The 144,179-nt window shown below is 38.8% G+C and overlaps 1 protein-coding gene across 2 annotated transcripts; it reads right to left on the reverse strand.

The window, feature by feature from the left end:
* Window positions 1-26,652: 26,652 nt before the first annotated feature.
* PDCD6IP (programmed cell death 6 interacting protein) lies at window positions 26,653-97,779 on the reverse strand. 2 transcript variants are annotated; one of them, XM_012497865.2, is made up of 18 exons: window positions 97,313-97,779; window positions 84,126-84,180; window positions 82,616-82,685; window positions 73,630-73,757; window positions 70,374-70,527; window positions 69,128-69,228; window positions 66,754-66,885; window positions 59,619-59,841; window positions 57,512-57,635; window positions 54,108-54,285; window positions 51,959-52,070; window positions 50,595-50,764; window positions 43,454-43,702; window positions 42,166-42,300; window positions 40,923-41,017; window positions 32,241-32,364; window positions 30,938-31,125; window positions 26,653-30,025 (listed from the first exon to the last, which is right to left on the reverse strand). In XM_012497865.2, exons 1-18 carry the CDS (start codon window positions 97,519-97,521, stop codon window positions 29,851-29,853), a joined length of 2,622 nt encoding a protein of 873 aa, XP_012353319.1. In that variant the 5' UTR covers window positions 97,522-97,779; the 3' UTR covers window positions 26,653-29,850. The 2 variants fall into 2 exon arrangements, with proteins under 2 accessions (XP_012353319.1, XP_003256886.2); XM_003256838.4 differs by having other exon boundaries at window positions 66,754-66,870; window positions 97,313-97,778.
* Window positions 97,780-144,179: the final 46,400 nt, after the last annotated feature.

Raw genomic sequence — 144,179 nt, forward strand, 5'->3', positions numbered from 1 at the left:
CCCCTAAAGGATGTATAAAAAAAAGACCTGTACTAATAAGAAGGTATAACATATTCTTAAATAGAAAAATCCTTTACATGGGCAAAGAAAGCTTTTCAACAAACATCTCATTTTAAAAAGCAATTTGAGATATTATGATATGTTACCATATTATAGCAATTAAAATAATAGGGCAGGACACATGAAAGAATAAATACATGAAAGGAACAGAATGTAAAGCCCATAAAGAGGCCCATGTGAGTCTGCATAAACAGATGAACACATCACATATGGTCAGGGTTATACTTTAAGTCAGTAAGAAATGGTTTTTTTTTTTCAACAAAATAATGTTTGGGAAACTAAATAACTGATAGCAAGGCCACCACATTACAAATATTTTTTCCTAATTTGTTGGGGTTTTTTTACTTTCCATATGGTGTTTTTTGCAACTCAGGTGTTTTTTTTTAATTTCCGTTTCTGTTTTATGTAGTCAAATGCATCAATCTCATTTACTATGATATCTGGGTTTATATAGTTCTTAGAAAAGTCTTGCCCATTTTGAGATTAAAATAATCCTATTTTCTACTAATATTTTATGACTTTACTTTTTAAATGCCCAAATCTTTGATCTACCTGGAACTTATTCTAGTGAAAAATGTGAGGTAAGGCCAAGTTTATTTCTTCTAGTGTGACTTCACAGATAACCAAGCTCTGTTCAGTAAGAAAAGAAATCCCTCCTCTGGTTCCAGGGCAAGAACCTGGAACCAGATGACTTTACCATTCTTGGCACTAGAAAAGTACTTACTGCAAGGAATCCAACAGCCTGCACTGGATGGGGCCCCTGTCTTCAGCATCAACCCTACACAATGAAATGTGTACCTGTCAGTGACCCTGCATTGCCTCCAACAAGAACAGGCTGAAGGCACTTGGGAACCTGCCCTGCTTTTCACTGCCATCTCACTGTGTCTTGCTCTCTAACCTCATTATCTGGGATGAAATACCTCGTGGTTCCTGAAATTCACCTCTCACCACATTCCTTGACTAACTCATTTTTCAAAACTAAACTTTGCCATTGGTACTGGAAGCCTTGCTTTACACAAGACACACACACACACACACCACACACACACACACACACACACACGCAATACACTACACTTTCCTTACCCACATCCCTCCCTCTGGGTAGTCCCTCCCTTTGCTCCCAAACCCCTTCACACACACTACGACCAAAACAGAAACCACATTCCACGTTGTGCTGTTCACTGCTGTGTATCTTCCCTTCTAGACTCCAAACAAATACACCTGCTGCTTATGCTGTCTCTTCAGTTAGCGTAGAGGGGTGCTGAATAAATGGTTCCTGAATGACTAAAGGTCTAAATCTGTTCCATTAGTAAGTATTTTCCTAACGCCAAGAATGGCAAAGTCTTCAAGAAGAATATGATATTCATGACACTGCTATACATAATGTCCAAAAAATGCAAATTATAATGCTTAATTTCCAACAGAGCCAATAGTCAGCCAGCCACTCTGGTATGCAACAACATGGTAGATTTTTTTGCAAAAATAGCCCAAATTATTCTCCTCCCTATATCAACACCTCTTTTCAATGTGACTTTGCACATCCTTCCATCCAGAAGTAGAATCTGTGTCTGTCGTTTGGGTCTGACCCTGGGACTAGCTTTGGCCAATGAAGTATGGCAGAAGAGACATTTTTGCCAGTTTCGAGCTCAGGCCTTGGGGATCCTTGCATGTTTTTGCTTGTTTTCTTGGAACTCTGTCCTACCATATGAAAAGCCTAAGCTGGCCTTCTGGTGGATGAAATACCTGTGGTGAGTTATCCCCATCACTCCAACCGACCTTGCAAGATCCAGAAGCAGATCGCCTAACTGATCAGTAGCAGACCACAGACACATGATTGATGATAGTCAAGGCCATAAGAATCACCTAGCTGATGCCAGCACAAATTACCAACTCACAGTTTCACCCCAGGGATGCAGGGATAGTTTAACACATGCAAGTCAATAAATGTGATACAACACATAAACAGAATTAAAAACAAAAACCAAATAATCACCTCAATAAATACAGAAAAGTATTCAATAAAATCCAACATCCCATTATGATTTAAAAAAAAAAAAAAACCTCGACAAACTAGGCATAGAAGGGACTTACCTCAAAATAATAAAAGTTATATATGACAAACCCACAGCCGACATCATACTGAATGGGGAAATTTTGAAAGCATACCCCAGCAACTGGGACAAGACAAGGATGCCCACTTTCACCACTTCTATTCAACATACACTGAAAGTCTTAGCCAGAGCAATTAAACAAGAGAAAGAAATAAAGGACATCCAAATTGCAAGAAAGGAAGTCAGACTATCACTGTTCCCCAATGATATGGTCATACACCTAGAAAACCCTAAGGACTCCTCCAAAAGACTCCCAGATTTCATAAATGAATTCAGTAAAGTCTCAGGTTATAAAATCATTGCACACAAATCAGTAGCACTGCTATACACCAACAACAAACAAGCTGAGAATGAAATCAAGAACTCAATCCCTTTTACAACAGCTGCAAAATAAAACAAAATACCTAGGAATATACTTAACCAAGGAGGTGAAATATCTCTACAAGGAGAACAACAAAATACTGCTAAAATAAATCATGGGTGGCACAAACAAATGAAAACACATCCCATGCTCATGGATTAGAAGAATCAATATAGTGAAAATGATCATACTGCCCAAAGCAATCTACAGATTCAATGCAATTCCTATCAAAATACCAATATCATTTTTCACAGAATTAGAAAAAAAAATCCTAAAAATCATATAAAACCAAAAAAGAGCCCAAATAGCCAAAGAAATCATAAGCATGAAGAACAAATCTAAAGGCATCACATTACTGGACTTCAAATTATACCACAAGGCTCTAGGTAACAAAAGAACATGGTACTGGTACAAAAAGTAGACACATAGGCCAGTGGAACAGAATTGAGAACCCAGAAATAAAGTCAAATACTTTACAACCAACTGATCTTTGACCAAGCACACAAAAACATAAATTGGGGAAAGGATACCCTATTTAATAAATAGCGATGATGATTCTAATGCCCCTTCCAAAGATGAAAAAGTTTGGGTATTAATGGAGAGAAGGAGAAACAGTAGCTAAAAGTAAAGAAATAAATAAGTGGGTTATTGAAGAAAATTCAATATTACATTAACAACTCAAGAGTCTCAGAGCAAAAGATGACATTGTCTCTTAGCTCATTATTCCAGATACCTGTAAGGGTGAAGCTGTATATTTACCAAGGCCACTCCTGCTTTTGGAACCTGACAAGATTGAGAGGAAACCTACGAATGTGAGTGGCCTCATCCTGGGAGACATTCATACAATATGATAGACTGAACTAGTTATTAATGACTGTGTATACAGAGATAGATAGACGATAGATAGATGATAGATAGATAGATAGATAGATAGATAGATAGATAATAGATAGATAGATAGATAGATAGATCGATAGATCGATAGATAGACAGATGTAAAGGATCCATGGTTAAAAATCAGGGGTGGCCTGTGGTGTTATGATATATGTTGATTTTCATCTACAGTTCTGGCTCATAACTCCCATAACCCTTGTTGCAGTCTTTTGTTATAATGCCGGGTGTGTTAGGCCTCTGACCTTCTCCCGCCCTCCTTTCACCTGCCCCAAGGTAGGACTCTAATGTTCTCCACCTTTCTGATTGTGGATGTAAAGACTCTCCCATGAGAGGGTCGCACACTATCCCCTGGGGCAAAGGAATACTGATGTAATGAAGCTTCCATAAAAACTCAAGAGGACTCAGAGGGTTCAGTGAGCTTCTGGAGAGTGAACATGAGGAAGTTCCTGGAGCAGGGCCCACCCAAGGAGAGCATGGAAGCTCCAAATCCCTTCCCCTATACTTCATCCTATGCTTCTCTTCATCTGTATCCTTTGCAATATCTTTTATAATAAAATGGTAAATTAAATAAATTAATAAATGGTGCTGGGAAAACGGGCCAGCCACACGCAGAAGATGAAACTGGATCCCTATCTCTCACCTTACCCAAAAATCAACTCAAGATGGAGCAAAGACATACCTAAATCGAAGACCTGAAACCACAAAAATTCCAGAAGATAACCTAGGAAAAATTCTTCCGGACATTGGCCTAGGCAAAAAATTAATGACTAAGACCCTAAAAGCAAATGTAACTAAAACAAAACTAAATAAATGGGACCTAATTAAACTAAAAAGCTTCTGTACAGCAAAAGGAATAATCAGAGTAAACAGACAACCCACAGAGTGGGAGAAAATATTTGCAAACTATGCATTTGACAAAGGACTAATACCAAGAATCTACAAGGAACCCAAACAAATCAGCAAGAAAAAAGTGAATAATCCCATCGAAAAGTGGGCAAATGACATGAATAGACATTTCTCAAAGGAAGATGTACAAACAGCCAACAAACATGAAAAAATGCTCGTCACTAATCATCAGGGAAATGCAAATTAAAACCACAGTGAGACACCACTTTACTCCTGCAAGAATGGCCATTACTAAAATGGAAAAAAAAATAGATATTGGTATGGCTGTGGTGAAAAGGGAACACTCACATACTGCTGGTGAGAATATAAATTAGTACAACCTCAACAGAAAACAGTATGAAGGTTCCTTAAATAACTAAAAGTAGAACTGCCATTCAATCTAGCAATCCCACTACTGAGTATTTACCCAAAGGAAAAGAAGTCATTATGTCAAAAAGACACTTGCATGTGTATGTTTATTGCAGCACAACTCACAGTTGCAAAGAAATCAGTGTAAGTGACCATCGAACAATGATAAAGAAAATGTGATATACATACACACCATGGAAAACTACTCAGCTATAAAAAAGCACAAAATAATATCTTTTGCAGCAACTTGGATAGAGCTGGAGGCCATTATTCTTTCTTTTTTCCTAGCCCACTGGCTACAAAGGAGAGGAGGCCATTATTTTCAGTGAAGTAACTCCAGAATGGAAAACCAAATACCATATGCTCTCATTTATAAGTGGGAACTAAGCTATGAGTATGTGAAGACATACAGAGTGAAATAATGGACTTTGGAGGCTCAGAAGAGAGAGGGTGGGGTGCAGTGAGGGATAAATAAACTACACATTGGGTACAATGTTCACTACTCAGGCGAAGGGTGCGCTAAAATCTCAGACTTCACCACTATGTAATTCATCTATGTAACAAAAAACTACTTGTACCCCAAAAGCTATTGAAATTTTAAAAACTATATTAATTTTTAAAAATTACAAACCCACAGAATTATGGGCTAAATGGATTGTTTCTTTCAAGTCACTCTGTTTTAGAATGGTTTGTTACACAGCCAAAACTAACTTATAAAACTGGTTATTAAATTGTTGCAGGAGCCAGGCACAGGGGCTCAAACCTGTTCCAGCACTTTGGGAGGTCAAGGCGGGAGGATGGCTTGAGCCCAGGAGTTTGAGACCAGCCTGGACAACGTGGTGAGACCCTGTCTCTATAAAATAGATAAATAGATGAAAATTAATTGTGGCAGTAAGATTGCTTGAGGCAGGAGTTTGAGACCAGCTTGGGCAACATAGCAGGACCCCCACCTCTACAAAAAAAGAATTTTAATTAAGAAAATAGTTACATTTCTTCCATATCAGTTAGTAAATATTCCCTACCCAACCTCCCAACCACCAACAATCTACCCTACAATCCAGCAACAAATGAATTAATGTCAGGTCCAACAGAGACCTCCAGGACATGCTCTGTTTCTATAGCCTAGAGTGTTCTGATTGATCAATATGAATATCAGTTGTTAAATATTTTTGAAATTACCACTGGTCAAAGGGGAACGACTAAGCCAATTATGATATATCAAAATATACAGTTACTAAAAATAACTATATGAACCGTATGTTTACAAAATCATGCCTATAAAATAATATTAAATGGAAAAGAACAGATTACAATCAACTGATATGCATTCATTGTAATAACACTAAATGTCTATGTGCACATTGACAAAGATGAGAATTGAAATTATAGTACCAAAAGCTTGGTGGGGTTTTTTTCTCTGTACTTATTTTATTTTAGTGCATAAGAGAAAACAACTATAATTTTTCCAAGTAGAATGTATTTAGAAACTTTTCTTCCTGGAATTGGGAATCTCAGAGCAAAGCCCTAATCTTGAATATAATGCATTAAGAAAAAATGTTTAGCTTCCTATAGGCAATATGTCCTAAATGCCCATTTAAATTTCTATTTTTAAAGGCTAAAAATTTGCAACACGAAAACAAAATCAACGTGCTCTAGAATCAATCATACTCATTTAGGCTAATATTTATTCATCTGTAAATAACTTTGCTTAATAAACTCCTATTCCCCAATCCAACATGGAAAGAAACCCTGTTTTTGCCAAGTCAGCTCCCAGGTTTTTGTGATGCAAAAGTTGTAAGATGAGTATGGCAGACATTGCTAGCTTCTTACACAATATCCATTCTTCCCTTAACTATTCAGGGCCTTATTTCCAAGGCTCCCTTGCAGCTAGCAATGGCCATGTGACCATCTCTGGCCAATGAGTGTAGGGAGAATTCTGCTGGCTGGGGCTTCAAGAAAATCAATTGTTTTTCTGATGTAAAGAGACCATTCAGCAGGCACATATCTTTTGCTTTTGGCCATTCCCCCTCTTCTAACCTGGAATGTAAGCATGATGCCCAAAGGTACAGCAGCCATCTGTGAGATGAAGCAAACCATCCACCCTAACTGGCAGAGCAGAAAACTAGGAAAAGCTTCTGGCACAGCTGTGGAGCATCTTCCTATGGACTTCTTGTCTGGGGAGAGATTATAAATCTCTTACTTATTTTAGCCACTGTAATGAGGTTTCTGTAACATACTGCCAGACACAACACTGGCAGATAAAAGAGGGGAGATGAGTACTGAGAGACAGGAAGAAGGTAGGGAGGATATGTGCAGAGAGGCCAGATCTATCTATTTAATAAAGAACTAGACGAGGAAGGAAGAAGCAAGAGAAAAATCAGCTCCAGACTGTAGTTAGAGGAGCAGCTTGGGTGCTGGCACAAGAGACCATCTGGAGGAGCCGAGGAGTAGAGGCAAGGGTCCTTGAAAAGTGGAACTGTGGCTGGTGAATCTTATCTCCTCAAATTTCAACAGAGTCATGCAGCAAATGGAATTCCTTCTCAAGTACTTCTGGCTGCTGAATTTTGTTTTGTTTTTGTATATGGAGAACTCTGCAGAGACTGAGCCATGTGGAGCCCCAGGGTTCACTAGGGTTATAGAAGAACTAATTTGGGAAAGTTATAGATGACAAGGACAAGGGTTGCTGTAGTGAAAAGGGCAGAAACAAGGAAGAAGGGGATGTGAGTTCAAGCCCTCATTTTTTCACAATCTGCTGTGAAGCATTGAGCAAGCACTTTGTCACATCTTGCTTCAGGTGCCCTTTTGTAAAAGCAGGGAGGCAGACCAAATGTGCCATAAGAACCCTGTCAGCTCTGTGACTATAGTATTCCAAAAGCTGCTGTAAGGGAAGGACATCTGGACTCCTAGAAGGATATCCCTTCCTCAGGTGGCTTTTCTTCTTGTCTTTGATGGCACTATATTGGGTGCATAAGGGTGGGGTTTGCAAGGAAAAAGAGGTCCAATTCATTAACCAATATTCCAATTCAATAAACATCTGCTGATCACCTGCTCTGAGTTGAGCACTCAGATTAATATGGCCAGAGGATTCCATCTGAGCTCCTTAGCAAGCCCCAGAGGCCCCCACCATAGGGCCCTGTCTGACTCCTTGGCCTTACACCCCCTGGTTCTCACCCACGTCCTTACTTCTGGTGTCCCTCAGCCTCCTGAGATACTCGGTACCTCCCCAGGCCTACTCCAGATATGCCTTCTTGCCTGATATGCCCATCCCTTTTTGACCTTTCGATCTGGGAAACTCCTACTCATCCATCAGTGCCCAGAGGTAGAGGGGTGATGGGGAAGCAGCCTTGAGAGTTTTCAGCTGGTAGCTGGCCTCGTCTCTACCTGCTAGACTGTGTTGTCCCCTGATGAACACAAAAACTTTCACAGAATATCAGTAGCAGTTGAGAACTTCAGAAAGACTTCAGAAAGAACTTCAGAAGCAGATGGCCGCTCCAACATCAGACCTGAACAGAGGTAAAAACAAAGACCCTGTGCAATCACAGGAGTGACCAAACCTCCCTCTCCCTAGGCTAACATGAGATGCTGTTGCTTCTTTTCCAGTGATACCTCTAACCCCAGTATTAGTATACTAGTACTAGTATAAGACGCTCACTCACCAAATTGCCCCACTTTCTGACAGCACCAATCCAGAACAGAGCCCAACCTCATTGTACTCTTCCCCAGATCACCAAACACATGCCCAAATCCTCCAGTAAGCCCCACTAACTCCCTCTTATCCAGACATCCACAGTTCTCTGTGGCATTCACTCTCTTTTGGTGAAGCAAATTATGACTGCAGGTGTTTCCCTGGTGGCCTTTGGCAGGTGGCCATTGACAATCCTTTCCACTCTGATCTTCAATCCAGCAGATCGAAACTTCTCTCTCATGTATTCCTGTGTTACCTGTGCATACTTCCAGCTTCCTTGAATCCTTTTTGGAACAACACTCTGTTGCAACACTTCTCACTCCATATTGCACTTCCTGCTGTCCATGTCTGTCTACATCTCTCCCCTGTGACTGTTTATTCACCAATGACAGGGTCCATGTCTTCCTTATCACTTCCTTCCAGCACCTAGCCCAGGGCCCGGCACAGAGTAGGTCCCCAGGATGTCTTTGTTGAATAAATGCCAGAAGACTCCATACAAAGCAGCATGGGCAGACTCTGAGAATCTCAATTCAAAGCAGCAATTGGTTCATAACTCTCTTTCCTTCACAGCTCACATCTCATGTGGAACCACAGGAGGAGGAGATTAGAAAGTTGCTCTTCATCAGCACTTCATGCGGCTTCTCATTTCTGCCTCGTGTGCTCTTCTTAAATTTGCAAAGTTGTCATCACTGTAGATTATCCAGTGAGGCCACCTCCGTGACTTCAACATCCCCTGACAGTGCTAGGCCCGTTTATTGAAAGCAGAGGACTGCAACTGCAGGCAAATAACAGGAACACGAGCTAATGAGTTGGTAACACCAAGATCCTTCATGAGAGGGAAGAAAGGAAGAGTCCCACGGTTTAAATCACCTCCATAAAACATCCACAAACAGGACTCTGTGAGGCTGTCGGGAGCCTATGGTTTCTGTTTAACATGCACAATTAGCATTTTTAGGAAGCAGCCTTTTGGGGATAAGTATGTCCTGAAGTGTACCCTTTTATTCCTTTTTCAGTTTAAACACAGCGGCTTAAAGGCAACCTGCACTTGCCCTGGCCCATGCACCTACAGTGCGCCATCCCTGGCTCCCCTCCCATCCCATCTTCAAAGGTGCTATGGAAGAAACTGCAGCTGCTTTCACTAAGGAAAATGTGATTTTCCTCAGTTTTACCAAATGTGAAGCAAATATTTTTTAAGTGGTCAAAAATAACAGAAGTTTTTTGTTTTGTTTTTTCTCTCCAAAATGGTTACCTCAGATGACAAGGGTTGTACAGACCCCATTCGCTGAAGCTTCAAATGAAAACTTTACGTCCACTCCCGTGTCCTCACTCACCCTGCAGCCCCCACTCCTGGTATCTCGCTCACGTCAGCAAAGAATTAGGGTCATGGACAAATACACAGGAACAAGGTGCCTAGCAGTCTCTCTGAAAAAAGAAAAAAAACAGCTCTCTTTTTTTATAGTTGAGGAGAGGTTTAAATATAACAAAATGACCTTTTTTTCCAACAAAAGTTAATTCTACCAGCCACAGGAAGGGTTGTAAACAAGATGTCACTTCTCAATGGTTTAAGAAACATGTAACCCAAAGAACCACCTCAATTTTGTCACCTATAAAGCAACGTTCTGTTACCTGACCCCAGCATCAAAAGGATGTTATAAGAAACACTGGTACAATATCTTTAAAGTGCCTGTGGTTTCTCAAAGAAAAAAAAAAACAGAGTATGAGGTAAGACTATAAAATCCAGTGTGGGCATGTTCATAAATAAATGAAACAAGTTCTGACACCACAAGCAGAAATTGATCTTGCGGCTTAGAATTCCAGCACACCCAGGACTGGCCCAGGCGGAGGAAGCACCAGGGCCCTCTGGGAGTATAGCCAGGAGTCCTGCAGAGCTGGAATCAGGCACACACCTAGTTCTTGAAGTTGGCACAACCATGGTGGTCACAGCAAGGATGGCCTCCAAGAAGTCAGAGAGAAGCTCTGGTCCTCCTACCTTGTCACCACTGCCAGAGCCTGCCACCACCACACTGCTGCCCCTACGGCTCCATCAACCAACTATTCCATCACCATTTTCCAACCTACACTACCAACAGCTACCTCCTCATCACTCCACCAACACTTCATTATCATTCCATCGACCACACCAGCACTACCTGTCTGTCACTCTACCACCATCACAAACAGCCACCCCAACCGACCTATCACTCCAACGACACCAACCACCCCACCATACCGACTATGCACCACCCCCAGTCCACATCATTCCACCAACACCATCACCAGAAACAACCACACCAACACCACCTGACCATCACTCCATCACCATCACCAACAACAGCCACTCCACCACCCCACCTCACCCCACCAGTGATGACTACCCACCACCCCCAGTCCACATCATTCCACCAACACCACCATTACCCCAGAAACAACCACAGCACCAACAACTACCTCACTACCACCATCCAGGCATCATCACACCACCCCAACTTCACCCAACCATCACTCCACCACCATGGTACCACCACAGTCCCACTGCCACTGATCAACTACCTCCACCATCGCCCCCACCACCATACCACCCAGGTTCATCCACCCCCATCCCATCCTCACCCCACTACCCTAGCGTGTTGAGGAAACAGGGTCCAGAGGCACGAGACCACTGGTCTAGACTGTCTAGAAGATTCACACAGCTCTTGAAATTTGTCATCAGGGAATGTTTAGCAAGTTGTCTAGGACAATAACAGTAATAATAATAGCTCATAATTTTGAGTAATTGCTAATGTGCCGGGGACCATTCTAAGTGCTTTTCATGCATTAACTCGTAATAACTTGAGACACTAAGGAACTTGTTTAAAGTCTTGCAGCCGTAAGTCATATCTGGGACTTAGCCCAGGCCATCCAGCTCCAGGGCCCATGATCTGCACCAACTTATCACACCGTCATCTCACAAAATAAATCCTGGCACTTTAATGAAGAGCAGTTATTAAGTTCACCAGGTTATTGGTGGCACCAGTGCCATAAAGTGAGGCAGGATGCACCAGCAGCCCTCGCTCTTGGCTACTAATATTTGCCTCTCCTATGCACACCACATGCTTAATGAACAAAGCTGTGATCCTCGGTAACAATGGCCAGGCATGGTGCTGTGTACACGACCTGTTTCCTTACTCCTCACCACAATCTCCTGAGGTAAAAGAATTCCCGTTTTATGTATGAGGAAACTGCAGCTCAGAGACAATCGACACCTTGCTGGTCACACGGTAGACACACCTGAAAGGACCCTATTCAGAGGGGCTGTATTTACCCAACACGTGCCAAGCATCTCCTGAGCTCTAGGGATCCACAGCACTTACGGCTGGTTCCCTCCTGTGGCCCCAGCATTTAGGATGGAGCCTGTAAAGCCCTGCTTTCAACAGTGAGTCGTTCAATGTTGCTCATAACTAACATTGGGGAAAAAAAAAAAACAAAAACAGGCAACAATCCCTAAAGGCCAGAGAGGCAGACAGTGTAACAAATGTTAATTTTGGAGTCACAAGCAGGCTTGAACTCAGAACCATGTTCTGTGGCCGCGACTGCGCCCACGTGGACATCTGCTGCATTTACTCCAGCCTGACCTACTTCAGGGCAAGTGAGGGACTGCAGACCTGCTCCTCCGTAGGATGCTGACTTGTGAAAGTGGCTGCCGCCCTTTGCAATTAGACACTCTAAGACCTCAATTCTGTGCACTTAAATATACACAGTGACCTAAGTGCTGATGTGGCCAAACGACAAGGGAACGTGTGAAATTGTTCCCATTAAAATCAGCCCTAGGGGCAACCACTGCATAACCAAGTGGAAGGCCTGGCCATGTCCTCGGGTTTTTATTATAGGATCACAGCCTCTCTCCACCTCCAAAGCTCTCATTTCCCTCCCTCCCATGCCACCCCTGCCTCTGCCCCCTTCCCACACATACACACAAACAACACATTCTTCTAACAGCCACTGTATTCGTGGAAAACCTTCAGCTGTGTTTCTAACCTGAAGAAGGGACTGTTCCTATGAGAATAAAAAGCAGGTATCCTCTCTGCTCTACAAGGTTTCAGGGGGCAGGGGGAAGACAGCAAACAAGCTGGGGCACTAAACTTCGCATTCTCATCTAGTGCCTGGGAGACTCACTTTTTCATATCACGTCTTCCTGGGTTCATGAGACAGGGATGCTTCAGCTCTTGGCGGGGTATCCGCTACAGAGCCTCATCACAGCACCCCAATTACACTGCTAACAGTAAAGAAGAAAATTCGAACCAATTTTAAAACGACTGAAGACGAAGTAAGAAAAATCCCAGCTAGGATCTTTTTAAACATAAGTTGTGAAACAGTTCCCTCTTGTGGCTAAACTGGGAATTGCCACTTTATCCTTCCAGTTCTCCATGTCTAGAAGTTAATCAACTTTTTAGTGTCAGAAGAAGCCTATGGACTTCCGAAATTCACAATTACAAAGAAAACTAATTGCATTTCAATTAATTTATCCAATTATGAAACAAGTGGGGGCCATGCAGATAGACGTTCTTTTTTAACACAGTAAATAACAAGACCTAGTGGCAGGTCTAATTACCATAAATTCATGATATGCTCCTTTATGATGGGCATAAATGACATTTTGAGAAATCAGTGGCAACTGTAACAATACGTGAAAAGCTGAGATTTCTAGAAATAACAAAGTCTCAGTTTCTGGTAATACTACAAAGGTTGGTTTGTTGCTATTTATAACGGAAGGAAATTCTAAATCTCAGAAGTTAAGCTCTAATCTCCCATTCTAGTTCATTGAGCTGTTGAAGCCTCGGCCTCCCAAAGTGCTGGGATTACAGGTGTGAGCCACCATGCCTGGCCCTCTAGTGCACTGATCCTTTGAATTCTGTTCCTGGGCCCCTTGGGCTTGGTGAAACCCAGCTGTTCTAATCTAGCTTAATTTATTCATTGAGCAGTCTCTCTACATGAGGCGAAGTTACCACTTTTGTAGTATTTCCGAGGAAAAATCCTCCAAGGTGTGTGAGAACTAGGAAATCTGAATTAAATGGTCAACCCAAAACACTGTATCCAGCTGAAGCAAATCCAAAAAAGTCAGGAGCACCAGCTTCTGTCCTGTCCTGGCTGAATATCCCCCTGCTGAAGTGAATTTCAGCAAAATAAAGTGTAGAGAGGACTGGGGGCGGAGGAGGCCAATAAACCCAGCAAAGTCTCCACAAGCGTGGGCTGGCGGGGGCCCATTTGCCTGTACTAGGAATAATTAAAACAGCCAAGTGTCTGAGCACCTACCAAGGCCAGTCTGTTCAGCTTTCTACCACTCTCAAGAAGGGATTATTCTCATTTCAACAGTGAGGCAATGGAGGCTTAGATGGAAAAGTCTTGCCGAGAGTCATACGGCTGCTTGGTGGTGAGGCCAGCACTGCCTCCCAGAAGACCCCATGGGTCCCCACGGCTTGGGGAGAAAAGCCAGTCGGCAGGGAGGCTCCCTATTGTATCCATGCCTCTGGGAGAGGCAGCGAGTAGGCAAGACTGAAGGTCAGTTGAAGGCCCCACAGCCACGGATAGTGACTCCCACAGCACAGCACCCACGGCCCACAGAGGACCCCCTGGATGGAGCACCCAGACCCCTCGCTATAAGCCTCTAATCTACCAAGGAATTCCGCACCAAGTCCAAATGTACTCCTTCTCCCTGCTGAGCTATCTAACCCTCATCTGACCACATCTCTCCTGGGCTTACACTTTCTCAAGGCTTTTTACATTTAATTGAGGTCTCCTGCCTGCTGCCCCTTCTCACCTCTGAACCCCTCAACACATGCCTCTTTGTCTGAAATGCTCCACTGACCAGCCAGCACAAGCACCACCTTCCCCACTCCACATGAAAGCACACACAGAGAGGGCAGCAGTCTCCGCTAGGAAGGAGCACCACTGGTGTCCCACCAACTACTCTTAGGCCTACCCTGGATTCCTGCCCCCAAGCCCTCCTCAGCCATTAACATCAACTCCAAGATTTCTTTATGGCTGAACACCCTGTGAAATGTCCCATGTCTCCCAACATGTCCCAGTGGCCTTGTCAGGACCAATCCCCAAGGAGGGTACACCTAGCTAACCTCACTGTGCCCCCCACCGGTAGGCCCCCGCCCCCCAAAAGGGCAGAGGGTAGGCCCTCACTCTTGGGACTCAGGATCAAAAGCCCATTTCCCAGGAGTTTGGGAGGGTCCTTCAGTATAATTAGCTTTGGTGACATGTCAGCATGTGCTGGCCTGAACAGGAAGGTCTGGGTGCGACCCACCAAAATCAGCTTTCTCTTTGACTGGTTTCCATCACCTGCTAGTACCCAGCCTTTACAGCATCTGTGGTTGGGAGCAGGTGTGAGGGTGAGGGTCTGTCAGATAGAGCTTGGAATGGGATATGTCACTCAGGTTTGTCCACACCGGTTCTGAAGACACAGCCCTGGCTCGTGAAGTCTAGCACTGAGGACGAGCCCCTGCACCGTGTCCTAACTGGGTAGGTGCAGACACTTTTCGGCAGCCCACTGTGTGCTGGTGATGGTTGCAGCACCAAGAAAGCCTACTCTGGAGCTCTGAGTAGTCAGACTCAGCGCTGAACCGTCCTGTGCTCTGAGAGCCCTGAGGCCCGAGGGCCTCGCCCTTGTGATGTCACTGAGCTCTGCAGTTTCTCAGCCTCTGATCTGGTGCATCTCAGAAATGGGCCCCAGGGATCAAATAGGCGTCTTCTGACACTAAAAAGTTGATTAACTTCTGGTGCATCTCAGAAATGGGCCCCAGCAAGACTCAAATGCTCTTCTACTGGGGCCAAGTGGGAGCTTCATTCTCTCCAAAACACCCATTGTTTCCAGTGGGTTCATTTCCACCAAGACAAAACAGCCTTCCCCACAGGTGGGGCAATACATTGGCCTAGGCCTTACATGGCATGACCAGGCTGGGCCACTGTAGGAATATTCTTGAATGCCAGGATTCCGGTTCTTCTCTCTCAGTCATAGGGTATTTTGCCTGGGAAATAACAAAAAAAAAAGGAAAGAAAGAAAGAAGAATCTCCTCAACACTGTGGAATAAGTGATTTACCTCCTCTCCATTCTGGTGACCCTCACATCTGACCAGTGGGTGACAGCATTCAGGCTGCTCTTCAAACTCAGCTTCATCTTCATCCCCTTCCCAACAGCGGCTTCTGAGAGCCTTATTTCTGCTCACCAAATCTCCATTGGGCATCATTATCAGACCATGGGGTGCAGTTGTGCATGATGTAAATATTCTTTGCCATTCCAGAGATGGACCAAATATGGTGGGTGGCTGTGAATTGAAGCCCACCAACCCAGGGACACAAGAAATATTCATTGATTGATTGATTGATTGATTGGATTGATTGAATTTGTTTCTGCCTCAGAGGCTCATTCCTCAGGGTGCTGAGAAATTCCGTCTCAGTAATTACTGGTTCCCCACACAAACACCCCAGGGGTTGCCAGGCACTCCCTGGGCTACTGCCTGGCCTCGCTGTCCCTTCAGATGTGGAAGCTCCACTGCGTTTGAAGCATGATACCTCTGGGAATGCTGTGATCTCCTACACCAAAACCTCATCCCCTCTGAAATGTTACCACTCCCTTTGACTCCTACCAGAGATCCCAGCTTCTGCTCCCACCCACCCTCCAACCCAACAAACAATCCCAGGGGCAGGAATATGCAACGGGTTTAACTACCCGGCTGGAGATGAAAACAGGGACAAATACAAGAGCACTGCCACCCACAAATTCACATCTTAATACAGTATTCACTTGCAAACCTATCCTTCTAGTTCAATGTCCTTCTCTTCTGGAATACAAATTCCCAGGCATGGTTTAATCCCCAGCACCTAGAAGAGTAAGTAGCCTCTCAACATATAGTTTTGAATGACCAGGAAGAAAAAAAATGAAGGGATAAACGATGGATATAAGGAATGAGAGCAAGTCTTTCTACAAAACAAAACTCCATGAAACAGGAGAAACTTTGAAAACTAACATCTAACTGCAGTGAGATTCCAGCTTCATCACAGTCTAGTCCCAGGTACTCAAGCTCCCTGTGCCTTGTTTCTTCCTCTCCTGTAAAATGAGAGATCAAATCAGTGGCCACCTCACAGGTGGTGCTCAGCTAAAATAAGTTAATGGACTTTAAATGCTTAGAAGAGGACCTGTAACATGACAAGCACTCAATAAACATTAGCTGTTTTCAGCAGCAGAGGCAAGAGCAGCAGACAAGAGGAAGCTACACTTGTTGGAGCAGTTCAGATGAGAGGCAACAGGGCGAAAGAAACCTGAGCCCCAGCTCAGCTACTTGGCAGCCGTGTGGCCTTGGACAAGTTGCTCAGCCTCTCTACAATGAAGTTGACTCCTCTGTTTTGAATGAATATGAATGAAAAAATAACATTTTCACAGGGTTCATATGAAACTTCAATGAATTATTACTGGCTGGGCATGGTGGCTCATGCCTGTGTGAAAGGAAAATCTTGGAAATCTTGGGGCCCCAAAATTACTAAGCTAAAGGGAAAAGTAAAGCTGGGAACTGCTTAGGGCCAACCTGTCTCCCATTCTATTAAAAGTCCACCTTCTGCTCGCTGAGATAAATGCACATCTGATTGCCTCCTTTGGAGAGGCTAATTGGAAACTCAAAAGAACGCAACCATTTGTCTCTGATCTACCTATGACCTGGAAGCCCCCTCCCGGCTTGAGTCTTCCTACCTTTGCTTCAAGTTGTCCCCCTTTCCAGACCAAACCAATGTTCATCTTACATATGTTAATTGATGTCTCATGTCTCCTTAAAATGTATAAACCAAACTGTGCTCTGACCACTTTGGGCATGTGTCGTCAGAACCTCCAAAAGCTGTGTCACAAGCACGTGTCCTCAACCTTGGCAAAATAAACTTTCTAAATTAACTGAGACCTGGCTCATATTTTGGGGGTTCACACCTGTAATCCCAGCACTTTGGGAGGCCAAGGCAGGAGGATCACTTGAGGCCAGGAGTTCAAGATCAGCCTGGGCAAAATAGTTAGACCCCCATCTCTACAAAAAAAAAAAAAAAAAAAAAATTGAAAATTAGCCAGGTGAAGTGGCACACACCTGTATTCCTAGCTACTTGGGAGGCTGAGGTGGGAGGATGTTTTTGAGCCCAGAAGATCGAGGCTATAGTGAGCTATAATCATGCCACTGCTCTCCAGCCTGGGCAACAGAGTGAGACTCTGTCTCTGAAAAGTAAAAACAAAGTGAATTATTCAAACACTCACTACAGTGCTTAGAACTAGCAAGTGCAAATACATAGTTGATGTTGAGCAAGTCACTATTGTAAAGTCAGCCAAGAGAAAGCACTAGTAGACCCAAAGTCAGGCAAGTGAGTTTACTGACCTGCTGGGCTGCTCCTTGATGGGCAGAGGAGGCAGCCCTGAGCTCACACGCTAGGGGGGGTTTTATGGGAGTTGACTGTGGGGGCTGGCATGGCATACATTCTGAGTAGACCCACATCCTAGAGTTGTTTTGCTAAATTCTAACAGCACTGCATTATTTCTAACAGCACTGCATTATTTCTAGCTCAGGTTACATAACATCTAAAGGAAATGGGGAGGGGGAATCCTTGCAGGAACAGGGGGCTAAGTTTCAACTAACTACGATTATATAAAAGAGAGCAGCTACCATGATATCAGTGAAATCGAGCAGCTAGTAACTACAGGGGAAAATGTGAGATAAGTAAAGATTGTACCAAATCATAAAATATCATGGCCATACTTGAAAGTGTTTTGGAATGCTCAGCATCACTAATCATCAGAGAAATGCAAATCACAACCACAATCAGATGTCATCTTACCCAGTCAGAATGGCTACTATTAAAAAGACAAAAATAACAGGTGTTGGTGAGGATCCGAAAAAAAGGGAACTCTTATACAGTATTGGTGGGAGTGTAGACTAGTATAGCCACTATGGAAAACTGTATAGAGATTTATCGAAAAACCTAAAATAGGAGAAGTGGAGCAAGGTGGCCAAATAGAAGCCTCCAGCCATCATCCCCTCTGCAGGAACACCAAATTGAACAACTATCCACAAAAGAAAGCACTTCACAAGAACCAAAAATCAGTGGTTGGACTTATAACACATTCTCTATAAAAAAGAGTAAATTGAGAAGTGAAACTTAGTGATGATTTTATTAAAAATGTCAGTCCCTAATCATTCTTACAGTATTTTGCTATGTTGAGAATGTAAAAGAAAAAAAGTAAATTGCAAAAAATATTATATCTATAAGCAATTTAAAAATCTTTAGTATTAAAGAGTTCAAAAAAATGGTTTTTTAGATTTTTTTTAAACTAAAACTACAATTACCACTTGATCCAGTAATTCCTCTATTATCTACTCAAAGGAAAAAAATATCAAAATACCAAAGGGACACCTGCACCCACAGGTTTATGCAGCACTATCCACAATAGCTAAGGTATGGAATCAACCCAAGCATCTATCAATAGATGAATGGATAAAGTAAAGAAACTGTAGTATATATACACACAGTAGAATATCATTCAGCCATAAAAAGTGAATACAGTTATGTCATTGGCAGCAATATGGATGGAACTGGAGGTCATTATCTTAAGTGAAATAAGCCAGGCACAGAAAGACAGATACCGCATGTTCTCACTCAAATGTGGGAACTAAAACATTTGATCACTTGGAGGTAAAGAGTGGAAAACTAGACAACAGAGACTGGGAAGGGTGAGTGGGGGCAAGGAGAAGAAGGGAAGTGGGGTAAAGGGCACAAACATAGAATAAGATGGAATAAATGCAATGTTTGATCGCAGAGTAAGTTGGTTATGCTTAACAGAAATGTATTGTTCTTGGGTGATGGGCACCCTAAATATCCTGGCTTGATCACTATGCATTACATACATGTATCAAAATGTCACATGTACCCCATAAGCTTGGACTAACTTTTTAAAATGCATTGGTGACAGTGTGTGGCAGACCAAGTGCTGCAGAAAAAGGAATTGTGAATTAAATTATTTCAAGAAACTTCTCCAATCAAGAAAAAGGTTGAAGATTAAAATAATGGGTAAAAAATAATAGTAGCTAACATTACTAATCATTTATTATGTGCTATATAGATAGAAAACATGTGGAGAGATCTAGTATCTGTAACAATAGAGATTCCAGAAGGCAGTCGACAGCACACGGAAGAGAAGTGAAAAATCCTCCAAGCTTACTAAAGGCTTGAGTATTTGTATCCAAAGCTCATCTGGACTTCTGGGGTTCTGCTCTGACATGTGAAGAGCTCAGCAACCACCCCTTCATACTCACAACAAAAAAGAACTGAACAAACTGAAAATCAACAACTCTTTTTTTAATCCACCAGAGAATTGAGATCGCAGGGCAAACAAACACCCCCAAGACTGGAGAAACAGATGAATACAGAACTAGGAGCCGAAGCCACTGGAGCCAGGATCTAGGAGGAAAAAAACTGTAATGGACAAACTGCTGGAAGCTGAGTGGGGCCTAGACTGTGTGTTAAAAACTCCTGGGGCTCAGTCCTAGAGGGGCCCCCATGTTTTCATGAGTTTCACCTGCAAAAGCCCTACCAGGGTCTCGTGGTGAAAATTTGGGGGAAATCCCCTGATGCTTCCAGCAGAAGGGGAAAGTAACCATCTGAGCATTCTGTTCTCCACTTGCCCTCAAGGGAAACTATACTGGTTACAATGTAGGGGAAAGGAAATACAGTCCCCACTCTTTATCCATAGGTTTTGCATCCCTAAATTCAACTAACGTTAGACCAAAAAAAATTTTTTTTAATTGTATCACTACTGAACACGTACAGACTTTGTCATTATTCCCTAAACAATATAGTAAAACAACTACATAGCATTTACATAGTATTTGCTATTATAAGTAATCTAGAGATAATTTAAAGTATATGGGAGGATGTGCATAGGTTATATGCAAATACTATGCCATTTTATATCAAGGGCTTGAGTATCCATGCATTTTGGTATTTGTGAGAAGTCCTGGAATCAAGCATTCACTGATACTGAGAGAGACAACTGTACCCAAATCCAGCCCCCTTTAACTAACTTCCTGTCTCACCTAAGGAGTAAAACAAAAGCTGAGAAGCACTTGTGAGGGTCACAGGCCATGGCCACAGGCTCCTTGAAAGATTGAGACCAAATCACAGGATTATAGAACACTTCTACCCTCACACCTCAACACCACATCAATAGGGCTCCAGTGTGACAACAGAGATTACAGCTGAAACAACTGCAAGCCCGAGGCTCTGTTTAAGAAAAAATGTCTAGGGAAAACCAAAAACAACAGGGAAAACAAAAATGAGGACGCTGAAGAAAACTGAAATCTCAGACATCTACAGCTACGGTAAGTGATAAACACAGCCAAGTTCTTAGCCAGATAAACATAAACCCTTATCCTAAAGATCTGTTTACCTCAGGTCCTTTTAGCCAATATATCAAGTCTACCTTTCAACAGTAAATTACAAGGCACATTAAAAGGCAAGAAAAACACTCTGAAAAGATAAGCAAACAACAGAACAAGACTTACATATGGAAAACATTTTGATATTATTTGACTGGGAATTTTAAATAACTATACTTAATATGCTAAGGGTTCTAATGTAAAAGTGGACAGCATGCAAGAACAGATGAGTAATGAAAGCAGACAGCTAGAAACTCTAAGAAAGAAACAAAAGAAAATACTAGAAATCAAAAGCCCTATAATATAAATGAAGAATGCCTTTGATGAGCTCACTGGTAAATTAGATACAGATGAGAAAATATTCAGTGAGCTTGAAGATATGTCAAGAGAAACTTCCCAAACTGAAATGCTAAGAATGAAAAATTGGAACAGAATATCCAACAACTGTGGGACAATAACATAACATGTAACATATTCACAAAGAGAACACCAGAAGCTGAAGAAAGAAAGGAGAATAAATATTTGAAGTAATAATGGATTAGAATTTTCCAGGATTAATGACAGATCCAGGAAGCTTGGAGAACACGAATCAGGACAAATACAGAAAAGTCTACACTTTAACAAATCATATTCAAACTTGCAGAAAACCGAAGACAGAGAAAACCTTGAAAGAAAGCAGAGAAAAACCTGCCTTACCTATAGAAAAATAAGGATAAGAATTCCATTAGACTTCTCTTCACAAACAATGCAAGTAAGAAGAGAAGAAGGGAAATATTTACGGTGTTGAAAGAAAATAATCACCAACCTAGAATTCTGTATTTGGCAAAATTGTCCTTCCAAAGTAAAGGAGATGATCACAGACATAAATATAAAACATAAAACTACAAAATTTCCAGAATATAACATAGGATAAAAGCTAGGTAATCTAGGGTTTGACAAAGATTTGATATAACACCACAAGCACGAGCCGTGAAAGAAAGAACTGGTAAGTTTGACTTCATTAAATTAAAAACCTTTGCTCTGTGAAAAAGCCTTTGCTCTACAAACTGGAAGAAAATATTTGCAAAACACATCTGATAAAGGAACTACATTAAAATATACCCCAAAAAAGCATTAAAATTCAATGAGAAAATCCAATTCAAAAATGAATAGAGGTCCTGAACAGATGTCTCACCAAAGATACAAGATGGCATATAAGCATGTGAAAAGATGCTCAACATCATAAATTAAGAAATTGCACATTAAAAATAGTAATATACCACTACACACCTATTAGAATGGCTAAAATCCAAAAATCTGACAATACCAAATGCTAGCAAGGATGTGGAGAAACAGGAACTCTCATTCAGTGCTGGTGGGAATGCAAAATGGTACAGCAACTTTGGAAGACAGTTTGGCAGCTTCTTACAAGGCAAAACATAGTCTTATATGATCCAGCAATTGTGCTTCTAGGTTTTCACCCAAATAAGTTGAAAATTTATGTCCATACAAACCTGCACATTAATGTTTATTCATAAATGCCAAAAACTGGAAGCAACAAGTGTGTCTTTCAAAAGGTAGATGGATAACCAAACTGATATATCCAGTATTCTCATACTATGGAATATTACTCAGCACTAAAAAGAAATGAGCTATGAAACCACAAAAAGCCATAGAGGAAACTTACATGCCAAGAAGGCGGTCTGAAAAGGCTACATATTGTATGATTCTAACTGTATGACATTCTGTAAAAAACAAAACTATACAGACAATAAAAAGGTCAGTGGTTGCCCAGGGCTGGGGAGAAGGGTGAGTAGGTGGAGCACATTTTAGGACAGTGAAACTATTCTATATGAGACTGTGATGGTGAATACATGACATTATGCATTTGGCAAAATCCACAGATGTACAACACAGAAAATGAGCCTTAACATAAATTATATACTTTCGTTAATAATAATGTGTGAATACTGGTTCATCAATTGTAATCAGTGAGCTACACTAATACAAGATGTTAACAATAGGAAAAACTGTGAGGGGGTGGGGTAAGGGGGGTATAAGGGAATCTATGCTTTCTCCTCTATTTTCTTTAAACCTAAAACTGCTCTTAAAAAAATCTATTTTTTAAAAAAAGTTCATATATTACCAGGTAATTTGACTAAAGATAGATCTTTGCTGGAGAAAAATTTCAATTCTAATGGTTAAAAGTTTTGTACCACATTACTTACAAGGAAAAAAAGTCAACAGATATCTCTTCCACAGCACTGTGGTCTGTTTCCAAGTGCCTTCCCTTGTGCAGTTGCCTCACTTTCATCTACATTGTATTTCCTTTCTGAAAACCCCAATAGTGATAAAAGACACTTATGGAAAAGGAATAACATAAAGACCCTAAAATATGAAATAAGAAATAAGAAAGTCAATCTTCCTTTAGGAACCAAATACTCTTTCATTAAAGGGAATGGTGCAGCCAACGCTGGGCCCACGTGGCCTTTGTGGAGTCACCACCGTGTTGTAAATTCCCGTTTTCCTGCTGAAGAGAGAAGCTAGAAGATGCAGTATATTCGGTATAACCCAGGGAGCAGAAAAAAGAAATTGCTAATAAACCAAACCGAGTATAATTTATTTCCTGTTGCTACGATAATAAACTACCGCAAACTTAGTGGCTTAAAACCACACAAATTTATCTTACAGTTCTGGAAGTCTGAAGTCCAAAATGAGTCTCACAGAACTGACGTCAAGGTGCTGGCAGGCCTGTGCAGGATCTAGGGGTGAATCTTCCTTCCCTTTCCCAGGTTCTAGAAGCTGCCCACTTTCTGTGGCTCATGGCCCCATCTTCTTAACCAGCAGCATTGGGTCAAGTCATTTTCATTCTGCCATCTGTCCTTTTCTCCTTTTTCCATCTCCTCCTTCCACTTTTAGGAAACGGAAATCACACTGGATTCAGCCTGATAATCCAAAATCATCTCCCTATTTTCAAATCAGATGATTAGCAATCTTAATTCCCCTTTGCCAAATAGCCTAACGTATTCACAGGTGCTGGGGAACAGGACACGGACATAGACAGGCCATTATTCTGCCTGACGTTGTCGAAAGGAATTAAATGTGGTTATGCTCTGTTCCCTTTCTAGGTATAGCTATTCTCTGTGATTCAATGTTAAAAGTTTCTTGCTGAAAAACTACTTAAATATCAGTCTAAAATGCAAACCTTTATAAAAAATTATGATATATACTTTGGATAATTTTGAAAAAACATAAAAATATAGTGGGATTATAAATTGGCAGTGATTCAATACATGTTACTGTTCTTAATAATGTCAAGTGTAGCTGAACTTAGAAATAATTCTCTAGCTAAAAACAGTCTTTGGTCTCTATGAAAGAAAAAAACTCCAGTTTTAGATGCAACTATCACAATTCACTGTGTGCCTTCCACAGAAGGTCACAACACACCTGCTTCTGGGAGTTGTTAAGTCTAAGTACAATGTGAACTCTGTGCGCCCTGGTAGTGGAGACTGTCTTAAGGAAGAAAACTGGGTCAAGGGACAGGGGCAGGAAGGACACTTACTATCATACACCATTTTCTACCTTTTGAAATTTATACCTTGTGTGTATTGCCTATTCAAAAAATACACTACTTTTAAAAAGAACACATTATGCAGCCCAGTCTATTGTGATAGGCTGATGAAGGCTGAAGGGGCCATTCTTGTGCACCCCCCTTCTTCCAGGGTTCAGTGGAAAAAGAAGACACTGGCCCCTCAAGGAGTTCCTCATCCAGAATCACTGGCACCTGCTGGCAACAGAGAAGCCCGTAGGCTGGAGGCAGAGTAAGATTGGTGTAAGAGAGAGGGCAAGACCAAACCTCCTGAATGTTCAAAAGCATCCCAAGAAGGGAACAAGAGGACTAGCTATAACCAAGTTATAATAGACCGTGTTTACATATTTCATAAATCGAGTAATAAAAAAAGCAAACATTAACAATTATAATCGAGATGTACAATGTAAAAATAGTAGTGCATTAGCAATTATGAGCCTAAACCCTGTTTATATGTTTTCCTTTCCCCATCTCCCTCTTTTTTTTTTTTTTCAGACGGAGTTTCACTCTTGTTGCCCAGGCTGGAGTGCAATGGCACGATCTCAGCTCACTGCAGTCTCCGCTTCCTGGGTTCAAGCGATTCTCCTGCCTCAGCCTCCTGAGTAGCTGGGATTACAGGCGCCCACCACCACGCCTGGCTCATTTTTTGTACTTTTAGTAGAGATAGAGTTTCACCATGTTGGCTAGGCTGGTCTCGAACTCCTGGCCTCAGGTGATCCTCTCACCTCGGCCTCCCAAAGTGCTGGGATTACAGGCGTGAGCCACCGTGCCAAGCCCATCCCCTACTTTTTAAGAAACAACATATGGCTGAGAAGGAAAAAAAGAATATTAATGCTTTCAAAAATTATAGGTAATAAAACAATATTTCAAACAACTAGGAAACAAAAAAGAACACATAATCCAAGCAATGACAGATATAGAAAATAGAAAGGATAAAATATTTGTATCAGACAAAAATATCAAAAGATCATTTAATTTTACCAAAATTGTTAAACTTCCCTTTTAAATTACAAAAAAAAAAAAAAAAAAAAGGTTGAGTCAAGTAACTAAATCTAAACATCTAAAACTAAAGCAGGTGCACACATTAGGTTAGAAAACCTGCTAATGCATCCAAAAACAAAACAAGAGTACTCATATAAAACAGTAGCCGGGTGCAATGGCTCATGCCTATTAGTAATCCTAACACTTTGGGAGGTCGCGGCAGGTGGGTCGCTTGAGCTGAGGAGTTCAAGGCCAGCCTGGGGAACATGGTGAAACCTCCATCTCTACAAAAAAAAAAAAAAAAAAAAATTAGCCGGGCATGGTGGCAGGTGCCTGTAGTCCCAGTTACTAAGGAGGCTGAGGAGGTTGGAGTTTGAGGCTGCAGTGAGCCAAAATAGCACCGCCGCACTCCAACCTGGGCAACAGCGAGATCTTGCCTCAAAAAATAGAATATACTGCAAGATGGAAAAGGGCCACTTCATGTTCACAATAAAGACATACTTGATGAGTGTGAATCATGTGGGCTTCAAAGTGTGTAAAAGCTTAAAACAGCTAAAAATATAGGAAAACTTAAAAACAATGGTAATAGATTTGAACCTCTTCACCTGTATCACCTGTGTTCATAACTTACGCAACTTTTAAGCAGAAAGGATCGTGGGAGCCACAGAACTGAGAGAAGCCAGGATCCTTTGCAGAGCGCCAATGAGGAGAAAAGGCAGACAACTTGGATGTGCCCTAAATTGATCACTTACAAACGCAAGGCCAGTCATTGGGCAGGGACACTGACTGGCAGTAGCCTGTGGCCTGAGGCTCGGCAGCACGAAGCCCTCTGGTTCACAGGCTCTAGTCGGTCTGCTCACAGGGAGTTCCTCAGCCAATCCTGCCCTGTGGTAGTAGTAAATAGTAAAGCAGGCCAAGCACACAGCTTCTCGGTCATCTTCACTCGGGCTGCAGCAGAACCCACCCCCACTCCCCTCATCAGCTGATTATTATGGTAATCTTGCTGATCATTTCCAAAAATTAACCTAAAAAGTGGTATTTGAAAAGAATACTCCTAGAGTAAATCACATAAGCAATGAAAAACATGGCCCATCCATGACCACTAAATTATCAGGTTGCAGGTGTAAAAAAAAAAAAAAAAAAAAAAAATTAAACACTATCTTCCTTTTGTAGTCTCATGCATTTAGTCAAAGTGGGTTTTTTACATTTTCCAATTCACCATTTGTCAAAGAAATAATGGAAACTATAAAGTTGAAGAATAAACACTTTAAATAAGAATTCATACTCCAAAGAAGTAAGAATCTTTCAACTTTTATTTCTAGGATACATTCATCTGGACCTTTTTGTTTCTTTACAATTTTCCCCCTAAGATAAATGAATACAATAAAAATATAATCCAACTACCAGCAATGTTTCTAACCAGAAAAGAATCTAAAATCTCTGGTGTGATAATATAGGATTTTTTTAAAAAATATAAACTTCATACCAGAAATAAAGCCTGAATATTCTCTTTCTTTAAAAATATAATTTTTCCTTCTTTGCTCTTCCATGTAAATCCTAAAATGAACCTGTTAGTTCTAAAGTCTATTTTTAATCCAGCAATTATAACACTACCTAGCAGGGTTTTTTCCTTTATACCTTGTTCTGTACTGTGAATCAACTAATTTGCAAACATCTTTAAAAAGTGAGATGCCATTTGGCTGTAGCAAGATTCTTCAAGAGATGCTGAAAATTAAAAAACAAAACACTAAAAATCCCTATTAGCAAACTGAAACCTACTTAACAAATTATATTATCCTGTTTCTGAAATTAGAAAATGTATAAAAGCACTTTTGCAAACTGTAATGTTCAAATGGAAAACATTTTTTATAATCTGTTTGGACTATAAAGACTGCTGACTGGGATAGAACTTTGGGGACACAAGGCTCTGTGAAATCCATTCTTTTTTTCTGCAACTCCTTAGTTTTGAAGGGGAGGTTTATAAATTGCAAACAAGCTGGGGTATGGATACAGGAATATCTCATAAAGATTGATTGGTTTGTGGTGACATGTGACTGTTTTTATTAACTGAGAATAAAGACCAAGGGGCACAGGGAGACTTCTCTTAGATCAATACTTTATACCAGACTGATAAAAATTAGGCAGTGTTTTCCCCACTTCTGACTAGTTCCTCTATGCAGAGCTTCATTATTTAAGTATAATCCAGTTTAAAATAGTATTCCAAAGCCCAACATAAATGGTCTGGGGATGATTTCCTTTCCTTGGTTTAGGAAGATAATAAAGCCTAATTATAAACATGGATACAACACACCTGAACCACAGAGTAGTACCCTTCCAACTCCAAATCAACAGTATTATCCTTAACAGCAGTAAAGGGCTGCAATTAGCGTGATTGTCTGTGCCCAGACACAGGTGATCAAAAAGAAACTAAAGGATGAGTGAACTGACAAGAGGGAAAGGGTTTGGGTTGCTACATTTAAAAGGTTACACTAACAGAGCCGAGTGAGTCAGGTGTGCTGTGTGGCATGAGCAGCTGTGGGGGCCTCCTTTCCTAGTTTCTGAATGATCTTCCTATGGCTCTGTGAGCAGGCCCAGCATGGGGAATGGGCTAAAAGGCTTATACATCTCTTTTGGCCCTCAGATGCACTTACCCTTTTCTTTGGTGCCCTCTTTCCCCAAGAGAATATTCAGGCCAATTTTGTTTTTTTCCTTTTTTCGGCATTAGTAAGACATTATAAACTAGCAATTTGTAATACCTCTAACTCTCACTGAGTGTCTTATGTTAGTATAAAGTACCTCAAGAAATAAGAATGTGGAACTTAAATGCCACTCACAGAATAGTCAAACAAGCCCATGTCACACTTTGATGAATCCAAAGTATTAAATCTTAGCAATTGATAAAGTAAAAAGCTATTTTTGCTAAGGTTTAACTATTGGACTTTAAACCAACTTTAATATTCCATGAAATCAAAGGTCATTTATATTAACATGCCTTCATGTTTCCTACACACAACAAAGTTTAAAATATACATATATTTTTAAATCAATTCACTCCCTTTTACAATCATACTTTCATTCGAACATTTAAAATATAAATCCAAACTGTCAATGAAAACAACAGTGGGACAAGTAACACTATCATTAAAATGAAACAATAATGCAAGAAAGGTCAGCATTGAAACCCAGAAAATATAACATAAATAGATTCATTGGAAATCTGCTCATACACCTAATGTGTTCAGAAATGAACCTCACACAAAACAGATTCCACTGTTGATGTTAGACAACTCACTCCTTTCTCATTTTCTCATTCCACGATGCAAGTCTTCACTATTTTTACTGAGGTTTACACAGTGAGTAGATATCCTAACTGCAGAGATTAATATTAAATACATAGCCTATTCCAGAATTGGCATATGTTCCCAACCATTGTTTTGTATGCTCCTTGAATTATAAAATAGTCCAATCTTTAAGGAAAAAAAATTAAACGGCTTATATCTATTCATACATATTGGGCATTAAATGTCACTAAGTTAACACAGTAAGGTGGAAAAAAGGATAAGAGGGTACAGTAAGTGTTCCTCAAACAATTCCATTACATTATGAAGTATTGCCAATGGCGTATTTATTTTAACCAGGTTATGGGAAAAAAATCCAAGAATTATTACCAGAATTTGCATCAATTTTCTGGAGAAGCTAACAATAAAACATTAAATATACACATTTATTTGTATATTTATTTGAAGAATCTTTGGTAGCAATTGTTTGTTTCTTCCACATTATAGGACTTTTTAAAATAAATGTCAAAAATCGTTTACTCATCAGCATACGAAAGATAAACTATGATACTATTCTTTTGGTTTCCCTGTAAAACGTCCTTGATAATAACTTGTACTATTCATGCACTTAAAAACAGTATCTGTTTAACTTATATACATACAAAATGAGACTAATACCAGAAAAAAAAATTAGACAGTAATGAGAATCAATAACAAAACATAACAATGACAACTGTTCTTAAGTAATTTATTTTAAAATTATAAGATTTACAGTGCCTTGATTATGCAAAATAGCATAATGGAAATTAAACCAAATCAATAAACCAAAAAGAAAGAAAACTTAATTTTCTCGAGTATCCATACTTAAACCATCTTTGTAAGCATCTGATGTCCCAACCGTGTCTTATGTAGAAAGTATAATCGTTTCAAATGTTTCACTTGCAGGTTTAATTTCTCATTTTCAATTTTTATGAACTGTAATGCAATTTCAAATCCTATTATACCTAGTGTTTATACTGCAACAGCAGCAAATCTCACATGTGTAATCAAATGTGGAACTGGGGCACAGCTTCTAGCTGTAGACAGAAATTATACACTGCATTCAGTCCAGGAGAGTACATTACATTAACCAGAGCGTAGAGTTTAGTACACTTATTGCAGGGTTGGTATTTCTTTCCCTCTGATCTGAATCAGCTGAGCTGCTGAGCAGACATATTACTGCTGTGGATAGTAAGACTGCTGTGGGGGCTGAGGGAAGGGGTATGAAGGCTGCTGGGGTCCTGGGTATGGAGCCTGTCCAGGACTCTGGTGATACACTGGTGGATATGGCATATTATACTGGCCATACGCATAAGGATTATAGCCCATGGGCATGGGCATTTGGCAATACCTGATAGGGAGAAGAAAACAAAAAAATCTTGATTGGTAAATCAATACTAAAAAATAAAACAATAACTATTCTAGAACTACGTTTTTCATGAAAGTCATTTCTATTTTTTAGTCTAGAGAGAAAAAAACTGTTTCAAGGCACTTGTCAGAGAAAAAGCATTCCTATCCTGTTATTAATTAAAACAAAAGAGTACCAAGTGTTTAATACTATCCAAAAAAAAAATACTGAAGAAAATAAGATTAAATATTCAAGTATTAAAGAAAGAAAAAAAATGGAGACCCTTCATTTTAACGTGGCAAAACTAGTCATCTAAATACATTCCTCTTCCACAATATTCAATATTCACTTTGATGTACATAAATTTACAACTTATAAAGTTCTAATATTTGGCAGACAACATGTACTTACTAGGTAAAATTTAGAGCACATCTTAAAAGGTAGTCAAATGTTTGGATTTTTAAGATTAAGAAATTACCACAGAGATTAACCTTTAAGAAAGTGCAACCCATAATTAGATAAATTTCTATTCAACTGCTTATTAAATGCTAAGTATTCTAAGTATAGGGACGTAAACAAGGCCTTATCAGTTTTCCTATGCTACGCTCAGAAAAGGTACCTGTTTATCACCTAAAGTCCAAGGAAACACCTATTGAACTCTGTAATACAGAAGAGATTATTTAATATAAACCCAATATGCAAAATATAAAAACATAAATTTTAAAAGCCTAGGAAATAGCTATCCTATTCATGTAAGTGACCATAACATTATTTTCTTTTCTGGATAAGCTGACAGTGTAGCTTATTCATTCATGACACCTTCATCTGGAGAAGGGGTAACCCTGTTTTTAACAGGTTAGCCAGAGCCTAGAAACAACATTAGCCAACTTGGGATACACAATGTTGCAGCCTTACCCAGGATATCCTGGATAGGTGGGATAGGGTGGTCCCTGAGCCTGTGGAGGAGGAGCTGAGCCAGGCGTTTGTGATGGAGCTGGTGCAGCAGTCCCAGCCCCCACTGGAGCTGGAGCAGTAGCAGAAGGAGCTCGATTTGCTGGAAGCACAGGTGGTGGAGGCCTGGCTGGGGGCTGGGGCTTAGTAGGCTATAAGAAAAAGTCAGCATTGACTATAAAATGTTTCATATTTCTCTCAAATTGCTATTAATTAAAATTAATAAGGACATATCAGAAACTCTAGAATCCAACCAAATATATTTTTAATTCCTATTCTTAAATACCAGCTTATTACTATAGAAATATATCATAGTTGAATAATTCTCCAATCTGTAGAAACTCCATAGCCACTGCTCTTTTCCTGGTGCCTAATATATTTAGTCATTTACTGCTTCCTCCAGTGGTTGGACATTTGAGGTGGAAGGAAACAGCACAGGTACTGTTTACTACCATCATCTCCTCCTAGTCCCCAAACTTTATATGAAAAATGTCAAACACCAGAAAACTTTAAAAGAATAGTATATAAAATAATCACACATCTACCAATGAAATTCAACAACTGTTAACATTTGCCATTTCTGCTTTATCTATAACTACATCCATATATAGTTGCAGAATCGTTTGAAAGTAAGTTGCAAACTTCATGACACTAGCCCTAAAGACTGCAGCATTCAAGTTCTCATAAGGATATTCTCCCACATAATCACAATACTATTTTCATCCTTAAAAAACTAATGCTATTCCCCAATGTCATCAAATATCCACTCTAAATTCAATTTTCTCCTAATTAACACAAAAAAGCTCATATAGCTATTTTTATAAACCAAAAGCAAATAAAGTTCATATACTGCATTTGATTATAAGGAAACTTTCATCTCTTTTCATCTAGAATATGCCTCTTTTTAAAAAAATCTATGACATTCACTTTTAGAAATGATCAACTCAGTTATTTCATATAAATGTCCCATGTGATAGATTTGTCCAATTGTTTCCTAATAGCATAATTTAACTTCTTATTTTATCATTTGTTTTATTTGCTGTAAACAGAAAGTTTAAGGGCTTGATTAGATTCAGGTTAAGCATTTTTTTGTCAAGAATTCTTGAACGATGCTGTGTTCTACATATTGCAAAATATCAGAAGGTTGTTTACCTGATGCAGGTGGTAACCACTAGATCCTTCCTATGTAAATCATGTTTTATCCGTTAGAACAAGTAATCATCATTAATGTAAAACCTCTGTTTAAAATATGTATTTGCCTACTAACCGGCATGGTTCTTGGCGCTGGAGTTGGAGGAGTTGGTGCATGTCCTCCTGCTGGCGAGGACTGATATGCAGGTGTAGGAATTGAAGGAGCACTAGGTTCTCTGGCAATGCTTTGTTGCAAGTCCCTTATCAAAGACAGAGTGTTAAAAATTAACATGATAGAAAAAATTAACACACATAAAATACCAGCTTTTCTTTTCTTCATACATGAAACACAGAAAATGAATTCCAAACATTGATGGTATTTTAAAATATACTACATTTCAAATTAGTACAGCGACTATGGAAAACAGCATGGAGGTCCCTCGAAAAACTAAAACTACATCTACCACATGATCCAGCAATCCCACTGCTGGGTATATATCTTAAAGAAAGGATATCCATATATTGAAGAGATATCTGTATTTCCATGTTTATTACAGCACTTCCAACAGCCAAAATATGAATGCAACCTAAGTGTCCATCAGCAGATAAATGGATATAGTGTAGTATATATACACAATGGAATATTATTCAGTCATAAAAATAAATAATGAAATTCTGTCATTTGCAGCAACATGGATGGAAATGGACGACATTACGATAAGTGAAATAAGCCAGGCACAGAAAGACAAATATTGCATGTTCTCATCCACATGTGTGAGCTAAAAACAAGGAGACAGAGTAGAACGATGATTACTAGAGTCAAGGAAGAGTAAGGGGTGGGGATGAAGAGAGGCTGGATAATAGGTTCAAAAATACAGTCAGAGAGAATAAATAAGTTCTAGTGTTTAATAGCACCATAGGGTGATGACAGTTAATGATAATTTATTGTATATTTCAAAATAGCTAGAAGAGAAGATTTGGAATGTTCCCAACACAAAGAAATGATAAACATTTGAGATGAATATCCTAATTACCTTGATTTGATTATTATGCATTGTATTCCTATATCAAAATATCACATGTGCCCCACAAATGTGAATATCCTAATTACCCTGATTTGATTATTACACATTGTATTCATGATCAAAGTATCACATGTACCCCATAATATGTGTAATTATTTATCAATATAACAAAAACTGAAAAAAAAAAAACTACATTTTTATTCTTGACTAGAATCTAAATCCTCTTTCTTCCTATTGTTTAATAAAATGAAGTTGTATCTTTTTTCTATTTCTGAAGACTAGGGAGAAAAAGTAAACATTTTCGGAGATCACAGTTACAGCTAGAGTAAGAAACATATCAAACTGGGCAAGTAATCCTAAAAGACTGCCCACCCTCTAATAAAAGGTAGTCCCTGGATTTAAAAAACTCCTAACATCATCTATCTAAAAGTTATCAGAAAACTACAATGACTCATAGTTATGTAGCTAATGTTTTAATCACTGTATCAGTGTTTATACAAAATAAAACAGGTGAAAAGGCTAACCTTTTATGCAAACCATTATGCAAATTTCTAGATAAAAATGTTCCGAAGATATTCAAAGAAATGTGGCATTGAGTTCTTTTATATTAAAAGATAACACATTACCTGTCACTAAGGTAAACTCATGAAAGATATATTGCTGAAAATACTATTACAATTTAGTATTAAAAATTAGAAAATTTTGTCTCCTCTAACAGTAAATTGAAATTTATCCCAAAATCACAATAAACAATACCTAAGGTAAAATGCACTCCATGTAACCCAGTCACTCCAGACATAAAGAAAACTAGTATACATTCATCAAAAAAAAAAAAATGCTTCTTAATATAAGTAAATAACTGCTTATAAAATAAATAAGTTTTTAATCAATATCAAAATTCTAAAAGGCCAGATTTTGAAATATCTAAAATATATACGTATATTATAAAGCTTTAACACAATACCTTTCTTTTCCTTTGATAAACTCTAGGGATAGTTGCAGTAAATAACACATTTATAGAGCAAATGATAATTTCCTAGCCACTTATAAAAGATATAAATCAATGCTATTAAATAAAACCAATAATGTGAAAGAGCAAAAAGATATAAAATAAAATGCCACCAGTACTATGCCCAACAACACGACAGTAGTATTCAAACCATTAGTAAAAAGAAAGTAAAGCGCACAGTAAAACATTCATTCTTAAACACTTTAAATTTCTGATGAAAGATTTCAATGAAAACAGAAATTAAAAAGCAAAGCCTCCAGCTAATAAGTATACAAAAAAGACATATTAGTCATCAGGAAAATGAAAATTAAAATCATACAATGAGATAATACTACAAACCCAGCAGAATAGCTAAGGGCAAAAACGTGGAGCAACCAGAACTCTCATATATTGCTAGGAGGAATATAAATTAGAACAATCACGTTGGAAAACTATTTGACAATATCAACTAAGCATACACATACCCTTTGACCTAGATATATACCCAACAGCACTGCATATAACATGCTCACCAAAAGCATGTACTGTCTAAACAGTAACCATTAGCCACACATGGCTATCAAACATCTGAAATGTGGCTAGTCTGAATTGAGATGTGTTGTAAGTATAAAATACATATTAAGCCGGGCTCGGTGGCTCACGCCTGTAATCCCAGCATTTTGGGAGGCCGAGGTGGGTGGATCAGGAGGTCAGGAGTTCAAGACTAGTCTGGCCAAGATGGTGAAACCCCCGTCTCTACTAAAAATACAAAAATTAGCTGGGCTTGGTGGTGGGCGCTTGTAATCCCAGCTACTCAGGAGGCTGAGGCAGAGAATTGCTTGAACCCGGGAGGCAGAGGTTGCAGTGAGCCAAGATCGTGCCACTGCACTCCAGCCTAAGCGACAGAGCAAGACTCTATCTCACAAAAAAAAAGAAAAAAAATACAGATTAGATTTCTAAGACTTAGTGTGAAAAAAAGTAAAATATCTCTCATTTGTAATTTTACATTGATTATATGTTATAATAATACTTTGGACATACTGGGTTAAATGAAATATTGAATTTCACCTGTTTATTTTTTAACTATGGCTACTACAAATTTTACATTTTCAATTGCATATGTCACTGCATAGTACTTCACCATATAGATGTAGTTTTATTTAATTAACCAGAACCAGACATTTGACTTGTTTCCATATTTTTACTGCTACCAGCAATACTGGACAGCAGTGACTTACAACATTCATGCCAGGACTATTTATAAAAGCTCAAAACTGGCAACTACTCAAAATATTCAACAGTAGAATAAATAACTTGCATATTCACATAATAAAATATATGCAGAAATGAGAATAAAAGATCTACAAATACATACAACTATACCGATGAATCTCACAAATATAACGTAGAATAAAAGCCAGTCATGGAAGAGTACATAATATGTGATTCTATTTATATACAATGCAAAAACAGGAGGAATTAATCTATGTTCTTACAAGTTAGGATAGCGGTTTCCCTGGAAGAGAAAGATAAAGACAGACTGACTGGGTGGATGCATTAAAAATGCTTTTAGGGTGCTGAGAATTTTCTGTGTATTGATCTAAGTGCTGGTTGCCTGGGTGTACTCAGTTTGTGAACATTCAACAAGATATACACTTATGTATACTTTTCCGGTATACATTATATCCAGTAAGATTTCAAAGGATTTTGGCCTTGAGTATTAACAATGACTTTAACAAAATAAACTCTCAGATATTCAAAAGCTAATATTATATGGCCTACTTTTCCATCTTTCATTCACCTTTCAATCACTGAGCTGAAAATACTTGACAAGTGTAAATAAAATATACACTTGTTTACAACAAACCTGATTTTTAAATTAGATATATGAAATATAAAATATTTTAAATGACAATATTCCAATCTTTATTCCTTAGAATATCCAGAGCTTCCTTGTGCGTAAACAAGCCAATTTCCATATTTATTATTTTCTTCCTTTTTACACAAAGCATACTCTACACACTGTTCTGTGTCTTTTTACCATAACTATCCTGGAGATCTTTCCATATCAGTAAATTGAAAACATCCTGTTTTTTAAAATAGCCGCACAGCATTTCACTATACAAGTATAGCTTTACTTCACCAGCCCTGGTCACTTTATTTGTTTCTACTTTTTTACTGCTATTTGCAATATAGAAATGAATAAGCTCATAAATATGTCATTTCTAGCATATTCTAATATATCCTCAGAATAGACTCCCAAAAACAGAATAGCTGGATTAAAGGATGTTTGAATTTGTAGTCTTATTCTTCACAGCTAAACTACCCAACACAAGGATTGCACCACTGGGTATTCTCACGGCAATGTATGAAATCTATTTCTCCAACATGTGACAACAAAGCATGTTATCAAACTTTCAGATTCTTGCCAATCTGAAAAATATTACTTCAGACTAATTTTAATTTGTATTTTATAATGAATGAGGGTATTCATTTTTTTTTTCATTTATTTAAGAGCCATTTGTATTTCCTTGTCTCCAAAATTCTGTTTGCATCTTTTCCTCAGTTTTCTATTGGGTTTTCTTCTAGTTCATTTCTAGGAGTTCTTTTCTAAATAAAGTAAATTAGCCTTTTGCCTGTGAATAAGTTTCAAATATTGGATTCCCAATTTGTCATATCCGGACTCTGTTTATCGTATTTCTACAAGAAACTTACTCTTTTCTTTTTTTTAAATGGCTTCTGGATTTTAAGTAGGAGTTATTAGATCCTGCCCATCCCAGCTTTATTAAGAAATTCTCCTCCATTCTATTTTACACCTTATATTTCATTTACAAATTTCAAGTGTGGTCCACTCAGAACTTACTCTGGTATAAAGATAACTTTTATTTTCTAAATGGCTGGGCAGTTGTCCACAACCTCTTCTGGTTGGTTGAAGATCTTTTACACTAAATTCACATATGTATTTGAATCTATTTCTATTTTCTATTCTGTCTTTGTCTAATCATGTACCAGTACCACTGTGTTTTAATTAAAGATGGTATTATATACCTTAATATCTGGTAGAATTAGTATCCCTTCACTACTCTTTTTATTGTTTTCCTGGCTGACCTTGTTTCTTTTTCTACTTGAACTTTAGGATCAACTTGTCTAATTCCAAATGAAAAGCAGCTGACTTTTTTTTTAATCAAAAGCATGTTGAATGCATATGTTTATTTATTTATTTATTTTTTATTTTTTTGAGACAGAGTCTCACTCTGTCACCCAGGCTGGAGTACAGTGGCACGATCTCGGCTCACTGCAAGATCCGTCTCCCGGGTTCACGCCATTCTCCTGTCTCAGCCTCCAGAGTAGCTGGGACTACAGGCGCCTGCCACCACGCCTGGCTAATTTTTTTTATCTTTAGTAGAGACGGGGTTTCACCGTGTTAGCCAGGATGGTCTCTATCTCCTGACCTCATGATCCGCCCGCCTCAGCCTCCCAAAGTGCTGGGATTACAGGCGTGAGCCACCACACCTGGCCGCGTATGTTTATTTCTTTATTTATGTTTGTTATTAGAGATAGGGTCTCACTGTTGCCCAGACTGGAGTACAGTGGCTATTTACAGGTACAATCATAGCACACTACAACCTAGAACTCTAGGGCTCAAACCATCCTCCCACTTCAATCTCCCTAGTAGCTGGGACTAGAAGTGCATGCCATCACACCCAGTTGATGCATAAGTTAACTTAGAATTGACATCTTTATGAAGTTGAGTCATCCTATCCAAGAACATGTTTTTTAACTTGCTCAAGCCTTCTTTTGTGTCCTTGAAATAGTGTTTTCTTCACATAGGTCTCATATATGACAAACTTATATTTTATATTTTATCCTTTTTCTTGCTACTGTAAGTGGGTCTCTTCATCTTATCCTCCATAGGTTTATTTACATGAAAGCCACTGATTTCTACAAATTATTTTTATGATCAACAACTTCAGTAATAATTATTTTATTATTTGCAGAGTTTTGGGGTTCTCTTGGGTTTTCAAGTAGTTGTACAATCATAATGTCTATAAATAGTGCTAGTTTTACTTCTTCCTTTCCAATTTTTTAATTTCTCTCTCATGTGATTGTCTTGGCTGGTACTGCAGTACAGTATTTAAAAATAGTGCTGACAGTGACATTTGTTGTCTGTTCTTGACTTCAGAGGGAACTGTTTATAGTGCTTCTCCATTAATCACTATACTGAGTTTTGGGCAGAAATATATACACACACATACATATATATATTTTCATGTTACGGAAGCATCTATCTTCTATCTATTCTTACTTTACTCAGTATCAGAACACTCATTTTCTCAAATGCTTCTGCCTCATCTATTAAGACAAACCTGTGATCTTTCCTTTGATGTGAAAACACTGAATACTGAATACTGGAATAAATGCCCCCCTCCCCTTGGTCAATAATTATTTTTTAACATCCTGGTGACTATTACTGGCAAATTATTTAGGACTTTTGCATCCATATTCATAACTGAAACTGGTCTGTAGATTGTTTTGCATTAATCTTTGTTAGGTTTTTTTCATCATTAAGACTAATATGGAGAATACTCATCTTTTTTTAGGCTGGGGGGGGTGGCTCACACCTGTAATTCCAATCACCTGAGGTCAGGAGTTCGAGACCAGCCTGGCCAACATGGTGAAACCCTGTCTCTATTAAAAATGCAAAAATTAGCCAGGCATGGTGGCACACACCTGTAATGCCAGCTACTTGGGAAGCTGAGGCAGAATTCTTGAACCCGGGAGGTGGAGGTTGCAGTGAGCCAAGATTGAACCATTGCAGTCCAGCCTGGGCAACAGAGCAAAACTCCATCTAAAAAAAAAAAAAATCACCTTTTTTTAAACATTTAGAACCATTTTTAAAACATTCTAATTATTTGCTTTTTATAGGTTTAGTAGAAATATTCTAAAAACAACTAACCTGCTCTTTCTTAGGGGTAGAAGAAAATAACTTCTCTCATGAACATGAGCAGAGAGGTGAATGAACATGAACATGTTCATTCTCTGTGAATGAATATGAACAGAGAGATGAATAAAGATCTAGTTGGCTGAAAGGGTCATCGGTATAAGACTCTTTCAGCTCTTTATTACTAATGAATATATGGCTTTTTATGTACCCGAAGGACAGTTTGGATACAAAATCTTTAGCATGTATTTACTATATGATATAAAATCTTTAGCTCATATTTACTATCCTTGAGATTACAGCAATCACTCCACTCTCTTCTGGCATACAGAGCTGCCAGCCTAATTTTTTTCACCTTTTTATAACCTGGCTTGATTGTTTTGCCTGACTGCCTAAAGGATTCTGCCATTATCTTTTAAGGCCAATAATTTATATGCCTTGATGCTGACAGTTCTTGACCATTTTCCCCTACCATATGATATCCTCTTTCAACAACCCTCACTTGTTTTAAGAAAATGTTCTTGAGTATCATTAAATAAGTGTTCTGTTTACAGAACGTTAAATAACTGTTCTGTCTGGTTTTTCTTCTGAGAGAAATTGTTTTGCCTATATTAGATCTTCTGTGCCCATCTGCTCTCTAATCCTTTCTAATTCTTTCTTGACTTTGGTTTCATTTTAATTTCCTCATTTCTACTCTGTGTTCCTGTGTGTTCTTCAGTGTTTATTCGCCCTTTGTGCTCTTTTCCATGTCATGGTTTTATTCTTCCCTTCTACTTCTTTCCTGAATTCTGACACCTCACATCTTATCACTTTCTGTTTTCTTACCATATTCCTGCAGTTCTGGAATTTCTACTCAAAGTGTTCCTTAGAGGAGCAGTCCCCAACCTTTTTGGCACCAGGGACCAGTCTCGTGGAAGACAATTTTTCTACAGGGGAGCGGGGAGATGATTTCAGGATGAAACTGTTCCACCTCAGATCATCAGGCATTAGTCAGAGTCTCATAAGGAACGCACAACCTAGATCCCTCACATGGGCAGTTCACAAAAGGGTTTGCGCTCCTATAAGAATCTAATGCTGTGGCTGATCTGACAGGAGGTGGGGCTCAGGCAGTAATACTCGCCCAGCCGCCTGCCTGTCTGCCACCCACCTCCTACTGTGCAGCCCAGTTCCTAACAGGCCATGAACCAGTGCCAGTCCATGGCACCAGGACTGGGGACCCCAGCCTTAGAATGACTGCCTTCTTATATTTGTTGTTGTTGTTGTTTTTGTTTAGTTCATGGTCAGATGTTTGCTCATAATTTTCACCTATTCTGTGACAATATTATTTTGGTAAGTGTTCTTCATCTATGAAGTTTTATTAAATTTTGTTAATGTTTTTCACGTTTTATCAGCGCTGTGCTACTCTGTATTGATTACTCAGCAGGAAATGAGTCGTATGTTAACCGGCCCTGCTTTCTCAGCAGCCTCCTTCTGAAAGTGATTTTGCTGGTATTCTCTGAGCTATTCACACTGTCTCCTCCCTGTTCTATAGCTCTAGTTTTATGTAAGGAACTATTTGCCACTTCAAAATAAATTGCTTGTATTTACTGGCACTTCCTGAGATCTGCCACCTGAACTGTTTTATCATTTCTGTGACCTCACTGTACTTCCTGCATCTAGAGTTTCTGCTTCTTTTCATCCTTCCATTCCCAGATTGTGCAGCTGTTTACTTGTTGCTTTGTAAAATACTCTATCTAGTTCCTTCTTCCATGAGAAAAGGAGGGAAATTGCTATCTCATACTACCAAGTTCATACCAAAAGTCTCTACATGATTTTTTAAAATTAAATTCTTTAAGTACAATTTGATACACAAAACAGACTTACTTTAAGAGTTCATCTCTTTCTGTCTTCCGTGCAAAAACTATATCGCTGCATTTGTTCTGGAACCTGACCAGGATTTCAGTCAACTCATTGTAAAACTATAAGCAAAGAACAAATACAAGTAATGAACAAGAACAATTTTTTAATCCAGACAGTAATGTGATCTAAAGCTAATTTGTCAATGATAGTTAAAGCCGAAGAACTGAGATCTGCATGAGATACATTCATACAATTTACTAGGCCCAACAACTTAATATTAAATATGATCTAAGACTCCTAAAGAAAATAAAAATAATAAAATCATTTTTACAGAACATTATCAAAAATGTAACAAGTTAAAAGTTTCATGATCATGAAAATCTTCCTAATTCCTAGAGAAAAGTCAATTGTTTAATAACATTAAACCTATTTAAGTGGAAGGATTAGGTTTTCAAATTCACTACAGAAATGCAAGCATACTTCAGAAACCCTTAAAAGAACTTCTAAAGGCTCTCTGGAGGTTTTTCTCAGCTTACCTATTTAAACAAAGCATTTTAAACCAAATTAAAATGGCATTTTACTATCCTCTCTATTCGGAAGGCTTTGCGGTATTTTCACCCTCTTCAGAGGGTTTTACCTTTTACTTACTGTATTTATATCAAGGTAACTTTATTCAGTGATTATTATGAAGTTAAGTACCAAAAGGAATTATGCATCTGAAAAAACTTAAAAATCACTGTTCCCTCAAAAACAAATTGGTAAAAAGAAATATAAGTGAACTCCCTAAACTTTTTAAAGGACAAGGCAAGAAAGTACTTAGATATTCGGTAAGCCTTCTGACACTTGGGCAGGCCACAAGTCTGTCCTCAGCAAACCACCACACAGAATATAAAAGTCATGTCCCCCAGCTTTTCCATCACAAATCAGCTTTGACTACTCCTGTCCCCTCAAAATTCATCAAATTAGTCAACCTACTATCCCTTAAAAAGGTGTCATTGACATCTCTGCTAATTCCTGCTACCTGGAATATTTATACCCCTTTTCTGCCAGTTGAAATACGCAATTCATTCTTCAAAGTTCCCATGAAATGTTGCCACCTTCATTAAGCTTTCTCCCTCCTATAATAAACTTTGCAGAGGCAATGGCATTAAAGCTAAAATTCCAGGCAAAGAGTAATTTGGTTCAACTGGAAATACCATTTAACTTCCAAACTATACATTCACATCTGTACTTGCTAGCTATGGTTCCTTTTGCATGTACTTCATACCTTTGTGCCTTCCTTCAAATTAGCTACAAGTTCAACAAAGTTGTCATATGCAGTAGCTAAATTCTTCAAAACTTCTTCTCTTAAGTTAGCTTCATTATTAGATTGTTTCATTTTCGAAAATTCCTGATGTGAGACCTTGTTAAAAGAAAGATGTATGTATTTACATTTATTTATAAAATTAATATAGCTCATAACATTTTTATTGATCTTTTCCAATTATGAAAATCATATGTAATTAAATACATATGCAAAATTACTAGAAATACCTAGTATACTCTTTTGAAGCCTCATTATGCTTTAAATCTTTAAGTAAAAATTTCAAAAATCAAATAGGAGTCAAAACAACCAATAATGATCACAGATTTCTATTAGTATATAACACTTGCAAAAAATATAAAATGAAAATTATTTTACCTTTTGGAATATTTTATATCATATATAGATACAATGTTTAGGAGTAGAAATATATGTTTAATTTTGCACATTAACTATTAAAAGGGCAAACTTTCAAGTCTTTGTCAGTCCAAACTACCTACTTGTAAACACGAAAATTAACTTCAAACTTCTCAACATATTTAGTTTGCATTATTTTTTTAAAAAATGACTGAAGTCCGTACATATGTTAGCCATATAATTAAAGGCATCAGTAATTCCAACTAATTTCGATTTTCCTCCCATATGCAAAAAAAACCAAAGCTATTAAAAACTTGGAACCATGAAAAATATCTGAAGGATCAAGCACTCCTAAGTAATATGCAACATTTTAGCCATAGAAATGACTTTGTTTCTGCCGGGCGTGGTGGCTCACGTCTGTAATCCCAGCACTTTGGGAGGCCAAGGCAGGAGGATCACGAGGTCAGGAGATCGAGACCATCCTGGCTAACACGGTGAAATCCCGTCTCTAATAAAAATACAAAAAAATTAGCCAGGCATGGTGGCAGGTGCCTGTAGTCCCAGCTACTCGTGAGGCTGAGGCGGGAGAATGGCGTGAACCCAGGAGGCAGAGCTTGCAGTGAGTCAAGATCGCGCCACTGCACTCCAGCCTGGGCGACAGAGCGAGACTCCATCTCAAAAAAAAAAAAAAAACAAAAAAGAAGTGACTTTGTTTCATAGATGTAAATAAAACTGATGTGCCAAGTTTAATTTTACAAAATATACATGTATTAAGTTCTACTCTTAACTACAGATATTCTCCAATGTCATTTTTCTAATTGAATATAGGTTTAGTCCAGACATACATTTTCTGAAATTTTTAAAACATAGATCTTATTAAATATATAAATTTCACCTGAATATTTTTAAGAAGTCCCTCCTGTTTCTTTAGAGATTCTTGGACTTTAGTTGTAAGACCTCCATAGACTCGATCTAGTTCAGTAACAGAAAGAGCTTCTTCATTTATCACACCATCTTGAGCCAGAGCTGTCAAAAACTTGCTTGTCATGTCAAAATTCACAGATTTCAAGTCATTCTCCAGACCCTCTCTTTCCTTCTTTACTTCATCAAGATTTGACAACAAGGATTTTAAGACATTTACAACCTAAACAATAAAAAAAGACACCTTAGTTTAACTGAAAAAAAAAAAAAAGCCAATTTCAAGAAGGAAATAATATATAAAGGTTCATTTGGGCTGAGAGACAGAGATGATTTCTCAGAGAGCCAAATATAAATTGAACGTCAGGTTTATATAGATAGACACTGTACCTTCAGTTGACTCATATTAAAACAAAAGCAGCATTAATAATAACCAACAGCTACAATTTACTGAACTCTTATGTGTTAGGCACCATGCTAAACACTTCAGAAATATAATTTTATATATTCCTTACAATACCCCACGGGGTATATATATTTATGACCTCTACTCCAAAGATAGGGATAACGAGTCTCAGAAAAATTAAGTGACATGGTTATACAGCTACTAAGGGGCAGAGGTGAAATTTGAGACCGAAGTCTGACTAGTTCCAAAACCAATCTCTTAGCCACTCTACACTCTACTCCCTCCCAATCATGGCTGTGAAGCAGGGGAAGGTATGACTTTGCTAGGTAAGTAGATATCCTATTTTGCCTAGAGAGACTGAGAGATAGAGATATAGAGAAACAGAGGTGAAGATAGAAATAGAGATAGTTATGAAACAAGCATGGTAGATGGAGACAGAAATAGAGAAAGATACAGATATAAAGGTATATAGCACATTAATTTTATACACTGGGAGAGAAAAAGGAAAGAGGGTTCTTGTGCCTCTCTTCATATCATTAAGAGTTTTGGGCCAGATGTAGAGGTTCATGCCTGCAATCTCAGCACTTTAGGAGGATCACCTGAGCCTAGGAGTTCGAGACCAGCCTAGGCAACAAAGTGAGACCCCATTTCTACATTAAAAAAAAAAATTAGTTGGGTGCAATGGTGTGCACCTGCAGTCACAGCTACTCCAGAGGCTGAGGCAAGAGGATTGCTTCAGCCCAGGGGGTCAAGGCTGCAGTGAGCCATGATCATGCCACTGCACTCCAGCCTGGGTGACAGAGAGGAACCCTGTCTCAAAACAAAATACAAAAACACAACAGAGATTTATCTCTTGTATTCAGTCAAGACACTCTCTGACCTATACCCACCTGATTCACAAATACCCCTTTATATTCATAGTGTTCAAGTGCCTTCTAATGAGCACTTTCGAGCTGCCCCTTTCACTCATCTCTTCATACTTTGCTAGGACCACCAAGAACATCAATCCAATCTCCCTATTCTGCTTGCCCCAGTGATGCTCATAGAAAGAAAACTGGCAGAAAGACAAAGGAAGAAAAGGACATCATGAGCCTCGTCTCCACCCCGTCTTTCTCATTACCAGCAGCAATTCCAATTCCCATGCATCCCCCTACCAACTGCCTGTTTCTAAAAATTCCTATCCTACTCTCTTCCACAGTCTTAGTTAGCTCCTTGATAGGAACGTCCAAAGTAACATCCCTTTGTGAAGACCAGACTCGAGGCTTCTGCTAAATGTAGGTGAATTTCCTTTTTGGCCTCGTTTACATCCCTATCTCCTAAACATCCTAATTTTAAAATGGAAGGAAAGGAAAGGAAGAGAAGGAGGAGGAGGAGAAGACAGGAAGGAAGGGGGAAGGGAAGGAGAAAGGGAAGGAGAAAAAGAAGAGGGTTCAGGGGAGAAGGCTGTGGAAAGAGAAAGAAATTATGATTCCTAGAGTCTAGAAAGCATCAAACCACAGAAACTAAAAGGAAGGAGGTGGAGAAGGAATCATACATGGGTAGATATGACAAAGTCTGTTTAAAGACCTAGTAGAACTTGCTATCAGACGATGTGAATAAGTTTCCTTCCAAGTGACTTCCAGGACATATTATTAAATGAGAAAAAAAGGGTATAAAAGCATATATAGTATGCTGCAATTTGAGTAAGACAGAAGGAAAATCAGAAAATAAATATACACATACATAATATGTATATATGTATACATATGTATGCATAATTTTGGGGGGGTTGGGTTTTTTGTTTGTTGTTGTTCTTGCAAAAAGAAAATCAGTAAGGACAAACCAGAAACTAACAAATATGGTTACGTAAAGGAAGTATACAGGAAAGAAGTAGAAGGAAAAGGAATGAGGCTTCTCTGCATGTACCTTTAGAATCATGAACATTTTTTACACACTCAAAAAACAAGATTAAGTCAAAACTTGAAGATGGAAACAAATGAACTAATGGTCTATCAAAGTGAAACGTAATTACATAGAAAATAAAAAACACTTCAACTCTGACTACACTCCCTTAGAGACCATAATGGACTTAGTTACTGTGCAGTCAAGGACAGGTTACTGCTTAGAAAATTCAATTTTCGCAACTGCAAAATGGGCATAATAGTACCTATTTCAGGACTGTTGTGAAGACTGAGATAATCTATATAAAGTGTTCAACATAACTTCTAACAAAGGGTAAGTATTCAATCATATTACCTAGATTAGGAAGAAAAGCTAACTGCAACTTCCATGGTATCCAACTAGACTGATACAGAAGCTTTCTAACCAGACTGATACAGAGGGCCAAATAGTTAACAAATCCTGTGATATTCAAAAATGCAATAATTCTAACTTTCTGGGGAAAAAAATGCCATTTCAAACAATGAATTTATGAACGAACTTGTGGACTACCACACAAAGATAGAGATCCCTTATATTATGAACATCTTTTTGAAAAAAAATCATATGTAGTATACTAGTTTAACATATTTCAGATTATATGACACTGGCCTCATTTTAACAGAGTAAATGAAGTAGAAAATGAATTAAAAAAACTGCTTCCACAAATGAATGACCAAGATATAAGAAAACCACTGCCTAAATTTTCTTATAAATTCAAATTTGAGGTTTAACATGTTATCAAAGTATATAAATAATTAGAATCCTAGCATATTTATTTCTTATACACAGCTCCAGCTATCTTTCAACTGCAATTAAATGTATCCCTTTATTAAGTTAGGCTGCCAATGATGATCATTCAAACAAATACTTTTTGTTTTGGGTACCATTCTAGATGCCATGGACACAATTACTAACAAAAACAGTCTTTTCCTTCATTTGGGGACCAGAGAGGATTAAATAAATATGCAAAGGGGAGGATTAAACAAATACACAAAAGTAGAATAATGTGGGTAGACAATGACAAAGATGGAGAAGAGGTGACATCTGAGACTAATGAAGAGGTAATAGCCACAGAAATGAGAAGAAAGCCCTGCACAGAAGGAAACGCAAATGTGAAAGTCCTGTAGCAGGCACAAGCTTGGTAGGATCAAAGGAAAGAAAAAAAGGCCACTCTGGCTGAAGCATAGTAAACAAAAGGCAGAACAGGAGATGAGGTCAAACTGAATGGCAGGAATGGCATCACCTAGGTTGTCAATACTTTGTCTTTCAGACCAGGAACTTACAAACTTTTTTGGTAAGGGACCAAAAGTAGGCCACAGTCTCTGTTGCAACTCTTTAACTCTGCTTTGTAGTGTGAAAGACAATGTGTAAATGAATGAGCGCAGCTATGTTTCAACAAAAATGTATTAACATTGAAATCTGAATTTTATATAATGCCCACATATTAAAACATTCTTTTGACTTTTTTTCAGCCATTTAAAAAATGAAGTAGAAAGTAGAGTTTTACATTTTTTAAATGTAAAACTCATTCTTAGCTCACAGGCCACACAAAGAGAAGAGGCAGGCTGGATTTGGCCCACAAGCCACAGGTTCCTGACCCCAGTTTTAGATTTAAAACCCTCTGTGGCATTTAACAGCACCAAGTACAATATGAGACATAAGAAATGCCCTCAACGGGCCGGGCGCGGTGGCTCACGCCTGTAATCCCAGCACTTTCGGAGGCCAAGGGGGGCGGATCACGAGGTCAAGAGATCGAGACCATCCTGGCCAACATGGTGAAACCCCGTCTCTACTAAAAATACAAAAATTAGCTGGGCATAGTAGCGCATGCCTGTAGTCCCAGCTACTCAGGAGGCCGAGGCAGGAGAATTGCTTGAACCCAGGAGGCAGAGGTTGCGATGAGCCAAGATTGCGCCACTGCACTCCAGCCTGGGTGACAGAGCAAGACTCCGTCTCAAAAAAAAAAAAAGGAAAGAAAGAAAGAAAGAAATGCCCTCAATGAAATCTTCTATTTTACTTTTATAACCTTGTCATTTTATTTTCAGAAAAGGCAAATAAGCAACTATGTCTACAGCAACAAACGCAGAAACTTGATACATTTACCCTACACTAAAGATAACCTAGAGGAGTTTTTTGTCTCTTTATGTTAGGGACCAAGGTACTCAGCACAGTTCTGGAATAGTAGGCCTTCAAAAAACACTTGGTAAGTAAATAAATAAACAAACAGATTCCAGCCATTCTCAATATGTCTATAAACTTTCTGTCATGAGAAATCAGGAGTAAAAGCTGTGTTTGCAGATCCTCCACTAGTCTGTGAATCCAAAAAAGGCACTCCTCTGGGAGGGCACACAGTTTTAAACAATTCTCTTTATGCTCTACCTCTAAGGAGGTAAAGGGTTTTTTTTTTTTAAAGGTACTCCCTCCATTACTCCCAGCAGATGTAACACTTTGAGTATAATTGAACATCATCCTTGTGCAAAAAAATAGATGTTCCTTCCTCTGGCTAGACTCAGCACTATATACATTAGGGCCAAGGCTTGGCCAGCCAACCATAGACTAGACTTCAGGCCACAGTAGATCACAGGCAACCAATCACAAGCAGTGATCCTAAGTATTTAATACAAAAATCTTTAAATACAAATTACCACTAGTCTGCAAAATTTTTCAGAGTATCTCAATATCTAAAACCAGATGCCCAAAGAGACTGAAAATAAGTAACTAGACAGTAGGCTTCTTCACAATAAAAGAAAAAACAGCCCTACCATCAAACTTGGACTTTTTAATAAAACATGTACATTGCATCACTCTAATCAGCAATCAAAAAACTGAGTTTTTATCATAAAAATTCTGGCTAAAATGCATCATCAACTATTATGACAACCATCTGAAATAGCTTTGATAAACCTGACGCTTGCCTTATTTGATTAAGGCACATGACAAACGAATATATAGAGAGTACTGAAATTTTTGTGGTTACCCCGTCAAGAAAATCTAGCTTCCATAAAATTACTTCATATTGACTATAAAAGTTCCTTTCTCCTGTGTAACACAAGTAAGGATTAATAAAACTGATACAACTGAATAAAATATCAACAAACCAGTGCATACTAATGCAGATTTTGCTTAGCACAAACCATTTTTGCTTTTCTACTGAAAGCAGAAGAATCAAAGGACGAAAACCACATAATTCTGAGTCATGTAGAAGACACCAAAAAGAATACAAAGAGAGTACTAAACAGAGATCTTTTTCTAAAATTAAAAAGGTACCAGAATTTATTGCTGTTCCAAGGGTCTGCAGTTTCTTCTTAGGGTTCTTTGTTCTTCACAAGTTAATCTTCTGACCACCTCCCTTTTCTCCCCTATGTCCTCAAAGCAACAACTCACATTCCTTGTCCCATTGGGTTCCCCCGTTAGATTCAGGTTCAATGCACATTCAACTACGTAGCCTTCTCTTCCCTTTGAGAGGTGCCCAGTACCTGTGCATTTACCCTATACTAAAGGTAACCCAGAGCAGTTGTCTCTTTATGTTAGGGACCAAGGTACTCAGCACTGTTCTGGAATAGTAGGCCTTCAAACACTTGGTGAATAAATAAAAAAAAAACAGATTCCAGCCATTCTAAACATGTCTATAAACCTTCTGTCACGAGAAATCAGGAGTAAAAGCTGTGTTTGCAGATCCTCTGTACCTCGGGTAACTCTCTAGACACAGCCACTACTCAGCCCTTCTCCGATCCTACACTTTACTTTTTCTGCCTATCCACTCTGTTCCCATAATGTGCCAATCTCTTAAGAAGCCTCTGAAGAGAACTATTCCAAATTACTGAAATTTAAGTACTTCATCTAAATCCTCATAACATACTTCCTATACTTTCCCTGTGACATTTTTAAACTTCTTCCCTATATTACAGTCATCCTTGTACATGACTAATATTCCACAATGGATCATAAATTGAGGGTAAAGCCTGTGTATAATTTGTATGTTAATTTTCCAATGTACCTACCATAGTGCCTTACACAGAGCAGACATCCAGTAGGTCTTGGAATATATGAAATATATAAAATGCTTCTATGGAAAGACAAATAAAGAACAAAACTCATACTTTTCAGAACTTACTATCCCAGGAAATTCACTTTTTTCAAGAAGTTTTCAGCAGTTATTTCTTGCCCTTTGGCTTGTTTTCCTGTGCAGAGATTTGGGACCTCTATCTCTTCCTACTAACTTACCCTACCTCCCCGTGACAGGCCATTAAATTATACTTGCACTTTCTCTTCTTTTAGGACTTTCCAAATCAGATGCCCTACTATTCAATTTTCTCTTTCCTGTCATCAGTAGAAATACCATGATGGTGCTATCCATTTATTAACATGCACACCTTGTCAATCTTCCTTTCAAAGGTAGTCCCGGTGAAACAAGGTGGAAGGGAGTATAGAATAATGTAAGAAATAAAGAATTTGTGTATCTGGCCATACCCAGTCCTTTCATTTCAGGAAATTTCTATACTTCCAAGCTTCTCTCTTTTATAAAACCCAAATTAAATACTGTTGACCTATGAAGTATCTAAAATTTAGTTCAAAAAAGGGCATTCAATAAATGGAAGTTACTATTACAGGACAGTTAATATTAGTATAATTACCTATTACACAGTCTATATACTACTTTAAATATAACAACCCCAATTTATTTCTGCATTTTTTAAAGATGACAATAAGAAATTGGCAGTTCATTATATAAAATGGCTTGAATGTGGTTTTCTTAAGCAGATGACAACCCACATCAAAGTGCCCTTCTTACCTCACTGCCCTGCATGGTCTTTGCTGGATTAGCAGAAGGGATGGCAGCATTCAGCTCAGGCTCTGGCTTACACAAAAGCACGATGGTGTCACGATGAGACTGGTAACATTCTTTCACTTGTCCATCTGCTTGCACAGCTTTATCTAAAACTGTTCTGAAGTTGGTTCCCTCTGGGAGAAAATAAAAGTTTGCAGAGCACAGAAGTGATTCTAACAGCAACATTTATGGGCTGGTTATATGTTGAGTTCTAGTCTCCAACTTTACTTATCTTCCCCCTCTATAGATCCCAATTCACTTAATAATAAAAACAGCTCCTAACAGTCTTTTCGTTCTCGTTTTTGGAAAGATGACAAAATCACTTATAAAATCAAAAGCATAGCTATACCTTGAAATACAATTGGTGGTTACTACCTGCCAAATAAAAGTTAATAAATATTAATCTCCTACAACTCATGAATGTAGGAAGAAATCACTCTCTCTAAAAATTGGTCCATTTATTTTAAAAGTATTCGTCTCTCAAAAGAGCAATGTGACTTAAAAAAAAGATATTTAGAAAAATCTCAATAATATACAAACTTTTTACAAAGATAAATAAAACTAATCTCCAGCCACCATGAAGACAGCATTTATCTCAGCAAGCACAAAACCTTAATAATCAATGTCTTAAGAAGCATAAATTTGGCCTCAAAATAACTTAAAGCTCATTTTTTTTTTTTTTTTAACCACCCAGGATTCACTACTAAATGAAAAAAAATTACAAAGCCATAAATGTAATATGCTCTCATTTATGTTTTTAAAATATGCACAGGGGCCAGGCATGGTGATTCAAGCCTGTAATCTCATCACTTTGGGAAGTGGAGGCAGGTGGATCACTTGAGCCCAGGAGTTCAAGACAAGTCAGGGCAACATGGTAAAACCTCGTCTCTGCAAAAAATATAAATTAGCCGGGCGTGGTAGCACATGTCTACAGTGTCAGCTACTCAGGAGTCTGAGGTAGAAGGATTGCCTGAGCCCTGGAGGTTGGGGCTGCAGCAAGCTGTGATCCTGCCACTGCACTCCGGCCTGAGTGACAGAGCGAGACCTTGTCTCAAAAAAAATAAATAAAATAAAATATGCACAGAGCTTGGAATAGAAAACGAAAGTTGGAGGATCATTTTAACTTTTCACTTTACACCCTTCTTAAGAATCTGTACTTCTGACAATTGGCAGATTACTTTTGTGAACTTTTTTAATCTTTATACTAAAACTGAGGAAAAACAGTTTCGGTAAAAACGAATTTACAACTGAGCCTAATTTAATCAAGCAAAAATGTGGGTCCAAATTGGGAATTTATTCAAATGAAGGTCATTTATACACATTTTTACCTGCTCTTAAAGGCTTATACAGTTCATTGGATGGTGTCCTTTGCCAGCGTTCCTTAAATTTTGCTCTTAAATCATTATCAGTTGCTTCTTCTTCATCCAACAATCTTAATGACTTTAAAAGGAAGCAAAAAGAACCCTGAAATGTCATTTCTGGTATAAAAAATTTAATGCATTTAATAAATGTTCATACACAATATAAGTGAGAATTTGGTGAGATGGGAATACTAGGTTAGAATATAAATTGACTTTTTTCTTGCAGACATCTAAGTTATAATGCATTCAACAAAAAGTCTTCTAAATTTAAGAGTGAATTAGCTATCACCTTTCTCAGTAAAAAAAAAAAAAAAAGGAAGAATAAATAAGAGACTATTTACATCCATATAGCAATTTAAAGAAAGTTTTAAGATTAAAATAAATAAATGGAAGCCATAAACAAAACAGAGGGGAAAACTGATCAATTACATTAAAAAATAAAAGATTTAGACTTTCATTCCAATACAACAAACAGAAAATTATGTTTAATATATTTTTAAATGCCTTTTTAATGCGTAGATGACAGGATAGTAGGGGGCCAGAAACACAAGGAAATACTAATCTACCAGTAGACACAGTGCTAGCACCAACAATATATGACAATCCCTGATAGCTTAGGACAAAGAATAGCAAACTTCTGTCACACACCACAGAGTAAATATTTTAGGCTTTGTGGGCCACAGTCTATGATAGAATTCTTCTTTTTTGACAATGCTCTAAAAAGATAAAAATTATCCTTAACTAGTGAACCATACAAAAGTAGGTCACAAGCCAGCACTGGCCCACCATCCATAGTTCAGCAGCTGTGTAGTTCACCATTGACTTGGATTGTGAATTTAGAACATGAAAAGTCAACAAGAAACATAGGTAGGGACAATAAAAGGTGAGAGGTCAGATCAAAAGCACTCTCCACCCTCAAACTGGTATACTTCCAAATAGGTGATTCTCAGTGGATGAATTTTTAAAACAGAAAACTGCCCTACAGAAGAAAACATGCCTGTCTGGACCTCGGCTTTAAAGAAAAAAGAAAAAAAAAAAGAAGTATTACCTGAGATTCCTGATCAAAAGCCTGAACTTGGGACTAGAAACCACACTATCTGTGTGACACAAAGTCCTAAGATAAATTACTACTATAATTAAAAGATTATAAAAGAAAAGAAAAAACCTCTTAAGTTTGAGGAGGTGCCAGGTATATAATGCCTTTTTATGGCAGAAGCAAACACAAATTCTTTCTAGAATTCACCTTAAACCCAGATCTCAATGAATTCCCACAAATAAATTACCGGAAATATGAATGCACAATCAAAACTCACTGAACACTAAATGGAATTCAGTATTCTGTACTGGATCTTGGAACAGAAGGAGGAACACTGGTGGAATAACTGGTAAAATCTGAGTAATAATACTGTACCAATGTCAATTTCCTAGTTTTAACAAATGTGCCATGACCACATAAGATTTTAACTTTCAGGGAAGCTAGGTGAAAAATATACAGGAACTTTCTACACTAAATTTGCAAAGTCTCTGTAAATCTGAAACTATTTTTTAAAGTTTTAAAAAACAGTAACAAAAAAACTGAACACAAGAGAAAACAAGCTACCATAAGCAAAAATCAGCAAAAATTACAAATCATAGAACCAAACCCACAAAAACTACAGATATTGGAATTATAAGATAAATAATATAAAATAAATATATTTAATATATTTTAAGAAATTAGGGATAAATTAAAGGGTTTAACCTTCCAGGTTAAGACAAATTAAATTAAAAAGAAAAATCTTGCTACATGCTATGTATAAAATAAATCAATAATTACAAAGACTGAACAGTTTGTATGATAGTTGATTTCTCATAGTATACTAGTTTTACACAGTGGTCATTTGAGTTTCATTAATGTGTACTTACTTACCCTTAAGATAAGAATGAAACCCATTCTCACTCAAACAGAATTTCTCTTATGCTAAAGAGAATGCTCTGGGCCACAGTAAATTCACCAAAGTGATGAATACTAACTACACTGTGAGCACTAGCATGAGGAAGTCTCCAGTCCCAATCCCTGCTGGACATCAAGGGATCACAGTGTTTATACTTGAAAAGCAAATCTTATAAAACATACCTCATCTAGGATTTCTCTATTTCGCTGCAGTAATTCAGGCAGTTCTTTAATCAACTGATCAACAGTCTGGATGCCTCCCTGTTCAATCACAGATCTGGATTTAGTCAATATAGACTGAGGTACAGTGTCTCCAGACACATCTTCAATTGCTGCTGGAAGATTAAGGGAAGCTAGCACCCTGAAAAAATGAGATACTATGTTATATTGAAGTCTAAAACAATTTAACTCCTCATCAATATTTACTTTATTTAATTTAATCTTCTATAACCAAATCAACAGCAATGGAGTTATTAGCACCCAGAAAAACTGGATAAGCCCTATCAATGAAAAACAAAGCAAAGATTAACAGAAAAACAAAAAAATCAGTGAATGATAAAATTAAACCAAAATCATTAAAAAATGAGTTCACAATTCAGAATTAAAAGCCAAAAAATAGGCTGGTGCAGTGGCTCACACCTGTAATCCCAGCACTTTGGGAGGCCAAGGCGGGCGGATCACCTGAGGTCAGGAATTTGATACCAGCCTGGCTGACATGGTGAAACCCCATCTCTACTAAAAATACAAAAATCAGTCAGGCGTAGTGGTGAGCATCTATAATCCCAGCTACTTGGGAAGCTGAGGCACAAGAATCACCTGAAGCCAGGAGGCAAAGGTTGCAGTGAGCCAAGATCTCACCACTGCACTCCAGCCTGGGCGACAGAGTGAGACTCCGTCTTGGAAAAAAAAAAAAAAGCCAAAAAATAAGAAAAACTATGACCACATTAAAATATATTAGGTATTGTTGGCTTACAGTTCAAGCTTCTTTCAGTCTAAGTAATTAAAAGTCAAAAATTCTATCCTAAAAAAGCAGTCTTTTATACTTTTGATTGTTACAGCATCTCTAACAAGTCAGAAACAATACACTAGTTATTTTTTTCTTTTTTGCTCTCTTTCAACAGAATCAATAGTTATAATTTCACATCAACTAGGCAAAATGTCAACAGAAAATAGATGATCTAAGTATTCATTACAGAATCTTCATCTGTTCTCAGTTTTGTAGCACAATAACAATTCCTCAGTTATTTCATTTACATGATGGGGAAGGGAGGTACATATCCCTATCTACTACGTAAAGACAAAAAGGCAAATGAAATGATGTAATACAATGAACTCCTCAGAAAATAAGCTCTGTAAAATCTCACATTGCCTGTTTATCATATGCTAAAGTAAACTTACATTCCTTTCTTGTTAAAGAAAAATGATGGTAAAATCCACGCATTAATCAAAACTAAAAACATGAAAAGGCAAGCCAACTACAAGAGAAATACAGTTGGCCCTTGAACAACACAGATTTCAACTACGTGAGTCCATGTATATGTGGACTTGCACCTCCTTCACCTCTGCCACCTGTAAGACAGCAAGACGAACCCTCCTTCCTCCTCTTCTTCAGCCTACTCAAACATGAACTAGACAAGGACGAAGACCTTTATGATGATCCATTTCCATTTAATCATAGTAAATATATTTTCTCTTCCTTAAGATTTTCTTAATAGCATTTTTTCTCTAGCTTATTTATTATAAGAATATACTATATAATACATATATAAAATATGCGTTAATTGACTGTTTATGTTATCAGTAAGGCTTCTGGTCAACAGCAGGCTATTAGTAGTTAAGTTTTGGGGACTCAGAAGTTATATGCAGATTTGACTGTGCAGGGGGGTCAGCATCCATAACCCCTATGTTGTTCAGGGTCAACTATATTCTCAATTATATGTATCTGACAAAGGACTTGCCTCCAAAATATGTAAAGAACTCTTTAAATATTAAGAAAAACTCAGTTTTAAAAACTGAGAAAAAGATTTCAACAGACACTTTACAGAAAATATATGAATGGCTAGTAAGCACATGAAAAGCTGTTCAGCATCATTAGTAATTAGGAGAATGCAAATTAAATCACAGTGACATTCTGCTACACACACACTAAAGTAGCTAAAACTAAAAAGACTGACAGTACCAAGTACTGGTGAGGATGCAGAACAACTGTATTTCTCAAACAGTGCAGATAGCGATATAAAATGGAACAACCACTTTGGAAAACAACCTGGCAATTTCGTATAAAGTTAAATATGCTAACCACACAACCTAACAATTCCACTCCTAAGTATTTAACCCAAGAGAACTAAAATATGTCCACGCGAAGATTTATACATGAATGTTCACAGAAACTGAAATGTCCATTAACAGGTGAAAGAGTTAACAAACTGCTCTATAACCATAAAATGGAATACTGCTCTATAACCATAAAATGGAATACTGCTCAGCCATAGAAAAGACTCAAACTGATACACATAATATAGATGAATCTCAAAAACAGTAGCTAAGTGAAAAAAAGCAAAACACATTCTAAGTATATACTGTACATACTGTAAGCACTGTATATGCTAGAATGATTACACGTATTTTAAGTTGTATAAAAAGTAAAACTAAACTTAAGACAGGGAGCAGATCAATAGTAGCCAGGGGTCAGGAGAAGGAGGACTGGGAAAGGGGCATGAGAGAATTTTTTTTAGGGTAACAGTAATGTACTCTATCTTAATCATAGTGCCGGTTACATGGGTACATACATTTATCAAAACTAACTAAATGGCCAGGCATGGTGGCTCATGCCTGTAATCCCAGCACTTTGGGAGGTCAAGGCAGGAGGATCACTTGAGCCCAGGAGTTCAAGACCAGGAGCCCAGGAGTTCAAGAACAGCCTGGGCAACAAAGTGAGATCACGTCTCTATAAAAAAATCAAAAAATTAGCCAGGTGTGGTGGCTTGCACCTGTGGCCTCAGCTACACAGGAGGCTGAGGCAGGAGGATCACCTGAGCCCAGAAGGTTTAGACTGCAGTGAGCCATGTTTAATGTTTACACCACTGCACTCCAGCCTGGTGACAATAAAACCCTGTCCCAAAAAACAAAAATATATATACACACACGCACACACACACACATACACATCTAATAATTGAACTGTGTACTTAGAATAGGTGTATTTTGTGTGTGCAAAATACACCTAAAAATTTTTTAAACCAATGAATTATTTTCTTAGTATTCAGTCCATCAGAAACAAAAATTGGTTCAGAACACTAAACGTACCATGTATCTGAGTTCATTTCTACTTCTCATTTCCCCCAAATAAGTATCTCTTAAAATACAAATTTTTTAGTCAAATATCCTCACCTTGTTTCTATAATTTCTTCCAACTATATTTGCTAGAGCTTCATAAATACGGTGTCCACCAAAAATAGTTGTGTGTGTCTACATTTTCTATTTTATATACTCTTGACATTTAGCTCTAAGCTCAGAAACTAAAATGTTCATAAACTAAAGAACAATCAAATGGAAAACTTTAGGCTCTAAAATTAAGCTCTACCTACCCATTTGCCAAAGTGGTGGCTTCTCTCATCTGAGCAATTGATCTGTTAACCAAATCGGCTTTCCTCTGATTATAGGCAGCCAAAGACTGCTGCACTGACACAGGAACCATCTTCTCAAACAGATCTAAAATTAGGAAGAGAAATCACAAAAAAATTTTAAGACAAAAACCCAAACTGTAAAAGTGACTGTTCATATTTTCTTTCCAATATTCACAGTCTATAAATATTTGATATTTAAAGATCAAAATATCAATAGTCTATTGACATTTAAAGATCAAAACTAAATCACTATTTAAAGCACAATGATAAAGAGAATTATCAGATCACTACATTCATGGACAATGGTGACAGTGAAAAGTTTCTTCTTTGAACTTAATTTTCTTTAACTTTTTCAGATGTGTTCATCATTGAGTTTGAAGGATCTTCAGTGACACTGTTCATTTGTTGATTAAACTGAATGAGGGGCCGGGAGCAGTGGCTAAGGCCTGTAATCCCAGCACTTTGGGAGGCCGAGGCAGGTGGCTCACCTGAGGTCAGGAGTTCAAGACCAGTCTGGCCAACTTGGCGAAACCCCATCTCTACTAAAAATACAAAAATTAGCCGGTGTAATGGTAGGAGCCTGTAGTCCCAGCTACTGGGGAGGCTGAGGCAGAAGAATCGTCTGAACCTAGGAGGCGGAGGTTGCAGTGAGCCGAGATTGCGCCACAGCACCGCAGCCTGGGCAACGGAGCAAGACTCAGTCTCAAAAAAAAAAAAAAAATTGACTGAGTGGGTCACAGCAGCAGGATTCCATTCCTGGCTCCAACACTTCCTAGTTATGTGACCTTGAGGAAATTACTTAACCACTCTGTGCATCAGTATCCTCATCAAATAGGGATAATAACAGTACCCATCTCAGGACACTTGTGAAAACTAATGAGCTAATATTTGTAAAGTGCTTAAAGAGTGCCTAGCACATGGTAAACACTTTGTGTTTGCTAAATAAACATATAATCACCCTTTCCCAGTAACAGAATATTCTCCTTGGGATCTCAGCTAGAGGCTACCATCTGTTGTATACATCTACAATATAATAACATTTATTTATCTCATACAAATACCACTCCAGAAGTTTACATGTTTAAAGAAACAGGTCGGGCATGGTGGCTCATGCCTGTAATCCCAGCATTGGGAGGCCGAGGCAGGTGGATCACCTGAGGTCGGGAGTTCCCGGCCAGCCTGACCAACACAGAGAAACCCCGTCTCTACTAAAAATACAAAATTAGCTGGGCGTGGTGGCGGGCGCCTGTAGTCCCAGCTACTTGGGAGGCTGACGCAGGAGAATCACTTGAACCCGGGAGGCAGAGGTTGCAGTGAGGGAGATAGTATAGTGCCATTGCACTCCAGCCTGGGCAACAAGAGCGAGACTCCGTCTCAAAAAAAAAAAAAAAAGAAAAAAAAAGAAATATTTTTGTGGTTTATTTTTATATTTCTATTTATTTTATTTATTTATTTATTTATTTATTTTGGAGAAAAGATCTCACTCTGGCACCCAGGCTGGAGTATGGTGGCATGGTCTCAGCTCACTGCAACCTCCACCTCCTGGGCTCAAGCGAGCCTCCCACCTCAGCCTCCAGAGTAGCTAAAGCCACAGGCACGCACCACCAAGCCCAGTTAATTTTTTTTTTTTTTTTGGTAGAGACAGGGTTTCGCCAGTTACGCAGGCTGGTCTCTAACTCCTGCGCTCAAGGAATCTACCCATCTCAGCCTCCCAAAGTGCTAGGATTACAGGTGTGAGCCACCACATCCGGCCATATTTGTTTATTTTTAATGGCAGCATCTTAAATAACAAATGTTAAGTTAACAAAATGACAAGTGCTACAGTCTTAATCAAACACAGTTTCAAGTCTTCTAACTATTGTATACTTTACATATGCTTTATTATTGTTTACTTCCCATCTTAACATTGCACTGACACAATACAATATTTATTCTCATATTCATTTTAAACAACATGAATACAAATTATATTCAAAGCATACAACAGCAATTATGTGATTTTTAGCTAGGAAAAACAAAGTAAACTAGAGAAAAATGAGATAAAAGTGTGTCTGAATAACTGACATACCAGTAAATTTCTGACTGATGGGTACATTGACTGGGGTAGATTTCACAAGTGTGGCTTTGCCAATAGGATCTAGATCTTTAAGGTCTGGAACTCGATCATGATAAATGAAGTCATTATCCTTCTTTGCTGCAGTAAGGGCACGATTGATTTTGTCAGAAAAATCCTTCACATTAACATATTCATCATAGCGAGATGCCACTGTTTTAATCAGTTCTGCTGCATGCTAAAAAGAAAAATGTCAACAACAAAAAAAAAGAGGGAGATGATTTTCTTTCTCTTTCCCCACCAAGTATTTAAGCACTGGTTTCAAAAAAAAAATCTTTAATTTGAAAACCTGCATTTCCAGCAATCTGGCTGACAGGATTACCTGGAAATTCTCCGATCACAAAATACCCAAAAACTGAAGGATAATACATCACAGCTATCCCTATAAACACACAGGCAAATTATCAAGATAATAAAAGAAATCCATGAGCCAATCAGTATAAACTGACATTGAAGAAAGCTGGCTGTTGGGTTCTTTCTTTTTTTCTCTCCTTTTTTTAGACAGAGTCTCACTCTGTGACGCCGAGGCTGGAGCACAGTGGCGCGATCTCGGCTCACTGTGACCTCCACCTCCCAGGTTCAAGTAATTCTCCCACTTCAGCCTTCCAAGAAGCTGGAATTACAGGCGTGCACCCCCACGCCAAGCTAATTTTTGTACATTTTGGTAGACATCGGGTTTCATCATATTGGCCAGGCCAGTCTCCAACTCCTGATCTTAAGTGATCTGCCCAACTCAGCTTCCCAAAGTGCTGGGATTACAGGCATGAGCCACTGTGCCCTGTCTGGCTGTTGGGTTATTTCTACATCCAAAGAATTAGCAATTAAAACTTATTAAAGGCCCTCATGGAGACCTGAAACAAGGGTCTTGAAACCACACAACACAGAGAATTGAGATGCACCTCTTTCACTCCTTCACATAAAGGCAGGAACCTCAAAGGGCCTAACTCTCAGTGAAAGGGTGGATCTGAAAAAAATTATCCAACAACACAGGAAGTGAACATGTCAACATCAGTAAGAAATTTTTTTTTAAGTTTGGCCTCATAAAAAAATGAACATAAGCCACATACAAATTTAGGTGGTATTAGGTATAGTGACACCATATAAAATAGACAATAAGGCCAAAAGCATTATTAGGGATAAATATAATACATAATCTTTTAATATTTGCCAATTTGTCAGAAAGATGTAAAATTTCTTATATTTTGCATGTAATAGTATCTATATAAACAATTATAATGAGAAATTGATACATTTACCCATAATCAAAGTGGAAGATTTTAACATATCTGTCTCAGCAATGGCTGGACCAGATTAAAAAAAAGTGTAAGATTATAGAAGATTTGAGCAACACAATTAACAAGTTTGGTTTACCAGACATAGAGAACACTAGACTCCACAAATAGAGAATATATTATATTCTCAGGCATATAGAAAGCATCTACATCTATAAAATGACCAGACGAAGAGATAAAGCAAGTCTAAAACACCAAAATTACAAGAATACAAAAATGGTTTAATACTAGAAAATCTACTTATATAATTCTCCAAAATAATAAGTTAAAAAATCAAATTTCTCCACAGATGTTGAAAAAGTATTTGATAAAATTCAATATTCTTGATCTTTTAAAATCTTAGTAAAATAGAAATTATAGTTCCTTAACATGATAAAAATCTTAACCTCCAAAGCTGGTATCATGCTTAGAGAAAGATAACCAAAACAAAACAAAAGCTACCCTTCAGTGTAAACTAGGAAATGGGAAATTGCACAAATTTAAATCACTTTTTAAATTTGTAAATCAAATTTGATTTGTAAATGTGGTTGAACCCTCCCCCAAATAGCAAACACTAATACCAGAACCGTAGGTACGCCATACACAGAGGGGGAAGAAAGGGAAGTGCTAAGGGTGCCACCCTAGGTTAAAACTACTTTAAGCAAATCTGAAAACAACAAAACAGGATGAGAAAACCTTGCCAGGTGACGGTAAAGGCAAAGCCAACTGGCCCCTATCATGCTGCCAGGGGACCACAGAAAAAAATGTGACGCTGAGGGGCCTCATCCCAAGAGAGCTGCTGAGAAAAAGTAGACAGATTAACTAAAAAGACAGGGTTGCTAGGGGAAGCAGAAAGAGAGAACAGAAAAGTAGGGAGGGAGAAGAAAGGGCATAAGCACTCAAAAAATGCCAGCAAAATATAAACCCTAAAAGTAGATGCATCAACTTGAAACGCAAAGGCTGTGAGGAATTCAGGGAAGCACAGGTACAGAGGTAGTGGGATTCTTCCTAATCCAGGGTAGGCTTTAAAAGCCAGAGAAGTGGACCTTAGGAGGGAGCCCTTAACACAATGATGCTTGTAAAGCTAACCCTGCCCATTTCCCCGCACAGAAACCTCCAGCAAAATCAATCTCATTCAAACATAAGTAACTGAAAAGGCAACTCATCTCTCAATACAAAAAAAACATAAGGTAAAAAACTGAAAACAAGCAGTATATCTTTCCAGTAGATAATGAAAGCTCACCAAAGAAATATTGCCGCAAAGTAGATGAAAACAGCATGCTAAAAACTAAACTAAACTAAAACATTTAAGAACACAATGATAGTACCAAAAGAACAGAGGACTGGATGGCCTAAACCAGAGTGAATGACAGCCAAATAGCAAAAGACTATGAAACAGGAAGTGACAGAACTCACAAAAGTAAAGAAAAATACAAATTTATTTAAGAAAGCAAGACTGAGACATCTATACAAGGAGCAAAAGGGAAAACAGACATCACAGAAATCATAGTAAAAAACATACAGAACAAGAAAAAGTGAAGAAAACTCAACACAGAAGTTGGGAAAGAGGAGGCTGTTACAAATTAAAGATTAAGAGGGCATATCAATCAAATGCAAAGTGAGGACTTTGTGTGGATCCTGATTTGAACAAACCAAGACCCCTGAGAAAAAAATCAGGGAAAACTAAACTAGATGTGGATAATACTGGATTATGACTATTAACTACTAATTCATATTAATTTTGCTAGATTGGGATAATGACCCATCTAGCAAAATTTCTTAATTTTTTAAATTTTTGTTTTTTAATTTTTTTAAATCTTTATCTCTTAGAGACACAGGCTAAAAAACTTAAGAATGAAATGATACATGAGATAGTTGTAAAATACTCCAAAAAAATAAGGAGGAAAGGAGAAATAGCTAAAACACAAAATAGCGAAATACTGATAATCACTTAAGCTGGGTAACAGAAATTCAATGATTCATACTTTTATATATGTTTGACCATCATAGTTATACACCTACACTTTTATATATGTTTTCCATCATAGTTAAACAAAAGAAAATTCATATGAAGAAACATATGCAAGAATAGTCAGGAAAATTCAGAAAATGAAAAAATTCAGGAAACAAGCAAGGACAGGCAGAAAAATTCAAAAAATGAAAGATAATACCTATCAGACATTAAAACAGTCTAAAGTATAAATAACTAAAATGATATGGAACTGGAGTATGAACAGATAAACAAGTCAATGAAACAATAAAAGCAGAAATAGATCCCAATATATACCGTGAATCTAATGTGTGATAAAGTCAGAATCTCAGATCAGTGAGGTAAACAAGGCTATTATAATAAATGCTTTGGGGACAACTGGCTAGCCATTTGGAAGAAGACTTTAAAAACTGGATCCATATCTAGCACCACACATCAGGATAAATTCCAAGCGGATCAACAATCCAAATATGTAACAAATTACAGACGTATTTATATTTTGCTATTGGCAATCCCATTTCTATTAATTTATTTAAGATATACCTGCTGCTATGTACAGGACTGTGCTCCCCAAATTTCGTATTTTGAATCCCTAACTCCTAATGTGATGGTATTTGAACACAGGACCTTTGGAAAATAATGGGGTTTAGACGAGGTCATGAAGGTGGGGCCTCATAGGGGATTAGTTCCCTTACAAGAAGAGACACCAGAGGGCTTGCTCTTGCTGTTCACCATATGAGGACATAGAGAGAAGGCCATCTGTAAATCTCACCAGAATATGACCATACTGGCACCCTGACCTTGGATTTCCAGGCTCCAGAACGATCAGAAAATAAATTTCTGTTGTTTAAACCACCCAGTCTATGGTGTTCTTATGGCAGCCTAAGCTAAGATACCTGCTGAAGTATAAGATAACTTGTGTACCTGATTTTTTACTGTAGCATTGTTTATAATAGTGAGCCTTGGAAACATTCAAGTATCCAGCAATAGGAGACAGCAATAAACTGTGACTTACATAGTGAAGTACAATGCAGCTCTAAGGATGGTCTCCCTATTGCTGAATTAAGATGAAGAGATCTTCAGGATACATTGTTATATGAGAAAAGAAGGTACACAACACTGTATATATTAATAGCATACTACCACTTCAGTAAGAATGAGAAGTGAGAATGTGCAATGTGTGTGTCTGTGCTGTGTATGTACATATTTGCTTCTATTTCAAAGAAAGAAAAAAAAACAAGAAATTAATGGAAATTAACTATGCGGCAGTGGGAATAATGGATGGAGGGAACAGGATAGAGGGAAAAAGAGGAACAGGAATTGAACTATATAACCTTATATATATCTATTTTCCCAATTTTGAAAAATGTCAAGCCCACAACATAATTAGCTAGGTTCAACAATGACCATTTTGCCACATTTGCTTTATCTATTCCTTTCCCATACAAACACATAATCACGTACCTTTTTTTCTTTTATTGCAGAACTATCTGAAACTGAAGTTAGATGTTAGGAGCCCTCATCCCTAAACACATCAGCAAGTATTCTATAAGGACAATCTCCTCAGTACCTACAACCTAGTATCATAACTAAGAGAACAATACTTGCACAAAATCAGATTTACAATCTTGCTAGGTCCCTCAATAAGTCAAATAAATCTTTGACATGTAGTCATTCTATATGAGTCATGTTTTTATATCTGTGTATGTGTATGTGTGTTTCTATACCTTTTTGAAAATTGTATTTCATCATCTTTGAAGATCCACCAAGATGACCAAGAAGATCCATCTTCTGGGGCCACATAAACTGCACTGTTCAGGAAGTGCAACTCATGAGCTGTATTAAGTTCAGGTACAATTTTACTTGGCCCCAGAAGTGATTCCAAGCAGTAATTTTACCTTTGCTGCCATTTTATCTATTGTTTTGATTTTCCTGATTGTGATTTTATTTTCATTTCTGGTTTGCACAGGACCAATAAGTTATTTCTCTTTGCTAGTAGCCATAACTAGAAAGTTGGTTTAATAGTGTGACCTCCTAAGATATCCATCAGAATCAAGGGGTATTATTCTCTACTGAGTGAGAAACTACAGCGAATATGGTTTATTGGTCAACTTCTTGTCTGTTCTGTTTGCCCTTCTTGGGAGTGCAAATCAATTAAAAAATATTTCATGCCTACTGGAAAGAATAACTGCCCTTTGAAATATGGATCAGTGAGTATGTTCTGTGTTAACTTTTTTTTGAGAAGGGGTGTCACTATATTGTCCAGGTTGGCCTCAAACTACTAGCTTCAAACGATCCTCCCACCTCAACCTCCCAAGTAGCCGGACTACAGGCAGGTGCCATCACACCCAACTTCTGTCTTAACTTTAACCTATAACTAAAGCTGTAAAACTAAAGCTGCAAAATCTATGTGTCTATAACTGAGGAAAAGTCTTTACCTCCCTCCCATTATGTGAATTTGAAATAGTTTCCTTTTTCAGGGGTACTTAAAAATGAGATTAAATTTCAAGAGTTCTTTCTCTGACTGATTTATAGAGACTAAATATGGGCTTACTTAAATCTAATAGTCCCAGAAGCCAGAAAATAAAGAAACTAAACTTATAATTTAAATATGCTAGCCTTAAAAAATGAATCTTTCCCACAAATTTCTTGTTCAGAATCATTTTTATATATGAATCTAAGTTACTGTAATCAAAGTGAAGCCCCAGACAAATCTGGGTTTGACTTTTTTAAAAAGTCTTTCTCTGATTTGGTCACTGTGAGATGTTTTCCCATGAAAAGGCTAATTAATTAATCTGAACCTGCTAAACAACATTTCCATTGTTACGGTCTGAATGCGTCCCCCAAAGTTCATGTGTTCCCAATCCCAAAGTGTTGGGACGTGGGGGGGGGCATAATAAGAGGTGATTAGGTCAAGAGGGCTCTGCCCTCATGAATAGATTAATATCATTATCATGGGAGAGGGTTAGTTATCAAGAGAGGGGCTTCACTGAGCAGTTCGGCTCCCTCTTGCTCTCTCTCACTCACTAGCACTCTCTTGCCCTTCTACCTTTCACCACGGGTAACATAGCACAAAGGCCCTCACCAGGTGCCAGCACCTTGATATTGGACTTCTCAGCCTTCAGAATTGTGACAAATTTCTGTTCTTTATCAATTACCCAGTCTGTGGTATTACGCTATAACAGCACAAAATGAACCAAGACATCCATAGTATCTTCTAAAAATCAGTAAATATTTAAACTTCCCTAACTCAAATGCCTAAGTATCTTTCTATCCTCTGTCTACCAATACTCAAAACACAAACAACTCATACAAACAGCTCCTGCTCCTGCTGGCAAGTTGCCTCAGGTGCCATAATGTCACAGCAAGTTTCTGACAACCCCAACGCCAACAGTATGAGCAAAACTGCATAGAAGGTACTCTGCTGTTCACAAGATATATATATATATATATATATATATGCACACACATCTCTCCACTGTCCTCCTCAAGTTGTGGAAGTATATGCCCCAGTTTAGACAAAGACCAGGCCACAAGTTAAACACTACACATACTCCTGGAGCATGGCAATTAATTTAGAATTATTTTTACACTAAAATAAACATGAATAAAAAAGAGAACTGAATGCAAATTTTGCATGAATTTTTCAGATAAAATATGAGACCTCAAAAAAACATGCAGTAAAGTCTAAAGATAAAAACAATCACTTGTCACTGCTGACAGGGGTGATGAATGGGAAAGGTTTTTATGGGCAAACTTGGAAATCTCACTAGGAAAAAAAAAAGAGGTCCAAGTTAGTTACTTAAATATTTATTACCAAGAGACTCACCTGTAACCTTGCAATTTCTTCTCCGAATTTCTTCTGCTGTTTTGCCAGGATAGACTGATGGTACTCAGCATTGGCCTGCATGATACAGTGCTTTGCAGCCAAGACAGGGAACACCTCCTGGAAATAAAAATACTGACCAGGGGAGAGTCCAACCACACAAACCACCACAGACAACATGGGATGCAGGAAGAAAAAGGAAAAGAAGACAGAAATTAGAATCACCCCATTAATGGTTTAGAGATTAAGGTTAGTCATTAGGTGTAAACAGAGAAGACGACATGATTTTGTGTGGATTGAAATCTATGAATTAAATTTTTTTCTTCCAATTGAAGGGGTTTTTTTAAACTGTTAACTGAAGCCAATTTAGGTTTTTACAATTCTCTTTAATTGATCCATGAAGTCAACATTTTGTTTACAAAAAGAAAGAAAAGCATGCATTATTAGAAAGAGAAGTAGAATGGACATTCACAGAGACTTTAGAGGCTTTCTTATGAGCCCTTACCCAGCCTGTAGAGTTAACTAAACCATCATTACTCACATATACTAATGAAATTGCCCTATAGATGACTGTTTCATCATGTTTTTTAAAAAAGACAGTAAATTCTCACTTAAATTCATATCCTAAGAGGGTTCTTACTAAAGATGATTTTAGCCATATAAAAATGATTTAGTATCATAGATACACTAATATTTCAGTATCATATACTCAAAAACATATCATAGACAAATGCACTAAGTATATGACCAATGATAATGACAAAGTGTTATTTTGCCTATTTGTTTTGAAAATAATTCCAGTCAAAATTAATTTTAAAAGATCCAAAGACATAAAGCAGGAAAGCAATTATACTAGTAGTGGCTCTTTCAAAATGTCAAAATCTAACCTGTAACCTCACTGCTTTTAGGAAGTATATGATATTTAAGAAATCCAAGGAATTAGGCTAGACAATCACTATTTAAACAAAAAATGTAAGAGAATCAAAAACTGAATTACTACCTTGTGTGCTTTCCTGTCTCCCAGGGAATAATTTCCTACCTTCCTGGATCACTACTTGCAGACATTTCAGTTTTATAACTAGAATATGAAAATACCTTATGAGCTTTATTAGTAAAAAGGAAAAAATAAAAGACATCTAAATTTCAAACTACACTCATGCCAGTTCTCAGGGTAAGGCTGGAGCAACTTGGTTCTGAAACAGGAGATTTTCAAGGAATACCAGGAATGCTGCAGAGGTAGCTTCCAAGTCTTTGTAGGTGACTTTCTTCTCTCCATGACAGGACTGAACTAATGGCCCAACAGGATGTAACGGAACACTGTGCAGCTGAACATGAGGTCTTTCAGATGAAAAAAACATGAGAGGAGATCCCAAGTCTCTTTTTAAGAGGAAGGCTGTTAATGCCCAAGAGTCCTGGGCAAATTTCTACTAGGCTCTTGGTGTATCTTAAATCCCCAGGAATCATTACATTAATTCCTTATTGATCATTTTCTGAGTAAGAAGTACTGTTAATGCACTTATGTGCATTTTTACTTCACCCCCAAGTTGTCTGCAATTTTTTAATGTACAAAGATTCCTGAATATGACTTATAAATCAATAAGTTCCCCTACCAAAAAAAATCATGTAACAGATACCATATGATGAAACTAATTCCTTGAACATTTCTGAAGGAAGTAGTTGAAACATATATTTCACTCAATCTTTAAGTTTTCTTTATTAATCATTCCAAATTTACTAGTGATTTGCTTTGTCATTAACAAATGATCATCACTGAATAGTCTTTTCAATTTTCACTTCAGAAAGGTTTACATTGAAACATTATACTTCCTGTGATATGTGGTTTAAGATGGTTGCTTTTCCTTAGCTGTCCATTAGCAGCCCAATTTTTTATCCCTGTTCGCAAAACTGAATTCTAATCAAAGTATCAGATGAATTTTTTAAGTTTTCTTTTCCTTTTTTCTTTATGTCTGTTTTTGCGCTTTAAGACTCATCTTTAAGAAAACAGGACAATAATTAAAAGTGTGAATAATCAACATGCTCAAGTATACATGCTTGTACCAAATCACCAATGATTCAGAACTACACAATGCCTTGATTTGATAAAAGTATTGAAAACAGATGGTCAACATTTTCCAGAAAGAGTTCTAGCTTGGAAAAACAAGTTTAGTAAAAGGTAAAGGCAAAGGCATCCCCTAAATATAAAAGAATTGTTCATGCATCTTAAATTAAAAAAAAAAACTATTTTTACTATATACTTCAGATAACTCTACTAAAACTTCAAATTTCTTTATGAGTTTCAACTTGCTTCTTACACACAAAAAAGTCTAAATATTTCCACATGCAAAGTAAGCAAGTGTTTATAAAAACAATAACTGACCTTGGGGAGGGTATCTTTGTATTGACACTGTTTGAAAGCATCACCAAAATAATCTGCAGCCTGATTAGCCAATTTAGCTATGATGGCATCTTTCATTTTATCTGGAATACAATATGAAATTGACCATTATAATTAAAATAAATATGAGCTAATCTGACATGTCTCAGTATAAACACTGAGATCACAAGTTTGTACACGCATCTTAAAACATCTTTCTTGATGAAATCACATTTTCTGCACAAAATTTAAAACAGACAAAATAGATTAGTGGTTGCCAGCAGTGGGGAAAAGGGGAGTGAGGAGTGAATACTAATGGGTACACAGCTTCTTTTTGGGATGATGGTAATGTTCTAAAATAAGATAGTGGTAATCAAAACTCTGTGAATATACTAAAAATTTTATGTTGTATATTTAGAAAGGGTGAACTTTAGTGTATATAAATTATATCTCAATATAAGCTGTTATTTTAAAAGAAAAAAGTATTCCAATTCCTATTTCTTCCACATGATGACTTATCTCTTATTTTCAATTTCAGCCCATATTACATATTCAGCCCATATTTCAATCTCTCATGCTAACTTATATGCCTTACAAGAATTATTCTTATTCCCTTATTCCCAGGGCCAGGGACTATGCCTGGACGACTCCTTCTTGTCATTTAGGTCTACTTTAAAGAGGACCTCCTGAAAGAAAGGCTTCTTGACTAATGAATCTAAAATTAGCCCAGCTTCCCCTACATCCCTATCCCATAACCATACCACCAGCCACTATCATATAATTCTTATTTTTTATAGCAATTATTTCTGAAATCTTATAGCAATTATTTATGAAATTATCCTGTCTACTTAATTCTTGCTTATCATCTCTCCCATCGCCAAAACGTAAGGTTGTTTTCTAACTCCGTTTATCTAGAAACTAGAACAGTGACTGGCACAGAGTAAGTACCCAATAAATATTTGCGAATAAATGTCTGACATGTTAAAAACATACATAAATACTATTCCAGAATGGAGTGTTGAAAGACAATTACTAAAGATCCATTTCATGATTTCAAACACAGCCTACATTCTTAAATGTGCATTTGTGCCACAAATTCAGAAAAGGATAGCTGAAAATTTTCTATAATCCATGTATCAAGTTCAAGAAGGAAAGCTCAACATTGAACATATTACATTCTAATCACTTTCTTAATTTAAAAGCCTTATCACTTCTTTTCACACGCAACAAAAAGACAAATTGGAGTTACCTCTTGTGGCTTTTAAAAAAAATACTTCTTGAGCCTGTGCCAGCATAATCAGACTGAGGGTCCCAACAGTATCTGGAGAGATGTCCACGGTAGGCTCTCGATTTAAGGCAGATAAAACCGTCTCTTTAATGTGTAAAAAGGCACCACTAGCAAACTAAAGGGGGGAAAAAGAATTTCTTTAAAATCTATAGGAACTCAGCAAGACTTAATTTCCTACTGTTACATATAAAAGTCATTTCAAATGTTAACTCAGTGAACAGTTAATATATTTAAATTTTTATATTATGTAAAACCAATCTAAAACATCTGACCTACAGACAATAAGGTTATCTTTCTAAAACTCTATAGCATAACAAGAGATTTAACAAAGATTAAAAGTAAATTACAAGGAAAAACAAAGTAAACTAATGGAACAATCTGATTTAAGCTATTTTTAGATATACTTCCTCAAAATTAACATGAGAATACAGGCAGGGATAAACATTAAAATATTTTTAGTACTGCAATGCTCTTGCTTTGGTCCCAAACAAATTCATCTTTCAAATAATTAAACATGACATAGTTAGGGGACACCCCAAATAGTACATACACCTAGTCCTCTGAGGAACAGCATTACTACCCATTGCTAGTGATTTCTGCCTGGCCTTCAGAGCTCACTAGTGAAATGTTCCCCATCAGATTTTTCATCTCAATTATATTTTGTTAATACTAACTTTGCTTTTATGAAACAAATTATACTAAGAAAAAGAAATAAATCAGTCTGGGATTAAAAGGTGTCATGAGTTGGCCGGGTGTGGTGACTCATGCCTGTAATCCCAGCACTTTGAGAGGCTGAGGCAGGCGGATCACCTGAGGTCAGGAGTTCAAGACCAGCCTGGCCAACATGATGAAACCCCGTCTCTACTAAAAATACAAAAATTAGCTGGGCGTGATGGCACACACTTGTAATACCAGCTGCTCGGGAGGCTGAGGCAGGAGAATCGCTTGAACCCAGGAGGCGCAGGTTGCAGTGAGCCAAGATCACGCCATTGTACTCCTGCCTGGGCAACAGAGCGAGACTCCATCTCAAAAAAGAAAAAAAAAAGGTGTCATGAGTTAGATAAATAGACAACACAGAGAAAACTCAAAGTCAAATGTATTAAAATGAACAGCATGTTTCTGCAGTCATTAAGTATTGTAAGACTAGAGTATCTGCTAGGAATGAACAACTGAACTTGTTTAGTAAACTAGTGAATCAAAGTCTAGAACAGCAAGGTGTCTGAGTCTCTCATTTACAGATAAGGAACTGGAGGTACTACAGAGGTTAAAGAACTTGCCCAATGGCACAAAGCTTCTGGGTGGCAAGCAGCCTAGACAAGGACCTAGGTCTAATACCACCAGTTATCTTTCCATGATACCAGGTGCCCTGCTGTGAACCCTCACAGAATGGAATGTTTCTTTCATAATTCAGAATGACCTTTCTAAAATCTCATATACCAATTAACTGAGTTACAGTTAACCAAAAGCTAAATAAAATTTTACTTCGTTTCCACTACTTTATTTTATTTATTTTGAGACAGAGTCTTGCTCTTGTTGCCCAGACTACAGTGCAATGGCACAATCTGAGCTCACTACAACCTCCGCCTCCTGGGTTCAAGCGATTCTCCTGCCTCAGCCTCCCGAGTAGCTCAGACTACAGGTGCCCACCACCACACCCAGCTAATTTTTCTATTTTTAGTACAGACAGGTTTCACCATGTTGGCCAGGCTAGTCTGGAACTCCTGACCTCGTGATCCACACACCACGGCCTCCCAAAGTGCTGGGATTACAGGCGTGAGCCACCACGCCCGGCTCGTTTTCACATTTTAAAATATTTGCCATGTATAGCCTCAAAAAGAAATAGCGTATGCATTATGTTTGTCATCTATGCCCATTCAAAACTGTAAGGCAAGCCACAATTTGGAGCATGTTGTTTGCTTAAGGTGTATTTTCCTTTTACTTTCTCAGAATAGCATCACTCACCTCTCCCCTAAATATAAACAACGGGAAAAAGCAGACTACCTCTGAGACAAGCAAATTTCATGGGAGGTTTGGGGGTGAAACAGTGGAAGGACATTTGGAATTACATGAAATTTGGAATCAGAACTACTGAAACCCAAATGGACTGCTCTATTAAGACTTCTGACCTTTAGTCTCCTCGTATGTAAAATGGGAATGACATTATATGACATATATCACAAGGTTTATCTGAGAGTCAAATAATGTACATGAAAACACTTTGTAAATTAGAAAGTAATATAAAATTACAACATGATTTTATATATATTACTTAACACTGATCATTTACTGTTGTTTTAATCAAAACAAAAAAAAGCTGAATAAATAATAAACAACTGCTGGCCGGGCGTGGTGGCTCACACCTGTAATCCCAGCACTCTGGGAGGCCGAGGTGGGTGGATCACGAGGTCAAGAGATCAAGACCATCCTGGCTAACACAGTGAAACCCCATCTCTACCAAAAATACAAAAAAAATTAGCCCGGCGAGGTGGCGGATGCCTGTAGTCCCAGCTACTCAGGAGGCTGAGGCAAGAGAATGGCGTGAACCCAGGAGGCGGAGCTTGCAGTGAGCCGAGATTGCACCACTGCACTCCAGCCTGGGCAACAGAGCGAGACTCCATCTCAAAATTAATTAATTAATTAATTAATTAAATTAAATAAACTGCCACAAAATAACATGCCATATTAGTAAATGATTAGTACGTAAAATAGATTAGGCAACTTAGGGACATTATGTCTGACCACATTAAAATATGACCTCTCCACAAGTCTCAAAGTTAAAATTTTATTTTCTTGCCAATTTCTTGTCTTTATTTTTGTAACAACAGTGAAATTTCAAGTGTGTCTCACTCTAAGAAAACATATGAAAAGAATGTACAAATTTTTTTAATTAGGTAATTTATTTAAAATGGATTTACCCTAAATGCCTGAGACGAAACCTCAGACATTTCATAATTTCTTCAACCAACGATTATTGAGCCTCTATTACGTGCCAGGCACTGTGCTAGGTGCTGGGTATAAAACAATGAGGAATAACAGACCTGGTCTATAGACAGTTTATCTAAGGGCTTCAACAGTAAGAATCAATTCATTTTAAAAGTGCATTCGTTTAAGAAAACATCTGTTGCGTAAGAAGTATGTATAAACCTAAATGCAAATTATTTTCCACTTAATCCAATTTAGTGTTGATCATTATTGTAGTAACTACTTTTCTGCATACCTGGTAATGCTTAGCAGCGATTTTCAATCCTTCATCATTATCCAGGTTCTGTTCTGCTGCAATTTGGCTAGCTAAGGCTGCACAATTGAACAACACACAGCTCTTTTCATATCCTAAGCTTGCAAGAGCTGTAAAAAATTGAGAAAGAAAAATTCGTCAGATTATTTTTTCTAAAGAAAACAAATGTTTCAAAGAGAAATACTATGACCTCTATCATCCCAGACCTGTTTTCTTGCTGTCATATGCTCCCATATTACAAGCTGCCCTTACAGGCATATTTATTTCCACAACAATATTCCCATCACCTAAAACGCTAAAGAACAGTAAGTTATTCTTTCTCTCCTTCCCTTTACTTCCACATTTCTATTACAATCAAATTCAAATGTAAAAGTCATTTTCATGTCATTTCTCTCAGTTTCTTAAATTTGAATAAATTATTTCCATTTTTCCATCACCTCTCAAAATCGCATTGTCCCACCACAATCAAACCAGTTCCTCATTACCACAAATCTAAGTCAATGCAATTACCTCTTAGCTGGCCTTATGCTTTACTCCCTCATGCAAATACATTTCTCAAAGGGCTAGCAGATTCGCTGGGCTAAAACCCAACTCTGATAAAAAAAAAAAAATCTACACACCTCACATCCACTTAGGATAGCTCCTATTAAAAAACAAACAGAAAATAAGCATTGATGAAGATATAGACAAACTGGAACCTTCCTGTACTGTTGGCGGGAATGCAAACTCGTGGTTGGGCATGGTGGCTCACTCCTGTACTCTCAGCACTTTAGTAGGCTGAGGCAGGAGGATCTCTTGAAGCCAAGAGTTTGAGGTCAGCCTGAGCAACACAGCAAGACCCCATCTCTACAAAAAAAAAAAAAAAAAATTGTTTTTAAACAGCCAGGTATGGTGGTGCATGTCTATAGTCCTAGCTACTCGGAGGCAGGAGGACCACTAGAGCCCAGGAGTTCAAGGCTGCAGTGAGCTATGATCATGCCACTATACTCCAGCCTGAGCGACAGAGCGAGACCCTGTCTCAAAATAAAAAATTAAAATTAAAAAAAGTGCAACTACTGTGGAAAACAATATGGCGGGTCCTCAAAATATTAAAAATAGAATTGCTATTTTATCCAGCAATTCCACTTTTGGGTATATACCCCCAAAAAAATGAAAGCAGAGTCTCAAAGAGATATATGTATGCCCATGTTCATAGCAGCATTATTCACAAAGCCAAACATGAAAGCAACCCAAGTGTCTGCGATCTGATGAATATATAAACAAAATGTGGTATATACATACAATGGAATATTAGTGAGCCTTAAACAAGAAGGAAATCATATGCTATAACACAGATGAATCTTGAGGACATTAAGCTAAATGAAATAAGTCAGTCACAAAAAGACAAATATTGTATGATTCCACTTATATGAGTTACCTAGAGTAATGAAATTCATAGAGACAGAAATCAGAATGATGGTTATCAGGGATGGTGGTAGGGGGAGGGGGATTGTTGTTCAATTAGTACATTATTTCAGATTTGCTAGATGAAAAAGTTCTGGAGATGTATTTTACAACAACGTGAAATACACCCAACATTAGTGAACTGTACACTTAAAAATGATTAAGATAATAAATTTCATGTTGTGAAATTTTTTTTAAATGCAGTCTATGACTCTACTTGTATGAGGTACCTACAGTTAAATTCAGAGACTGAAAGAATGCTAGTTGCCAAGGGTTGAGAGGGGCGGGAAGAATGGGACATTATAATTGTTTTTTCTTCTTTTGAGACAGGGTCTCACTCTGTCACCCAGGCTGGAGTGCACTACTGCAATCACACTCACTGCAGCCTCCACCTCTTGGGTACAATCAATCCTCCTGCCTCAGCCTCCTGAGTAGCTGGGACTACAGGCACAGGCCACCACATCCAGCTAATTTTTGTATCTTTTGTAGAGACAGGGACTCACTATGTTGCCTAGGCTGGTCTTGAACTCGTTGGTTCAAGCAATCCTCCCACCTCAACCTCCCAAAATGCTGGGATTACAGGCATGAGCCACCGCCCCCCAGTCTGTGAAGTTATCATTTACTGGGCAGAGTTTCAGTTTTGTAAGGTGAAGAAGAGTTCTCGAGTCGATGTTTGCTCAATAATGTGAATGTACTTAATACCACTGAAGTGTACACTTACAATGGTTAAGAAGGCATATTGTGTATATTGTATCACAATTGAAAAATAACTTTTAAAAATCTACAATAGCTCCCTATTACTTACAGAATTCAATCAAGATCTTGCATAATGTGCAAGGCATTGACCACCAGGCAAAATAAGGCTCCTTACAAAAAACACTGAACAAACCAATCTAGGAGAATCAGAACAACACTACATTTGCATGTTTGTGCCACAGAGTAGTACCATAAAGTAAAGCCCTCCTTGTTACAGTACTTTGGTGGCCTCCTATGTAATAAACCCCAGTTTTCAACTTGCTTCCAAACCAATTCTAGTCTCCTCATTCTAAACTAAAGCAGACATAAACACCAGCTACTCTAACCTACTTTATTAAATATATGGAAAATCTAAAGTAAACAGGTTGTGAAAAAAGCCTGCAGCAAAATAAATGAAGAGCAATGTGAACTGAAAAACTAAGCCCAAAATAAATAAAGACAATTCCAGTCATAAACGATAATATTCCAAAGATCACAATTAGCATTCCTTAAAGAGATTCAAAGATGGTACATCCACAAAAGAAAAGGATTTTTTTAATTAATAAGAAAAAGCTTCTAAAAATTAAAAACTTGATTGTTAAACTTTTTTCAAAAGTTTTAAGGGCGGAGGAAGGAAAAAAACTTTTTTTCAAGTTTTAAAATTAATATCTAGGCAATCTCTCAGAAAGAACAAAGTCAAGAAAAAATATAAAAATTATGAGTGAACTCAGAACAACCAACATCTAATAAAGTATTCCAAAGAAAGAGAGACAAAAGAGACAAGAAAATTATCAAAGAAATATAAGAAAACTTCCCAGAGCTTAAGGGAGATACGTGTTCAAACTAAAAGGGCCAAAAAGAAATGCCCTACACACAAATAAAATGAAATCCCATTAAGTCTTTTGAGATTTCTAAACATGAAAGATAAAGAGAAGACTGTAAAAATATTCCCAAGAGCAAAGAAACAGATCACTTATAAAATAACAAAAATCAGACTTTTCATCAGTAACACTAGATACTAAAAGGCAAGGGATTGGCCAGGTGCAGTGGCTCATGCCTGTAATCTCAGCACTTTGGGAGGCTGAGGCGGGCAGATCACGAGGTCAAGAGAACAAGACCATTCTGGCCAACATGGTGAAACCCTGTCTCTATTAAAAGTACAAAAAGTAGCTGGACGTGGTGGCGCGCGCCTGTAGTCCCGGCTACTCGGGAAGCTGATGCAGGAGAATCACTTGAACCTTGGAGGCAGAGGTTGCAGTGAGCTGAGATCACGCCACTGCACTCCAGTCTAGCAACAGAGTGAGACTCCCTACCAAAAAAAAAAGAAAAAAAAAAGCAAGGGATCAATGCCTTCAAGTTCTGAATATAATTTTAATTAATTCAATAACTATATACATTAGGCCAGTGTGGCAGGAGAGAGCAAGGAACAAAATTAAATATCAGCCAGGCATGGTGGTTCACACCTGTAATCCCAGCACTTTGGGAGGCCAAGGTGGGCGGAGCTCTTGAGGCCAGGAGTTCGAGACCAGCCTGGCCAACATGGTGAAACCCTGCCTCTACTAAAAATACAAAAATTCACCAGGCGTGGTGGTGCATGCCTGTAATCCCAGCTACTCAGGAGGCTGGAGCACGAGAATCACTTGAACCTCAGAGGCAGAGGTTGCAGCAAGCCGAGATCATGCCGCTGCACTCCATCCACCCCGGGCAACAGACCAAGACTGTTCTCAAAAAAAAAAAAAAAAAAAAAAAGAATGAAATATATTCCAAACAAGAAATAAAAGTAAACTGTTTATATATCAGATACATATCTCAGTCTATTATGTTGCCCATAGATATTATCATACCAGACTGTAGTCTCTCATTTTATTTTGACAATTTCTCATGTATAAGAACTTTTATGAGATTTTACATATAAGAGCTATTTTATCTTTTTTCCTTTATTTTCTTTTATCCATCTAAACTTAAACCAGGTTTTCAAAACAATATATAATTTTCCTTTTCTCAAAGATGACTTTCTAAGTATTTAACTGTATTCTTGTTTCTTACTTGCTCTTTTTCATTTTTTTTTTTCTTTTGAGACAAGGTGTCACTCTGTCACCCAGGTTGAAGTACAGTGGCGTGATCATGGCTTACTGCAGCCTCAACCTCCAGGCCCAAGCAATCCTCTCACCTCCACCCCCTAAACAGCTAGAACTACAGGTACATGCCACCATGTCTGGCTAATTTTTTAATTTTTTGTAGAGACAGAGTTTCCTCTGTTCCCCAAGCTGGTCTTGTACTCCTGGGCTCAAGTGATCCGCCTGTCTCGGCCTCCCCAAGTACTGGGATTACAGGCACGAGCCGCCACTTCCAGCCTCTAAGTTTTTCAAAATGAAAATAACTCATGAAAATAACAGCTTTCTAAAATTCAAACAATTTTTCTAAACTACAAAAAAATAATTAAAAATCACCCAAGATCTCATCTTCCAGAGTTAACCAGAATTTATTTTTTGGTATCTCACAAATAACTACATACACATTCACACACATAACTTTTCACAAAGTGGATACTATACCACACTCGAGTTGCCTGCAATGCACAACTCGAGGAAGAATTACTCTGGGTTCCTTATGAGGAGTGTCCCAAGGAGCCCAACTCAGGGGACCCTAGAGTTGTACAATGCAACAACTCTGAACTAAGGCAGGCCTTTTATTCAATATTTTGTTGATATAGCTTTACATATCAACAAATACATATATGCATTTTTATTCTTAGTATTCCAAAAGTACACAATATTCAAATGAATGAGTAGCCTTTTATTTAACCAAGACATTACTGAAGGACATTTAATTAACAATTTTTGCTACTAGAAATGCCTTGATGAACCACCTCCTGCTTTATGATCTGATTTTTTGCTTCCCAGTTTTTCTGGATACTTGAATTCATCACTCAAGTGTCTCCTAGTTCTCCTGCCACCTGCTCCTTATTCTCAGCCTACCAAATTTCTTAAGTCATAACAACACTAAAAATCCTTTTCTTCACCTTAGCTCCCTCTCAGAATGACGCTCCCTTTGTCCCCAAATCTTTACTGTAGATTTCCTGAAATGAGCAACCCACATTTACTGTTTTCATTCCCTCAACTCCCATTCACCCCTCAATCTGATGCTTCTTCAGGATACTCCAAGAGAAACTTCTCTCTGCTAAATCCAGTGACTTCTCCAACCTTACATGACTTGAGTTCTGCCACAATGACTCTGTCAAGGATGTTCCAGCCTGGACCTGGGATGATCATCAGAATCACCTGGATATATTTTCCTTTTTTTTTTTTTTTTTTTTAGACGGAATCTCGCTCTGTCGCCCAGGCTGGAGTGCAATGGCACGATCTCGGCTCACTGCAACCTCTGCCTCCCAGGTTCAAGTGAGTCTCCTGCCTCAGCCTCCTGAGTAGCTGGGATTACAAGGCGTGCGCCACTACACCTGGCTAATTTTGTATTTTTAGTACAGACAGTATTTCACCATGTTGGTCAGGATAATCTCAAACTCCTGACCTCGTGATCCACCTGCCTCAGCCTCCCGAAGTGCTGGGATTACAGGCGTGAGCCACTGCGCCCGGCCACCTGGAGATATTTCCAAAGATACTAATTCCAGTGCCCTACTCCAAAACTTTCTCCTATCACATCTGGCACTCTGTATCTTCATCTTTAAAGATAAACCTTTAACATTTTTCCCAGGTAATACTAATACGCAGCCAGGTTTGGGAACCACTGGACCACATCATCTTTGAAACTCTTCTGGCATTCCTTCACATCTCTATTTTACCCTGGTTCCTGTAAGATATGAAAGCTTTTTCTCAACCTCATTCCCAGAACCTCTTCCTCTATTTCCCCTGAATGTTATATTACTTAGCTCTGACTTTGATACCTTTCTCAGTCAATTATCTGCCAGAAGGAATAAATTTATTATCACCTAATAATTGTTCCCGAATGTATATATCTTTCTCTTCTGAGCTTTAAATCCTTTATTTCAAAATGCCAGAGAAACGTCTACCCAGACGTAACACAGAAAAATCAGACTCAACCTTTCTACTAAGAGGAATAAATATCCAACAGGTCAAACCAACTTATTAAATCTCAGAGTCAAGCCTCAACTCCTACTCTTCCTTCTGACTGGTAGTCAGCAAATTCAGTCAACTTCACCTCTGAAAAGTCTGAAATCCCTCTCTTCTGTGACTCGCACACACTAGCTTATCTAGCCTCATCATCTCTCATCAGTCTCCTAACTGGTCTGTTTCTCTCTCTAGTCCCAGGAGTTAGGCCTTCTAGATTCATATTCCAGCTTTATTAAATCCTAACCATATGACTTCAGAAAATCACGTAATCTTTCTAAACCAGTTTGTTCAACTGGCAATAATAGTGCCTTTTCCTCATTAAGCTATTGGAGAATTCAGTAAGATTATTTATAAAGTCCCTTCCAGAGTGCCTGGGTAAAATAAATGCCCAATAAACATGCACTATTATTATATAAGAGGGAAAAGTACAAAGTCAGGAGCATAATATTTGCAACTCTTCACAATCTGCTAATACCATCACCCTCCATAATCCCCAATTCAACCTATAGTTAAAAGCCATAACAATAATTATTATTAAATTAACATTATATATAATATCTACTATAAAATATATATTTCCATTTCCTCACCTATATATAAGTATAAACCTTATATAAGATATATAGATATATGTATGTATATGGTATGCACATACTATATAATACATATTATATATCTATATCTTATAAGGTATATAGTATACATTATAGCATACCTTATATAATGAATATGTATACTATAAAAAGGATATACCATAAGACATATTATACATACTTATATATAATACATGTGTATATATACATATTATATTTCTTATATATTATATAATATATACATATATGTATAATATATGAATATATACATATAGTATACATATTATATATTATACATACACATAAATGTATGTATGTATATATGCATACAAATATATACTATATACGTATGTATATGTAAGTATATATACATATGTGTATATGTATATAATACATATTATATACACACGTGTGTATATTATATGTATATAATACATATTATATACACACGTGTGTATATGTATATAATACATATTATATACACACGTGTGTATATGTATATAATACATATTATATACCCATGTGTGTATATGTATATAATACATATTATATACATATATACATACATACATATATTATATACATAATACACATTATATATACATATATACATACATATACAATACACATTATACATACATATACAATACACATTATATATGCATATAATACACATTATATATAATACACATTATATATGTATATATAATACACATTATATATAATACACGTTATATATAATACACATTATATATGCATATATATGCATATATAATGCACATTTTATATGCATACACATTTTATATGCATATATAATACACATTATATATGCATATATAATACATTATATGTGCATATATAATACATTATATATGCATAAATACATATATACATAATACATATATGCATAAATACATATATACACATTATATATAATACACATTATATATGCATATGTAATACACATTATATGCATATGTAATACACATTATATATGCATATGTAATACACATTATATATGCATATGTAATACACATTATATATGCATATGTAATACACATTATATATGCATATGTAATACACATTATATATGCATATGTATATACATTATATATGCATATATAATACATATATACAAATACATATATACATATGTATATCATATACATTGTATATACATATAATATACATCTATCATATATACATTACAATGTTATATAATAATATAATTATTCATTGCAGCTAATAAAGCACTGTTCTTAGGACTTTACATGTATTCACTCATTTAATCCACATAAGAATCCAATGGAATAGGCCAGGCGCTCACAGCTGTAATCCCAGCACTTTGGGAGGCCGAGGTGGGTGGATCACCTAAGGTCGGGAGTTCGAGACCAGCCTGGCCAACATGGTGAAACCCCGTCTCTACTAAAAAAGTTACCCGGGTGTGGTGGTGGGTGCTTGTAATCCCAGCTGAGGCAGGAGAATAGGAGAATCACTTGAACCCAGTAAGCAGAGGTTGCAGTGAGCCAAGATCGTGCCACTGCACTCCATCCTGGGCAACAAGAGAAAAACTGTCTCAAAAAAAAAAAAAGAATCCAATGAGATAAACAGTATTATCTCCATTTCACAGAAAAGAAAATTAAGGCACAGAGAGGTTATCTTGCTGGAGCTGGTAGATCAAAAGTCCTCACCCTTCTGACCTATGGTTATGATTTTGTATCTGTAATATTATTTTCTACAAATCCATCCTTCAAGGCCTAACTCAAACACTGTCTACTTTCAAAAGGTAGAATTACTTTCTTCCTCATATATGCTTCCGTGAGTTTGTTCATAGGCTTATATTACATATTACACTTTTAAATTATCAACTATCTTCCCAACAACTAAGTACATCGGTTTTATTCATTTTTATAACTAGGACAGTGCCTGGCAAGGCATGGGCTCTCTACAAATATTTCAAAATTGCATTAAAAGTTGAAGTTAAAAAGAGAATGAGATGTAAAAAACTTTAGTATTTACAAAGAGTCATTAGGTAACAATTTTAAAAACTAAACATAATGCAAAGTAGTTAGACCAATTTTCCTATCACTTTTATTAAAAATTACATACCCAGTTTTACAGAGCCTCCAAACAGTGAACCTTTATCAAAAGCATCCTTCCAGGTAAATGTCAAGCAGATCTGGACAGAATGAAAGAAAACAGAAAATTACGTTACCTTCCTGAATCTCATTAAATATTAGGTCTTCTTTGAAGAAAAATCCACCATAAAAAAAGGACAAAAGCTCAAAATATTATCTCCTATAACCACCCAACTTCCTTTCCTTCTCCTTTTAAATTGAAATTTAAAAAAAGTAAAATACTGGCACTGGGATATTTCAAATGGTCGTTCTGCCTTGGTAGTCATAAACACTATCTTATTCATCTTTATAAACACACAATGACTTTAACGTAACAAAATAAGTAGTAGATGCTTGTCAAATAAGCCAAGTGAAGCAAGGGAAACAAAAGTAAGTACTACAGGTTTCCTAGAAGATGAAATTAAAAACTATTCCATGATGACAAAAGTACGAGAATGGTTATTTTGGGGGATGGGTTAATATTTTATTTATTTATCTAGGTGGTGGTTATACAGGCATATTCACTTTGTAAGATTCAAGCTATACCCATGATTTGTTCACTTTTCTGTATGCTACATGAAAATTAAATGTTTACTTTATTAAAAAACTCTCTCTGCTCCTGAAATATGTGTTATCACATACAAAGATTAGAAAGAAATAAACCTCATTTAAATTATTTATTGCAATCTAATACAAAAATTTCTAAATTCTTGATTAGGGAAATTTTCAAACATACAGAAAAACTGAAGAGAATAAAGAGAATGAACTCCAGTATATCCATCAGCAGCTTTAGTCTTTTGCCCTTCTTGGTTCATCTACCTCCCAACTTGCCCTGCCTCCAGCCACCTACACTTTTTTTCCAGGAATATTTTAAAGGAAACCTCAACATATAATTATTTCACCTGTAAAAACTTTAGGACAAGAATGTTTAAAGTACTTTTCTTATAACTATTTTAAAATTTAAAAGTATCACTAATTTTAAAATCTTTATCCAATCTCCAAAGTAAAACAATAAGAAATTATCAGCATTTTCAACATCTAGCCTTTAAGGAGAAAATAAAGTTGACATTCATGTAATTAGCATTTAATCAAAACACCATTTGCAACTTTCACATGCAAATGTAACTTGTGCAAATAATTTTTAAAGCACATAAACTGAGACTAATAATTCCTGAATTGTGCAGTTTCCTTCCTAATTCTGAAAAAGTCAAAGGGAAGGACACAATAGATTAATCAGTCAATAGATCCTACTGACATAAAATGAAGTCCAAAAAAAAACAAACAAACCATTGCTCTACATGAGCCCCAGAAGTGACTGAAGAATGACATGAACAGAATTCCAGGAGATTCTTTCTTCAGAAGCACATATATTCGCATCAGACAGACCTAAAAGCTCCTATTTTTATAACACTATCTCATAAAACTCTAAAGACAGTGAAGATATTGGCAGAAGGAAATGGGTGCTATTACCATATAATTTTAAGACAGAATTAATGACTTACCTGATTTTCAGAAAATGGGAATTTGGGTTCAATAGAACAAATCTGATCATAATATCTAAAAAATAGAGCAGAATTAATAATTACCAGAGCTAAATATTACATGCATTTATGTAATTACAACTGGTTTAAAATGATGCAAAAATTATTCATGCTTACTTTGAGCAGCTATTTTACATGAAAAAAGTCTTTTCATACATAAACCAGAAGTTTAAAAAATATATGCAGTGAAAAACCATGAACAAAAACTCATACCCACCACCACAGAAAAATATTTATCAACTGTTATTGGCTAAAAGCAAACTAACATCTGCTCCGAAAACCAAAATATTTCTTAAAAATACTATTTCTTACTAAAATAAATAAGTTTGTATCCATTAGACAAATTAGTATCTCTGGTAAACTGCCAATTAAAAACAGGTTTACCAACGTTCAAATGTTTTGGGTAAGCCCATCTCTATCTATCTCCAGCACTGCCACACAGCACATCAAAGCTATGACTGTCTTTCAGCTAGAAATTCAAGTTTCGTAGACAATCTCTCCATCTCCTTTCTCATTCTTTCCAAACTGTTTTCTGCATAGCAGCCAGAATGATCACAAAATATAAAGCAGTCTTCCCCCCCCATCAGGGTGAGCTGTCAGTCAGCAAGTCTGGCAGGGAAAGGAGGAGAAAGGGGTCAGGCCAAGCTTTCTAACTGGCCTCTAAGCTTTCCGCCTTTCCTTTTTCCCTTATACTTCCCCCACCCCTTCATCAGGGGTATTTTTGTAATGATTATTTCTGGGGGCAAATTTTCAGCAGGAGTGGGCAACATATCTAAGACCAAGCTTTTGGCTGGCATGGCTATGAGTTTGGTTATAAACAGGAAAAACTACGCAATTAAGTAAATACATTGAAGATAATGGAAGCCAAGTTTCTCAAGGTCAGAGATACAAATACCTGAAAGGGCCAGGCACAGTGGATCACGCCTGTAATCCTAGCACCCTGGGAGGCTGAGGCAGGTGGATCACTTGAGCCCAGAGTTCGAGACCAACCTAGGCAACACAGCGAAACCCTGTCTCTACTAAAAATACAAACATTAGCCAGGCATGGTGGCGCACACCTGTGGTCACAGCTACTCATGAGGCTGAGGTGGGAGGATCACTTGATCTGGAGGTCATGGATGCAGTGGGCCAAGATAGCACCACTGTACTCCAGCCTGGGCAAGACCTGTCTCAAAAAAACAAAAAAAAAAATCCACAAATATGAGAAGACAGAAGGTTAGAATAACTCCACAGTTTTAAACTGGAACTGGAGATATCAATGTGAACTTTTTTTGCTTGTTTACAGACAGGGTATCATTCTGTTGCCCAGGCTGCAGTACAGTAGCGCAATCATAGTACATGGTAACCTTGAACTCCCAGGCTCAAGCAATCTGCCCACTTCAGCCCCTGAGTTGCCAGGACTACGGGTGCATGTCACCGCACCCAGCTAGTTTTTTAACTCATTTTTTAAAGGTAGCAGAGTGAAATAAAAACAAGTATAAATGTGTAAGTATGTATTTCCTAAATGTATATGCTAAGAGGGCCTATAAGCAGTAACACTTCACAGTAGCAATAAGCACACCTACTGCCCAGATGATCTTTTGCATTAAAAGGAGCCAAGTGCTCCTTAGAGAAATGGCTGACTCAAGGGCTGAGACTGAAAAAATTCAATATTCAAGCCTAAAACATCTTGCTATGCCAGAAAGTTAAGGAAGAACTCAAAAAATGATGAGGACATGTCAAAAGGGCGCAGGAGGTAGCTTTAAGGGGCTTCCAATGGCTAAGCATTGAACCAATCTAAATAAAATAAGTGACAGTAAGAAATAACAACCCATTGAAGAAAAGAACACCATTCTGAAGTAAATAAACAGGTGAATAAGGAAAACTCTATCCTACAGTACCATAGTCTAGATGAAATTAGAAAAATTACCATTTGGTATCTTTCAGAGTATAATATCTAATTCTGGTAAGAATCATCAATACATGCTAAAATAATGAAAAGTGTGTAATGAAACAGGATATTACATAGTCCCAAAGTATCTCCCCACAAAATATTTACTAATGAGTACAACATGCTTATTAACTGTAAGGGCAAACACCATCTTAACCAAGCGACAAAAATAAACATTACCACTACTGAACAAATCCACATCTTATTTTTCCTGATATGCACCAGAAAGAACACAGCATCACTTAGCTCGTACTCCTATGCAAAAATGCAGAAATCACAAGAAAATGAGACAAGGCTTTATTGAGGAAAATTCTAAAAAGTAACTAGCCTGTACTCTTCAAAAATGTCAAGGTCACGAAAGACAAGAGAAAAACTGAAGAACTGGTCCAGATTGAAGGAGATTAAAGAGACACAACAATTAAATGCACTGCATGATTCTAGATTAGATCCTGAACCTGTAAATAATATTGGGAAAATCAGCAATATTCGAATGAATTCATTGGATTAAATGGTAATAATGAATTAATGCCAACTTCCTGACTTCGAAAGTTGTACTATGGTTATATAGGAGAATATCTTTGTACTCAGGAAATAAACTCTGAAGTATTAGGTAGTGAAATCCTTTGGTGGATTCCCATTATACTTTAAATTACATCCAAAAATGTTGAAGGTCTTACAGGATCTGGCTATCATCCAACTCTCCAGCCTCATCTCAGGATATTCACTATACATTCTAGTCACTAAATTATATGCTGTCCTTGCTCAGGGCCTTCACTCTTTTAATCACCATTTCTCACTTTTGTCTAGGCTGACGTTGTTATCAAAGAAAGTTTTCCTCATTCATTCATTCAACAAATATATACTAAGAGCTTACTATGCACCAAACAAAGTTTTAGGACATTAAGAATTTAGCAGTAAACATCTAAAAATCTGTGCTCTTGTGAAGCTTTTAGAGGGGAAGACAAAAAAGCAAAAATATTATATAGAAGACACTGGTAAGTGCCATGGAGAATAAAGAGACAAGAGGAATAAAGTGAATATATGAGGAGAGGTAAGAAGGCTGTCGTTTTAAATAACACGGTCATTTGACTACATGAAATAAAAGTTTTAACTTTAAAACAGCATGACCATAAAAGGCATGAAAAAGGTGATGAGGTGAGCCAAGCAGATATCCGAGAATTTCCAATCTAGGGAAAATCAAGTGCCAATACCCTGGGACAAGAGGGTACTTAAGAATGTATCTGGCATGGCAAGGAGACCAATATGGCCATAGAGTGAGCAAGGAAGAAAATAGTAAGTGATGAAGTCGAAGAAGTAATGATGCCTTGAGTGCAACTGTTAAGACTTCTGAGTTTTACTATATAGTGTAAGAGGGTGAATCATCAAAAGGTTTGGACAAAATAGCAACATGACTTATTTTCATACAGTCACCATGACTGTTGTGTAGAAAACTGACTGCAGGTGTGCACGGGCAGAAGTAGAGAGATCAGTTAGGAAGCTACCGTAGTAATCTAGTCAAGAGATGATGCTAGCACGGATCAATGTAGTCCATGGTGGCAGGAGAAGTGATAAAGTTAATCTAGGCCAGGCACTATGGCTCATGCCTGTAATCCCAACACTTTGGGAGGCTGAGGTAGGAAGATCACCTGAGCCTAGGAGTTTGAGACCACCCTGGGCAACATAGTGAGACCTCATCTCTACACATACATACACACGGCAGCCAGGTGTTGTGGTGGGCCTACAGTCCCAAGGGGACTATGCAGGGGGATAAGGTGGGAGGATCACTTGAGCCCAGGAGGTCAAGGCTGGAGTGAGCTGTGATCCCACCACTGTACTCCAGGATGGGCCATGGCATGAAATCTTGTCTCAAAAAAATACAGTCAATATAAACCTTTTTAAAATTAGTTGCCCCTCCATTTATAATCTCTCAGGTCCCTGAACATTTCCTTCATAGGATTTAACACAATTTGTGATACATTATTTGTGGGATTATGTTTATTGTCTTTTCTCTCAAAGGATTCTAAATTCCATGAAAGCAAAGACTAGATCTATTTGTTCTCTGTTTTGTTGCTAGCCCCAAGCAAATGAATCGGTAAAATGCAAAGTTTTCTTCTATCTCTGAAAAATAAAACCTAAAATTCTGGTTTGTGAATAAACAGGAGCTATCAAAGAACAAGCCCATAAGAAGGGAACAGCAAGTGCTAAAGGTCTGAGGCAACCACGCCTAAAGGTGTGCTTGGCACAGCAAGGAGGCCAATATGGCTATAAAGCCAGGACTTGCAAACTTTTTCTCAACAGTGATATTCCAGACTCTGCTGGGAAAAAGGCTAACTCAAGCATATAATAAGTATGTAACTACTTATATAACAAGAGAAAAAACCCTGCCCTGCCCTGTACCTTTTTTGCCTAGGTTGGGCCATCCCAAAATTGTGGCACACAGCTGCCCAGGTGCCATCCTGGAGACATTCTCCAAAGAAAAAGTACCTGTCTGATGGAGAAGAGCCATGGGGAGACGGGAGGAGTGACCAACATGGTCAGTTTTACTCTGCCCCAGTGAGATCAAAATTCTCAGGGAGGGCCTACTGTGGGCACCTGCCCCAGCTGGCTGGAGGTGAGATAATTTGCTGAGTCACCAATTTCCAGACTGAGATTCTACCATTTAGTGCCAAGCCAATGCCAAGCAGAATATTTACTCTGGTGTAGGCAGCACCAGAGTAAGTCTGGGCAGCAATAAAGCATGGCCACTGGCCAGGGGAACAGGAGCTAGAGGCAAAGGGGAGAATGGAACAGAGGCAAACAGCTAAGCTAGTTCTCCAACACTCACAATGCTAATCCACTGGAGTGGTGCCCATAGGCCAGACAAAAACAGGCAGCTGAGCAGGCCTTATTTCGCTGACCCTTGCTATAAAGTAAACAAGGAAGGTAGTAGTAGGAAATGAGGTTACTTCCTCTGCAAATGGGTGAGGAGAAGAAGAATGGCTAAACTGAATGCACTAACATTTTTATATCCATTCTCTACACCCCAAAGTTTTTGAGGCCAACTAACAAAACCTGAGCTGTATGGGGGGAACAGGGCATTTATATCCTGTATTTGAATGATTAGAAGCTATGTGATGAAATCCTCAAAGTAAAATGGCTGTCTTAGGACAGATTATAGAAGTTGAAATAAAAGTACAACAGGAGGGCAATCACTGGAAATCAACAATGTTTGATCGGTATGGAGAAAACCCCAACAAAATGAGAGATCAACAAATGCTTTACAAAAGAAAGCAGCCATTGCTAACTGCAGTTACCACGAGCAAAATCTGTTCCAGGAGATCCAACTACCATAAGCTACTCCTTCAATATAATTCCACAAGGCATTATCCCTCATAGTTCAGCCCAGATCTCAAGCATCAAAGTTCTCTATATAGGGAATCCACAGAAACAAGAGAATCTACCACACCCTTCTCTTTAACATTTAAGTACACTTTACTATAGCAGCAGACTCTAGCCTAGGATGTATCTCTAACAAAGTAGACCTAGGCTGCAAATTTTGTACAAGTAGGCACAGGGAAAGCCAGTATGCTAAGCCAGGGAGTTGGCAAAAACTAGCACATTGTGAAAAATAATGCTGCAAAAAAATTGGTGTCTTTGTAGATTCTATTTTAGAAATAGGGTGAATTTTTTTAACCAAAACTATAAAATCCCAAATATATTTAAAAGGTATAATGTCACAGTCTTTCAAGTCAGATAGCCCTGAGTTTGAATCCCAACTCTTAGCTATGTGATCATGAAAAAAATTATTCAATCTCTCTGAACCTCTCCTAAAGAGTAATAATACCTCCTTTAAGCATGAGGAATAAATGGTACGGTATACTGTATATCAAGTGCTTAAAATAGTGCCTGGACACACAGGAGTACATGTATGACAAATGGTAGTTATAGATTATTGTTTTGCAACTATGGAGAAGTACTTATATATGTTCTCCAGTATTTTATAAAACTCAACCACTTTGGCACAAATATATAATAACTCAACTTAAAAATCTCACGGGGAAAAAGAAACTAGGAAATAAATACATTTCTTTGAAATATCACAAATAGGTACAGGACAAATTCCCATTAGAAATTCTAGTTTAGGCCGGGCACGGTGGCACACGCCTGTAATCCCAGCACTTTGGGAGGCCGAGACGGGCGGATCACAAGGTCAGGAGATCAACACCATCCTGGCTAACACGGTGAAACCCCGTCTCTACTAAAAATACAAAAAAATTAGCCAGGCGTGGTGGCGGGCGCCTGTAGTCCCAGCTACATGGTAGGCTGAGGCAGGAGAATGGCGTGAACCCGGGAGGCGGAGCTTGCAGTGAGCTGAGATTGTGCCACTGCACTCCAGCCTGGGCGACTGAGTAAGACTCTGTCTCAAAAAACAAAAAAAGAAATTCTAGTTTAAAAAAAAAAAAAAATTGGCCAGGTATGGTGGCTCACACCTGTAATCCCAGCACTTGGGAGGCCAAGACAGGAGGATTGCTTGAGTTCAGGAGTTCAAGACCAGCCTGGGCAACACAGCAAGACCTCCTATCTACTACAAATTTAATAATTAGCCAGGTGTGGTGGTATGCACCCACTTGGGAGGTTGAAGTAGGATTGCTTGAGCCCAGGAGATCGAGGCTGCAGTAGGCTATTGTGGCGCCACTGTACTCCAGCCTGGGCAGCTGAGCAACTGAGCCAAGGCCCTGTCTTAAAAAAACAAAAATGTTAAAATTTTTAAATAAAGATTAAATTCTATATTTAATTTTTAAAAAGGAAAAAAAATTTTTTTTTTTTTTTTGAGACAGTGTCTCACTCTGTCACCCAGGCTACAGTGCAGTGGCGTGATCTCGGCTCACTGCAACCTCCACTTCCCGGGTTCAAGCAATTCTCTGCCTCAGCCTCCCGAGCAGCTGCGATTATACGCACCCGCCACCACGACCGGCTAATTTTTTATATTTTTAGTAGAGACAGGGTTTCACCATTTTGGCCAGGCTGATCTCGAACTCCTGACCTCGTGATCCACCCGCCTCAGCCTCCCAAAGTGCTGGGATTACAGGCATGAGCCACAGCACCCAGCCAGAAAGGAATTTTTTACTTTAAGGGGAAGAAGGTGTGGGGATCAAGAACAACCAATCCACACGGCCAAAATAATACTGCAGTGCTAATTCACACAACCCTATTCAGCTGCAATCTGTATTTAGGGATGTGCAATTCCAGACCACCAACTAGAGGATGAAACAAGAGAATCAGAAGAGCTGGGCCAGAGATATTGGCTGGAGTTCATAGATTCTTTCTGAACTTTATTTTCACACTTCTTTCTTCACCCAATTTAACACATGAAAAATCATTAATCAAGCACTACTGCAGCAGAGAGTATGGCAAAAAGTAACTAGCTGGGGAATCAAGAGGTCAGGATCCTAGTCCAGTTCTGCCATAAAAATAGCTGTGTGTGTGGGCTTAAACCTCCTGTGTAAAGCACCTCAGAAGATTCTTCTTACAGATACACAGAATGATGATAGTCCTGATAAGCTATTTACTAAACACCAGAAAAGTCAAAACACAGAAAAACAAATCAGATTTTAAATCTTCCCGTATGTTTATTCATCTATGCGGAATAAAATTACGGAGCCAAAAAGGTCTGCCAATTATAGATATTCCTTGAGACCAGGGACCAAGTATATCTTTATATCCTCCACATTGTCTCCTACAGTATGGTTCACACAGACTCTCCATTAGTATTTGGTTAACAAATTGTAGCAATGTCATTGTGCTGATATTATCTCAATATTGAGACAGCCAGGTGGGAGGGGTTCCCTGGAGAAACTCCAACCAGCCTGTTCACTACGGTTCAGCCTTGGGAAGTTTCATAGGGAGGAGCCTGGCCCCTCCTCTTCCTGTGTGGAACCTGAGATTCAAGCTGCGGGCGGGACGTACTCTAACCTGGGACTCTAGCCTTGCGAGGCTGTTTCCCCCTTTTCTTCCTTTTCACCCAATAAAACCCTGCTTTACTCACCCTTCAAACCGTCTGGCAAGTCTAAATTTTCATGGCCGTGGGACAAGGAAAAGCTCTGCAAAGAGTATGTTCACCACCAAACCAACAATGAGAATCCAAACAACAGTTGTGAAGTAAAACAGAATATTTTCTTTACTGATCTATAAAACACTACCCTGTAGAAAATATTTCAGAAATTAAAAGAGTATTCCATCAACTTCATTTTACAAATGAAAAAGACAGTAGGATGCAACCAATACAGACTGAAAAAAAAATACACAGTCCTAAAATATATTAGAAAAACCAAAAAGATGGAAAACCAATCAATACAAAAAGATAGAAAAAGGGAACAAAGAACATTTTTTAAAAAAATGAATGACAAGGGCAGAAAACCAACCAAAAAGCCTTGGTTTTAAACAAAGAAAAGGTGGCTCCAAACCTTTGGCAAATCTGAGGGAGGAAAATCACACATAACACATGCACAACATTAGGAATAAGAAAAAAAATCTTAACTACAGATTATGAGATGACAACATTTTGGGAGAACTTCCATGTGACAGAAGATAGAATAAACACAGTTGAGAGACAAGAAACAGATTGGAAGATTTTTGCAACATTAACTAATGAAAAAAGTATAAGTATCCAGAAAATGCTACAACTCCTACAAATTAGTAAGGAAAAAACAACTCAATAGAAAATGGGCAAAAGAAAAGAACAAGCAATCATAGAAAAAGAAACAAAGTGGCCAGTAAACAAAAACAAAAACTGTTCAACCTCAGTAAAGTAAGAGGAATACAAACTAAAGGTACTATCTCTCACCCATCAGTTTAGCAAAAAGCAATAAATTAAACTATTAATCAGCAAGTATTAGCAAGGATATGGGGGAATAAAATACTCCCATATACCTGCTGATGAGAATGTAAATTGTTACAAGCACTGTGGAGAGCTGCAAATGCAAACAACTTCCTCTTACAGTTAAACAAATAAATCTGAATAAAAACCCTTCTTTGCTCCCCACCAAAACCCACTAAAACAAGAATTTAAAAATGTAAAAGATGTACATGAACATGGACAAAAAGAATGGGAGAGGACACACAGGATATAAGAGGTTTCAACAAAATTTACTAAAAGGTGAAAAGTGAATGAAAAAGAGAAAGCCAAAATCTAACTGGCTAAGAGAGGAAGGGAGCCAAAGCAGAAGCCAAATCATGCCAGAGAAGCCAGAAAAGGATCTGAATTAAGAAACATGAGGTACCTCTGAAGATAGTTCAATGTGAGGCTGGAACGAGAAGGTATGGTTGAAAATCCTTCAAAGAAAACTGCAGGCTCCCAGATCCTCTACTCCGAGGGTAGGTTTACTCTCAGAAAAATGTCAGAGATTGGCCGGGCACGGTGGCTCACACCTGTAATCCCAGCACTTTGGGAGGCCGAGGCGGGTGGATCACCTGAGGTCAGGAGTTCGAGACCAGCCTGACCAACATGAAGAAATCCCGTCTCTACTAAAAATACAAAATTAGCCAGGCAGAGTGGCTCATGCCTGTAAATCCCAGCTACTCAGAAGGCTGAGGCAGGAGAATCGCTTGAACCCGGGAGGCGGAGGTTGTGGTGAGCCGAGATCATGCCATTGCTCTCCAGCCTGGGCAACAAGAGCAAAACTCCACCTCAAAAAAAAAAAAGAAAAAGAAAAAATGTCAGAGATATCAAATACAACTAAGGTGGAGATCAAGCACTGCTAAGTAGGGTAGGGAGTGCTAATTGACTACATCATTATCAGTCTATCCTATTCCTTATTAACGAAACTGTATACCTTTAGCTGAGTATACAGCTGCTCATAATGAAAATTCCTTTTCCTAGCATCCTATGAGAAGGACACACAAAATGGCCAGTAACATATAGGCAGGGTGTTGTGGAACAGTTGCCAGGAAACACCCTAAAGGGCGAGCCCCGTGCCTTTCTCCATCCTACTACCTGGAACTTGGATATAATTGCAACCTGGACCTGAGAACAGTATTCTAGGTTTCAAACAGCAGAAAGCTGAAAGGAATCTGAGCCCCAATTAACTCCACAGAACCACTATACCAGCCCTGGGCTACCAGAACTACCTACCTGCCAACTTTTTACAAAATAAAATCTTAACTCACAATTTGGGATCTACCACATAGAAATGAACCTAACCCTAATGCAGGTATCATACTAAAAATAGATGTACCTGATAGACTGCATACATGATTGTTAAGATCCCCAACCTCCATTCCCCAGGATAAAATTTAGAAAGCTGGTAAGCAGACTTTTTCATGGAAGACTAGAAGTTTTCCTCTAAAGAAATTGATCACCACAAAAGAAATTACACAATGCTGGTAACTGGTATATCTGGAGCTTCAAATAAAATACAAAATAAAAAATAAAAAACCAGCAGGGTTCCCATTTGATCACCCTAGGTCACCATTTACCAAGGTCTAATCAATTTTTAGTAAAAGCCACTTTATAAAGGAAGAAGTATCACAAAAGAGTTTTTTGTTGTTGTTGTTTTGTTTTGTTTTGAGAAAGGGTCTCAGTATGTAGTTCAGGCTGGTTTTAACTCCTGGGCTCTAGTGATCCTTCTGCCTCAGCTGGAATTATGAGTGCATGCTACCACACATAGAACAAATGAGTTTTTAAGTACTCATCCTCATTATTATAATATGCATAAATGTATATTTTAGGAAATTTTAATAGAACACCTACAAGTTAGTAATAAGAAAACAAGTCTATCACTGGAGCAATGTATGGAGCTGCATATCAGGACTTATCAAGCTGGCTTCAATTATTTAGGAATTAGTTTAAACTCTCTTTTTCAAAGTTCATTAGTTTAAAAGTTCATTAAGTTAAAAAATTAGTGTTAAGTTTACACAACTATCCAAACATAATTATTAAAAATAAGAATTCTGCCGGATTTGAATGAACATCACACAACTGAGTCACATTTAATTTTACAGCATATATATCTACGCAACTTTTGTACCTGCCTCCATTATAAACTTTAGCAATATCTCCAAGCTTACCCTAACCCCTCTAGAAGACCAAAAAGTGAAAATACTTAATATTTGTTGAATTAATGTGGCAGGAGGGGATTATACAGAGGTGACTAAAGAAACATGGTTAGTTTCAAAGGACTATATCTACAACAGGTCCACTACCTAGGAACAGTTCACACATTTAAGTCTGGTAAAAAGAATAAAGGAATGAACAAACGAATTAAGTTTTAAAGTTGACAGAACCGTATCCAAACCATTATCCACCAACCTCCCATGTCTATTAGCTTAAAACCCATGCACCAAGTGCTTCTGAAGACTCCAAATCTGAGGACTGGAACCAAATTTGATATATTCAACAAGATTTTTATCACAGGGTTCATTATACCACAACTATGTTTTCTTAATATTACTAATGGAAAATCCTCACTGAATGCTATTCATGCCTACATAAAAATTACCTTGAAATTGTTTAATTATGTTAATTCTAAAGAATGGCTAAGTATTTCTAGGTTAACTTTTAAAAAAATGCTTATGCTATTAGACTAATGATCCTCACAGCCCAACAGTTCTAGCTGTAAAATTTGACACCAAGGGGTCTTAATTCCTCTGAGCAATCTATTCAATACCCCTTCCTTCGGAGAACCAACCCTTCCCCAGTCCGGACTCATCTTGCTTTGATCCATGGGGTAAGGAGAAATTAAACCGGTTGGATGACGCAGATAAGGGCAATTAACTTAGCCCGTTTCCCACCATCATAAATGGGTGCAAACCAACCCAGGAGCCTCCCATGGACTTCCACCAGAGCTAAGGAGAAAAGCACTCTCTTCTGTAAGATAATGAGTGTTGTGGACGATTGTAATTACACTACAGCCATCCGTCTCAATACATGAACAAAGCTTTCGAGGGAAGCATCATGGAGGCAAGACGATCTCCAGTGATACCTAAAGCTAAGGAAGGAATATCCCTAGACTTTTCAGTTAGCAGAATAAGTCTTTTTTTTTTTTTTTTTTTTTTTTTTTTTTTTTTTTGAGACGGAGTGTTGCTCTGTCGCCCAGGCTGGAGTGCAGTGGCGCGATCTCGGCTCACTGCAAGATCCGTCTGCCGGGTTCACACCATTCTCCTGCCTCAGCCTCCCGAGTGGCTGGGACTACAGGCGCCCGCCACCACGCCCGGCTCATTTTTTGTATTTTTAGTAGAGACGGGGTTTCATCGTGCTAGCCAGGATGGTGTCGATATCCTGACCTCGTGATTCGCCCGCCTCGGCCTCCCAAAGTGCTGGGATTACAGGCGTGAGCCACCGCGCCCGGCAGAATAAGTCTTTTCTTAGCTCAAGCTAGTTTAGCCTGGGTTTCTGCTACTTGGATTGGAATACAATTGTGATTCTCCTGTGAAACAAGTATAATATACTATACGGAGAAAACGAGATTAACAAGGTAGGCAAAAGAAATTTTTAACTATAAAATGCTACAAAAATGTTCTTATAAGTATCATGAAAGGAACCCTCATTAAATCAGCATGAGCTAAATAAGCATTTGCTAAAATAACACATTTACTCCACTGTGTATATACCTGTTTGTGAACAAACTGCTTTTAAACAATCTACCTTGAACGGTTCTATTATGTAACTAGAGTTTTATTTCAAATAGTTGTAGCTCCTAACTTTCAGAATTCTCCATCTATCATTTGATTATTTTGAACTGAGGAAGACGGTCCATTTCATGTGGACAACGTGATGAGCTGATCAGACATTTGGTCCAGTGTCCCAATTCCCCCACTTCCTTCAAGCAACTACTATTATGAAATCTAAATGTGGCCCAAGAAAGACAATGATGGAAAAATGGGGGGAAAGGGGAAGCTTCAGCTAGAGACCCAAAAAAGTGAAAACTAGTTCTAAGTAAATGTGGCAAAAGAGATCAGTACACGGCAGACTGTTGCTCCCAGGTATCTGATCCACGGAGCCCTCGCCGACCAAGGGCTGGAGCAGGCGTGCAGGCAGGACAAGCGGGCAGTCACAGCGGGCCTGCAGGGCGGGTCCTGCTCACCGGCAAAGAATGCAGACCACACCTACGCGCCTGGTCAGGCCGGGGCGGGGCGAGGCGGCTCGGCCCAGGTTACAGGATTGAGGGAAGGGGGGAGACAGGAAGAGGGGCGGCGAGGGACGGCTGGCAGACAACCTACCCACTCCCAGCCCCGCGCCCACCTCAGGAGCGTCTCAAGCGCGCCCTCGTGCTTGTCCAGCGGGCGACCGACTGCGGCGCGGCGCAGCTTGCTGAGCTCCTCCGCCGCGCGGCAGTACTGGGCCTGCTCTTCCCCGCCGCTCGGGTAAGTCTGCTGGATGAACTTCACCAGCGGCTTGGCCAGGTCCACCTCTGAGGTCTTTTTCAGCTGCACCGAGATGAATGTCGCCATGATCAGCGCCTCCGCCGCCGTTCGGGCCAAACAGACCGCGGACAGCTTACGAGGGCCGAGGAGAGAGAAGTACCGGGCTGGCGGACTGGCGGACTGACTGGCTGACGGACTTGGGCTCCGCTTGCGTTCCGGGTCCGGCAACTTCCGGGAGCTCCAGCGCAGGCGCACTGGATGCAGGGTCCTTAAGCTCTTCGCGGTCACGTGAAGGTGTCGCGGCGGCGACGCCCACCTGGACCCAGTTTACCCTGTACTATGCTGCAAAATATTACTTTCTCCCCCTCTGGAATTCTTCCCTTCCTCCCTGCCGCAGTGGTGTACTGAGCACTTTGACGTAAGAGTATTCCTCCACTCGAACAACCCCCTGGAGAAGTACTCCTGTCACTGCCACCTGCGAGAGTTTGCGGCTACCTCCCCAAGAGGCAGTCCCAGGGTTATTGTGACCTGTGATGTTTATTCAACTACTGTTGACGGGCTGCTGTGCACAGGTACGGAGTGCACAGGGAACCTAGTAGGCAAGACCCCTGCCATCGTGCAGCTCACTGTCAGGTTGACACAGACCTTAAGGTAAACGGAAAAAGTATCAGGAAAAAAACAGGGTGCTTGGGATTTAGGAGATGTTAAGATCGCTTGGAGGACCCTAATTTAAATAAGATAAAGAAAGTAGGCTTTCTCCGAGTAGGTGAACTGGAAATGAACCTGTGTCTGTGGTTGCTGTTTTGTAGAAAGAACAAAATTTTAAATAAATTAAAAACGACACCTGTAATTTGAGAAGATGCTTGATATCAGAAGAGGAGAAGAGTGGAGTGGGGTGGAGTGGCAAAGGAGAGCCTCCAAACCAAAAGCCTGCGTGCAGAGGCCCTAAGAGGCAAGCACTTACCATGTTTCGGGACTGGAAACGAAACATGTGACAAGACCTTTAAAAACAAATAGAATGGGATGGAATAAAGTTGGATGAGTAAGCAGGCATCAAATCGTTCAGAAACTCGTAGTCCAAGTTGAAGAATTTGTTTAGTATTGTATAATAAATGCAGAGGAAGCTATATACACTTATAATTTACATTTTTTAAAGGCCATGTTGTAGCTCAATCGGATAGTTTGTCTTTTGATGGGATGTAGTATACAGTATCATCATGGTATATTCCAGGCAAAAATATTTAACTTGAATCTGTCAAGCCTTTGCATCTAACACAGTTTATAAAAAATACAACTGATAGATGAACAAACTAAATGATGCCAGAGGAAGTAACTAGACAGATCCAGAAGGTGAAACATTCTGCAGGATAACTGGCCCATCTCTTCAACAATTTGTCATGATAAAAGCAACTGCTTTATGAAAAGAAATTTAAGGGACATAACAGTTTGAATTGGATCCTGGTTTGAACAGGCTGTCTATAAAATGCATTTTCAGGACCATTAAAGAAATACGAATGTAGATGGACTGAGTATTGGATAAAATAGAACTGTATTGCCATGGAAAAGATCATTAACTGAAAAGAGCAAGTCATGAAATAGTATGTTACAGCGTCTCATTTTGGTTAAAAAATGCACATATATGTATTTATGTACAATGAAAAAAAATGGTGGGCTTACACCCTAAGGTGTTAGTAGTGGTAATCTTTGGAAGTGGAAATGTGTACTTTTTTTCTTTGTGTTTGCCTATCTTTTTCATTGTAACTTTTGCAGCACATAGACTACTTTCATTATAGTAAAAGTTTATTTTACCGCAATTTTTTTTTTTAAGAGTCTCACTCTGTCACCCAGGCAGGAGTGCAGTGGCACAATCTCAGCTCACTGCAACCTCCGCCTCCCAGGTTCAAGCTATTCTCCTGCCTCAGCCTCCTGAGTAGCTGGGGCTACAGGTGCACACCACCATGCCTGGCTAATTTTTGTATTTTTAATAAAGACTGGATTTGACGATGTTGGCCTGGCTGGTCTCGAACTCCTGGCCTCAAGTGATCCACCTGCTTCAACCTCCCGAAGTGCTGGGATTACAGGCGGGAACCACTGCACCCGGCCTATTTTACCACAGTTTATAAAAATTTTTGTTTATTTTAATTAAGCTATTCTATGTTAACATAAGTAGCCACCCTTGGCTGATGCATAAAGAAAACATTAGAGAAAGGAAAGAATGGAAGCAAGGAGGCAAATCATGAGACCATTTCAGAAATCAAGACGAGATCAGGAAAGCTAACATTAGCAAGAGTGAACCAAACTGATAATGTCTTTGAGTTTAAAACTGAAGAATTTACCAATGAACTGCATAGGAAAGTAAAGAAAAGGGAGTAGTCAAGGATAGATCCTGGTTTTGGGGCCTGAACATCTGAGTGGTTAGTAGAATCATTACCAGTTGATAATCCATGGAAGAGGGTGGGGGATGGGTGGTGTCTTATAGGTTGGTTGACAGGACTGACCCATTGGGAAAATAATGAAGAAGCAAAGTATATGAAAAGAGGAGGAGAAAGGGTAACCAGAGGAGAGAGGATACAAAGGGAGTTATTAGCCATCAGAAAGATGAGGGACATGACATTTGTTGAGGCAGATGGCGGGGAAAAGAAAGTTAACATAGATGTGGTTAGTTTTGTGGCATTGACCAAAGGAAGATTAAGGTGATACTATCTGATGGCTTGGAATGAAAACCAAACTCTGCCACAACGTGATGGTCTTTCTCTGCAACTTCATATTTTGCCTCTTGTTCCTCATTTGTTACCACTGAGTCACAGTGGTCTTTTAGTTTCTCAAACTCACCAAGATCTTTCTTGCCTCATGTGACCTAGAATGTTTTCTCCCTTTCTTCATATCTCAGTTGAAAGGTCTCCTCTCCTCATCATCACACTATCTAAAGTAGATTCCCTCCCTTGTTAACCTCTAGCGCAGCCATTAGTTCCTTCATAACACTTATCCTAACTTGCAAGTATTTTGTTTGTTGATTTAATTTTTATCTGACTTCCCCACTAGAATGTAAGCTCCATGAGGGCAAAAATTGTGTGTTTTGTATACTGATACATCTCTAGCACTTGGTGTAGCAGGCACTCAATAAATATTGTTAGATAAGTTTCACCCTTGTAAAAATATATATATATAATATATATTCTCTACTTTCAAAATAACACACTTTCACCAACAACAAGCACTCCAGCTAATTAGGCAATAGGCCAATAAGCAAAGAATAATGGTATATTAGTCAAGATTGGCTAGCTTATGCTCTGACAATAAACAATTTCAAAATCTCAATTTCAATTTTAAACTCAAAGATACTAGTAAACATTTGTTCTTTGCTCACACAAAGTCTAATATGGAACAGGCTTAGAGTTGTCCTCCAACCAGTGTCTGAGCAATCCAGACCACTTTGATCTTGTAACTCTGCCATCCCAAAACGAGATTGCACTTTCACTGCAGAAGAGGGAATTTATAGCATCATGCAGCAGCTTGTCACTACCTCAGCCCTCCCACTTCCACTTGCATTTCACTAGCTAGAACCTTTCACATGACTCCACCAAACTGCAATGGGACTGGGAAGGGAGAATCAGATATTAGGGAGCATTCATAATGCCTTCCAAGGGTGTGTTTCACTGCTTCCAAACTTGCTTATGATGATGTTTTTCATTTATGTAATGAAATGCCATATGTTCTTAGTGTGTATTCTCAGCATAACGAGTACATTTTGGGAATATTAAGTCAGTGGATTTTCCTTCTTGAAAATTCCTAGTTCTGGGCCTATCATTAACCCCACTTATTGAACCAGTGGAAATAGTTGCCTCTTCAAATGGACAGAACCCTGCTGAAGGCACATTTGAGTTTCAAAATAGTGTGTTTCAAGTCCACATTGAGACGATAGCCTGAAAGTAAGCACTTATGATTTTTGGAGGAACCTTTGTTGTTAAAGAGAAAAGAGGCTTACAGAAGTCAGATTCAGAAGACTGTAATATTTTTACAATAAATGAGAGTAAACAGTATAAAGATTTGATGTAAGGGAAGTTCCTGCAGTGCAAGAAAGAAAGTCCTTTTGGTGCTGAGTGGAACAGTCTAAGAGAGAGAAGGTGAAGAACAAAAGGAAAATGTAAATGTGGTATTCACACTTCCCTACTCCACACTCAGGATAAACCTAGAGTATGAGGTAGAGGCGGGAATCTAGAGGGGAGGAAGCATAGAATAGGAACACCCAAATAGACTTGATGAAACAAAAAACATCAAAGATGGCTCCCATGTCACCTGGGAAGACACATTTCATGTACGGAATGGAAAAAAGGCAATGGTAAGGGACAGGAGCCCTGGATTTTTTGCAACATGCGATAGAGAACTATTTGTCTCCTTAATTTATTAGCATATTTAACTTTAAAAAATAATGAATGAAAGAAAAATTACCCATTTTTCAAATATGGGTGTGTAAATTTTGTCCACTTTGTACAAAAAATTTTAAAGAAACAAACTACTGAACACCTTATATTCAGAATTACTCCCTGTATAAGCCCATTCCAATCCCATATACTGCTGATTAAATCTCCATCAGTTGGCAGTTCTCTAGTATCAGTTTCACTGCTATTTAAGTAACTACTGCCCTTTGCTACCAGTGTCTCTCTTGGATGAGAGTCACTTTACTTGAATAAGATAACTTCTGAGAATAAATTTATGCACTATTTTGGAAGAATTGCTCTATACAGTAAAAAATAATTCTGGATAATTGAAAGTTACTTTGTGAGTATCTGGACATTAAGGATACATTTCAAGACTCCTGTTTTCACTAAAATCCAGTATTTGTTTAAGCACATCAAGTTAAAGAGGAGCACCCTCCCCTTTCACCCTGACTATTGTTGTTAATTTGTTTTTGGAGCTATATAAGAACGTTTCTTTAATCGGTTTTCCCATAGGCATACATTAGCTCTCTATTCAAGACTTAGTAGCAGAGAGTAGTAAGTAAATGTTTATTAGTGGTTCTTCATATAAAACACATTTGAGTTTCTTAGAAGGAAACTATGCATAAAGATTACTTTCAGATATCATGTCTATAGTTCGTTAATAGAGAAGTTTCTCTGAACGTGTAGAACACTGTAATAAGATAAATAAATTTTTAAAAGGAAAAAGTAAGCATATATACAAAATGTATGTAATTTCATTTGTCTTCACTTATTTAATATTTGTAACCATACATTAAATGAAAACCAAATCCTACAAGCTTCATGGTACAAAGTTTTGGTAATACTTGGATGATCAGACTAAGTTACTCAGCAAATATTTTTTGAGCTTCCACTGTGTGCCAAACAAAATGTAGTTCAAGAGAATTCTATGACCAATCTATTAATCTATTGTATATATTTACAGAGGTCTTTATTCCACCCTTATACAAGGTAGTTCGGCAAATAGTTCATAGGAGGAGGTCTAGGAAAGCAGTTAAAGAAAGTCCTAAAATGGCAGCTCTGCAGCAAGCAGAAAGTACAACTAGCCCAGAATAAGGAGAGGGTGGAGGGCCGCAGGAGGAAGATCCAATAGAGGGAAAAAAAAGGTTGGAGGGATTAGATAGAATAAAAACCACCGGGCTTCTCGGAAAAATTATTCTTTTTCCTTTGTAATTAACAACTAATTTGTGGGAATATAATTTGAGGCTATATAAACATACTGTTCCACATTAAACTTTCTTCCATTAGTTTTAGCATACTTTGATGATTCTTCCATGAATCTAGTAGTTCTGTGATGATTGCAAAATGGTAATTTTCTTATCCGTTATTCTGCCTGTATCTATTAGCTGACATTATTCTAGAAAGAAGAATTTTCCTTTCTCCCTTATTTATTCATTTATATGTTTATACCAGCATGGACCCATAGATTTTTATTTAATTTAGTAGATTATAATCTGTTATTATTTATTTTGATGCTCAGATTGTCCAAGATTTGACTGATATGAACACCCTCAAGCTGGCTCCTGTGTTCTTTTTCTTCCAATATTTTCTTTTCTTTTCTTTTCTTTTTTTTGTTTTTGTTTTGTTTTATTTTTTTGAGACAGGGTCTTGCTCTTTTGCCCAGGCTGGAGTGCAGTGGTACAATCACAGCGCACTACAGCCTCATCCTTCCAGGCCCAGGCTCAAGCAATTATCCCACCTCGCCTCCCAAGTAGCTGGGACTATAGGTGCACACTGCCATGCCCGGCTAATTTATTTATTTATTTTTTGTAAAGACGGAATCTCCCTATGTTGCCGAGGCTGGTCTCAAACTCCTGGACTCCAGGGATTCTCCTGCCTCAACTTCACAATTCATTTTTAAAATTTCAGACACAGCATAGAGTTTTGCAATAAATGCCCACCTACCCACCACCTAGATTCTAACATTAACATTTTACTATGCATGCTTTATCTCACATCCGTCCATCTAATCTTCCCTCTATCCACCCATAAATCTACCTTGCTTTTTGGATCCATTTCATAGTACATTGCAGTCATCAGTACATCAAAGGAAAAGTAAAATAAGTAAATTAATTGGTAAATAGGCAATTGATGGGAGTCAAAAGATATTTAAATGATATCAATGAATGTCGCTTAAAGCTAAAAAATTGAATAGCAGAAGGAGGTAAAGAAAAAAGGAAGTAAAGAAAAAGACTTAAAATGGCGCACAAAAGAAAACCCAATGTGATAGATTATAAAATTGGCCACAAACCTTCGTCTCCCTTTATCATGATTTTGCAGTGTGACATTGCAGATATTCCCACCAGGAAGTGGAGTCTTTTTCTCCACTCTTTAAGTCTAGGTCGTTGATGTGAGCTGCTTTGGCCAATGGGGCATTAGCAGTTGTGATGCAAGCAGACACTTCAGTCATCAGGGTTTGTCCTCTCTTACTGCACTTGCAAACCCTGTGACCTCCATGTGTGCCGTCTTGCCTGCTGGATTATGAGACACGTGGTTGAGTCACTCTCCTAGCCCTAACCAACAGTCTGCTAATTGTCAGACATATGAACAAGGCTATCTTAGATCATCCAACTACCAGGCAACACCCTAGGTGACCTCAGACACAGAAGCAAGCACCTGAGAGATCAGCTATCTAGACCAGAACTGTTAAGCCAACCTACAGAATTATGAGCTAAATAAATGGCTGGTTTTTAAGCCACTAAGTTTTGGTATGGTTTGTTATGCAACAGAAGCTAACTGATACACTATCATTATGGTACATACAAGCAACATACCTAAAACAAAATGATTCAGAAAGGCTAAATAGAAAGGAATAGACAGACATACTAGGTGCTGTGGACTGAATGTGTACCCCCAACAGTCACTTCTTGAAATTCCATTCCAAATGCAATGGTATTTGGAGGTGGGACCTTTGGAAGGTAATTAGATTGTGAGCGCAGAGCCCTCATGAATAGGATTAGTGCCCTTATAAGAAGAGACACAACAGCACTTGCTTCCTCTCTCACTCTGCTATGTGAGGATACAGTAAAATGGTGTCTATATGCAAAGCAGTAAGAGGGCACTCACCAAAACCCAATCATGCTCTTAGACTTCACATCCTCCATAACTGTAAGAAATAAATATTGTTGAAGCCACCCAATCTGTAACAGCCTGGACTAACTAAAACACCAGACAAATGGAAACAATAGGAGTGCAGGGTCGTTCTTTTGATATCAGACAATTCACACCAAAAAGGCTTAAATGTAATTAAGGACATTTCATAATGCTAAAGGCTATAATTATCCAGAAAAAAAAAATGTAGCTAAAAGCCACAATAAAGATAAAAGTTTGAAATATCAAACTTTTGTATCAGATAACCCAAAAGATCTGTGTACCAAGTAACACAGCAACCACCATCATAAAAAAGAAACTATAGGATTACATTTCTAAGTAATAATTTCTCATCTTTGCCCAACTCTGTGAGTAGCTAAGGGAATTTTAAAAAATATTACTCAGGGATGATCCAAAGAAAATACATTTGGAAGCAAGATAGGTGGATTAAGTCTGTGCTGAATAATAATTTGTCATACCTTATTGTAAGAGATGTGGCCATGGCCGGGCGCGGTGGCTCACACCTGTAATCCCAACACTTTGGGAGGCCGAGGAGGGCGGATCTCTTGAGGTTAGGAGTTTGAAACCAGCCTGGCCAAGATGGTGAAAACCCGATTCTAATAAAAATACAAAAAAATTAGCCGGGCGTGGTGGCAGGCGCCTGTAATCCCAGCTACCGAGGAGGCTGGGACAAGAGAATCACTTGAACCAGGGAGGCGGAGGTTGCAGTGAGCTGAGATTATGCACTACTGCCTGGGCAACAAAGCGAGATTCCGTCTCATAAAAGAGAGAGAGACAGATGGCCTTGTAAAATTATAGGACAGATGGACAGATGGGAAAGTATGTATCTTCTACCTTGTGGTTAGGCTGTACTCTATGAAAATTAATATTTGTCCTTGGGAGATGGTGATTCAGCAGTCCCCTGCAGCACAGTCAGGAGAGCAAAGAAGTTCATTGATAACTCACAAGAGAAGTGAGTTCCTTCACCTCTCCTTTACTTTTTGGTGAAACCTGGATAAAGTTCCCCACGTTCTCCACCCTAACTTGGAATATGAGAGAACTCCTCTACTCTTACCCAGCACAGTCTCCCCCAGAGTATTATTCTAGCTTACTTGTTATTAAATGGGTAATTTTGCTCTCCAGTGGACATTTTTTGTTGTCACAAATTGGTGGGAGAGGATGCTACTAGCCTCTAGTGGATAGAAGCTAGAGATGCTTCTAAACATTCTACAATGCACAGGACAGTCTCTCATAACAAAAATATTATCCAGCCCCAAATGTCACTAGTACTAAGGGTAAAATTCACTTGAAAAGCATATTACTCAGAATAGGCTCCAACTTTTGAGAAATATACCGCTAGGGGTATAGTCTGATCTATTTGCAAGTGGTAGGTTGTTCCAGAGAATGAATAAAGTCTTGCTTTGAAAGGTGAGAAGAAGGAAGCATTGTTGCAGAGATACTGGCTCCTAAGAATAGGGGAGAAAAATAAGGAAGTGGAGTACATCAATGAGGGGTGAACTTCCAGAGGAATTTTCCATTAAACTAAAGAGAAAGTTACTGCCGTTTTCTTTGTTGACCCCACCCTCGTTAAAGGCAGAATGAAGGAACAAGACAGCAAAGAATGTGACTGGCCCCCTGGAAAGGAAGTTGTATCCTATCCTGGGGACTCTGTCCAGATGTTCCAGGTGGTGACAAACAGCAACATAATATAGTGGTTTATGCAGACTTCTCCACATATGTGAGGAGCAAGCTTGGAAGTTCAAAGGGTTTGATGTAAGTTGCTCTGTCTGGTAGGCATTGTGGTTCTTCTACCTCCGATACACTTTCACCCATTCACCCCTCTCTGAAGTTAGTATCCTGATCTCACCTGGGTGTCCTCGCCTCTCCCTCTTTGTTCTTTGCCTTAAGCCTTAAGGGATAAGAATGTGGCTCAGGCCTTAGATCATTATCATAATCCCGTCCTCAAGCCCCAGTAGTACAGAAAAAAAAAAAAAATGACCCAATTCTGACTATAAGATGTAAAAAGAGGTTTGCCAGAGATATCAGAGAAGGAAGCTTCTTAGCTCTTTTGAGGGAATTTCTGAAAGTGACCCCACTCTAGATGTGGCTGAAAAAAAGTATCTCTGTGTATTAGGGTTCTTGCACACAACAGAAATGAACTGTGGATAATTTAAGCAGAAAGCAAATTTATTAAAGGATATCAAGGAGTTCATAGACTCTCTGGAAGACCAGAGAATCCAGCTTTAGGGCCACACAACAATTTATCCTATTGTAGAACTGCTCCAAAGAAAACACCACCATTGGTCCCAATGAGCACAAATACCCCACTGGCAAGGGTGCTGGGCCCTAGGGACTTTCACCTGAACCTCTGCAACTGCTGCTTCTGGAGATAGTACTGCCACTCTTGCGAGGAGGGTTTCTGCATGGTGCTTGCATCTTCATGTCACCAGAGTTCACAGAGCTGCAAGGGAGACTGGGAAACAATTTCTGATTTTCACATTGAGGAAATAAGGACTTACAAGATGGAGAACTCTCCATAGGAAAGGTTTTCAAGGGTGCCTTGTGGCTGTCCACTATACCTTGGGAGTTGTTGTCAGCCATCTTATAACTTTGATAGGGAATTAGTTTGATGTCCCAGAAGCCAAAAAACAGAGTTAGAAAGAAACTGGGTGGACGATGATATCTCTGAGATGCTGAGTCAAACCCCAGGTGAAGTCCACTCTATTTCTGGGATCTCAGTCCATTGCCTAGTAAATTCCCTCCATTGTTTAAACATGTTTGAATTGGGTTTTTTGGTTGTTGTTCTTTACAAATGACTGCATCCTAATTGATACAATAAACAAAAAATCATTAGAAAACACTCCTAAATTCTTTTTTTTTTTTTTTTGAGACGGAGTCTTGCTCTGTTGCCCAGGCTGGAGTGCAATCAATGGCACGATCTCAGCTCACTGCAACCTCTGCCTCCCGGGTTCAAGCAATTCTCCTGCCTCAGCCTCCTGGGTAGCTGGGATTACAGGCAGCCACCACCATGCCTGGCTAATTATTGTATTCTTAGTAGGGATGGGGTTTCACCATGTTGGTCAGGCTGGTCTTGAACTGCTGACCTCATGATCCACCCACTTCAGCCTCCCAAAATGCTGGGATTACAGGCATGAGCCACCACGCCCAGCAACACTCCTAAATTCTTAATGATGGCATTACTGGATTATAGAGTATATGCATTTTAAATTTGGGTATATGTTATCATAGATTATCTTCCAATTTTTTGCACGATTTTTTATTTCCAGTAACAGTTTTTGATAGTTTCCTTATACCCTCACTAACACTAAATTCTATCCTACTTTTTAATATTTATTAACCTGTTAGATGAAAAGTAGTGTATCATTGTACTTTTAATCTTTATGTTTAATGAATGAATTATGAGTGAAATCAAAACTCAGCATTCAAATTGATTAGGTGTACACAGTAATCATGTTTTCTATGTGTTTTTGTCCTTCCATGTTAAGTTCAGGAACAGAGTCCAAAAGATCAATCCTGCTTATAACTGACTTTAAGAAAGATAGAAAACTACTTCAGTCCAAACAGACCCCAGCCTCTGCTACCTCTGCCCCACAAGGTGTCACTGTTGAGACACAGAAGATCTACTATAGCAAGACCTTTCATAGGATAGAGCTATTAAAATTTAAATGCTCTGGGCTGGGCGCGGTGGCTCGTGCCTGTAATCCCAGCACTTTGGGAGGCCGAGGCAGGTGGATCACGCTCTACTCGGGAGGTTAAGGCAGGAGAATCGCTTGACCCCGGGTGGCGGAGGTTGCAGTGAGCCAAGATCGGATCACTGCACTCCAGCCTGGCTGACAGAGCGAGACTCCGTCACCAAGAAAAAAAAAAAAATGTAAATGCTCTGACAATCTATGGTTCCAAAGTTACAAACACAAAGGGCTTTTTTCCTAGGACACACCTGTGATGCTAGGGTAAAATTTGTAGGAACTAAGCTAGAAACTTGTTGTTGCTACCAGGATTGTTAAGTCCAGGTAAGCAGTCCAGGCTCCCCTCTCCATGGTGAATTTCTCCTGTCTTTTGCTGCCACGTCAGGTCAGGGCCACTTCAGTCCAGAGGTGATATAGTAATATTAACCCTCCTAAAGGAAGTGATCGGAGTCTCAGTAACTGCTTTCCCAGAAGCTTAGTCTTTGGGAAAATTTGCTGACTTTCTCCTAGCAGCCTTTGAACTTCATGTACCAAAGAAAATGATGAAAAGAGCTTCGTTGTCAATTCCCACATGTCCAGCTACAACCTTCCTCTGTGTTTCCTTACATCTACCTAATTAAAATGATCCCCCAGTGTGTCTCCCAGAACAAAGGGCTATTAGGGGATCTCCACTAACGGAGATGCTTTACTTATTCGAGGCAGTTCAGTCCAGTGGATAAGAATGTCTGGAATCCTGACTTCCAGAGTTTAAATTCTAACTACAATATTTATCAGCTGTGTCACTCTAAGCCGTTCACTCAATGTCTCCAAGCCTCACTCTTCACACCTAAAGATGATAAAGAATACTACCTACCCCAAAGGGCTATCATGGGAATTAAATAAAATACATTAAATACCTAACAGGTTGCCCGGAACACAGTAAGTACTCAATGTTAGTTACTGTTGCTTTTTTTTTTTTTTTTTTGTAATTTTATCACTATCATTGCTGAAAGCCTCTTTTTTTTTTTTTTAATAGAAATGGAGTCTTGCTTTTTGCTCAGGCTGGTCTTGAGCTCCTGGACTCAAGTGATTCTCCTGCCTTAGCCTGCCAAAGTGCTGGGATTACAGGTATGAGCCACCATGTCTAGCCAAAAGCCCTTCTTTGTATCTCCTCAATGTTTAGAAGTAGAAATAGTTCATCTCTGGAAAGAAAACATTCTATTAATAAATGATGGACAGAGTGCAGAGAATTTTTTTTCTCACCAAATCTCGTTTCACTTCCCCGTGAGTCAACCTCTTACCAATAATGACCACTTTTTATATGATAAATTTAATAAGATATCTTGCTGTTTAAAAAAAAACTTTAAATAAAATTAATACATTTATTTGAGCAAAGGAATGATTCATTAATTGGGAAGCACGAAGACCAAAAGAGGTTATGAGCTCTGCTCTGGAAGCACCTACCTTTTATAGGCTGAACACCGAAGCAAAGTAAAGAAATTACCTGAATTGCTACAGCTAGGTGTTTGCCTTATTTGGGTATAGTCTGATGGGAGACCCCTAGTTATATAGCCAGTTCACTCGATGGCTGTTTGTGATTGGTTAGGGCTGTATTTTTGTTTGTCTATTTAAGTCAGTTATAAGAAATACCTCTAAATTAAGCTTTGGGCTGGGCACGGTGGCTCACACCTGTAATCCCAGCACTTTGGGAGGCCGAGGTGGGCAGATCACTTGAGGTCAGGAGTTTGAGACCAGCCAGGCCAACATGGTGAAACCCCGTCTCTACTAAGATACAAAAACTTAGCTGGGCGTTGTGGCATGTGCCTGTAATCCCAGCTACTCGGGAGGATGAGGCAGGAGAGTCGCTTAAACTCGGGAGCCAGAGGTTGCAATGAGCTGAGATCATGCCACTGCACTCCAACCTGGGTGACAGAGTGAGACTCCATCTCATAAAAATACATAAATACACAAATAAATAAATAAATAAGGCTTCAGCTTGCTTATCTAAGGTCTCAGGGTGCAGAGACAACCTCAGGCTAGTGACCTTCTTATTTGCTTTAAAACTGCTGAAACATCCCGTTGCCATGGGAGTGACTTAAGCCAATTTTCTATTTTTGAGTATTTAGGTTGTTTCTACCCTTTTTTTCTTTTCTTTTTTAAGAGAGACAGGGTGTCACTCCATCACCCAGGGTGGAATGCAGTGGTGCAATCATAGCTCACTGTAGCGTCAAACTCCTGTGCTCAGATGATCCTCCTGCCTCAGCCTCCTGAGTAGTTAGTACTACAGGCAGACACCACCATCCCCAGCTAATTTTTAAATTCTTTGTAGAGATGGGGTCTCACTATGTTGCCCAGGCTGGTCTTTAACTCCTGGCCTCAAACAATCCTTCTGCTTCAGTCTCCTAAAGCACTGGGGTTACAGATGTGTCACCCCACCTGACCTGTTTCCACTTTCTTAATGTTGTAAACAACATGGCCAAGATGGTAGTTAACTCTTTATGCGCATTTGTCATTCATTATTATTTTGTTGGATTATTCCAACAAAGTACTGATTATTCCAAGTCCTGATTTTTTTTTTTTTTTGAGACAAGAGTCTCACTCTGTCACCCAGGGTAGAGTGCAATGGTGCAATCATAGCTCACTGTAGCCTCAAACTCCTGGGCTCAAATGATCCTCCTGCCTCAGCCTCCCTAGCAGCTAGGACTTATAGGCACATCCACCATGCCTAGCTAATTGTTTTATTTTTTGGTAGAGACAAGGTGTCACTATGTTGTACAGGCTGGTCTCCAACTCCTGGGCTCAAGTGATCCTCCCACCTCAGTCCCAGTGTGCTCGGATTACAGGCCTGAGCCACTGCACCTGGCCTAACGTGGACATTTTTAAAAGCTTTTGATCTGGCTTATGGAATTTTGCCTCATCTAGAAGAGATGGTTGACTGCATTTCTAACAACAGTGTATGAAAGTACTGAAATCTAACCAACATTAGCTATTTTGAGTTTTTTTAGTCTTCACCAATTAAAAAGGTGAAAAATTGTTTCTCACAGTTTTAATTTGCATTACTTTTATTTCTAATAAGGCTATGGATTTTTCTATATGTTTCTTAGCTGATTTTTGGTACACTTTTATACTTTTTTCCTTTTTTTCCCTTTCAGTTCTAGACCTACAGATGTACTCTTTTAAATTGCTATTTTGAATATTTCTTTTGGAGAACTTTTCTTCTAAGAGTGCTTTCTAATCTAAGAGTAATAACCCTTTATTTTTCAAGTTGCAAATATTTTCCCCAATTTTTTGCTTGTGTTTTGGTTATATTTATGGAATTTTAAAGCATCAGGTTTCTGACCTGTGGAATTTTCTACTCTTATAGGCCCATACATTGTGAAATATCAAAACATTAGAGACAAAGAGATAATGTTCTAAGTGTCTGGAGAGGGGGAAAAAACAGGTCATGTGCAAGGAATGATAATAAAAATGACTCTGGGCTTCTCAGCAACATTTGAAGGAAGAAGACAATGGAAGAATGTCTTTAATGTGATGGAAAATGCCTTCCAACCTAGAAATCCTATAACCAACCAAACTGGCAATGTAAGATTGACTACAGACACTTGTAACATCTGAACAAAATTAGGCCAGGCACAGTGGCTCACACCTGTAATCCCCGCACTTTGGGAGGCCAAGGCGGGCAGATCACTTGAGGTCAGGAGTTCGAGACCAGCCTGGCCAACATAGTGAACCCCTGTCTCTACTAAAAATACAAAAATTAGCCAAGTGTGGTAGTGGGCGCCTGTAATCCCAGCTACTTGGGAGGCTGAGGCAGGAGAATTGCTTGAACCCAGGAGGCAGAGGTTGCAGTGAGCCAAGATCACACTCCTGCACTCCAGCCTGAGCGACAGAGAGAGACTCCATCTCAAAAAAAAAAAAACCTAAAAAAATTATCATTTATGTTGATTTTCTTTGCTGCTATAAGAAATTGCTACAAACTTAGTGGCCTAAGACAACACAAATTTATTCTCTTACAATTCTGGAGATCAGAATTCTTTTTTTTTTTTTTTTAAATTATACTTTAGGTTTTAGGGTACATGTGCACAATGTGCAGGTTTGTTACATATGTATCCATGTGCCATGTTGATTTCCTGCACCCATTAACTCGTCATTTAGCATTAGGTATATCTCCTAATGCTGTCCCTCCCCCCTCCCCCCACCCCACAATAGTCCCTGGAATGTGATGTTCCCCTTCCTGTGTCCATGAGTTCTCATTGTTCAATTCCCACCTATGAGTGAGAACACGCAGTGTTTGGTTTTTTGTCCTTGCGATAGTTTACTGAGAATGATGTTTTCCAGTTTCATCCATGTCCCTACAAAGGACACGAACTCATCATTTTTTATGGCTGCATAGTATTCCATGGTGTATATGTGCCACATTTTCTTAATCCAGTCTATCGTTGTTGGACATTTAGGTTGGTTCCAACTCTTTGCTATTGTGAATAGTGCCGCAATAAACATACGTGTGCATGTGTCTTTATAGCAGCATGATTTATAGTCCTTTGGGTATATACCCAGTAATGGGATGGCTGGGTCAAATGGTATTTCTAGTTCTAGATCCCTGAGGAATCGCCACACTGACTTCCACAATGGTTGAACTAGTTTACAGTCCCACCAACAGTGTAAAAGTGTTCCTATTTTTCCACATCCTCTCCAGCACCTGTTGTTTCCTGTTTTTTTAATGATGGCCATTCTAACTGGTGTGAGATGGTATCTAACTGGTGTGAGATGGTATCTCACTGTGGTTTTGATTTGCATTTCTCTGATGGCCAGTGAGGATGAGCATTTCTTCATGTGTTTTTTGGCTGCATAAATGTCTTCTTTTGAGAAGTGTCTGTTCATGTCCTTTGCCCACCTTTTGATGGGGTTGTTTGTTTTTTTCTTGTAAATTTGTTTGAGTTCATTGTAGATTCTGGATATTAGCCCTTTGTCAGATGAGTAGGTTGCAAAAATTTTCTCCCATTCTGTAGGTTGCCTGTTCACTCTGATGGTAGTTTCTTTTGCTGTGCAGAAGCTCTTTAGTTTAATTAGATCCCATTTGTCAATTTTGGCTTTTGTTGCCATTGCTTTTGGTTTTCTTAAATCAAGATGTTAGCAGGACTGTTTCCCTTCCAGAGGCTCTAGAGGCAAATCCATTTCCTTACCTTCCTTGCTGCCAGAGGCTGCTTGCGTTCCTTCTCTTGTGGTCCCTTCCTTCATACATCCATATTTAAAACCAGCACATCTCTCTCTTCTATCTCTTGCTGTCTCTGTCTGTCTCTTTCTCTCATACATACATACACATGCACACATGTACCTCCTACTATCCTATTATGTAGACCTTCATTACTACCTGTGGGCACCCAAATAATCCAGGATAATCTCCCAATTTAAACATTCTTAATGTGATCACATCTTCAAAGTCTCTTTTGCCATTTAAGGAAATATATTCACAAGTTTTAGAGATTAGAATGTGGACATTTTAGGGAACCAGTATTCTGTCTACTACATCACACAATGTACTAAGATGAGAGAGTCATCTGAGAAAGAAGAAAAAACAGAATATAGAAAATAAGAGATTCAACACAGAGAAAAGGAAAAGACTCTCCATGCTGGTGGTGAAGTTGTGATGTTCAAATGACAACTGCACAGCAGTCCTGATTGGGGCAGTGTGATATGAGAGAGAGCCATGTCAAGCGCTGTCCTTACCATGTTTCTGCCATTGTAACATACTTTTAACTTGATGGATATGCTTCACCAAATAGGGAATAAATCTAAATATAGAAAGACAGATTAAAGACCCAGAGAATCTAACTAGAACCGATAAGGCTAGATAACAAAAGCAAAAACCAACAGAAATAAATGATGTCAAACAGCCCTGAAAGAATCCAGATATTGGAATTATTAAACACAAATAATAAAACAACTATATTTACAATGTTAAAGGACACAAAAATTATGCTTGAAAATTTCAACAGGAAACGAAACTGTAACAAGCAACAGAGCATGTTTTAAAAAGAATCAGATTGGATTCGACAATGGAAAGAAACCATAAATCAAGTTTAATATCAGCGAATGGGTTTCCAGCAGATAGCAAACTGGAAGATATTGAAAACACAATCATAAAACACTGCGACACTGCTGGGAATTATATTCGCATATATGTAATAATGTAAACACTTATTATTGATTTGACCAACTATTGTAATATAACTATATTGAGAATATTAAGGATAGCAGAAGACAGAATGACATTGTAAGACAGATAAATTCTCATCTACTACAATATGAAGCTGATAGACAATAGCTAAAGATAGTATATGCCTATTATTTACAAATTAGGTAGAAGTGTAAATGCCAGAGAGAGCTAAAAGCATAAAAAGATACTTGTCCCTAGGAAGGAGGGAAGAAAGTAGAGACGGATGGGGAAGGGAAATGCTGCATTTTATCATAACCTTTTTGGTACTACTTAATCTTTTTAAATATGTATGTATTATTTTAACAAAATAAATTAAAATTGAAAAATGAAGATTAAAAAAGCTGTAGGACTGGATGAGGTAATAAGGTAGACAGTTAAAAAAAAAAAAGCACCAATATATAAGCCTAGGTGCCTCCAATATTTAGAGGTTAGGTAAACGAAGAGGAACCAGCAAAGGAGACAGAGCAGCCGGAACCACAGGAGGAGAACCATAGAGAATGGTGTCCTGGAGTCCAAAGTATAGAAAATATTTCAAAAAAGAGAGAATGATCAATCACACAAAATGCTGTTAGGAAGAATGAAATTTGATTATTAAATTTGCTATCATTAAGGTCTACCTTCAAGAGCAGTTTGGGTGGAATGAAAGCCTAATCTAAGTGGGCCCAAGAGAGTATGAGGGTAGAAAGTAAAGATGGCAGGAATAGCAACTCTACGGTAAGGAAAGGAGAATAGAAACCAGTGGGTCAAAAGAGGGTTTTGTCTATATAAGTGTGAGCCTGTGTGTATGGTTTCAATTTTTTTTTTTTTTTTTTGAGATGGAGTCTTGCTCTGTCGCCAGGCTGGAGTGCAGTGGCGTGATCTCAGCTCACTGCAACCTCCACCTCCTGGGTTCAAGCGATTCCCCTGCCTCAGCCTCCCAAGTAGCTGGGATTACAGGCACATGCCACCACGCCCAGCTAAGTTTTTGTATCTTAGTAGAGACGGGGTTTCACCATGTTGGCCAAGAAGGCCTCGATCTCCTGACCTCATGATCCACCTGCCTCGGCCTCCCAAAGTGCTGGCATTACAGGTGTGAGCCACCGCACCTGGCTGGTTTCAAATTTTAAAAAAAAATTTTTGGCCAGGCATGGTGGCTCACACCTGTAATCCCAACACTTTGGGAGGCCAAGGAGGGCGGATCACTTGAGTCCAGGAGTTCTAGACCAGCCTAGACAACATAGTGAGACCTTGTCTTTCCAAAATAATACAAAAATCAGCCAGGTTTAGTGGAATATGCCTGTAATTCCAGCTACTCAGGAGGCTGAGGTGGGAGGACTGCCTGACCCTGGAGAGGCAGAGACTGCAGTGAGCTGAGATTTTGCCACTGCGCTCTAGCCTTTTTTTTTTTTTTTGAGACAGGATTTCTCTCTGTTTCCCAGGCTGAAGTGTAGTGGTGCGATCTTGGCACACTGCAGCCTCCACCTCCCTAGGTTCAGGCAGTCCTCCCACCTCAGCCTCCCCAGTAGCTGGGACTACAGACGTGTGTCACCATGCCTAGCTAATTTTGGTAGAGACAGGGTTTCACCATGTTGCCCAGGCTGGTCGAATAAAAATATTCGAATGTTGATGAGCATGAACTATTACGTTATAGGTCAGAAACATGATTAATATGCATATATTCCTAAAATAAATTCTACTGTGTCAGATAGCATCTATCAGCTTCAGTAGCGATAAAGAATAATTGCCAAACAGGTATTATTAAAACCTTAAAGAGACAGCTATCTTACTTATGGCACACAGCAGGCACTCAGTAAACATTTCTTGAATGAATAAATGTTATGCTGGCATTGTATCTGCTTTGCCAATCTAAAGTGTATAACTAGTTAACCAAAATTTAAACTGGACTATAAAGCTTCTAAATATCTTAAAAGGGATATATTGCTGCTTATGTTAAAAAGAGCCCCCAAAACATGAACTAAACCAGGAAGGGATATTTGACATAAAACTGGTTTAAGCCATCATTCATGTTGTTTCTAAGAAGTACACTGCCAGATTCATTGAAGAAGAATTGAATTAGGTGAGGGCAAGCCAGTTGCAATAATGAATGAAATTTACAGAAAACCTGAGGCAGAGATGTGGTTCAAAGTAACCATTTCAACCTGGCCCCAGGTAAACTCATGAAACTGGCTTGGTCTGTTCATGTGGCCCCTAGATCCCCCCTCACTCCTTCAACCTTTTTTCTAGGCTAACAATCCCTTCCTGTTTTCTCCACTCTCCCCGTAACTTTTCCAAATTATAAAGAACGTATGTAGTATGTTGAAACTATCACCAAAGATACTCCTAATTCATGTATCAAAATAGCCTCAGGGCAAATTCCCCAGAGACAGCATACCACCCCTGAGTTTAAATATGTTCTGGTATTTTCTCTGGAGGAAACAGCCACGATTTCTGGCCTTTATTTTCTACTTTTATCCCAAGTGTGTGCTTGCTGAAAGCCCACTTTCCTCCTCAAGTTTTGTACAGGTAGTTAGGCAGGACTTGACATGGATCTTGTAGGGAGGCAGTGCAAGGAAGTAAGCTCTTTAAGATGTTCAGTAATCACACAACAGCCTTGAGTTCAGGGATTATTTGGTATGTAAACACAGCTCCTAAACAACATTTGCCTAGAAAAGAAGATAATCTAATGCAAAATGAATTTCTTTGGCAACTTATTTAGAATCTCCTGTTCCTGCATGATTAGACCTACCCATGATTCTCATTCTGACCAATATTTTACTGATTCACTGCTAGAGGGTAAAAGAGTGTTGCATTTTTAATTCAGTACGTTATATCCAGTATATATCCAGACTTAACTGCTGAGAGGGATTAATGAAGACTTAATAAATCACTGTGTTACAGCATAATACAAGATAGCCCTTTAATATTGTGTATCTGGATCTGACATCTAGAACTGCTGCAGCCATCTTACATCCATGAAGAGAAGAATAAAATAAATTTTTGCTGAACTTTGAGTATGTGCCTTCAGTTTTGCACACTGTATAACCCAGAGCTCCAGAAGATGGAACCAAAGTAACCACTTTTCAGAAAGCTCATCAGAATCAGTAGGAAAGCTGCCTGATGATAAATTTGTGCCTCTACTATCTGGGTTCAACAAACTGACTTGGGGCATAACAGTCAGCTGTGCCAAACTCTACTGTAACCAACCAACTTTGAGCTGACAATCCAAGGGGTTGTTTTAACCAAGCAATCATTTTTGCTTGTGAAAGTGTGTGATTTCTGCATTTAGAGGTCCCGTCCTTGCCTTTGGTTGGAGACATAGGCTTCAGAAATCTGTGCTTCCTTTTATATACCTATAAACATGTGTAAATACTCAAGACTTTACACTAAAATTGTATTCAAATTATATCTTTTCAGCTAAAAACTTACTCTGCCCCAGAATTTCTATTTTTCTTTTGTTTGGAAGTCAAAACTGATATACTAAGGATGGCAAAGCAGAAAGAACCTGGTTCCTTGATGATATCCTTGTTACTAACTATGAGCCCTCCTACCTCTGGACTTGTTGCTATGTGATATAATAAATTTCCTTTTTGGTTTAGGCCACATTTACTTGGGTTTTGTCTTATTTGTACCAAAATTAAAAGAACTGATATACCTTATTTTATTGCTCCATCAAAAAGAGTGTCTCCCACCGCATCACACACTGCTCCTTTATCCTCCTTTATTTCTCTTTATATGACTTAATCGCTACCTGAAACTACATTATATATATATTTGTTTGTTCGCTTATTTGTTTACTTGTTCATTGTCTATATTGCCCACTAAAATATAAGCTACATAAGGGATGGAGAATCTGCTCCCAAGCTCTCTCATGTTGTGTTGTTGGTAGCCCTCAGTTCCTAACTGGCTGTTGGCTAGATGCCCTGTTTCTCACCACGCAGGCCTCTGCATGGGACTGCTGGACACGTAAGGTGGCTTCCTCAAGTACTAGTAATCCAGGAAAGAGAGAGAGAGGGCACCCCAGACAGAAGCCACAGCCTAATCTCAGAAATGACATACTTATAAAGCTTTGCATTCAGACTCCAGGGTTTGAGTTCTGAGCCCCGGGGGTCACTTAATACTGTTTGCCTCAGTTTATACTAAACTAAAGTTTATAGATAAAATGGGAATAATAATAATATCTACTTTTTGTCAAGGACTAAAATAGCTAATATATATTAAAAGTTTTGAATGTTATGATATTTATAGGTGAATTATAGGACATCTGATATTTGCTTTAAATACTCCAGAAAAAGAATGAGTGCGGGGAATGATAGTGATAGATAAATAGGTATAGCAAAATGTCCAAATGTTGATAAATAGTTGAAAGTGGATAATTCACGTATGGAAACTCTTTTTGCTTTTTTCTTTACTTCTTAAGTGTGAAATTCTCCATAATAAAAAGTTACATGAGGCTGGATGTGGTGGCTCATGCCTGTAATCCCAGCATTTTGGGAAGCTGAGGCGGGAAGGTGACTTGAGGTCAGGAGTTCGAGACCAGCCAGGCCAACACGGCAAAACCCCGTCTCTACTAAAAATACAAAAAAAAAAATTCACCGGGCATGGTGGCACATGCCTGTAATCCCAGCCACTCGGGAGGCTAAGGCAGGAGAATCGCTGGAACCTGGGAGGCAGAGGTTGCAGTGAGCTAAGCTCAAGCCATTGCACTCCACCTGAGTGACAGAGCAAGACTCCATCTCAAAAAAAAAAAAAAGTTACATAATTGTTTACATAAAGTGTTTATAATAGTACCTGGAACATTAAATAACTCAATAAATATTAGTTATTACTTGTTTTTTCTCTTGAGACAGAGTCGCACTTTGGCCGGAGTGCAGTGGCGTGATCTTGGCTCACTGCAACCTCTGCCTCCTGGGTTTCAGCAATTCTCCTGCCTCAGCCTCCCGAATAGCTGGGATTACAGGCGTGCGCCACCATGCCTAACTAATTTTTTGTATTTTTAGTAGAGATGGGTTTCGCCACGCTGGCCAGGCTGGTCTCAAACTCCTGGCCTCAAGTGATCCACTCACCTCAGCCTCCCAAAATGCTAGGATTAGACACGTGAGCCACCGCACCCGGCCAGTTATTACTTTTAAAATGCTGGTTAAACAGATTTTTCTTTATTCAAATGCTATAATTTCTTGCCTACTGGGTCTTCATACAAGCATAATTCTTAAATAAGTTAACTTGGGTCTTTACAATGTTCATTTAAAAATGATCAATGCAGGCTGGGCACAGTGACTCACACCTGTAATCCCAGCACTTTGGGAGGCCAAGGCAGGTGGATCGCGAGGTCAGGAGATCGAGACCATCCTGGCTAACACGGTGAGATCCCGTCTCTACTAAAAAAATACAAAAAATTAGCTGGTCGTGGTGGCACGCACCTGTAGTCCCAGCTACTGGGGAGGCTGAGGCGGGAGAATCACTTGAACCCGGGAGGCGGAGGTTGCAGTGAGCCGAGATTGCACCACTGCACTCCAGCCTGGGCAACAGAGAGAGATTCCGTCTCAAAAAAAAAAAAAAAAATTATCAATGCCTTCAGCTATAATCATCTTTCTACCAGTGCCCAAGTAATCTTTGCAACTGCAAAAATGCAGATAAAATTTCCTATCTCTTATATATCATATATCCTGTGAACCACAAGAGGGAGCCTATGTCCAGAAACACAAAAAGTAAACTTTTCATGAAAATTTGTATGAATTTCAGTTAACCCTTCAACAACACAGAGTTAGAGGCACTTATTCCTGCGCAGTGGAAAATCTGCCTGTAACTTTTGACTCCCTAAACTTTTAATGACTAATAGCTTACTATTGACTTACTGATAACATAAACGGTTGATTAAAACATATTTCATTAACATGTATTATATACAGTATATAACATATATACTTACTTTATTGTATTCTTACAATAAAGTAAGTTAGAGAAAAGAAAATGTTAAGAAAATTATAAGGAAGAGAAAATATATTTACTATTGATTAACTGGAAGTGGATCATCATAAAGGTCTTTATTCTCCTCATCTTCCACTTTGAGTAGCTGAGAAAGAGGAGAAAGTAGAAGGGCTGGTCTTGCTCTTCCACGGGTGGCAGAAATCCACATATAAGTGGAGCTGTGCAGTTCACATTCATGTTTTCCAAGGGCCAACTATACTATTACCAAGAATGGTAGTCCACTGAGCTATTCCTCTGAACAAATGGAACTATCAGTCCCCAGATAAGAGCATTCTCTACTCCTTCCCCCAGCAGAGAGGCCAAAATTGTTTCTAAAGATTCAAGAAAACTTAAACAGAATCTTCCCAGTGTGAGATGGTGGGGTGGGCTATCTTTGTAGGGAGTGATGTTGGGGTAGGGAAGATTGAGGACATACTTTGGTAGGCCTGGCAGAGTGACCTGTGTTTAGCTTTCTCGCAGTGCTTAGGAAAAGAGCCAGATACTATAGAGCCTGTCTCATGGGAACAAGACTCACAACAATATAAAGGAGCACCTAAAGGCATTTCCTTTTTTTTTTTTTTTTGACACAGGGTCTCAAAAAAATGTTTTTGATGCTATGTTGTCCAGGCTGGTCTCAAACACCTGGGCTTAAGCAATCCTCCTGCCTCAGGCTCCCCAGTAGCTGGGGTTGTGGGTACATACGACCTCACTCAGTATCCCTAAAAGCATTTCCGTGCAAAATATAACTACTTGTTCTGGCGCCTCAGATTTTCCTGATTAGCATGATTCATTCCTTTAGAAGTTGACCATGCATAAAATGCACTTAATCTCTGGATGAGAAAGAAGACTACTTTTCACTATCCTGGGGCTATTTTTCAGATTACCCAGGAAGAGCATTGGGAAAGGAATGAATATCAGGGTCACATGAAAAAGGCAGTTCTGGGAAGTTACCAGGCAAGCTAGAGGAGCTTAACAGACACTATCAACTCCAGACTGTCCCAGAGTCAGTGTGAAAAAGCACATAACAGACAATTCCAAAGACTGAGATTTGCCTAATTTATATAATCTAGGATTCAGTCACATTAATTTTCAGCTTCGTAAACCATTTTTTGTGGAAGCTTTATGAAATATGCCCAGGGTTGGCAATTTTGAGGCAAACAAATGTTCCACTTTTTTCATTTCTCCTGATTACTAGAATTTTTTTAGTCTTATATAAATACTTCTCTCACAGAATTATGAACTTAGGTGCTCTGTGTAGAGTGCAATTTTTCTTCCTTTTTTTTTTTTTTTTTTTAAGAAAGAGCCTCACTCTGTCACCCAGTCTGGAGTGCAGTGGCGAGGTCTCGGCTCACTGCAACCTCCACCACTGGGGTTCCAGCAATTCTTGTGCCACAGCCTCCCGAACAGCTGGGACTACAGGCGCACACCACCACGACCGGCTAATATTTTTTTCTTTGTATTTTTAGTACAGATGGGGTTTTGCCATGTTGCCCAGGTTGGTCTCGAACTCCTGGCGTCAAACAATCCACCCGCCTTAGCCTCCTAAAGTTACAGGCATGAGCCACTGCCCCCAGCCTTTTCTCTTAATACATAGAAATTTTACCTATATGGCCGGGTGTGGTGGCCCACACCTGTAATCCTAGCACCTTGGAAGGCCAAGGTGGGTGGATCACTTGAGGTCAGGAGTTGGAGCCCAGCGTGGCCAACATGGTGAAACCCCATCTCTAGTAAAAATACAAAAATTAGTCATGCATGGTGGCACATGCCTGTAATCTCAGCTACACAGGAGGCTGAGACAGGAGAATCCCTTGAACCCAGAATGCAGAGGATGCAGTGAGCTGAGATCACGCTACTGTACTCTAGCCTGGGCAACAGAGTGAGACTCTGTCTCAAAAAAATAAAAAAGAAATGTTATCTATCTGTTTATGGATTTGGATCTAACTTTGGTTGTAGTAGATCCTTTTTTAAAAATATCCCGCATATTAAGGTCCAGCCATGGTGTACAAATGACACATTTAAGTTTCCCTGCAATGTTAACTTTTTATAACGATATCTAATAGACATGTATTAAAAGTAAACTATGTGGGAGTACCAACATGCATAAGATCAGTGGGGTTTCTGAGTCTGATTTTTTATTTGGCTGGGAGGAGGGAAGGTTATATTAATGCAGCTTATGTTATACTTGGAGATGTTCTATACTCCTACTTTTTAGTTATATCACCCTTAAGGTTGCAGAACAAAATCATAGAGATGCCCTAGAGCAGCTAAGTAAAAGGAACTTTTTTTCAGGCAAACACATGCTTTTAGCATACCTGATACTTACTGTGATGGAAACAGAGTTGGTAAGAAATACTGATATCAGCAAGCGCCTCCTTCTCCTCTAATAAAGTGAGGCCAAAAATGGTTTTAGAGACCACTTGAAGAAAGCTTATGTAGGATTCTCCCAGAGCAGGGGGGATGGGATGGACTGGCTTAGTAGAGTGATGTCAGTGGATTGGGAAAGTCTGCAAGGCTGAGGGAGGCATAGCATTTGGTGGGTTCAGCGGAGTGATTTGTGCTTAGCTCATTAAAGCTCCTAGAGGAGTATTAGGCAAGCTTAACCTTGAAGCAGCAAAGCAGCCCTCTACCTAGAAACCTGGAATGGGACAACTGGTGAAAGGCCCCAGAACTGACCATCAGTGTCCTTCTCTGTTGTGACCTTTGCCCTGACCTTGCATCTCTTAAGCTGTCATGGAGGAGGGAGATACCCGCATTGCGTTCCTTGTAATGTAGTGTAGTAGGGAAGTTCAGAGGAATTCCAAGGCATGAATGTTGTCTAGTAGTTAAAGAAGACAAGGCAGGGAGGCATAACCACTCATTATTGCAAAGTGAGGGATCTTTTTCTTTAAGATGGAAATAGCTTTATTGATTTTTATGATTGTAAATATAACACATGTGCACCGCACTTGATCTTAGCCAAAAGGCAGAGAAGTGATAACACATGTGCACTGCAAAAATGCAAAAAATAAGGAAAGAATGAACTCTATGATTTCAGTGGGATTAGTCCATAAATGCTGTTTGATACCTGATTTTTTCACCAACAGTATATTTTAGACATCTTTCCATGATAATGAATATCATTATGGCCACAGGGTATGTCTTTGTGTGAATGTCAAACTTAATGCCTATTGGCAAAAATTCACACTGCTTACAGTATAGTTTCTAAATGAAGAAATAGTGATACAATAAACAAAGAACTTTGCACATTGATTCAATTATTTTCTTAGGCTATATTTCTAGAATTAAAACTGTTAAGCCGATTATTACATACATTTTTAAAATCTTGATGCATACTACCAAGTCGCCTTCCAGAAATTTGGTACCAATTTGTATCCTTAGCAGCAGACTATTGATAGTATGTATTTTCTACATCCTTATCAATTCCACACATTGTCAGTTTTAACTCAACAAATTTTATTCCTTTCTCAAAATTTTAAGAAACTTCCAAGCCCTAAATACCAATAATATGATACTTTTTTAAAGTTTATGAAAAAATAATAGAATAGTAGTCTATCAAGCATTCAGCAATATAGTTTTTTTTTTTTTTTGAGGAGACATGGTCTTGCTCTGTCACCCAGGCTGAAGCGCAGCGGTACAATCATAGCCCGCTGCACCCAGCCAAGAAAACTCTGTATTTTTAAATAGTCACTCCTGCTTCCCTCTTCTCCCAATCTCTGGCAACTGCAAATCTACTGTCTTTCTGTATGCAAATCTACTTTCTATCTACTTTTATTAAATTTTAATTTAACCTTATTTATTTTTGAGACGGGGTCTTGCTCAGTCTCCCAGGCTGAATGGAGTCCAGTAGCATAATCATGGCTTGCTGCAACCTCAACCTCTCAGGCTCCAGCAATCCTCTCACCTCAGCCTCCTGAGTAGCTGGAACTACAGGCTCACTCTGCCCTGCCCAGTTAATTTTTCATTTTTTGTAGGGACGAGTTCTCACTACGTTGCCCGGGCAGGTCTTGAACTCCTGGGCTCAAGCAATCCTCCCACCTCAGCCTCCCAAGCAGGGAGGCTGTGTGTCACCAAGATTAGTGAGATTCTTCTTAGCAAGATCAAAGTTTTGCAAAATGTCATTAGAAAATCTGGACCCAAGATAGGGCTACGGTATGAGACAAGATCTTTGCGCTCTTGAGGAAAGTTACTTAGATGCTCTGGGTAGCAGTGAACAATCTATGCCATAAACAGAACCAGCTCTGCTAGTTCTTTGTTCAATTTATTTGGTTGGTATTTGAAAATCTCCACATTGGAATTGTGGTGATTACACTGCTATAGAAACTTCTCAGTGTGGACAGGTGAGTCCTGCTTGATTAGATTCTGTCATTGCACCAGGATGCTGGGCAGACTGTGGTTTCTGTTGGATGTGTTGGCTGCAGACTGGCTCCATGGTGAGCAGTTCTATGAAAACTGAGATGGCCAACAGCCACCAATCAGTTCTAGCTGCAACTTCTATCAGACATTTTTATTATAGCCATCCAAGTATTATGTGAAGTTTTATCTTTGTTTTTGATTCATGTTTTCCTGATGACTAATCATGTTGAGCACCTTTTCATGTGCTGATTGACCATTTGTATTTATTTATTGAGACAGTGTCTCACTCTGCTGCCCAGGCTGGAGTGCAGTGGCACGACCATGTCTCACTGCAGCCTTGACCTCCCTGGCTCAAGCGATCCTCCCACCTCAGCCTCCCCAGTAGCTGGGACTACAGGCATGCACCACCATACCCAGCTAATTTTTTAATTTTTTGTAGAGATGAAGTCTCCCCATGTGGCCAGGGCGGGTCTCAAACTCCTGGCTCAAGAGATCCTCCCACCTTGGCCTCCCAAAATGCTGGTGTGAGCCATCACCCAGCTCTTGATTCAAGACTTCAACTTTCACTCTGGTCCTCAGTTCACTCCTTGGAATTGAGAATAGGATTCCACGACCTGGCCTTTGTTACTGTCCAGCACTGGACTCAAATTCTGCCAATGACCCCTTGTGTTTCTGGCACTTCTGGCAACTACCTTGCTTACCCCACCTGCTCCCTACAACCCCATCCGGACTTTGAGATGCCCCATGCAGGGTTTTCAAATAAAATACTTGCAATGTTTGGAACATACTTACACTAAAAATTAATTATTCATTTGAAATTCAAATGTGATTTGATATCCTGTATTTTTATTTGCTAAATCTGACAACCCTAGGCCCAGAGCTCTGCTAAGAGGATTCGGGGGAGGGGGGAAATGCATTGAAAAAAATTCATGAATACCTTTTAATTTTTTCTTCTCTTTCCCGGTATAGCCATTTTTCAAAGCACTACCTGGGTCTGTATGTCAGATACTTCAGCAGCCAAGCCAATAGTCACAAACTCAGATTTAAACACCTATAATCCTGCTTTCAAGAGAGAAGATATTGTACACTGAATTTGGTAGTGTTTTATTCTACTGGGATTCACCGTCATCTAATGTATTATGTTATAGCAAGCTACATTGTATGGCCATTTAACCACATATATTTACAATGTGCTAATTTATACTGAAAAGCATATTTTCACAAATTGTTAAAAGTATGAATCTTATATAGTGAGTGTATGTCAAAGTTTTATTTAACTAATGAAGAAACCAGAAGAAAAAGACAATAGTTTGATGACAATATGAGAAATTGGAATATATGTGTCAGTGGGAACAGAAATACTGAAATCAGATTGTTTTACAAGATATGAGCTGGGCACATGGCTGATTCCTGTAATCCCAGCACTTTGGGAGGCCAAGGCAGGAGGATAACTTGAGCTCAGGTGTTCAAAACCAGCCTGGGCAACATGACAAAACCCCATCTCTACAAAAAATACAAAAATTATCCAGACATGGTGGTGCACACCTGTAGTCCCAGCTACTCAAGAGGCTGAGGTGGGAGGATCACCTGAGCTTCAGAGATCAAAGCTGCAGTGAGCTGAGACTGCACTACTGCACTCCATCCTGGGTGACAGAGTGAGACCCTTCTCAAAAAAAAAAAAAAATTTAGATATAAAACTGGTTATAAGCTACAAGGCAATAAGGCCGGGCATGGTGGCTCACACCTGTAATCCCAGCACTTTGAGAGGCCACAGTGGACAGTTCACTTGAGGTTAGGAGGTCAAGACCAGTTTGGCTAACATGGGGAAACCCCCTCTCTACTAAAAATACAAAAATTAGCCAGATGTGGCCGGGCACGGTGGCTCATGCCTGTAATCCCAACACTTTGGGAGGCCAAGGTGGGCAGATCACAAGGTCAGGAGTTCAAGAACAGCCTGACCAAAATGGTGAAACCCCCGTCTCTACTAAAAATACAAAAAAATTAGCTGGGCGTGGTGGCGGGCATCTGTAATCCCAGCTACTCAGGAGGCTGAGACAGAGAACTGCTTGAACCCCAGAAGCGGAGGTTGCAGTGAGCCAAGATGGCGTCACTGCACTCCAGCCTGGGTGACAAAGCAAGACTCCATCTCAAAAAAAAAAAAAAAAATAGCCAGGTGTGATGGCAGGTGCCTGTAACCCCAGCAACTTGGGAGACTGAGGCAGGAGAATTACTTGAACCCAGGAGGTGGAGGCTGCAGTAAGCCAAGATTGCCCCACTGCACTCCAGCCTGGGCAACAGAGCAAGACTCTGTCTCAAAAAAAAAAAACAAAAAAAGCGACCAGTCAATAAAACCATAACCTTTGGGTTAACTTCTCTACCAGAGAGAAGGAAAAACTCATACTTTACCAGGTTTTACAAGTTAACGTCTATTAATAACTTTCATGAAGTCACATTTCCCGAGCAATATCACCCTCAGGTGGGTCTATTAGAAAATGTCTAATGTGATTTTAGAAGGCCACTTAGTAGAATTTCTTTTGCCTTTTGTTCAATTTTTGGAAAATTTTTCCTGTATAACATGTACTACATTTATAACCACATAATTAGACATGGAAAAATAAGGGATAAAGACAAATAATATGCTTGATCTCCCTACCAGTCCATTCTGGGGTGAGCCTGAGATAAGGGATTAAAATATCTACTCGTCTTCAGTTCCTCTAAGCATCCTGGGGACTCAGATCGATGAATATGAGCTCAATGTTTAATGTTGTAGATTTTCCAAACAGAAGGTTACCTAAATGCAAGCCAACTATTAAATGTAGTGCTGGTCCAAAGAAATATAATCTGTTCCAATACTGGTGGAAAAAAATGACCATTTTGGTTCCCAAAAATTGCTTAGGATTTCCAAGGCTAACTTTTACTGTTTTAAATTTTGGCATACATGCTGAATTTAGAATCCATGCAAACCACAAAAAGAGATCCTTCTGTAATATTGATTTTTTAACTGATTTTTTTTTTTTTGAGGAGGTAAACACATATTTTATAGATTTCAGAAAACACAGTGAGGTAGTAGCAGACACCTATCAGGCCCAGATCTCTTTTTCTAATCTGGTCCCTTAGCGGCTCTGAAAGTGAATTGCTAATTGCTCAGAGCTGCCTCCTTTTCTAGAGAATTGTCCTGGCCAATAGGAGCCACCTCTCCTGAAAGGGTACTCCTCCTCCTGAGGGCAGCTCACAGCCAATGACTGACTGAGAAAGGTACAAAAGCCTGGCCCCTTTGTCTCCAGGTAGGACCAACTCAACGGAACTATTCACACTCCAGAGCTCTTCAGGGTTTCAAGTAGAAGCTAGGCTCCAGCTAAAACCACATCCTTGCTTGAATTTTTTTTTTTTTTTTAGACGGAGTCTCGCTCTGTCGCCCAGGCTGGAGTGCAGTGGCGCGATTTCGGCGGCTCCCTGCAAGCTCCGCCTCCCGGGTTCACGCCATTCTCCTGCCTCAGCCTCCCGAGTAGCTGGGACTACAGACGCCCGCCACCACGCCCAGCTAATATTTTGTATTTTTAGTAGAGATGGGGTTTCACTGTGTTAGCCAGGATGGTGTCGATCTCCTGACCTCGTGATCCACCCGCCTCAGCCTCCCAAAGTGCTGGGATTACAGGCCTGAGCCACCGTGCTTGATTTTTGATCCAGGCCCTGTCCTCCTTGCCTCACTCCTCTTAGAAGAGCACAGACTCAACAATCTCTGTCTCAGACTCTAATTATAGGGAAACTGACGTAAGATGAGGACACAGAGTGAAAAGTAATGCTCCTTCTTGTGTCTTTCCTTCAGCCACCCGGTTCACTAAGAGGGGATAATCAAGGTTGCCAGTGTCTTGGGTAAACTTCCAGAAATATAAAAATATACACATATAATACATAAACGTATAATAACTATATTAAATATGTGGTTTGTGGGTTTATTTTTGTTTTATACACAAATGGTATCATACATTATCACTATTCTTTCCTTTGCCTTTTTATTTGCTACTGTATCTTGGAGACAGCTCCTAACAAGTACACATAGTGCTGTTCCTTTTGTAAAGGCTGTTGAATATTCTGTTGTATGTATCCACTGTAATTAAGGTAATTGGTCCCTTAATTACGGACATATAGGTTATGTTATGCTATCAAATAATAGGTCTTATTCATTCTTTCTAACTACTTTTGTACCCATTACCATCCCCACCTCCCCCCAGTTCCCCACTACCCTTCCCAGCATCTGGTAACCATCCTTCTACACTCTATGTTCGTGAGTTCAACTGTTTTGATTTTTAGATCCCACAAATAAGTGAGAACAAGTCATGTTTGTCTTTCTGTGCCTGGCTTATTTCACTTAACATAATGATCTCCAGTTCCATCCATGTTGTTGTAAATGACAGGATCTCATTCTTTTTATGGCTGAATAGTACTCCACTGTGTCTAAGTACCACGTTTTCTTTATCCATTAATCTGCTGATGGACTCTTAGGTTGCTTCCAAATCTTAGCCATTGTAAACAGTGCTGCAACAAACATGGGAGTGCAGGTATCTCTCTTCAATATACTGATTTCCTTTATTTGGGGTATATACCCAGCAGTGGGATTGCAGGATCATATGGTAGCTCATTTTTTAGTTTTTGAGGTACCTAAACTGTTTTCCAGTAGTGGTTGTACTAATTTATATTCCCACCAGTGATGTCAAGGGTTCTCTTTTCTCTATATCCTTGCCAGCATTTGGTATTGCCTGTCTTTTGGATATAAGTCATTTTAACTAGAGTGAGATGATATCTCATTGTATTTTTTATTTGCATTTCTGTGATGATCAGTGATATTGAGCACCTTTTTGTATACCTGTTTGCCATTTGTATGTCTTCTTTTGAGAAATGTCTATTCAAATCTTTTGCCCATTTTGATCAGAATATTAGATTTTTTTCCTATAGAGTTGTTTGAGCTCCTTATACATTCAGGTTATTAATTTTTTGTCAGATGGGCAGTTTGCGTATATAGATGATACTATATATGTGCAAACATATGATATGTTTTATCATATAATATATATCATATATGATACATATCATATGTATCATATATGATATGTCCATTTTTGCTTTGGTTGCCTATACTCATGAGGTGCCACTCAAGAAATTTTTGCCCAGATCAATGTCCTGGAGATTTTCCCCAATGTTAGCTTGTAGTAGTTTCATAGTCTGAGGTCTTAGATTTAACCATTTAATCCATTTTTATTTCCCTCTGCATATGGATATCCAGTTTTCCCAACACCATTTATTGAAGAGACTGCCTTCCTCAATGTATTTTCTTGGCACCTTTGTCAAAAATGAGTTCACTGTACTTGTTTTGATTGGTTTCTGAGTTCTCTACTCTGTTCCATTGGTCTATGTGTCTGTTTTTATGCCAGTACCATGCTGTTTTGGTTACTATAGCTCTGTTTTATTCCTCCAGTTTTGTTCTTTTTGCTTAGGATAGCTTTGCTATTCTGGGCCTTTTGTGGTTCCATATAAATTTTGGGATTTTTTTTTCTATTTCTGTGAAGAATGTCACTGGGTATTTTGTTTTTTGTTTTTTGTTTTGTTTTTGATGTTACAAATTACATATTTTTATATTGTGTATCCATTAACATATTTTACAAATTATTTTTTATCTTTTTGTCTTTTTATAAATGATACTTTAAGTTCTGGGATACATGTGCAGAACCTGCAGGTTTGTTACATAGGTATACACGTGCCATGGTAGTTTGCTGCACCCATCAACCCATCATCTACATTAGGTATTTATCCTAATGCTATCCCTCCCCTAGCTCCCCAGCCCCCAACAGGCCCCAGTGTGTGATGTTCCCTTCCCTGTGTCCATGTGTTCTCATTGTTCAACTCCCACTTATGAGTGAGAACATGCGGTGTTTTGTTTTCTGTTCTTGTGTTAGTTTGCTGAGAATGATGGTTTCCAGCTTCATCCATGTACCTGCAAAGGACATGAACTCATCCTTTTTTATGGCTGCATAGTATTACACGGTGTATATGTGCCACATTTTCTTTTCTTTTTTTTTTTTTTTGAGACGGAGTCTCGCTCTGTCGCCCAGGCTGGAGTGCAGTGGCTCAATCTCGGCTCACTGCAAGCTCCGCCTCCCGGGTTCACACCATTCTCCTGCCTCAGCCTCTCCGAGTAGCTGGGACTACAGGCGCCCGCCACCACGCCCGGCTAATTTTTTTGTATTTTTAGTAGAGACGGGGTTTCACCGTGGTCTCGATCTCCTGACCTCGTGATCCACCCGCCTCGGCCTCCCAAAGTGCTAGGATTACAAGCGTGAGCCACCGCACCCGGCCCACATTTTCTTTATTTAGTCTATCATTGATGGGCATTTGGGTTGGTTCCAAGTCTTTGCTATTGTGAACAGTGCTGCAGGAAACATATGTGGAATGTCACTTGTATTTTGATAGAGATTGCATTAAATTTATAGATTGCTTTGAGTGGTATGTATATTTTAACAATATTTATTCTTCCAATCTATGAACATTGGAATATTTTTCCATTTTTTGGTGTCCTCTTCAATTTCTTTCAGGTGTGAGCCAAAATGCCCAGCCTGATTATTTTATATGGACTATTATATTCATCATGCTTTGTAAATATTTCTTGGCCACATAAAAAGAAAATGTATCTCTGTTTGGAGGATATGAAGTTATATAAATTAGAGTTACATAATTATTTATTAGTTATGTCTTAAGATGTTTACATCTGTTTATTAATTAAGCCTTTAGGAAGTTATTAATTAGATGTTACCTTAAGATGCTTAAATCCATGGTGGAATGACACAGAAAAAAACATACTTTAAAAGATGTTTTTCAACAGACTGAGGTCTACTTGAGGTGGGAGGGTGGGAGGGGTAAGAGGAGCAGAAATGGTAACTATTGGGTACTGAACTTAATACCTGGGTGATATAATAATATCTACAACAAACCCCTGTGACATGTGTTTAGCTATGTAACAAACCTTCACATGTACTCCCAAACCTAAAATAAAAATTTGTTTAAATATATTTTTAATACTCCCTTGCTGTAGGCTGTTTCTAGTATTATAGGGACAAGAAAAAATATTGCTGTTTGAAAAATTATAGCCATAATTTTTGTCTTTTGCTTTATAGGTTATTAGGGAAAACAGTACAGTTCTAACAACCTATAAAGCAAAAGACAAAAATAAAGCAAAGAGTGTTAGTTGATACAAAATAACCAACATTTTATAGAATGGATGATTTAGGAGTAATGATGACTGATGATATACAGTTTTTATTTTATTTTATTTTATTTTATTTTACTATTTTATTTTATTTTATTTTATTTCATTTTATTTTATTTTATTTTTTTGAGACAGGGTCTCACTCTGTCACCCAGCCTGGAGTGCAGTGGCGCCATCTAGGCTCACTGCAAGCTCTGCCTCCCGGGTTCACGCCATTCTCCTGCCTCAGCCTCCCGAGTAGCTGGGACTATAGGTGCCCGCCACCACACACCAGCTAATTTTTTCCATTTTTTAGTAGAGATGGGGTTTCACCGTGTTAGCCAGGATGGTCTCGATCTCCTGACCTTGTGATCTGCCCTCCTTGGCCTCCCAAGGTGCTGGGATTACAGGCGTGAGCCACCACACCCGGCCTTTATTTTATTTTTTGAAACAGGGTCTTGCTCTGTCACCCAGGCTGGAGAGCAGTGATACAATCATGGCTCACTGCAGCCTCAAACTCCTGGGCTCAAGCCCTCCTCCCACTCAGCTTCCCAATTAGAAGGGACTACACGTGCACGTCAACATGCCCAGCTAATTTTTTTATTTTTTTGTAGAGACAGGGTCTCACTATGTTGCCCAAGCTGGTCCCAAACTCCTGGCCTCAAGCAATCCTCCCACCTCAGCCTCCCAAAGTGCTAGGGTTACAGGTGTAAGCCACTGCACTTGGCCTTGGTAAACAGTTTTAATGTTTTATTTTTTTCTGTAATAATACTCCAATAATATGCTAAAACTTTTGGTAAGCCTAATATATGAGGTGCTGTGGGGGAAACTGAAGCAAGACATCTTTGAACACTTGATGCAGCAGAGGGCTGCAACTACCTGGGGCAGTTATGATATGGGAAATGGTGACCAGCAGGAAAGGGCCGGTTTTGGTGCTGAGGATTGAGACCATGAGGTGGCAAACAGGAAAGGTTGGGTTCACGGGAGGCGGAGCTTGCAGTGAGCCGAGATCACGCCACTGCACTCCAGCCTGGGGGACAGAGCAAGGCTCCGTCTCAAAAAAAAAAAAAAAAAAAAAAGGTTGTGTTCAAGTGTGGATTATTCAGGAGTGGACTTGAGATACTCTCTTCTGGAATATATTAGATAGTGCAAAATGTCGAAACAAGAAGGGACAGCCTGCTGATCCATGGGTTGGTACAATCTGGTATATAACTAGGTTATGCTGTGTTGTAAATAATAATAGCTCAATGCTGTATTGAGCACTTACTATGTGCCAGCCATTAGGCTGAACTATATATATATATATATATATATATATATATATATATATATATATATATATATCTGGCAGCCAGAAATGCCAACAGACATAAATAAAAGGAGAAAAATGTCCAAGAAAAGCCTGTTATTTCTCACCAAGGGAAAGAACAGGAGAAACAACCTAGCAAGAGAGAAAACTTAGACAATAATTGTCCTACTGTAGTGAAATGCCACAGGAAAAAATTGAGGTCCCCGTCCCCACCCTTGTAGACTTCCACCCTCACCCAGCTGGCATGAGGTATTCCTCCTTTCCTCCTCCCCCAACACTGTGATGGTGTCAGAGAAGACCAGCTGGGGCACCTAGGATTGTCACCCTAATCATGCAGTAACAAGCCCCTCCATTCTCCACGTTTTCGGGGGAGACCACATGAAAAGCTTGAACCTTCACTTCCACTTGGCAGTAACAAGGCACATCAACCTTCCCCTGACTGGTGCAGTATCAGAGGAAACCTGATAAAACCAAAGATTTAAATAAGATCCAGAGTCTCACAACATAATAACCAAAGTATCCAGGATTGCATTTTAAAAATCATTCATTATTCCAAGAACCAAGAAGATCTTAACTAGAATAAGAAAAGACAATCCACAGATGGCAGCACTGAGTCTGGGCGCAGTGGCTCACGCCTGTAATCCCAGCACTTTGGGAGGTCCAGGTGGGTGGATCACAAGGTCAGGAGTTTGAGACCAGCCTGGGCAATATGGTGAAACCCCGTCTCTACTAAAAAAAAATACAAAAAAAAAAATTAGCCGGGCGTGGTGGCGCGTGCCTGTAATCCTAGCTACTTGGGAGGCTGAGGCGGGAGAATTGCTTGAACCCGGGAGGCAGAGGTTGCAGTGAGCCGAGATCGCACCACTGCACTCCAACCTGGGTGACAGAGCGAGACTCCGTCTCAAAAAAAAAGATGGCAACACTGAGATGGCACAGACGTTTGAACTGTCTGACAAGGATTTTAAAGCAGCCATACAATGACTCGATGAGAAATTTTGAACATACTTGAAACAAATGAAAAGTAGAAAGCTTTGGTGAAGAAATAGAATATGTAAAGAAGAGCCAAATAAAACCTTTAACTGAAAAAAACACAATAAAGTATTAAAACTCACAGGATAGGCTCAATAATAGACTAAGAAAGACAAAAGAATAAATCAATTAATCTGAAGTTAGGTCAATAAAATGTAACCAACTTCAACAACATGAAGAAAATACACTGAAGAAAAAAATCAACAGAACTTCAGAGACCTGTGGAACCTTAACAAAAACCAATAAATTGTACTATCAGAGAGGAATAAGAGTGTGAGATTGAAAAAGTGTTCAACAAACTCATGCCTAAAATTTTCTTAAATTTGGCATATGACATAAACCTATAGATTTCACAGGCTGAGACTTAAACAGAAAAAAAAAAAAACAAAGAAATATAACCAAGACATATTATAATCGAACTTCGGAAAACCAAAGACAGTGAAAAAGTTGAAAGCAATAAGACAGAAATGATTTACCTGTAGGAAAAAAACAATTCAAACAACAGATTTCTCATCCAAAACCATGCAGGCCAAAAGGAAGTGGGACAAGATTTTTGAAGTGTTTAGAGAACTGTGGGCCAGACACTGTGGCTCACGCCTGTAATCCCAGGACTCTGGGAGGCCGAGGCAGGTGGATCACTTGAGGTCAGGAGTTCAAGACTAGCCTGTTCAACATGGTGAAACCCAATCTCTACTAAAAATACAAAAATTAGCTGGCCATGGTGGTGCGTGCTTGTAATCCCAGCTACTCGGGAGGCTGAGGTAGGAGAATAGCTTGAACCTAGGAGGCAGAGATTGCAGTGAGCCAAGATAGTGCCACTGCACTCCAGCCTGGGCAACAGAGTGAGACCCTGTCAAAAGAAAGAGAAACAGAGAAAGGAGAGAGAGAAAGAAGGAAGGAAGGAAGGAAGGAAGGAAGGAAGGAAGGAAGGAAGGAAGGAAGGAAGGAAGGGAAAAAGACAGAAAGAAAGACAAAGAAAAAGAAAGAAAGAAAGAAAGAAAGAAAGAGAAAGAAAGGAAGAAAAAGAAAGAAAGAGAAAGGAAGGAAGGAAGAAGGAAGGAAGGAAGGAAAGAAGGAAGGAAGGGAAAGAAAGAAAGAAAGAGAGATAAGAACTGTGAACCCATACTTTTACATATGGGCAAAAATAGTCTTCAGGAATGAAGGTAAAAATCAAGACATTCTGATATTAAGAAAAACTAAAAGAATCTGTCACCAGCAGACCAACCCTAAAAGAATGGCTAAAGGAACTCTTTTTTTTTTTTTTTTTTTGAGACGGATTCTCACTCTGTAGCCCAGGCTGGAGTGCAGTGGTGTGATCTCGGCTCACTGCAAGCTCCGCCTCCCAGGTTCACGCCATTCTCTTGCCTCAGCCTCCCGAGTAGCTGGGACTACAGGTGTGTGCCACCACACCCGCCTAATTTTTGGTATTTTTAGTAGAGACGGGGTTTCACTGTGTTAGCCAGGATGGTCTTGATCTCCTGACCTCGTGATCCGCCCGCCTTGGCCTCCTAAAGTGCTGGGATTACAGGTGTGAGCCACCGCGTCTGGCCTAAAGGAACTCTTTAAACAGAAAAAAACTAGAGGGAATCATGAAACATCAGGAAGGAAAAAGGAACAATGGAAAGTGTAAAAATGTAGATAAATACAACAGACTTCTTGAGTTTTCTAAATTATGTTTGATTATTGAAGCAAAAATTATAACATTGGCTAATGTGATTCCCAAAATATTTTTGTAGAGGAAACATTTTAGACAATTATATTGTCAATGGGAGTGGGTAAAGGGAATTAAAGGGAGGTAACTGTTCTATACTTCACTTAAATTGGTAAAATGTTGACACAAAAAAATAAAACAAAAGGCCGGGCACGGTGGCTCACCTGTAATCCCAGCACTTTGGGAGGCCGAGGCAGGTGGATCACCTGAGGTCGGCAGTTTGAGACCAGTCTGGCCAACATGGTAAAACCTCGTCTCTACCAAAAATACAAAAATTAGCCGGGCGCAGTGGCAGGCGCCTGTAATCCCAGCTTCTCAGGAGGCTGAGGCAGGGAGAATCACTTGAACCTGGGAGGCGGAGATTGCAGAGAGCCGAGATCGTGCCATTGCACTCCAGCCTGGGTGACAGAGCGAAACACAGTGTCAAAAAATAAAATAAAATAGTTGGCCAGGCACACTGACTCACGCCTGTAATCCCAGCACTTTGCAAGGCCGAGGCGGGTGGATCACAAGGTCAGGAGATCGAGACCATCCTAGCTAACACGGTGAAACCCCATCTCTACTAAAGAGACAAAAAATTAGGCAGGTGTGGTGGCCAGCGCCTGTAGTCCCAGCTACTCGGGAGGCTGAGGCGGAAGAATGGTGTGAACGCAGGAGGCAGCGCTTGCAGTGAGCCGAGATCGCGCCACTGCACTCTAGCCTGGGCCACAGAGAAAGACTCCATCTCAAAAATTAAGCAAATAAATAAATAAAATAAAAATCCAAAGAATATAAAAAGAAGAAAGTGATAAATTTTGCCAATCCCATTTTTTAAGTAAACCAAAAAGCTTCTTTTGAAATGGAGATGTGAAAGACTTCACATTACTAAATTGCTCAGTATGACAATGATAAAATCTCTTCATACTATTGGCAGACTATCTTAGAAAAATGATTGTATTCTATGCCCTGAAGAGCAGTGTATAAATATATGTGTGTGTCTGTCTGTGTATGTGTGACCACGTTCAAGTTTATGGCTCAGCCTGTTTTCATGATCAGCTTTATGAGACTTTAATACACTCAGCTGACAATATGCAATAGGCACTTATGGGGCGGGCATTCTCCCCACCTTGACTTGAGAGCCCACACAGCTCTGGCAGCCCTGGGAGGTAACAGGGAACTCGGGAGAAAGGACTCTTCTTGGAGAACCCAGACAGTCAAGGAAGCTAATGAGAAGCAGGAGCAGAAGAGTGAGAATAATTTTGTCCCCAGCATGTGAGACAACGCCTGGGGAACTATGAGAACAGACAGGGCATGTATGAACAGAGATTAGGTTCTTTAGTGGGTAGGCAGAAGCTCAAAGTCATTGTAATTAGAATACTAAAGAAAATGTAGGTTTTTTTTTTTTTTTTGACAGTCTCTCTCTATTGCCCAGGCTAGAGTGCAGTGGTGCAATCTCAGCTCACTGCAACCTCCGCCTCCTGGGTTCAAGATATTCACCTGCCTCAGCCTCCCAAGTAGCTGTAATTACAGGCACCCACCACCATGCCTGGCTAATTTTTGTATTTTCAGTAGAGATGGGGTTTCGCCATGTTGGGTAGGCTAGTCTCAAACTCCTGACCTCAAGTGATCCTCCTGCCTCGGCCTCCCAGAGTGCTGGGATTACAGGCATGAGTCACTGCGCCTGGCCAAGCTTCATTTTACTTTTAAGTTTAGTGCAACTTAGGCATATAGGCTATTGTTGCATTCTCAGAGGTCTTATGATATGACTTGTTCTTCAGTTCTAGGTAGCTAAATCACTTCTCATGAATGATCACTTCTAAAAATTATAAAAAAGAATTGTGTATATTCCCTCACTACCTCTATTCATTGTCTAAGAGATGTTACTATTTTAAACTTGTTCCTACTTTTGAACTGTACTCTCCCAAAATGTGTTTAAATTTTATTTTCTCATATTTTGTTTTCATTTGAGTTGGAAAACAGCTGACCTTTATATTTATTTTTAAAATCATATTTTAAAAGGGTATTATTAAATCATTATGATTGCATTAGTTGGGATTTTTTTGTTGTTGCAAGTCACAAAAACTCAAACTAGCTCAAATAGAAAAGGATTGTGGTTACCTTCAACTACAGCTGGATTTGGGGGCTCAAATACAGTTCTCAGGGACTCATGTTTTTCTCTTATAATCAGCAGCTATGTCAGTCTCTCAAAAAACTCTCATTTCAACAAAAAAGCAAGAAAAGCCCTGGAGAGTACTCTAATTGGTCCAGCTTGGTTCACATGCCTATGTCTGAACCAATCACTGTTTCCATGGGGAAGAATGGCCAGGCCTGGTCATGAGTGAGTGAACATGGAGAGCCTCACCAGAACCACATGAAATGGCTCCTCTGCAGAAAAGGGGTGTCCTAGTTAGTACCAGAGTAAGGGGAAAGGAATGCAAATCACACCCATATGTCCAACAGATGTCTACCCACTGTTCTTGGCAATGTGAATACAGAGGTCATAAACCATGGACACTACCCTTAATGGGCTCATTCTCTCCAATCTTCTTCCTTTTTCCTCCTTGATACATTTGACGCTTTAGTAAAGTGCTTTACCTCATTTGTAAGGTGCTACTCCAGATTGGAGCCTTCTGATTTCTGTTTAAATATCTTTGCGATCTGGGGGTTTCCATTTTGGAATTTTACTCAAGAAACATTCCTGAACATTTTGGGACTCTCCCATTCGCTGTGAGAACAAAAACAGTTTAAATTAAAAACATTATTTGTCTAACGTTGTAAGGGGTTGTAAGTAAAGTAAAATATAACTGGTAAGACCAGAGGCTCCTTTTATTAAAAGAAGTAATGCATGATTGAAGCAATTCTGAGGAAAATAATTTCAATCTAGATCTACCAATCATGGTATAGGTGTGCCTCTAGCATGTGCACACATGTCCTAGGCATACCTTACATATGCACATCATTCATGCTCACCCCACCCCTCCCAGGAACCTGTACAGTCAAGGACTGTTTCAGTTATTACTAAGACTTGAATAAAGGGTGGGGGTGGGGGTAGGGGTAGAAGTGTATATGAAGCTGCAAATGCCAAGACCCACTATCTAATTTACCTGCCTCCTTCATTTTTAATATTACCATTTATAATATGACTATTTAATGACTTTGATATGTATATCAAAATATCAAATATATATATAAAATATATATAGTATAATTTACCTGCCTCCTTCATTTTTAAGATTAACCATTTATAATAATGACAATTTCATGAGTTTGATATATATATCAAAATATCAAATATATATTTTATGTATTTTAAAAAGTCATTAAATATGACTAATGACTTTGATATTATATGTGTGTTTGTGTGTGTGTGTGTGTGTGTATGTATATAAAATATAAAAAAGAAAAGAAACTGAATGATTGCTTAGTCTATTTTCTTGCTTCAGGGACAGATCTATACCTGATTCAACTTAGGAATTAATCCTTGGGCAATAACATTCCAACCACTCTTGGTAATTTACTGCACTGGGGCCAATCCCTAGTACCCAACCCAGAACTTAGTTGGATTGGAGAACAAGATGTGGCATAAATGAACAAGATGGGACACACATGAATGGAAGTATTAATGAGCGATAGAGAGAAAGAGAGCAAGCAAAAAAGCAAAAGCAAAAAAAGGGTGGTATTTGAAATGAGAATAGAATTATTCAAAAAGTTATGCAATTTGATTTTTAGTTAAACATGGCAAATGAACTGTATCTATTTATTTTGCTATATTCTAAAACTTCACCAAAACAACTATACTTGAATTTTTAATGGATTTATTGAGGTACACTTGACATACAAACTACACATATTTAAAGTGCACAGTTTTATAAGTGTATGCGTGTGTGTGTGTATGTGTATATATGTATATCCATCTCCACCATTAAAATCAAGATAATGAACTTACCTATAATCCCTAGAAGTTTCCTTGTGCCCCTTTGTAACCTCTTCTTCAGATTCTTCCCCATCCAATACCCTTTCCCAGGCACCCACTGATCTGCTTTCTGGTCACTATACATTGGTTTCCATCCTAGAATTTCATAAAAATGAAATCATACAGTTTGTAGTCTTTTATGTCTGGCTTCTATCATTCAGCATAATTATTTTAGAGTTATGTTGTAGAAGGTGTCAATAGTCCATTCCTCTTTATTGTGGAATAATATTTTGTTATATGGACATACCACACTCTGTTTATCCATTCCTTGATGAACATTTGCATTTTTTCCTGTTTTGGGCTATTACATAAACTTCCTATGCATATTTGTGAACAAATCTTTGTATGGATATATGCTTTCACTTCCGTTGGGTAACTACTTAGGATTGGAATGGCAGGATTGTATGATAGGTATATGTTTAACTTTTAAGAAATTGCCAAGTTGGTTTCCAAAGTGATCGCTGTCCAGCAGTGTGGAAACATCCTTGACAACAGTTGGTATAGTCAGTCTTTTAAATTTTATTTATTTTAATAAGTCTGCAATGATATCTCATTCTGATTTTAATTTACATTTTCCTAATGACTAAAGATGTTGAGCATCGTTTCATCCATATGTCTTCTTTGGTGACATGTATGTTCAGATATTTTGCCTGTATTTTAACTGTGTTGTTGGTTTTTCTACTATTGGCACTAGAGAGATCTTAATATAATTTAGATATAACTCTTTATCATAATTTTACTTTGAAAATATTTTATCTGAGTCTATGGCTTGGCTTTCCATGCTCTTAACAGTGTCTCTTGAAGAGTAGAACATTTTAAATGTTGTTGAAGTCCAATTTATCAATTTCTTCTTCTTCTTTTTTTCTTTTTTGAGATGAAGTCTCACTCTCTTGCCCAAGCTGTAGTGCAGTGGTACGATATCAACTCACTGCAACCTTGGCCTCTAGGTTTCAAGCAATCTTCCTGCCTCAGCTTCGTAAGTAGCTGGGATTACAGGCATGTGTCACAAAGCCCAGCTAATTTTTGTATTTTTAGTACAGATGGGGTTTCAACATGTTGGGTAGGCTAGTCTCAAACTCCTCACCTCAGGTTATCTGCCTGCTGTGGCCTCCCAAAGTGCTAGGATTACAGGCATGAGCCACTGCACCCAGCCTCTATCAATTTATTCTTTTATGGATTGTGCTTTTGACATTATATTTAAGCAGTCTTTGCCTAATCCAAAGTCACAAAAATTTTCTCTTAATGTTTTCTCCTGGGAGTGTTATAGTTTTATATTTATGTCAATGATCCATTTTGAGTTAATTTTTGTATAGGGTAAAAGTCATTAATCGAAATTTTTTTAATTTTTAATTTTTAAAATTTTTTTAGAGACAGAATCTGGCTTTGTCACCCAGGTTGGCGTGCAGTGGTGCAATCCTAGCCCACTGCAGCCTCCAACTCCTAGGCCCAAGTTATCCTCCTACCTCAGCCTCCTGAGTATTTAGGACTACCAGTGTGCACCACCACACCCAGGTTTTTTTCTTTTTTTAAGAGATGGGATCTCACTATGTTGCCCAGGCTAGTCTTGAGTTCCCAGCCTCAAGCAATCCTCCAACCTCAGCTTCCTAAAGTGCTGGGATTACAGATGTAAGACACTGTGCCTGGCCAAAGGCTTTGTTTTTTAAATTTTTTGTTTTGTTTTTGTTTCTTGCATATGGATGTCCAATTGTTCCTGTGGAGGCATTTGTTGAAAAGACTATAATTTCTCCACCGAATTGCCTTTGCATACTTTGGGGAAATCAGTTGTCCATATATGTATGGGTCTATTTGTCTTCTTTCTATCCTGTTCCATTGCTCTATTTGTCTCTCTTCATGCCAATGCCACCCTGTCTTCATGTCCATAGCTTTATTCCTTTTGAAAGTAAGTGGTGTTAGTCTTCCAGGTTTGTTCTTCTTTCTCAAAGTGATTTTAGCTGTTGTAGAACCTTTGCATTTTCATTTGACTTTTAGAATCAGCTTGTCAAATTCTGTATAAAATCCTGCTGGGATTTTTATTGGAATTGCACTGAATTCAGAGTTTAATTTGGGGAGTGATATGGTTTGGCTGTGTCCTCACCCAAATCTCATCTTGAATTGTAGCTCCCATAATCCCCACATGTCATGGGAGGGACGAGTGGGAGGTAATTGAATCATGGGGATGGGTTTTTTCTACACTATTCTCATCATAGTGAAAAATTCTCATGAGATCTGATGGTTTTATAAAGGGCAGTTTCCCTGCACATGCTCTCTTGCCTGCTGCCATGTAAGATGTGCCTTTGCCCCACCTTTGCCTTCCACCGTGATTTTGTGGCCTCCCCAGCCATGTCAAACTCTAAGTCCATTAAACCTCTTTTCCTTTATAAATTACGCAGTCTCAGGTATTTCTTCATAGCAGTATGAAAATGTACTAATACAGTAAATTGGTACCAGGAGTGGGGTGCTACTATAAGGATACCTGAAATGTGGAAGTGACTTTGGAACTGGGTAACAGGCAGAGGTTGGAATAGTTTGGAGGGCTCAGAAGAAGAAAGGAAAATGCGGGAAAGTTTGGAACTTCCTAGAGACTTGTTGAATGGCTTTGACCAAAATGCTGATAGTGATATGGACAATAAAGTCCAGGCTGAGGTGGTTTCAGGTGGAAATGAGGAACTTCTTGGGAACTGGAGTAAAGGTCATTCTTGCTATGCAAAGAGATTGGCAGCATTTTGCCTCTGCCCTAGAGATCTGTGGAACTTTGAACTTGAGAGAGATGATTTAGGGTATCTGGCAGAAGGAATTTCTAAGTAACAAAGTGTTCAAGAGGAAGCAGAGCATAAAAATTTGGAAAATTTGCAGCCTTATGATGCGATAGAAAAGAAAACTCCATTTTCTGGGGAGAAATTCAAGCCTGCTGCATAAATTTGCATAAGTAAAGAGGAGCCAAATGATAATCGCCAAGACAATGGGGAAAGTGTTTCCAGGGCATGTCAGAGACCTTCATGGCAGCCCCTCCCATCACAGGCCTGGAGGTCTAGGAGGCAAAAATAATTTTGTGGGCTGGGCCCAGGGCCCCCCCACTTCTCTATGCAGCTCCCCAGCTCTATGCGATATGATATGCTGCATCCCAGCTGCTTCAGCTCCAGCTGTGGCTAAAAGGGGCCAATGTACAGCTCAGGCTGTTGCTTCAAAGGATGCAAGTTCCAGGCTTTGGTGGCTTACATGTGGTGTTGGGCCTACAGGTACACAGAAGTCAAGAATTAAAGTTTGGGAACCTCCTGCCAGATTTCAGAGGATGTACGGAAATACCTGGATGTCCAGGCAGAGATGTGCTGTAGTGGTGGAGCCCTCATGGAGAACTTCTGCTAGGGCAATGCAGAAGGGAAATGTGGGGTGGGAACCCCCACATAGAGTCTCCACTGGGGCACTGCCTAGTGGAGCTGTGAGAAGAGGGCCACCGTCCTACAGACCCCAGAATGGTAGATCCACCAACAGTTTGCAGCTTGCACCTGGAAAAGCTGCAGACACTCAACGCCAGCCCATGAAAGCACCTGGGAGGGGTGCTGTACCCTGCAAAGCCACAGAAGTGGAGCTTCCTAAGGCCATGGGAGCCAAGCTCTTGCATCAGCATGACATGGATGTGAGACATGGAGTCAAAGGAAATCATTTTGGAACTTTAATGTTCAATGACTGCCCTATTGGATTTCGAACTTGCATGGGACCTGTAGCCCCTTTGCAATAGAAAG

Source organism: Nomascus leucogenys, chromosome 4, assembly GCF_006542625.1.
Source record: "Nomascus leucogenys isolate Asia chromosome 4, Asia_NLE_v1, whole genome shotgun sequence".
Taxonomy (NCBI): Eukaryota; Metazoa; Chordata; class Mammalia; order Primates; family Hylobatidae; genus Nomascus; species Nomascus leucogenys.

Coding starts and splice junctions, on each gene's coding strand:
- PDCD6IP (XM_012497865.2), bottom strand. CDS start 97,521: ATGGCGACATTCATCTCGGTGCAGCTGAAAAAGACCTCAGAGGTGGAC. Junction 82,686..84,125: donor TCCCATTTTCTGAAAATCAG/GTAAGTCATTAA, acceptor CATTCTGTCCAG/ATCTGCTTGACATTTACCTG. Junction 32,365..40,922: donor GAAAGAGATGAACTCTTAAA/GTAAGTCTGTTT, acceptor GTCTTTGATAAG/GGACTTGCAACAAAGCATTG.